Below are 137,327 nucleotides of genomic sequence, written 5' to 3'. Positions count from 1 at the left end.
ACTTGGGGTGCAGTTTTCTTACCTCTAGTCCGAGCAAGAACAAATAAAAGAGTGACCCTGAGAACGATCAACCTTTTGGTCCTTTAGCGGTTACCTGGTCATAACCAAATTATGGGATTCCATTAATAAAATGAATAATAAAAGGTTCCCAAACCAAAACCTAACCTCCGGGACCTCAAACACTACTCAACTGGGTAGTAGGTTCATTCCCGAGGCCTTAGGCTTGAATCCCCATGCTTAAAAGCTCACTTTGGCCAAAAATGCCTTACGGGCCGCGGCCAGCCCCTCAAACAGAGGCGCCTAAACCCAGCCTTCACCAAGGGCCGCGGCTCACCTTGGCCATGCCGCGGCGCAACGCCCAGTTTAGCCAAAACCCCTGTTTTTCTTCCCCAACGATTTCTCTTGGAACCAACCCTTCAAACCCAACTTAAACACCACCCAAACCTCTTTCAAATACCCATTTAAACCACCAAACATCACCCATAACTATCCCTCATCATAACCCAAGTAAAACACCTCAAGAACTCCCCTTAATTCCAACTTTCCACACAAGAGCTGAAATCCATGAACGAAAACAGAGCAAAACCAGTAAAACAATGGATAAAACTCACCTCAAACCTGGAATTGAACCCTCTCCAATGGCTGAACCAAGTCTATAGCTTAAGCCCCTTGATTTCCTAGCTTAGTTCCACCCCTTGAGCTCAAAATCTCCAAAGAAGAAGCAAAGAAAATGAAGGAAAGAGAAGGTACGGGAAGGAGAAGAAGAGAACTCTGTTTTGGGTTCTGTTTCACAGCCATCTATACATCATATATATCCATAACACAAAAGACCATTATACCCCTAGGTATAATAAAGCTCCTATAACCACTTCAAGGGTAATTTTGACATTTACCACCTACATCGTTAATGATAACTAACGCTTCCCAATTCCCGCTAATCTCAATATTCTCAAACACCAATATTTCACATCCCGTTACCCTTTAATGCCCGGTAACACTCTAATCATTAAAACACCCCGAGACTCACCCCGACCCCCGAGCTTAAGCCCGTTATGACCAAACCGACATTAAACATTCCTTGATCGTCTCATGTCAAATAGCTCGAACAAACCCACATCATAATGTGGTCTCAAATTATATCACCAACATGCGAACAATTAGTCAATTTACCCTCAACGGGCCAAATTACCATCACACCCCTGTAGATAGAAATATGGACTCACATGCATGCATTTCACATCATATCATAATATAATCAACATATACATGCATTTTATCAATTAATAGCATAATTAAGCAAGTATGGCCCTCCCGGCCTACTGTTCACGCCGATAAACACAACGGAGAATTCGGGGCATTACACAGACGATTTTAAATAGGAAAAGTAAATAACACAGGAGATTTTTATAGTGGTTCAGCCCCGATTGTCGGTAATAGCCTAATCCACTTAGAGTTGTGATTTATAGATCCGTACTCAAGATCAGATGGACTGAGCCAACTGAGTTTCTTCAGTACAGATTGCAAAAATACAAGAATCCTCTCAAATTTCAGCACTTTCTCTCTCTATAATACTCAGACCCAAATTTTCTCTCTCTAGAAATAAGAAGCAGAAGAAGCCCCTCTCTCATCCCATAAGCCCTCTATTTATAGGCTTAGGGTCATACAACTGATATCCTTTAGAATCGGGATATTTTATTATATTTATTACATTTAAATTACAAAGAAACATTCAAAATTCAAAATGTAACAAACCCCCCATTTGTGGGAAGAATGAGAGATTCCCGGGTGCTTAGACCAATTCTTGCTGAAGTCGTTCCGGGGATTTTGACGTAGTCTCACATGCATGTTGATTACTCCTTCAAGCTTTCCTTGGACCAAGGTGATATATGCTTGGCTCTCCTCGGACCAAGGTGGTCTGAGCCAAGCACCCCTTGCCTTCTCCTCGGACCAAAGTGGTCCGCGGCATTTTCCTCTTGCTTCTCACCTAGGATAAGTCCAAGCATACCTCCTCCAATCAAGGTCCGATCGGACCTTGTGGCCTTCTCCTCGGACCAAGGTGGTCCGAGGCATCCTCCTCTTTCCTTCTCCTCGGACCAAGGTGGTCCGAGGCATCCTTATTGGCATCTCACCTCGGACAAGCCCGAGGCACTTCACTTGGCATCTCACCTTGGATAGGTCCGAGGCAATCTCCTTGGACTTCTCCTCGGTCCAAGGTCCCTTGGTCTCTCTTCGGACCACATCCTTGGGGTCTCCTAGGACCACTCTCTTGGGGTATCCTAAGACCACTCTCTTGGGTTCTCCTCAGATGCACTCTCCTTAGCTCTCTTAGGATGCGCTCTCCTTAGCTCTCCTAGGATGCACTCTCCTTAGCTCTCCTAGGATGCACTCTCCTTAGCTCTCCTAGGATGCACTCTCCTTAGCCTCCTAGGATGCATTCTCCTTAGCCTCTTAGGACCAAGGTGCACTTGGCTTGGTTATGACATCTTTCAAGCAGTCCAAATTCTTCGTCAGTCTACCGGGTCACTTTATCACAACTCTGAGGAGTCGATGTATTTATTGACTATTTAATGTGTCTTTTACGGACCATGTACTGCCATTTGTCACCTCTATTGTCACGTTATTGATCTCCAATTTTTGGGTATAACAATAGGCATTAAAATTAACAACCCTAAAACTACACTGACCACATAGGTACTCTCGTCCTAATATGAAATCTATGTTTATTCAATTACAACATATTCAATTCTCACTTCTCAGATTTCAAATCAAAATCATATATTTCATGTCAATGGTGATCAATTATTCACAAGCATTATAATCAAACTGAATAAATCGCAAGATAAAATTGAAATCATAAAACTTGCATTAATTTAAAATAAAGGTTCAGGAGAATCCATTAACACCCTAGAAAAAAGAGTTTAGTTCATGATTAAATTCATAATAACCATAGAAGAAATAAAAAGCATCCAAAATACAGAAATTCAAAGTAGAAAAGAAGAAAACTGTGATGAATTCTTTTAATCCTCTTGCAATCCTCCACAATGTGCCTCCAGCCGTCTCCTAGGTTAATCTCTCCTTAAAAACGTCATTAAGAAAACTTTTATAATCCCTAATTAATTATGTGCGAAATGACAAAATTGCTCTTGAAAAATGCTCTAACTTCGGCTTCCGTACGGACTGGTGCCGCGGCTCCACGTGATAGAGCCGCAGCTCTAGTGCATTTTGCGATCCGGAATTCCTCTCTGACTTCTTGTAGCACCGCAACTCTACTTGATAGAGCCGCAGCTCTAATTCAGATTTTAATAGAGCCTCAGCTCTATCTGATAGAGCTGCAGCTCTAATGCTGACAGTTTTTTTTTTTCCTTCTCTGAAACTCTTAGGGCTGCGGCTCTACACCATAGAGCTGCGACTCTAATTCCACTTTTTTGCCAAATCATCAACTTGACCCCCGATTTCGCCTAGTTTCCATTCCTTAGCCCGTTTAACACCGCTTCTTCAAGAATTAAGCGCTTTTCCTCCAATTTCAAGCTATTTTCTTCATAACAAAACTTAATCCTGAAAACACAATAAACACCAGCATAATATCGCACAAAACCAAATAAAAGACTAAAATTGCATCTTAAAACACGCCATAAAACATACCAAAACTAGTCCTAACACATACTAATCTCAATTGTTACTTGGTCATTCCACTCCATTGGAATCTGTGGCGTTCTTTCTAACTAACACACACCTCCCAAGTAAGAGATCCGCCTCCAATTAATTCTTCCCCTCGTACAGTCGAGGATTTCTAACCCCAACCATCCATCCACTACATTCTACCAAACCTTGATCTCAAGGTTATCTTTCTTACAAATGACCAAACACTTAATACCTTATGTTATGCATACACTGCCTACTCATCGTTCCATGTATATCGACCATGCTCCTATTATTCTACCTCCCGCGAGGCTCGATCCATTCTCTCATCAGTCTGAGCCTGGGCGTGCCCCAACCTGTGATGCACCCCTCACCGTTTCATATCTTTATCAAAAGTTAGGTCCCTTATGCCACCCTTCTGTATGAACTTATGAACTTTAGCTAATATGAACTTTAATGCCGGGCTTGCCAAGCAAATCACCACTTACCAAGTTTCTACTCATTTCGAGAACATAAAGTACATTCACTAATGTAACTTTCTTGCCGGAGGTGAAAAAGACTTCAATGGTACATTTGCCAAGTGCCTTGGATTTGCCCTCATTGCCCATTTGAATCTCATGGTTGCCCTTTGACTCTTCAAATGTCTTGAAAAATGATTTGTCATAGGTGACATGGACAGTGGCACATGTATCATACCACCACCCTTTCACATTGCCTTGGACCGCATTCACCTCACTAAGGGTAGCAGCTATGTTTTCCTCTTGAGTTGCGTTCACCTTAGGTCCTTGTTGGTCTTTTCTATGCCTACACTCTCTAGCATAGTGACCATTTTTCCCACACGCAAACCAAGGACCTTTCTCGCCCTTAAACTTGTTTGGGTTCGTTTTTGGACCCAAATGTTTCTCGTTACCCTTTTTCCCTTTGTTTTTGGGATGTTTTGGTTGTGACACCGCATTTGCTTTGAAAGTCTCTCCATTAGACCCCTCCACAAGTTTATCTCTACATATCGATTCCTCTTCGATTCGAATATGCTTTTGGATTTCCTCCAAAGAATAATCCTCATTTTTATGAAGGATTCTTTTCTTATAGCTCTTCCAAGTTAGTGGTAATTTAGCCACTATAGCACCAACTTGAAAGGCCTCGGGAAGCTCTATCTTTAAAACTTTCAGTTTGTTAACAATTATTTGCAATTCATGAATTTGAGGAAGAATAGGTTTATCACCAAAAAATTTGAAATCGAAGTATTGAGATATCAAAAAAATTTTGGTACCTTCCTCTTCTGCCTTGAACTTTTTCTCAAGTGCATCCCATATCTCCTTGGCCGATTTGGTCTCGGTGTAGAGGTCATAGAGCCTATCGGATAGGGCGTTGAGGATATGACCCCTACAAAGGAGATTGTCCTCCTCCCTTTTCCTTATTTTCTCCACCTCCTCGAAAGTGTCCTTGTCGGATGGTGTTGGGAGAGGTTCTAGAGTGGATTCTAGGATGTAGGCGATTTTGAGAGTGGTCAAAAGGAATCTCACCTTGTCTTGCCACCTAGTGAAATTTGACCCATCAAACCTATCCAACCTTACTAGGTCTTGATTCATGATTTTGATGGTCTCACCTTCCATTGAAACAAACAAAGAGTTAAGCTTTTGAGTGTTAAGAAAATATGTATTTGCCTCAATAAAAATGGTAAGATAATACAACTCTATGCAATAATATTACAAATAAATATAGATTGATTAAAAAGAGTGTTACAACTCTATAACTGAAAATACAAATAAAAGGAGAATGAGATGTAAGATGATAGAAATAGAAAGTACAACTCTATTACAAAAAGATACAAATAAACTAGAAGTGTTTGAACAATGAAATAAAATGGTTACAACTCTTAAACAAAAGTACAAGTAAATAGAGCAAAAAGAAAAGAAGAAAAAGCAATAGAAGAAAATAAGAACAAGAACAAAAAACAATAAACTCTTACTCACTCAACCAAAGTGAAGAGTGTTGGGGATCACCAACTTGAACAAGGTTTGAAACCTTTGTCCAAAAGCTTATTTCCCCCTAACTCAAGCACTAAGGGATCTCTCACAGATTTTTGAAAATGCTTTATGGAATAATCAAGCCTCAAGGTGTTTCTAGCCAAGTGGTCTAATGGATAGAAATGTTGTGTCTTTCAAGTAAGCTATAGGCTTCTATTTATAGAGTTTAGAGACACCCTTTGAATTTCAAATTCCACCAACCCCCATGACTGTTACCAATGTTTAATTGGATTAATATGGAATTAAAATTGAGATTTGGGAGTTATTTGGGTTTTTGGAACCGTTAACACATTTGGAAAAAACTGAAAAATTGGCCTAAAATGCACCTGTGGCCGCGGCCACCATCATTCAGTGCCCGCGGCCATAGCCCAGTTTTAGCACTTGAAAATGTGCTGTTTTTCCAAACGGTTCCAAACCGTCCCAAATGATTTTGTAACTCCCAAAACACATTATTGAGGTTAAAATCATATTTTTAACAGCCATTTCACATATGACTTTATGAAATTCATCTCAATATTGTGTAACACCAAATTTACACAATAAAGGGTAATATTTGGAAGTTACAAATTTGTAACACCAAATATGTTACATTATTTGGATATATCTCATATATCTAAATATTGTAACTCTCAATTATATGTTACAATATGTGACACTCTTTGTCACATTTATTTAATCTAAAATATTATATTATAATATAATATAATATTACATTATATTATAAAATAATATAACAATTATAGTACTAGACACCCACTAAATTTTTGAAAATTTCGAATGATTTACATTGCCAAAATAAGAGTTCAAATATTTGTTTGCATCCATGTATAAGAAAACATGTATTAGTGCAACAAAATATTTTGAAATTATTTTTAGCACCTTAAATTATTCAAAATTTCTCGAATATTAGTGGGATACTTGCAATAAATATAATATATACATTCACATAAAAAAACTTTATAACTATCTATGTACCGAAAATACAAGGAGTATATTTTGGACACATGGTTTACAAAACATTTATACTCCATTTATTTGGAGTTTAGAACCAATAAAGAGGAAAAGATGACGCACAGTTAACATGCAACGAAATGAAAAGATGGGGAATTAGAGGAAAACAAAGAAAATATGGATCTAAGTGACATATTTTATGAAGATTGGGGATGATGGCATGATATTTAGTAGGATTTGTTATCGTGTCGTGTTTTAGGTCAACATGATTTCGGCATGACACGATTATACTCAACATGAACACAACACGATTAAATAACATGTTATAAAATGTGAACTTGAAAACGACACGTTTATAAACAGGTTAACTTGTGACACGACACATTTAACATGATCTTTAAACATGTCATATTCAAGTCGTATTAATATTACATGACACATTTATATTTTGGATCTATTTAGCCCACATAGATAAAATAAAATTGATAAACAAGTTATTTTAATCCATACAACACTTATTTATATGTTACATAGATTAATTTAACATATGTAATCAACTCAAAATAAAAACATAAATCTACTATTCAAAATACAAGATATCATACCTAAAATACAATATTATATTTATAAAATCTTCAAAATAAAGTATTATTTTATTTTTTTAGTTTTTAATTTTTAAATAAATGTAGTAAACATATCTTAATATATTAATAAGTAGGTTAAGTATAGGTTAACCTATTTATGAATTGTTTAATAATGTATAGTTAATTGTGTTAAACAATCAATTTCGAGTTTAAAGCGTTAACTTATTTTTAACTCAAAATTTAATCATGTCTAATCGTGTTTAACCTATTTTGATTCCTAACTGTTTATACTAAATCCAAACCTATTGGTTTTATGTCATTTTCGAGTGATGTTATCGTGTGTCATGACCTATATTGCGAGCCTTAATATTTAATATTTAGTGTGGGATTGGGATTTGAATGAAAAAAATAATAATGTGAAGAACCTAACTGCAAAGTAAGTATTTTTGAGGGAACAAGCCTAAACGGCATACCTTTTTTTTTTTAGCTGAAGAAGAAACAGCGTACTTGTTTACGAGTATGTTGTGAGTTCAACTGATTATTATGGTGAGTGAAGCAGAGTAGAATGCACAATTCAAAGGCAGCCATAGGTTTTCTCGCACGGCGCGCCAAATCCTTCTCTTACAAAAAACAGTCTTTCCTTTTCTCTTCTTCTTCTTCATTTTGCTTTTCTAGGGCAACAAGTAATCTGCCTACTCTGCTTCCGCCACATTCTTCTTCTTCTTCCGCCATTTCATATGCCAGATTTCTAGTCCCATTGCGTGGCTTTTGCGGGTACGCCGCCGAGCAGTTCTCCGATGACGAGTACGACTGCGATTTTGAGAGCCACTCGGTTAGTATTCTCTCTCTGTTTATTATTTTCTTTTTCTTTTAATTTTATTATTATATGCTTTGTTTGATTGCCGAGAAAATTAAAGTGAAAATAAGGTTATTGAATGAAGTTGAAGAATTCTGCTTAGTTTGATCACTGATTACTCAGTCGGTGGTTAGATAATGGCTAAGTTTTGTTGGTAGTTTCAAATGTTTTATTATTGTAATGGTTTCTATGATAGGGGATATTCATTATCAGTATTATTAATCTCACATCAAGTTGTCTTGGTAACATTTGTTTTCCTAAGTTCCCAGGATAAATTTCTATATGTGCACGTATATAAAGCCTAAAATTTGATTTTTATAAATTTCTATTGCCACTTCTTATTAGGAATTAAATAAGTTTAAGGATATTTGAGTATCCTGTTCATATTACTGAGAAATTTATGAAGTTTTTTTATTATTCTAACTATTTCCACCTGCCCGTAAACCTTGTCTTTCTTAACATTCAAATAAAAGCAGTGATTTGTGTTTTTGGTCAGTTCATGGTTCAAAATTTTTTATTTTTGATTTTTAAATTGAAATTTAGCGTTCAGGCCATATTTTACGAGAATATGTTAATTTTAAGTCAATATCATGGTTTTATAGGCATCATCTTCAGTTGCCAACATTGATGAGTGGAAATGGAAACTCAGCCTTCTACTACGCAATGAAAAGGAACAAGAAATTGTTTCCAAAGATAAGAGAGATAGAAGAGACTATGAGCAGATATCTAACCTTGCCAAAAGGATGGGACTTTATAGGTGGGGAACTATTGACCATCATCATAATTTTGGTTTTCATCTACATGAGTAGAAGTGGTCCAACTAATATTGCCTGTTCATTGCATTCAGTGAACTTTATGGGAAAGTGGTGGTTGCCAGCAAGGTTCCTCTTCCTAATTACAGGCCAGATTTGGATGACAAGCGGCCACAAAGGGAGGTAGTCATTTCTTGAACTTCTGATTATATTTTGTTAATTTATATAATTGTCAAGTACTGTATTATGGAGGGTTGAAACTTTGATGCACCATTCTTGCAGGTGGTTATACCACTAGGCTTGCAAAGGAGGGTGGAAGGTTTGCTGCAGGAACACCTTGATAGATTCGAGCTAAGTTCTGGAAAGGTCACTAACAGTTTGGGTGATGATAAGCCTATTAACCAGGTTGAAGATGTGAACTTGGATGAGAATGCTGACTCTTTCCTTGATCGCTCTGTCATGGAAAAGGTCCTTCAGAGGAAGAGTTTGCGAATGCGTAATATGCAAAGAACTTGGATGGTATGTATCATTATGAATTTTATTCAACACAAACAAACTTTCTTATATGGTGTCAAATATACAGATTGCTGACTGACACATCACACGTGTGATAAAATAGCTATTATGGTCTCTTCTCTGTTTGTGTCGAAATATCCTCCGTTGGATTAGAGTCAGGGAAGCTAAAGAAATCTGTTAAATACATTAGAAATGAATTAGTATTTTGACGAATGTCTTAATTACTCTGCCTCGGGTCTTTTCATCTGAATTGATGAACTGCATTTTATGGTCTAGTTTACAAGTTCTTCTAATGGACTGATGCTATTTACTACGTGCCAATGAGCTGTGTGCCATAATTTTTAGGTTATCTTTCAATAAACTTAAGTCGAATGTAGGGGTGTTCATTGGATCACATCCAATGTTTTTAGGTCTATCCGATCCGATTCAATTATCCATTGGATATTGAATTTTTACATCCGATTCAATCCAATTAACTTGTCTCAACCAATACGATCCGATCCGATCCAATTATCTATTGGATTGGATCGGATTTATCTATTGGATGTGTGGTTATGTATTTGATGAGATTGGTTCCATCCAATACTTTTGAATATTTATTTAGCTTAATTTGTTCAAATAATTCATAATATTATAAATAGAAAGACTATGTTTTTCACAATGATACAACACCATACAAATACAACATAAATTATAAGCATAATCCTAAATAAATAAATATATTTTTAAAATATATATACAATTGGATCAGTTCGATTTTATTAGAATTTTGCATATGTCATCCAACAACCGATCCGATCTAATTTAAATCTTCAAAATCTAATTCGATCCGATCCAATCATAATTGGATATCCAATTTTTGGCGGTCGGATGTAATTTGATTGGATAATTTTTGCACACCCATAGTCGAATTTATGGTTTCTTGTATGAAAATAGTGACTCGAGTTTTCAGTGTCAACTTGTAGAACAACCCGTTGACCTAGACTGGGGTCATAGGCCATGCATCGCTTTTGTTGGCTGTGTTTGGTACACAGTATTGTTAGAATAGGATTGAAAATATGATTTTTTTATTGGTATTGGATTGAATTCCAGTATTTCATTTGTTTGTCTTTTCAAAGCTGGGGTAGCAAAGTCCTAAATTTTAAAACTATTAAAAAAGGTAACATCAAATTACATATAATTTTATTTACATTCGGAGAAACCTTTTGTTTTTTTAATAACAACAATGAAGTAATAAGTAAAATTATTGAAGTATATATATATAAAGTCATAGTATAGACAGTAGTATTCATGTATCAACTATTTTTAGTTTATAATGTATCTCGTAATGTCTTTTGGTGAATTTGATGAAGAAAAAGAGCTTTAATTACTTGATAAAAAATAAACTATCACACAAATTTATAAGATAAAAAAAATAATATGTATGTCTTTATTATTTTTAAATAAATATGATTTAATTATTTAAATTATCATAAAATATCTTATTTTAATTAATTAATTTTTGTTAAGTTTATGTTTGTTCTAGTTTTTGAATTTGGTTGTGATAACAAGAAAATATATATTATATGTTTAATATAATATTAATATTATACGTGGAATTTAAATTTAAGTTTGTCGCTAATTGATAGTAGATTATATTATATTATATGTTTAATATGATATTATTCCAATACATGAAGTTTAAGTTTAATTAAATTTTATTTAAGTTATAAAACGCATGGTTTTATTGTTTTATTATTTTTTAATAATTATTATTGTAAAATGTCTCAAAAATGTCTTATTTTAATTTGTTTATTTATTTCATTTTATCTGAGTTTAAGTCATGTTTACAATCTTCTGTTAAATATAAGAATATTCCATTAAAGTTAAAAAAATAAAAATAAAAAACCTTTAAAACCAATAATTTCCTTTATCTACACACTTATTATATAGAAGAGATATTTATATTGTATGATTTTCTTCTGCACATTACCTTTTGTTCTGAAGACCATGAGATTAACATTTAAAAAAATAAAAGAAAGTCGTTAGAGCATTATATGATCATATGAATAGCTCCCGCCCTATAGAAAAGAGGCAATAATGAAGGTAATAAAATGGAGCAAAACTGAAAAAATATTTTTGCGAAGATAGGAGGGAGAAAATGATTTGATATGTGTGAGAAAATGCTGATAATAGAAGTGATTGCTGAAAATTAGGGTGGGTGAAGATCTGGAGAAATGTGTTATATGTCAAAGAGGCAGAATATGTATCTTACTTATATAGGGAGACATAAGCTTGAGTCTCTATCTCTAAGATGTCATGTTTCAGGAATATAATTGAATAATTACTGGTTGACTAATTTGTTTAAGCTAAAGCATAAGTATATAATGTCTTGCAGAGTTAGTCCTTACACTTGCTATCTTCATGGGGTGAATTTTTATTGTCTCTCAGTTCAGTGAAGCCTATCCTTGTATCTTAAGAACGAAACAGGATCATAATGCATGTACCCTGGTGGCTGAGCTTTTTCTTCTGATGCTAAGAAAGATTCTATTGTGCTTCCATAAAGTAGAGTATACATGCACTATTATCTTCTCTGTTTTCTAAATATATTCTCTTTTGCTAAAGGAATCACCCGAAGGCAAGAAATTGCTGGAATTTCGGAAATCACTGCCTTCTTTCAAGGAGAAGGATAGGTTGCTTCAAGCAATTGCACAAAATCAGGTTTGTATCATTAAGCTCTGGATCTTTTATCCTCATTTCATTTACGCAGTTATGCTTGTGTGTTTCTATACCATCCTCGTATGGATTGTATACTAAAATTATTACTGCTATTATTTGTCATCATTTTTACTTTTTTTGGGTGAAGGGGAGTGGGGTCGAGGGGAATTGGTTAATTCTTAGTCCTCGACTCTGTATAATCCACTGCTAGGTTGGGCCAAGCTATTGCATGGAGATTTTAATGTTTGATTTAATTATGGCCCTTTTAGATCAATTCATTACATTTGTTTTAGCCCTTGTAAATAGGAAAAAAGAAAAAAAAGTATTTTCATAATTGGAAGAATCACAAGTTTTGTTCTATATTCTTTTGCTATCACTATCTCTTATGTTCTCGAATATAATTTTTTTTGGCTATTAAATTGGCTATTCATAAGGTCATGCAACTCTCTTATTTTACTTGAAATTGTTGTTTACATGTTTTGAAAATACTATAGGTCTTTTAGTTGTTTATTGTTCCTTTTTTTAAAAAAATTGTCTCACTAAATTCAGATAGAATGCAAGTTTTTTTACTTTTTAAGATGCATAGCATATTAATCAAACAAGTTTCTCTTTTATTAGAAAGTTTTGGTTATTTCTTTTTATTGTTGCTTTAAAATCTTGTTGGTTTAATTACTGCTTCCTGCAAGACTCCTTTGATTTTGTTGACAGACATAATACTACTCTAGTCTCATTACTTATTGAAAAATAAGAAGTTGTCACCTGATGTCAAGCTTAATCAGAAACTTATGGCCCATCTTTCCTCTCAGTTTTTGCTAATGATAACTTCTTTTTTCAGATTAACTAGACGATGGATGTTATTTTTCCTTTATTGGATCAATATGCAACAAATTGAAATGAATAAATATGGAACTTGAATTCAGCATAGTTTTTCAAGTCGTGCTTCAGAAATTTTAGAATCAGTGTTTAAATATAAGTTGTGCATTATTTTCATTTTGTTCAATTATCTTTTCAGAAGATATTTAGTCAACCATACGGTGACTCTTTCGAGGAGTATTGCTATTGTGTATCTAGGACCTTTTGTGTCAGTTTTATGCTTATAATTTCATGTACAATGTGCAAGTATTTTGTCCAGTGCCCTATTTTAAATAATACTTTATTGGGCTTCACGTTTGATTCTGTTCTTATTCTGAACGTTGTGATGGAAATTGGTAACATTATTTAATGAGTTAATTACTCTTGCATCCCTAATCACATTCTGAATAATTTGTTACAATGATAGGTGATAGTTATATCTGGTGAGACTGGATGTGGAAAGACCACTCAACTTCCTCAGTATGTGTTGGAGTCAGAGATTGAATCTGGACGAGGAGCATTCTGTAGCATCATCTGTACACAGCCTCGAAGAATTTCTGCTATGACTGTTGCAGAAAGAGTGTCTACAGAGAGAGGAGAACCTCTTGGTGAAACAGTGAGTCATATCTCCCCCAAACACACAAGAAGCTGCAAATTCTGTTCCCCTTTTTCTTAAAAAATTAAATTAAATTATTATGAAGCCAAAAATAAAGTAGTGTTTTGAATTGGAAGCTTCTTTATGCATGATGATACCACAACAGATATTTTTTGGTAGGTTGGCTACAAAGTTCGATTAGAGGGGATGAGAGGAAAAAACACCCACTTGCTTTTCTGTACAAGTGGTATTTTACTTCGGCGTTTGCTGAGCGATCGTAACCTAAATGGCATAACTCATGTTTTTGTTGATGAAATTCATGAGCGGGGGATGAATGAAGGTGTGCTTCCTGAAAATTTCAGTTCAGTAGCTATTTTTGCTATAGCAGGTTATCATAGTTCTAACATTTTGATTCTGTAAACCTTTTCAGACTTCCTGTTGATCGTGTTGAAGGATTTACTTCCACGTCGTAGAGATCTGAGATTAGTTTTAATGAGTGCCACGCTAAATGCTGATCTATTTTCTAATTTTTATGAAGGGGCACCAACAATTCATATTCCAGTAAGCTAAACCCTAATTCTAATCCTGTTCATTTCTTTTTTTTGCTATAGATCTTTATGTTCCTAATCTTCATTATGTTCATGAGCTGTGACTGTTAGCTGTTTTAGTAGCTAGTACTTATTCTCTGTATTTGTTTGTTTCCTGTGGCAATAATACTGTCAGCTATTCTAGCTAGAATACTATTCTATTTACAGAAGAGAGCTGATTTCTAGAGGTTCATTTATTCAACTAAAACATTAAATACAATCAGGAAAAATTAGGAAAGTCAAATTCATGTAAATTCCTGGGCACCTTGCAGTTTGCAACATGGATATTACTTTTTGGTACACTGAATGTTGAAAACTGCAGCAAGTAGAGTTCAGTTATACCATCTCTAGAAAACAACTGAACAGTTGTCATAATATATGATATCTGATTATCTTTTGGTTTCGTCCACATTAATAAATAGTTTATGTTTACTCAAAAAAATAAAATAATAACAATAATAAAAACCATATTTTGTATGTGCTATTAAAGACATTTTTTTGTTTGTTATTCAGGGTTTTACTTACCCGGTACAAGCACATTTTCTTGAAGATGTACTAGAAATGACTGGTTATAAGCTGAGTTCATTCAACCAAGTTGATGATTATGGCCAAGAGAAACTTTGGAAAACACAGAAGCAGCTGGTTCCGCGGAAAAGGAAAAACCAGATCACCACTCTTGTTGAGGTGTGTTCTATCACCTTTTCCTTAAAAGCATGATTGTGTGAGGTTTGAGTGATAAAAATACAATATTAGTTGTCTCTTGCATCTTTCTACGTTTGTACTCTCTCTCTCTCTCAGATTGTTGCTGTTGTATCCAATTAGACTCACAAGTTTTTAGATAAAAGATAAGAACGATTAATGAAATAGGGAAGAAAAAAATTATTGTAGAAATTTGCTGAATTTTGGCGATTCTTTTTTATCTCAAACCCTTAGAATTCCTTTTTTTTGTTACAAAAAATCACCTCGTATAAAACATGAAACAATGGAAACACTTTTGCAAAAAAAATAAACGTTATCTTAATAAAATACCTGAACTAAAAAATATATAATATTTTCATACATAAACCTAATTATCAAAGCTACATTGTTATGGTAAAAGAAAAAAGAAAAGAACATTTTAAAACTTGAAAAAAAAAAAAAAACCTAAATTAAAACAAAAAAATATTTATTTAATTTTGTTAAAAAGCATACATACTTTACTTTTAAATTATTTCTAAATAAAAAAAAACTTAAATTAAATTACTTTGCATTTGGTTTTTATAAAATGTTTTTTCTTAGCAAAAAGATGTTTTGATTAACTTAGTAATTGAAACTTTTTAGTAAGTTTTGCATGGGGTGATTTGATAATAATTAAATTAGAGTTTCTTTCCTTTTTTTTTTCCTTCGTAAATTCTTTTATTCCTTTAATATTTATTTTAGACTTACACTTGCAGAGTTTTTTATTTTTAATTTTTTAAATTAAAAATTCAAAATGTATGGTTGTGTGTGATAATATTCCTAAGCTTAAAGATAAATGTGTGACTCCTTGAGTGATCAACTTCTTCCCAAGCAATACAAAAATGACATATGAAAGTGTCACTCTTACGGATAAGAGGCATATTTATGTCATTTTATGGGAACAATTTAACTTAGTGGTCCAACAGGACATCTCATGATTTGTTAAACCTTGCTTGAATATAATAATCAAGCGAAATCTTTTTTATTTTTTTATTTTTTGCACTTGAAATATGGTGCAATAACTATGGCCATCTCTTTTTCAACTTGTTTGTTTAGGTTGTTTTGTCTACCGGCTGTTTTGATAGAAAGGAATGTAAATAGACTGCATATTTATTCCATTTTTATGTTTTCTTGTAAACTAGATTGATAGAAGCTGCACTGTAAGCAATCTTCTATAATAAGCTGCTGAGAGTTACATAACTGGTTTCTTGTGAACAGGACGCTCTTAATAAAGCAAACTTTGAGACTTATAGCCCCAGGTCACGTGACTCTTTAGCATCTTGGGTGCCTGATTCCATAGGATTCAATCTAATTGAGGCAGTTTTATGCCATATCTGTAGAAAGGAAAGACCAGGTGCTGTTCTAGTGTTTATGACTGGATGGGAGGATATCAGCTGCTTGAGGGATCAACTTAAAGCTCATCCTCTTTTGGGTGATCCTAACAGAGTTTTACTTCTAACATGCCATGGTTCAATGGCAACTTCTGAACAGGTTGGTTTTGTTTTCATATTCAATCTTCCATAAGATTTGTGTTTGGATTAATTGAGGCCCTATTTATATTTTCCTGACTAAAAAGTGGTACAGTTTGTTGTTCTTGAATGCTGTCAAGGAGCTTATACATAATCAGTGTTGTTGTTACCATTACCAAGCAAGATCTTGACATAGCAGTATTTTTGTTCATTATGTGGCACAAAGGACTCTGCAATAGGTTATAAAATAGCTTGAGATTTCTAGTAGTTGTGTTGAACTAACCAAAGGAAGCTCACTAAAATAAAGATTGGTGTTTTCAACTTAATTACATTTTTTATTGTTTCTTTTCTGTCTTCACACAAGATCATCTGTAAACAATAATGAGTGTTGCATAATTTTTCAAATCAAAGATGGGATAGCTACTTGTGTGTTCATAAACTGTTGTCAAAGGCTAAAGTCACGTAAAATTCAACAATTATTCATTATATATTGTTGTCACTACCTGCAGAAACTTATATTTGACAAACCACCTCCTAATGTTCGTAAAGTTATTCTAGCGACAAATATGGCAGAGGCAAGCATTACAATCAATGATGTAGTTTTTGTGGTTGATTGTGGGAAGGCAAAAGAGACGACATATGATGCTTTGAATAATACCCCTTGTCTTCTACCTTCTTGGATATCACAAGCATCTGCTCGGCAAGTAAGTTTTTGCCTCTAGGCCTGTTGTTTCACTTTCCCTAGAATATGTATTACATGTGTCTTTTGCTCAGTTAATGCTTTTCTTCACAATCAAAACTTGCTTACTCTTCAATTAGCGCTTCATTGAAATCTCATAATACAACCTTCTATGCAATTTGATCGCTGTCCTATTTGTACACTTTTTCTCCAGATATGTTTTGAGTTGTTTGTAATGTTTGCTAGCCTTGATTTTTTTTTTTTTTTTGTGTCTATGCTGGCCTTAGATTACAATAGAGATTTACTTTGAAGTTGAATGATCTTAGTACTTTTAAGTTGTTAGATGGTGGCACACTATATGTGAGGCCACTATGATGCCCTTGGCATCTTTAATTTACATTTTTGTATTACAGAAATCCTCCCTTACCTAGTATAAATTATTTTGTATTTCACTTTGTTGCAGAGAAAGGGCAGGGCTGGCCGTGTGCAGCCAGGCGAATGTTACCACCTGTATCCGAAGTGTGTTTATGAAGCTTTTGCAGAATATCAGCTTCCAGAACTCCTGAGGACTCCTTTAAACTCTCTCTGCTTACAAATAAAAAGCCTGCAGGTTGCAAGTATAGGAGAATTCTTGTCATCTGCTCTGCAGCCACCAGAACCACTTGCTGTAAGTGATGTTTCTTAGTTAAATTGTGTTGCTGTCAGCAATTCTATTTTGGTCCATATCACTGTCACGTGGATGGCAATTTTTTCAGAAAACCAAATGCAACAGTTGTATTTGTGTAAATTTGTAAAATGAGATTTATTTAGGATATACTTGTTTCTCTGATTCTTGATGCACCAGTCTAAATCCAATGAACATATATATCTTTTTCTCTGCTCATTCAATATTAAGGAATGTCATTCATGTAAAGAGTAACGAGTATGATTGCTTAAATTATAGGACATGGGTCTACTCATCATATGCTCTCCAATTTTCTGATGTTTTAATTTGGTGATTAATTTTTAAATTTTTTATCAATATAGTAATCATTTGATTGTACATATTGAAATTGCATTGATGATTGATTAACAGGTCCAAAATGCCATTGGGTTTCTGAAGATGATTGGGGCACTTGACGAGAATGAAAATTTAACACCTCTTGGTTAGTCTGTAACACTCTGTATGAGAAAATGAATGAATTATTTTTCATGGTTTCTTGGCTCTTAACTATTGCCCTTTTTGTTTGTCCAGGAAAGTTTTTATCAATGCTTCCAGTAGATCCTAAACTAGGGAAAATGCTGATCATGGGTGCCGTCTTTCATTGTTTTGATCCTGTTCTTACAATAGTATCAGGCCTCAGTGTCAGGGATCCTTTCTTATTGCCTCAAGATAAGAAAGATGTAAGTACCGAATCTAACAAACTACATTCTTCTAGTACTATAAAATGAAGTCCAGATATTTCTTTCCATAGAAAGATTCAATGTTGATGTGGAAAGTGCACAAGGATTAAGATTCAAGGGGATAATATGTGAAAACCCTTTTACATTTTAAGTTACTCTGACAAATTATCATTTGCCATTTTCTGTCTGTATTCAGTTGGCAGGAACGGCAAAATCTAGATTTTCAGCGAAGGATTACAGTGATCATATGGCTCTTGTTCGTGCATACGAAGGATGGAAAGATGCAGAAAGAGAAGGGTCGGCATATGAGTACTGCTGGAGGAATTTCCTCTCAGCCCAAACACTTCAAGCTATCCATTCTCTACGGAAGCAATTTAGCTTCATTCTGAGAGATGCTGGGTTGATAGACGTTGATGCAAGCAACAACAACCGACTAAGTCACAACCAATCATTAGTCCGTGCAATCATTTGTTCTGGTCTGTTTCCTGGGATAGCTTCCGTGGTGGTAAAGAGCTTGCTACTTAGTGATGACTTTCATTTTCCTCTGTCTTGAACTCAGAATTTTGTTGGCTTACTTTTTCACCATCTGTGCAGCACCGTGAGACATCTATGTCTTTCAAAACAATGGGAGATGGTCAGGTTTTACTATACGCTGTGAGTGCCAATCCCTAAACACTACAATATTTCTAACTCATTTTCTGTCACTTGGTTCCTCTCTTATTATAAAGCCCTAATCATGTCATTTGTCAGATTGTTTGGAATTTGACTAGAGAGTGAAAAAAGAGATAAAAATAAATTAATTAATAATTAAAGAATAGAATTGGAAAGATAAGGTTTTTTTGTAGGGGAGATGGAAACAAAAAGTGGTTGTACTTACTACTTAATAAGAATAGCCCAAAAGGAAACAAGAATTGCCAAAGAGAATTTTTATGAAAAAAGAAAAGAAAGAGCTTTACTAGATGGTGAGAGGGTATTTTTGTGAAGAAATGATACAGAAGATAATAATAACCGTCATACTTTGTAAGAAGAGAAGATTGTATTTTCTCTTTATTTAAGACAAGGCATTTTTGTTTAAAAATAAAAATAAGAATTTATATCAGGAGAAATGAGACTCGAACTGTTGTTTTTACTATGTATAGAAAATTTATCATGTTCTCCTTTTCACATCCAAGCCCAATGTCAAAAGTCTAATTTAATTAACAATAACTTTATTACTTGTAGTTTTGATACCGCGCTTTGTGATTGTTTTTGCTGTGAATTCATGAAAGGTCATCCTGGGAATTGTTAAAATATTGATCTTCTATGAGTGATTTTTTATTTGCCTCGTTTCAAAGGTCATCAAGTTTTTGTTTCAAAATGGTTTTGCTAAAAGTAACGTAAGCTTGACCTACTAGTTCTCATATTGAAGCATATTCATTAATTGATACTGGTTTTTTATTTGCTTCAGAATTCTGTTAATGCACGTCACCAAACAATTCCTTACCCATGGTTGGTTTTTGGGGAAAAAGTAAAGGTCAATACTGTTTTTATACGTGATTCTACTGGCGTATCTGATTCAATACTGATTCTTTTCGGTGGTGCTTTACATCAAGGAGTGCAGGTAGTGTTTCTGCTGTTATATAAACCTACATTATGTATAAGAAATTTAATTGCCGAGAATCTAATTTAATTTGCTTTATATTTTCAATGGTTTTCTAGGCTGGGCATTTGAAAATGTTGGATGGTTACGTTGACTTTTTCATGGATCCCAGTTTAGCTGAGTGCTTTTTGAAGCTTAAAGAAGAACTTAATATGCTTATTGAAGGGAAGGTAAGCTAGCAAAGCCATTCATAGTACTGTCTTGGTTCTTTGTTTCCTTCCATTTCCTCTTTATCTTGTAATCGTAAACTAATATCGTATTTCAATTATGTTAACTTTATTTATTTACTTATTTTCCGTATAACATGAAAATATGTCTTTAGTGTTTGCCCAACCATATATCATCTGCATGGATGAGATAATCCTGTGAGGACTTGTGTCCACTTGAAAGTGAAGGGAACCATCATGGATAAAAGTACACGAGTAAATGTAATTTAATGAGGGATGAAATTAAGTATAGATAATGTTAGCCAATTTATTTCTTTTGGCTTTACCGTAACTAAATGATATTCAGTCGTTTTGTTAATAGCTCTTTTGCTTCTTGGTTGCAGTCATGCTAGTCTCTATTTTAAAAAAGGACCATGTTCATCAGGAATATTGTTGAAAACATGTAATGAAATTTATTTTAAAAAAATTGTTACTGTGAAACAAGAATAAGAAATATTTTTAACCATTCAAGTCAATTAAATTAGCAATATCTACATGAAAAACAAAATAAAACATTTTCCCTGTATTCCTAGTGGAATAATGTTATATGTAAGAAGACAATATACTGGCATTGAGTTTATATAAGGTAGGGCACAGGTTTTTTCTTTTGTTTTTAGTCTGTCATTTTGTTCAAGTGTGAGTTTTATTTAGCACCAAATATTTAGATACCTGGGGCATTAACTGCATTTCCTGAGAAACCTTGCCTGCAATTTCATAGCATGGGAGATCTTGTACATTAGCCTGTATGGCACAATCTGTGCTGCATAAGTATAGCATGCTAGATTTCTTTTAATAATAATCTGTTTTCAGTCTAGTTACAAACGAAAAGATAATTAAATGTTTGGTTATTAATAATACTGCAATGATGCAGCTTCAAGATCCCAGCCTGGATATTCACAAGGAAGGGAAGTACCTTTTGCTTGCAGCTCAAGAGCTGGTATCTGGAGATCAATGTGAAGGGAGATTTGTATTTGGCCGGGAAAGCAAGAAGCCCAGGGAGTCTAATGACAACAACAAACTTACGAAAGACGGAACAAATCCAAAGAGCTTGCTTCAGACTCTGTTGATGAGGGCAGGTCACTCACCTCCGAAATACAAGACCAAGCACCTTAAAACAAATGAGTTCAGAGCACTCGTGGAGTTCAAGGGTATGCAGTTTGTTGGGAAACCAAAGAGAAACAAGCAGCTTGCTGAGAGGGATGCGGCTGTAGAGGCATTGGCATGGCTGACTCACACTTCAGACAACAGCCGCGACGAAGATGATAACTCCCCACCTGATGTCACTGATAACATGCTAAAACTTCTCGGGAAGCGTAGAAGATCTAAAGGTCGATGATGGATACCGGTAATTGGTATATAAGCTGTTGCCATCCCGGCTTCTCCATGTGAGTTCATTTTGAGATGCTCGAGTTGTTCGCTGCTGCTTTGTTGACAAGTAATAATATGGAGATAAATTAAAAGGTTAGCAAGTTGAGAAGGTGACAGATTTCCATTATTGGTATTTTAGTGAATTAGATATAGTTCAAAGTTATGGGAACAATGGCTTCTCTCAATGAGAGGTTATATGTGCAAGTCAAAGATGGGAAGGGTTTTCATCAATTTTTGAGAGCTAATTAGAGTCAGAGTAGGTGTAGTGTATATGACTCGGGAGCTGCATTATATAAGACTGAAATTTTGGTTGATAATAAGATCTTGGGAAAAAAAGGATAGATAGCAACACCCAAATAAATAGAATTGATGTTTATTTTAAGAGAAAGAAAGCAAGAAAGAAATGAGTTACATTAATGATATTGTGATCAATTGTTTATGCTAGTACAATTGGGGAAAATCCTTGTAATATGTATGTAAATTGATTTAAGTCCTTGTTCTATATGATATATAGTATAAATACTACATGAGTTATACATTGCTTTTCAATGAAGTAATCTCGTTTCTTGATTTATTTTCTTATCTTTGGAAAAACTCTCAACTTTTTCACGTAATGCGAAGCACAAACCACCGATTATCCACTTGGTTCCTTTCAGCTGCTGCTACACCAAATGAAGAAACTAATTCTCAAACTAGTTTTGTGCTACTTAAAAGCAATATAATGCTGGGCTTACCTTAAACTTGTTAGAAATAATAAAACTAGCTCATTAAATCAACAAATAATTTAAAATTCTTTCACTTAAACGAATGTTGTACTCTTACTCAAATAAACTGATAAATTCCTTGCAAATATAATGGCTATCCTTTTTTTTCATTTCTTGAAACATTAAGAAGGTTTGAGCTTTCTTATGTATAAGGTCATGATTCGGATGGAGAGGTGGAAAACCTAATTATTGTTTAAAGTAGTGAAAATCATTTGGTCAAGAGCGATTGACATTGAAACTCAAAGTATCTCATATATCTATATATATATTTTGATTCGGATGGTAATGATAAGGTCATTTTTTTTTCCTCATCAAAACCCAAAATTGAAATTGAATTATGAATAAACTTTAACAATTATAACGAAGATTGATTCATTGCTGCACAAAAATTGCTTTCTCCTAGTGCTTCCAGAGTTTCCCTGAAAATAAAATGCACAACAAAAAGCAAATCTTAAACACATACAAGTCAAGTACTTAGAAAGGTACTACTCATCATCTTGTTTGTTTCGCCTCTTTCTATTTCATTTGAAAAAATGGTATGTGCATTGCTAACTCTATTCTCTCCATGGAGATACTACTCATCAAACAGTGAGAGAAGCGCCATTATCTGCTGCTGTAAGATTCAAAATCATTGCAGCAGCCTTTAGTGCCCAAGATTCAGGTGTCTGGTACAATCCGGCGGAAGTGCCAAAGCATGAAGCAAGCATATCAGTATTTATCACGCCAGGATTGAGAGCAACAGTTGCCATTCCTTCAGGTAGCTCCTTAGCAACCGACTTTGTCAAGCCCTCAACTGCCCATTTTGATGCACAGTAAGGTGCAACCAATGCTGCTCCTGATCTTCCCCATCCAGAAGACATATTCACTATAATTCCTTGTTTGCTAGCAAGCATTAGTGGGATGAAGTGACGCAACATGTTTGTAACACCTTTCACATTTGTGTCCATAACAGCATCAAACTCTTCTTCCGGAACCTCCCAAATCTTGTTGTTCTTGTTGATTGTACCTGCATTGTTCACTATGATATCAGGAACACCCTTCTTTGCCATCACCGTCCGTGCCAATTCTTCAACGCTGCTGTTCAACCTAACATCAGCATTGATCAACAAGTGTCTGTCAGAAGACAAAGAGTTGGGTTGCGAAGTAGGGGAGCCAGTAGCAGAGTTGAGCTCCAATTGAAGGGAGTTGAGCTTGTCCTGGGTTCGAGAGCACCCTATTATTGTGTGACCTTGCTTTGCCAGTTCCACTGCTAAGGCTTTCCCAAGTCCTTTACTCACCCCTGTTATTAGTATGGTCCTAGGATTGACCCCCCCAGCCATTGCCTTGCTTCCAAGCACGTTCATCTGGCTATGGTACTCTTTTTCAAACCTCTATCTTCCTTCTAACCCTATAGTTCTGTATATGTTATGCAATGTCCATTTCATTGCTTGTTAGTGTTTTGTGGTTGTAACATACTTACTCAAACAACATAAATACTCAATTTGATCAAGAGACATAGTCTGAAGCATTTGAAAAAACAATTAGCATATAAATCATTATCAACTTTGGACTCATCAAATAAAACAAGCTCTTAAGGGAAGTACATATAAACAACCAGATCAAATAACACCAAGTGGAAAGTACCCAAGACAGTTATCTCAAATGGTCAGATACAGGTTCGAGTCCTTCCTGGGCACCTTAGATAGCAATTGCTATAATTTCTTAGTTCTCAAAAAAAAAAAAAAAAAAAACACCAAGAGGCAACTCAAAGAGAAAAAGAACACATAGAGCTCCCTTTAGCATGTCCAACATGACAGATTACATTGTAGCATTTCAGGTATGTATTATAGCTAGACATTAAATGAAACTCAATTTCAAAAAATAAAGAGAAAAAAAATTAATATTAACCTCGTCCAAGAACAACATTAATTCACAGACCACTCCCGAATCACTTACTACACTAGAAAAATGAATGCCCTTAAAATTTTACAATATTTTAATCTACCCCAGAATAAAAACAAAACAAATTAACTTCAATACCTGAAGAAATTATTCTATTTCATTCTCCAAACAAACCAAAGGCAAAGCAATAGTTGTTAGAAAGGTATACCTGGAATGGAAGGTTTGAGGTTGAAGAAAGACCAGAATATTGTGGAACGTGAGAAATGCAGGGCGAAACGAAGGGAAGAGGTAGACGATGAAAGATAATGGATGGAATTCACTCGAACTCTCGGGAGAGAGAGAGAGAGAGGGAGAAATGAAAGATAAACCCAGAGGGCCATGGCCCATGGGACCGATAGAGGCCCAATGAGCCTCGGCCTTCTCCAATTTTGGCCCATTGCTTTGAAGGGGATTCTCATTCATTAAATAATAATTTAGTAAAGACAAGATGACTTTTGCAATAATATTATGGGAAAATCACTCTTAATTTTTTTTAAAAAAATGTATGAGGAAAGATATATAACAAATATATGGGAATTTTGAAAAAAAAATGTATTAATATTAGGGAAATCTACAAAAATGCACTAAAGCTTACAAAATATATGAAAAATATGGTACATTACAAAAATATGGAGATTTTGTACAAAAACACAGAGGGACAAAAGTGTAAATATGAAGTGGCAAAACTGTAAATAAAAACTAGTAATATATAGTGTTTTTGTGAACAACGTTTACAAACTTGTGAACAACGTTTACAAACTTGTAAACATCTGTTACAATTGTAAATATTTGTTAATTTTTGTAAATATCTTTTACAAAAATGAGTTATTAACAAAATTTAACAAAACTAGTTTTAAAACTAAAAAGTATATTTTTGTAACTAACATTTACAAAAATAATTTATAATTTTAACATCAAAATGATTGTAACAAAGATTTACAAATTTAATCTAAAAATATTCAAAATTTAAAATGGTGACTATCAACAACTATATTGTAACACACAATTATTAAACTAATAACTATTTTTTTTTTTGAAAAAATTAAAACAATAACTAATGTTACTACATTATAACAAGTAAACATATGTCACATTTTAGTAAAATAACTTTTACATTTTTGTGAACAATTTATAGAAAAATCAATAGAAAAAAAATGTCTTTTTGTCAACAAAAAAAATTATAGACTACTTTATAACTAAAAAAATTCATTTTTGCACAATTTTTTTTTAAAACTAGAAAGTAAGAAATTAAATTTGTAGCTAACATTTTTAAAAATATTCAAAGAATAATGATATTGTGGTTATCTTTAAAAGTATATTATAACATATAGTTATTAATATTAATTTCAATTAATTATATATTGTAACGTATAAACTATAATAATTTATATAAATATAAATATTTCTTTTAGTATTAATAAATAAATTTATGTGGTATATATAATATGAAAGTTATAAAATAAAAAAAAATATGCCATTTGTTTAATTAAGAATTATATATATATGAATACCAAATACCAAATATTGAAAATCAATGAAACATCATCAATACATGTTTATATTCTATTAATATATCTCATATAAATATAATTTAATCCTATCACAATATAAAAGAAAGAGAAGAAAATGATTATAGTTGTTTGGGAAAACTAGTACGACTATTTGCATATTGGCTTGGCTGTATTTTAGTCATTATTTTGGATTATCCTATAAATTAATTTTTTTTAAATTATCGTGTTATTTGTATATAGTATTTCTTTTTAAATAATAAAAATTTTGAATTTTTGAAAACATTATATTATTGCATGATTAATATATATTTTAAGTATAACTAAAATAGGAAAACGACAAGTGTGCCATTGTGAATCTATTACCAAACCTATGGTCATTTAAAGAATGAGCAAATTTTATCTTTCATGTCTTAATCTATATCTTTATAACACTCTATTAATAAAGAAGCAATGAGATCAAATGGATAAAGATAAAGGAGAACCCAAAAAAAAAAAATTCCACATATTTTATAAGACACACCTGCACGCAACTATATAAATAATTGATGTAGGTATTAATGATATAAATATGGGAATGTACTCTATGTTTTTGTAAAGTATCATTTTGATACTTTCTGTTTTCAATAATACTTATACGATATCCTGTATTTTAAAATTATACATATTTGATACCCTAAACTCAGAGTTGATAGATAAAATTTTGTAAATATGATCAAACTATTATCAGTTATATGTAATTAAGTAATTAAATTTAAATTTGGAACTTACATAATTGACAACAGTTTGATTAAATTGGTAAAATTTTATTAATTAAATTTGAGTTTAGGATACCAAATATGTACGATTTTAAAATACAAAGTACCATACGAGCATTATTAAAAACAGAGAGTACCAAAATAATATTTTACAAAAAAACACAAGATATCAAACTACCTTGTAAATATATGTAGTTTAATCTGGTATTCACAGACTTAAGACTCGAAAGGAATTTTTTTAAAAGAATAAAAGCTTAAACAAAACATTACCTATTTTGTATTATAATGGACATTTCCCTTTCTTTTATAATACATTATTTACATATGTCCATAAATAAGGATTTTAATACAATAGTTTCGCCTTGAGTGAACAACAAGAGCCCTTATGCTTACGGTGGTCTAGAGAGTATGCCGAATTTTTAGAAAGAGAACAAATTTGGATGACTTGATTGATCTAAAATAGAGGGCAGTTGCAGCTATTGATTCTATTTTGGTCCTAAGATGATAGATTTGATTATACTCCAGAAAAGGAAGATAAAAAAAATTAATTAAATTAAAACTTTATGTAAAAATCAACAAGATTTTGTGTTTTTTTACATCAAATTTCTTGGGGTAGGCTATGTTTCTTTGTCACTCTCTCCTCCAAAACAACCCATTTCTTCATAATTCCCATCATTACTTCGCTTCCAGTCTTGGCTCGAGCAAGTTCGGTGGCTCTGGTTCTCATCAGGTCAAAGCTCAAGCCCCTTCCACAGAAAGTGTTAGGAAAATATATATTGCCTCAATAGAAATGATAAAAAAAATCTTACAACTCTAAGCAAAATATACAAATAAACAAAATTGATTAAATAATATTACAACTTTATGACTGAAAAATACAAATAGAATAAGAAGAAGTAGAAGAAGAGAATAGAAAATTACAACTCTAAACAAAAGATACAATAAAAAAATAATATTTGTAACAAAAGAAATAAAATGATTACAACTCTAAACAAGAGATACAAGTAAATAGAGAAGAAGAATAAGAAGATGAAAGACAATAGAATAAAAAGAAAGAACAATAACAATAAACAAATAACTCTCACTAACACAACCAAAGTGAAGATTGTTGGAAATCACCAACTTGAACAAGGTTTGAAACTTTTGTCCAAAAACTTATTTTCCCCTAAGTCAAGCACTATGAGGGTGTTTGGTATGGGGTAAAATAAATGTGAGAATGAGAATCTAAATCCCTTCCTATGTTTGGTTCAAATTTTAAGGGGTAAAGTTAATAATTTGTGTGAGCCCTATATATATTTTGTTAATCCGTATTGGCATTTTTATAGAAATATCTTTTTCTTAAAAGATAAAATTGGTTGAATTAGTTGTTTCCCTTTATTATAATATTCAGAAATGTTTGTTTCCCTTTATTATAATTTTCGGAATTGTTTGGTTTCCTTTATTGATATTTTCGGAAAACCACTTTCCTTTTGTGTGAATTTTGGACAATAATGTGATTCCTTATTTAGCCTATATTGTCTCATTTTGTTTATAAAGGAAACAAAGTTTATTGCAAATATTCGGTACTTACCCAAAGTTGTTTTTGGATTATTTGCTGATATATTTTCGTGCAGCTCAAGGATTGCAATCAGGAAACTAGTTCTTAATGTCATTAATTATTGTTTCCTTTTTGAGCTTGTTTTGATCCGACACAGGTTTGAGCTGTCCCCACTGATATCGCATCTGTCGGATCAGCATCTTCTAAATAAGGCAACTCTTCGACAATCAAGAATATCTTCTGTGATTCTTGCCTTTATTAGAATAATTCTTTCTCTGCCTTTGTGAGCACGAAAAAGACTCTATAAATAGGGCTCTAAAGGCAGTGAGAAAGATGAACTCTTTGGTGCATTATTTGTGAGCATTATTGTAATATTTGTGAGAGTTCCTCTTTGCATTCAAGATCATAAGTATTCATGTGATCTTGTAGAATTATGTGTGTTTAGTTTTTTAGTGGTGAGTTTATACCATGTTCATGAGTGAATACACATTGTAATTCGAACACAACGTTTATAGTCTTCGGGAGAAGATTTTTACAAGCCTTGCGTCGGGAGGATGCAAGCACTCGCTAGCCATTGAAGGGAGTTCAAGTGGTTGAGCGTTTCAATCAAGATCAGATTAGTGAAGAGAAGTACAACAAGTTGCGGCAAATCTCAAGAGGGAGTCTTGTTTTGTTTAAGTCAATGTTTTTGTACTTGTGATTCTTTATTAATTGGTTTTATTCTCTGGGCGTGACCCCAAGGAGTAGGTTATCCGAAAGGGTTTCTGAACCTTGTAAAAATTCGTTGTGTTCTTTATTGTTTTGCACTGTCTTTTTATTGTGTTCAATTTCTGTCCCGACAGAACTGTATTCTGTGTAAACAGTTAATTACCATTCCGCACTTTAATTAATTCACTTGGTTTAATTAATTTGGTAATTACTAAAAACGGAATTTCATATTTTAAGGGTAAATTGAATCATTTTGTACACAAGAGTTTCATATTACATCTATCCTAAGCTTATCTACAATTTCCAATGCAACTCAACTACTCAAAACAAACAACCCTTAAGGAATCTCTCACAATTTTGGAAATAACTTTCTAGAATTATCAAGCCTCTAGGTGTTTTCTAGCTAAGTGCTCTAATGGATAAAAAAATTGTGTCTTACAAGTGAGCAATAGACTCCTATTTATGGAGTTTAGAGACAACATTTGAATTTCAAATTCCACCAACCCCATGACTCTTACTAATGAGTAAACAAAATTATTCGAATACGATAAACAAAAATAATATCACCAAAATATGAGAAAAAAAATCCCATAAAATTGTTAGAAAAAAACTATAAAAAATGCACTAAGTTGAAAATCTTATGTTTTTCAAACTTAATGAAAAAAAAATCATATTTCATGTAATTTTTATTAATTTTTAAAAAAAATATATGTTTGAGGAAATGATTTATAACAAATATATGTGATTTTTGAAAAAAAAAAACATATATTAATATTATAGTATTTTTTTCAAATAATAAAAAGGTTTGTATTTTTAAAAACATTATATAATTACATGAATAATATATATTTTAAATATAACTAAAATAGGAAAACCATTAATTAGCTGTTTGTTTATGAATCTCTATTACCGAAGCTCTGGTCATCGAAAGGATGACCAAATTTTATGTTTCATGTCTTTATATATCTTTATCTTTATAACACTCTATCAACAAAGGAGCATTGAGTCGATCAAATAGATAAAGATAAAGATAAAGAAGAACCCAATTATCAGCCAAAAAAAAGAATCCCACATATTTTGTAATGCAGACCCACACGCAATACTCAACCATATAATACCACATAAAACACATACATGAATTTTAAGTTACGAAAATATAATATATATTTTTATTTTTAATGTAGTTATTTTATTGTGAGGTCAGTAACATTTTATGTGGAGAACTATATTGAAAAGTAGGCATATATTGTCTTGATTGAAAATAGAGAGCAATATTTTCCTTTACACAAAGAATTATGAAAAAATTGAGATATGCACAACTAAATTGAAAAGTAGGCACATATTGCTTGATTGAAAATAGAGAGCAATATTTTCCTTTACACAAAGAATTATGAAAAAATTGAGATAATAATAATAATGGAATTGCCAATTGTTACAGAAAAATAGATCAATATTAATCCTTAGAAGTATAAATCATTTTTCAATTTCAATATTGAAATGACTGATGAGTCTTGTTTTTTTAAGAAAAAAATCTTCTTCTTTTTTTTAATTTTCTTTTTTAATAATGAAAAGTTGTCTCTAAATTGTAGTGAGTATAAATCATTTTTCAATTTCAATATTGAGATGACTGATGAGTCTTGTTTTTTTAAGAAAAAAATCTTCTTCTTTTTTTTTAATTTTCTTTTTTAATAATGAAAAGTTGTCTCTAAATTGTAGTGAGTACATGAGAATTATCTTTTGGCTTTGCTTACATGTAGTGTAACGACTCAAATTTCCTAATAAGGTTTAGGATCTTGATTAGGAGGCCGGGAGGGCCATAATTAATTTATTGTGCTATTATATGATTATATGCATGATTATGTGGGTCATATTATTATATGATGATCAAGGCATGCATGGGGTTATATACTCTGTTGTGAGGGTATTTTGGTAATTTGGCTCAGTGAGAGCGTAATTGCATACTTGTGTGTGTATTGGTAGGCTAATGTTGAGACCACATTATTATGTGGGTATGTTTGCAGCTTGTGGCTCGAGGCAATCCTAACAAGCGGTTTAGCGAGAAAGTCACAGCAGGGATTTATACCCGGCTCGGGGTGAGCCTGGGGATGTATCTGGGAATTTGGAGAATATATTTGGAGACGATTTGATATTGAGAAATATAATTGGTGATTAGTTGGGTATTGGAAAGTAAGCGGTAAATATTAAAGACATTAAAGGAATTAGCGGGTGTTGACGCCGTTTTTCGTCAACAGATAAAAGAAGAGCACAAAAACAATGAATAACGATAGCCAAACGGAACAAACAAATCAAACACACGGTTTTTTACATGGTTCAGCAGTTAAATCTGCCTAGTCCATGAGTCTCTGTTATTAATCTTAAGATTATCTCTGAAAAATTCTTTAGCATGAATTCTCCAGAGTTTTCTCTCAAAGATCAGAATTTCGGTCCATTACAATGGTGCATGGCTTCTCTATTTATAGAGAAGGATGCAGAATACTATCCCACATATTTTGGGTAGTTACTCTTTTGTGAATAAAATAAATGGCTTTAAATGCCTTTAATCAGATAAAAAAGGAAACGTCCCTGAAGACCAGGAAACGCATAACTGACTAAATAATATCCCACGATTCTTGGGGATTTACATCAATAAATGAGGATTACATCTCATGTTTACAATATTTGTAGACATTCAAGGTGGTCATAGCGTATCTCCAAGGCTTCAGCATCTCAGGTTTCACGTCATTGTGCGAGCCACTGACTTCTCCCGAGCTAACATTGCTTTCGAGATAGTACATCGAGCTCAAGATCCCTGCTCCGAAGTTGTTCCTGAAGATGAGGGGCTCTCAGAGCTACCTTTCGAGATCGAGATCATTTCGAGGTCACTACATTCGAGGTCATGTATCATACTTTGCAGGCTCGATTTACAATCGTAGAGCATACCCTAACCCTCACGAGACCATTTAATGCGAACTCAGCTTTCGAGGTCATATTTACTATGGCTCGAAATCTGGGTATAACATCTTGCCCCCTCAAAAGTATTTGTTCGAATCCTAAGAGAAGGAAACTTTTGAACTACTTTTTCTGGGAACCGTACCGTCACACTCTTTAAAAATGGACACGCGTCAGCCGGGTATTGCTCACTTTAGGCACTTGAGTACCTTGGGAACACGCCCACGATCGTCCATCTGACAACTTTTCGGCGCCTTCTTGTCATTGATCCCCATCCGTTCGATCTAGTGAGCATTCCATTCGACGCTCCTGATTAATTCCATTTTTCCACCTATATATACAAGACCCCCCCCTCTTCATCTTCTTCTTCACGTTTGTTCATCGTAAGCAAGAAAAGAAAAACAACCAGAAAACCAGACTCTCCTAAGAAGCTTCTGTCCTGCGCATGTTTTCTCGACCCAAGAAACAAAGAAATCCTGGTCTGTTCGAGTCAGTGAGTTCTTTCTTGCAACCTCTTCTTCAGTCGACGATTTCTCTGCAATCACCATCACTGTGTAAGTATGCCATTTCTGTTGTTTTCAGTTTTTTTTTATACTGTTTTTGATGTGTATGCTAGTTTACATTCTTAGCATAATAAGATAGGGGGTTTCATTTCGATAGGCTTTCAGGTTTCCTAGACTTTCCCTGCTGGATTTCACATCACTGGTTTATGTCCAGTTTTAACGTTTGAGCAAAGTTTCAATTTTCTGGGTTTTGAAAATTTTAGGCCATGTTTCTTGTCCACTAAGTTTTCGGGTAAAAACCCTTGTCCTTGACAAATGCACGAAAACCGAGAATTCCCTTCCTGGCTAACCGCCACCTTTCTTTCCCTTGAATTTCGGGATTTTCAAAAAATCTTCCACGCTCCTTTTCTCTCCCGTGGAACACACGTTCTGACTCTTTAGTAAGGGTCTCAATATTTAATTTCTTGTTCCTAAATCCCCGAGCTCATACCATCGAGCTCGTGATTCTTGCATGCACGGCCCTCACCATTTTTTCTTTCTCGTTAGATGTCACAGAATCTGGAAAGACGGTGGGGGTCATTGCGAGCCATCCCTTACGAGCCCAAACCTCCGAGCCCATAATCGCTGTTCGCCTGGAATCAGCGTCAGATAAAAGAATACGAGCTTGCTTGCGAGCAAGAGGACATTCGAGCCCACTATCACCGTCAGATAGACGAGGTCATCGAAAAGAAGAGAAGAGTTCTTCGGGAGGCCATCTACCCGGAGCCCAACCCAAGACCTAGGCCAATCCTCCTCGACCCTGCGTTAAAAGTCAAAGTTGCATATCATCTGGGGGAACTCCAATTTTCTTTAATGGCAGAGCCTTCGTCTTCGCAGCATAGGAGGGAGATGTTCGAAGCTGAGTTCTACCAGAGCTCGGTTACCACCACCGACCAAATAACTGACATCCTGGCCCTCCATGGCCTTAGTTCGTTAGACACCCTGAAGTGTCGAGCTCCGGCTAGTCACGAACGGAGCTGTTTCGCCCCTGGGGGCCGCGATGCCAGTGTGAAATACGCGGCCTGGAGCCAGGAACATATAAGGGCGGGAGATCTGCTGCCTTTGAAGTCCTTTTTCAAAGACTTCATTGATTTCTTTGGGTTGGCTCCATTCCAACTCAACACCAATTCGTACAGGGTGCTGTCTGCCCTGAGATCCTTGTTCCACGAGCTGCAGTGGAAAGGACCTTCGCCTCAAGAGATTTTATATCTCTTTTGTTTGAAAAGTAACCTTTCCCGAGCTCGGGGAGGGGATGGTTTTTACTATCTCTCGAGCTACCCTAAGGAGACAAAGATTTTCGAAGATCTTCCCAACCACCCTCCTGACTCCAAAAAGGCTTTTTTCTGGACAGACGGTCTGTCCCCGTCTCGACATCGTTCTTTCAGGCGGATTCGTAAGTACTCTTGTTACTTTTATTTTTTTTGAGCTCGGAGTTTTAGCCCTTAAGACCATACTTAGCTGAAATGTGCTTCGCCTTTCAGCTAATTTTCAGCGTCCCTCCCCCTCCAAGACAATGAGGGAACACAGAGAGGCCTTGCTCGGACTTCCTTATGGCAGGAGGTCTCTCTCGTATCTTCTTCATGAGGACCAGCTCCGAGCCTGTTGGTTGTTGGGAGAAGGTCAGTCAACCTCTGACTGGTCTAATAAAAAATACGAACGTTGGTAGGAGGTGCCACAGCCCACAAACACCCTTCTTCCGAGGAGAGAAAAGAGGGCACCTCTCCCAGTTCGCTTGAGGAGTCCGCGATCTGGGAACGAAGCCAACGACGAAGCCTCGAGCTCGGACTCAGATGAAGGTAAAACCCTTCCTACTTCGAGAATGTGGTCCCCCACTTTGCTAAAACACAGACCCAATAGGTTAGTCTCGTGCCCACAGGATAGATACCACTTCTACATATGGAGTTGGGTAGACGACTGTGTCCATAGGTTCGATAGTGGGCTCGGGAAATATGATACCATGTACACCACGAACGAGGTGTGGAATGGGATAGTGGTGCAGTACGGGACCAATGACTATAGGGACCTCTCGAGGTTATCACCAACTTATAGGGAAGGCACTCCCCCTGCCTCTTCTGAAGACGGGGGAATTTCATGGTCCCCAAGCTCAAGCTCGGGGGAAAGTTCCAGTTAGGTTTTTTCTACCATCACTCTATACGTTTGTGATACTAAAGTAACTTGTACACCTCTTTTACTGACTCACTGTGTTGACTTGTGCAGGCGATATGGACTCCGACCTCGACGCCCTTATCGACAATGCGGGTGCCAAGAGGAGAAAACGCCCCAGGGCAGGGGGACTGAAAACCAGCCAGCCGGGGAAAGGCTCCAAGAGATCTAGGAAAATGCCTCCTCCTCCCCCGCTGGCTTCGAGCTCTGCTGCTGCGTTGACTGGCCAGACTAACGCCCCCACGACGATGCCATCCTCGCAGGCCGTCGTCTCTGCGGTGGCACCGGCCTCGCAGGCTGGTGTCCCTGCCGTGGTCGAATCCCAACCTCCTGTGGCGGGTCAAACGTCTTCTGCTCAGCTCGCCAAGAGACCTTCTGCTTCTCGAGCTCAGAAGCTAACCATCTCCACCCATATGGACTCATATGTGGTGGATAACGCTGCCGGACCTCATGGATCTACGCTGATTTCGGATGTCATGTCCCGGATCGGCCAGAGCTACGGCAGTTTCGAGGCTCATCAGTGGCAGTGCCTAACTGGCACCCGAGACTGCACTGTCCTGTACGAGAAGAGTATCGAGCACACTGCCGCGGTAAGTATCCTTCTATATTCCTTTTGCTTACATTCATACTGTCCCGAGGCTAATGGTGGTTTCTTCCTTTTTTCAGGCTCTTGCTTTCACTGCCCAGCTCAATTACGAGCTGAACAACGAGATCCATTCGAGCAGGACTCATGCCCAAGAGGAGAGGGACCTCCACCTTAGAGCGAATGATGATCTGAAGGCGACGAATACTAAGCTCGAGGTAGTGGTTAAGGAGCGTGAGGAAATGGCCAAGGAGCTCGGAAAGCTAAAAACTGAACTCGAGGAGCAAAAGAAAGATAACATCCAGCTTCGAGAGACCAATAAGAAGCTCGAGGAAGACAAGACCGCCACCTTCGACCTTATAGAGGATGTCAAAGCTCGCCTTACTGCTGAGTACAAAGAAAAGAAGGAAACGGCGGTCGACTCAGCCATGTACCGGATGTGGGCTTATAACGAAGAGCTGGACACCAGCTTTTTGGGTCCCCACGAGGCGCCGTTCCTTGAACGATGGAATGCTCGGCTCGAGAAGGAAGAGGCTGAACGGCTTGAGAAAGAGAAGGCTGAGCAGCTCGAGAAGGAAAAGGCTGCTCCGGGCACCGTTTCGGAGGAAGCTCAGGAGGATAGTCATGCTATTCTTCCTGAGGGGTCCGGTGCCACTGATGCTGAGAAGGCCAAGGAGACTCCTCTTCACTGAATCTGACCTCGGGGAGATCAGTTATCGGGGCTGCGTCCCCTTCTGTAATTATTGTAATTTATGCCCATGGGGCTGATGCAATTTCTTTAACTATTCTTTTACATGCTTTACATTTCTTGGCTCGAAATATTTTGCACATTTTTATAATTGATGAACCGGTTATGTTTATTTATGCATACAAACATAGTTTGGATTTAGGCTCGAAATTCGATGCATTCATGCATAGTTTATTCGAATTATCCGCTTCCGACCTCGTTACTTATCAAGGTCGGATATTACTTTAACTATGAACTCGAAAGTACTTATATGGTATGTAATATGAATGATTTGGTTATCTTTTTAGTCACTTTTCCTCATCCTTAGTATCTTAGCTCCGAGGTTATGAGTTCGAAACTATTTTTCTTTAAGATGTTCCAGCCTCGATCTCGACATATTTCGTGATAGGTTTAGGCTCCCATTTACCATCGATCGATAATTTGGCTGGTTTGTTCCAAACCTGTTAAGCTTGCACATCTAGTTAACTCCAAACGTTTTAGGTTTTTGGTAGTTCGGTTATGTCCGAACTATCTAAGCCCGCGTACTTGGTTATTTCCAAATACTTAATGTTTTTGATAACTCGGTTAAGTCCGAACTATCTAAGCTCGCTCGGTTAAGTCCGAACTATCTAAGCTCGCTCGATTAAGTCCGAACTATCTAAGCTCGCGTATTTGGTTATATCCAAATACTTTATGTTTTATTTATTTTTTATTTTTTAAGCTGGTGGTATGTATACCAATGATGCCCCCTTAATATCCTATGAGTGTGACCATAGGTTATTAAATTAAGAGAGATTGCAAAAATAAAAATAAATTACATGTGAAACAAAGTAGACCCTTTATTTGATGAAATTCAAAAATATACTAAATACAGATAGAAAATCATGGTTACAGGCGACACTTTTTACGCTATTGATAATATGGTCTAAGGTGTTCGCCATTCCATGCTCGAGGTATCAGGCTCCCATCTAATCTCGCAAGTTTGTATACGCCAGGTCGGATGACTGATTCTATCTGGTATGGTCCTTCCCAGTTCGGCCCGAGCACCCCAGCTGCTGGATCTCGGGTTGCCAAGAATACTCGTCTCAAAATTAGGTCTCCCACTCCGAACTTTCGATCTCAACCCTCTTATTGAAATATCTCGTGGTTCGTTGCTGGTAAGCAGCATTTCTCAACTGAGCCTCTTCTCTTTTTTCTTCGATCAAGTCTAGGGTTTCTTCGAGCTGAGTATGATTGGAACTTTGATCGTAAATCTGAGTTCGGATCGTCGGAATTTCGACCTCGATGGGCAACATCGCCTCACAGCCGTACGCTAGAGAGAACGGAGTATGTCCTGTTGATGTCCGAGCTGTAGTCCTATATCCCCAAAGGACTTGAGGCAATTCCTCGGGCCATCGTCCCCTTACCTCTTCTAACTTTTTCTTTAGAGAGCTCTTGAGAGTTTTGTTAACGGCTTCGACCTGACCATTCGCTTGAGGGTGAGCCATTGATGAAAAACTCTTTATTATACCGTTCTTGTTACAAAAGTTGGTGAATAAGTCGCAATCGAACTGGGTTCCGTTATCAGATACAATCTTTCTTGGTACTCCATATCGGCATACGATGTTCTTTACCACAAAATCAAGGATCTTTTTCGAAGTTATGGTCGCCAATGGTTCAGCCTCCGTCCATTTCGTGAAGTAATCAACGACGACCACAGCATATTTAACTCCGCCTTTGCCAGTTGGGAGTGAGCCTATGAGGTCGATGCCCCACACCGCGAAAGGCCATGGGGATGTCAACATGGTCAGTTCGGAAGGTGGAGCTCGAGGTATCGTGGCGAATCTCTGGCATTTGTCGCACTTTTTTACGTACTCGAAAGAGTCCGTTTTAATGGTTGGCCAGAAATATCCTTGGCGTATAATCTTCTTGGAAAGGCTATGCCCCCCGGTATGGTCTCCGCAGAACCCTTCATGAATTTCTTCAATGATCTTCTTAGCCTCGGGACGGATTACACATCTAAGCAGCGGCATGGAATACCCTCTTCTGTATAACCTTCCATCCAGAATGGTGTAACGATGAAGTTGATACATCAATCTTCGAGCTTGATTTCGATCTCTTGGAAGAGTTCCATTTTCGAGATAATCAACTATTGGACTCATCCAGGTCGGTTCTGTTTCAATCATATACACATCTTCCTCGTCTGGCTCAGTAATGCTGGGTGCGGATAGGTGCTCTACGGGTATAACATTTAGCTCTTCATTTTCGACGGAAGTGGCGAGCCGAGCTAAGGCATCTGCATTTGAGTTTTGTTCTCGGGGAACTTGTTCGATTGCATAAAACTCGAAATACTCTAATGCGGATTTTGCCTTCGCCAGATAAGCTGCCATTCTTGTGCCACGAGCCTGGTATTCCCCCAAGATTTGATTAACCACGAGCTGGGAGTCGCTGTAGCAATGTATAGCTTTGGCCTTGAGCTCTTTTGCTATTCGTAGTCCCGCAAGTAGAGCCTCGTACTCAGTTTCATTATTAGATGCTTTAAAGCCAAATCTTAAAGCAGAGTGAAATTTGCTCCCTGCAGGAGTGATCAGAATAACTCCTGCCCCCGCTCCATTTTCATTTGACGAGCCGTCGACGTAAAGTTTCCACAGCTCGTGGGCCGTGGTTATTACCTCGTCGTCGGCTATACCAGTGCACTCCACTATAAAGTCTGCCAAGGCTTGTGCCTTAATGGTCGTTCTCGGATGGTAGGTGATCTCGAACTGTCCGAGCTCAACAGCCCATTTAAGGAGTCGACCTGACGCCTCTGGTTTAGATAGGACTTGCCTTAGTGGTTGATCTGTCAGTACATGGATGGGATGTGCCTGAAAGTAGGGGCGGAGCTTGCGAGATGAGTGGATTAGGCTGAGGGCAAGCTTCTCCATCAATGGATATCTTGACTCTGCCCCCAGTGATCTTTTACTGATGTAATAGACGGGTTTCTGCACCCTCTCTTCCTCCCGAACGAGCACCGCACTTATCGCGTGTTCGGTGGTTGAGAGGTAGAGGAACAATACTTCTCCCGTCTCAGGCTTCGAGAGGATGGGCGGTTCGGCTAAGTGCTTTTTGAGCTCCTGAAAGGCCAGCTCGCACTCCTCCGTCCATTCAAACTTCTTACTTCCTTTCAATAAGTTGAAGAATGGAAGGCCACGATCCGTTGACTTCGAGATGAATCTGCCCAGGGCGGCCATCCTCCCAGTCAAGCTTTGGACATCTTTATGCTTCCGAGGTGAACGCATGTCAATCAGGGCCTTTATTTTGTCGGGATTAGCCTCGATCCCTCGAGAGTTGACAATAAAGCCTAGAAATTTTCCCGAAGACACTCCAAAAGTGCACTTCATAGGATTTAGCTTCATGTTGTATTTCCTGAGTATGCCAAAGCACTCTTCGAGATCGTCACCATGGTTCTTGTTAAGTTGAGACTTTACAAGCATGTCATCAACGTAAACTTCCATGTTGTTCCCTATTTGCTCTGAAAACATCATGTTTACAAGCCGCTGGTACGTGGCTCCAGCATTCTTGAGTCCGAATGGCATGACATTGTAGCAGTAGAGCCCTTTATCTGTGATGAAACTCGTATGCTCTTGGTCGGGGGCATGCATGGGAATCTGGTTATATCCAGAATAGGCATCCATGAACGACATCAGGCCATGCCCCGCCGTGGCATCCACGAGCTGGTCAATTCTTGGCAGCGGAAAACAGTCTTTCGGGCAGGCCTTGTTGAGGTCCGAGTAGTCAATGCAGGTTCTCCACGTCCCATTGGGCTTCGGGACCAACACTGGATTGGCTACCCAGTCAGGGTAAAAAGCGTCCCTAATGAAATTGTTTGCTTTCAGCCTGTCAACTTCCTCCTTTAGTGCTTTCTTTCTATCCTCGTCCAGCTGTCTTCGCTTTTGTTGCTTCGGGGGAAAGCTTTTGTCTATATTCAATGCGTGGCTCGCAACATTTGGGCTTATCCCCACCATGTCTGAGTGTGACCATGCGAAGACATCCTGGTTTTTCTTCAGAAAGCAAATTAATTGCTATTTGGCTTCGTCTAGGAGGTGTTTTCCGACCTTTACCTTCTTCGAGGGTTCAGCTTCGTCGAGCTGAACTTCTTCGAGCTCTTCCAACGGTTCGAGGTCAACTTTCTCCTCAATCCTTGGATCGATTTCCTCGTCGATTTCTAAAACCGTCCCATCTTTATTTTGTATGATAACGAGTGCTTGAGCGCTCGTTTGTTTCTTTCCCCTTAAAGAGATGCTGTAGCACTCTCTCCCTGCCAATTGATCTCCCCTTAATGTTCCGACCCCGCTTGGAGTAGGGAACTTGAGGGCTAGATGCCTTACAGATGAAACTGCCCCCAGCCCGACCAGGGCGGGTCTCCCGAGCAATACATTGTAGGCAGATGGTAACTCTACTACCACGAACTCCATCATCTTGGTCATCGAGACTGGATAGTCTCCCAAGGTCACAGGGAGTTCGATGGACCCCATACAGGCGGTTCCTTCTCCAGAAAAGCCGTACAAAGTGGTTGCACAAGCCTTCAGGTCGCGAAGGGAGAGTCCCATTTTCTCTAGTGTTGCTTTATAGAGAATGTTAACTGAGCTCCCATTGTCTATGAGAACTCGGCGCACTCTTTTGTTGGCAAGCTGCAGGGTGATGACTAGTGGATCATGATGAGGGAACTGGACATGGGAGGCATCTTCCTCGGTGAAGGTTATAGGTTGAGTTTCAACCCTTTAGCTTTTTGGTGCCCTTGGTTCGGGTTCATAAGGAGACCCGTCCCCCGTCTTCAACTCATTCACGTATCGCTTTTGAGCATTTCTACCCCCTCCTGCGAGATGAGGCCCTCCCGAGATGGTTATTACATCCTCTCCATCAATCGGTGGGGGCCTGTCTTCTTCCCGAGATCGGGAGTTATTATTCTGTGCCACCGAAGGCGCGGCTATTCTCTGGCTTGCAGTGGTCTGTCCAGTACTCTGGTTTTTGATATACTGCCTGAAATAACCTCTCGAGATCAACCCTTCGATCTCGTCCTTCAGCTGTCGGCACTCATCAGTTGTGTGTCCGGTATCTCTATGGAACCGGCAATATTTGCTGGAATCCCTTTTGGACTTTTGATTCCTCATTGGGTCCGGACGCCTGAAGGGGACCTGGTTTTCATTAGCCAGGTATATGTTTTCCCGAGACTCGTTGAGCTCGGTGTGCACTTTATATACGGAGAAATACCTTTCTCCTTTCTTCTTCTTTCCTCCTTCAGCCTCGGGGTTATTTCCCTCGCTCTTTTTCCTCTTGGAGGGATTCTCCGAGGTAGGCTGTGGAGCTGCTGGGTCAGCCGAGGTTGAGGCGGAGTTAATGTTTATCGTTGTAGTTTCGGTCTGCGAGGTCGCCTTGAGCGTTGACCTCGCCTCCTCTACATTGACAAATCTCTGCGCCCGTCTGTTAAACTCGGTTATCGACCTCACCGGTTTCCCTTGCATGTCATCCCAAAGGGCACTCCCAGGTAAAACACCAGCTCGGATAGCCATTAGGTGCCCACTGTCATCCACATCTCGAGCTCGGGCGACCTCAAGATTAAATCTTGTCAGATAGCTTTTCAGTGTTTCGCCCGGCTGTTGTCGGACGTTGGTCAAAGTGGATGCCTCTGGTCTGACTCCCATCATAGCCCGGAACTGCTTCTTGAAGTCCCTAGACAACTGATCCCATGAAGTTATCGAGTGTCTCTTGTACTTCTCGAACCAACTCTTGGCAGGTCCGGCCAATGATGTTGGAAACAACATGCACCTGAGCTCGTAACCCACGTTACTAGCTCTCATAATAGTGTTGAATGTACTCAGGTGGCTACATGGGTCGGTTTTTCCCTCAAACGCTGGGACGTGAGGAATCCGGAACCCTTGGGGAAACTGAGTGTTAGAAATATTGGGAGCAAACGGCTCGAGCTCCTCGTCAGAGTCCTCATATCGACCGTTCCCTCGTTCATTCTTTAAAAGCCTAAAGGCTTTTTCGAGCTGATCAATCCTTTCTTGGACTGGGTCCTTAGGCGGTGTCTGGAATTGCCAGTCATTGATTATGATCCCAGGCTCGCGTCTCCGTGAGGGATCTCTACGCCCATTTAGGTGATTCCTTAGGTCCGGATTCATCTGATCTCCCTTCCCCCTGCTCTGATTCAGATGATTCCGCAGGTCAGGACGGGTCTTGCGGCTTCCAGTATTTTTACGACCTCGGTCGCGTTTACTGACGGACCTGGTTTCTCCGGACTCGTCACTGGTGAAACTTATTGATCGGTCGTTTCGAGATGGGTTCTTCCCATGTCGCCTTGTCTCCGCAGTGCGAGACTGGGACGTCTGAATTCTCTCAGATTGTGCGCCTCTCCACTCCTGGAAAGTCTCCCTGTGTCCTTGCCTATCCCCCGTACGCCCTTGATCCTGATTCTGAACAGGTTGAGCGTTTCTGCGGGGAGGTGAAGGATATCTTACGGGAGATGGAGGGAATCGTATAGGTGACGGTGGCTGCCTCCCTTGCTTCGGCCTAGAGGGTCCAGAATTTGCCCGAGATGGGCCAGTCGCGTTCGGTGCGCTACCAGGAACCTGAGTCCGAGCCTTGGTAGGAGCTCGGTTATTCTCAGTTCCTGCAGGTGCTTCCGCAGGTGGATTAGGCGGGACCCGAGCTCGGGTACTCCTCTGGGGCCTAGGAGGAGCAGATGGCTCTACTGGTGCTGGAGGTTGAGTCGGCCTCCTCGTGGCAGCATCTTTTCGTGGTCGTCCACGGGGCCTCCGGGGAGGAACATGCACGTCCCTTGGAGGAGGGACTTGGTTTTCGCGCGAAGGCGGGGGCTGAGCCACCTGCGCCTCCGTGGCTATCCTAGTCAACTCCTCATTCCGTTTGTTGGCTTCTGCCAACAGTTGTTTCAACTACCTGTTTTCCAGTTCTACAATAGGAACGTAACGTTCAGGTTTGTAGTACATATCCTCATCCCTCGGTTGAGGTGGTGGTCCCCGGGAATCGGAGGATCCACTTCTCTCCTCAGACTCCGGGTTCTCCATTGGTTGTTTTCCAGGAAGCCTTGGGTAATTTTCTTCAGGAGTGTTCTGATTGTTTGCGACCATAAATCTCTCAGGGATGAATGCTTAAGGCTCTCAATGAAAGCACCAAACTGTTGACGCCATTTTTCGTCAACAGATAAAAGAAGAGCACAAAAACAATGAATAACGATAGCCAAACGGAACAAACAAATCAAACACACGGTTTTTTACGTGGTTCAGCAGTTAAATCTGCCTAGTCCATGAGTCTCTGTTATTAATCTTAAGATTATCTCTGAAAAATTCTTTAGCATGAATTCTCCAGAGTTTTCTCTCAAAGATCAGAATTTCGGTCCATTACAATGGTGCATGGCTTCTCTATTTATAGAGAAGGATGCAGAATACTATCCCACATATTTTGGGTAGTTACTCTTTTGTGAATAAAATAAATGGCTTTAAATGCCTTTAATCAGATAAAAAAGGAAACGTCCCTGAAGACCAGGAAACGCATAACTGACTAAATAATATCCAACGATTCTTGGGGATTTACATCAATAAATGAGGATTACATCTCATGTTTACAATATTTGTAGACATTCAAGGTGGTCATAGCGTATCTCCAAGGCTTCAGCATCTCAGGTTTCACGTCATTGTGCGAGCCACTGACTTCTCCCAAGCTAACATTGCTTTCGAGATAGTACATCGAGCTCAAGATCCCTGCTCCGAAGTTGTTCCTGAAGATGAGGGGCTCTCAGAGCTACCTTTCGAGATCGAGATCATTTCGAGGTCACTACATTCGAGGTCATGTATCATACTTTGCAGGCTCGATTTACAATCGTAGAGCATACCCTAACCCTCACGAGACCATTTAATGCGAACTCAGCTTTCGAGGTCATATTTACTATGGCTCGAAATCTGGGTATAACAGCGGGAATTAGGAGTAATGACCAAAATGCCCCTAGGATGATTTAAAGGTTTAGTTATTATTGGGAGGGCAAGGTGGTCATTTGGCTTACTAAAGGATAGGCTATATTCTGCTTTATAATTTTAGTGGAAGTTGTAGATAGACTCAGAAGCTTAAGGAAAAGAAAAGAAGAAGGAAAGAAAGAAAAACAAGACACTTAGAGTTATCTCTCTCTCTCATTCGGCTGGGTCACCTCTTCACCATTCTTTGTGAGTTTTGGAGTTGGAATTCCAGAGTAAGCTCAGGATGGAGCTTAGGGCTAAAGGCCTTGGTGAAGCTAGAAGAACTAGCAGGGTTTAGCCAGTCAATTGAGGTAAGTTTTAAGGTTTCCTGATGTGTTTTTCTGGGTTTTAATGAGATGATTTCTAAGTTTGAGTTTTGGATGGAATAAAGGGATATGAACCTGAGGAGTTGAAGGGCTTGAGGCTGGTTGGATGCTAGGGATAACTTAAGGTCGAAATCCTCCATAGAAGGTAACAAGTTCTAGCTTTGATGTTCTAAGTATCTGAGTTTCTGGTTGAATCTTTTAGTTCTTGGGTTCAATGTTTGTTTTCCTAGTTTGATGATGCATGTGGTTAAGTCTTGTGTTATTGAGTTGTATGGGGTGAGATATAGGTGATGATAGACTCAATTTGGTGTGTAATTGAGGGTTGGTAGGGTTCCAAGGGGTTTTTGTTCGAGGAAAGTCGAAGAGGGGAAAACAGAGTGTTGCTGGTCTGTGACTAGCGCTGTAGCGCTAGCCTTTGGGCGCTACAGCACTAGGCTAGGGCTTCCTGGGCATTTTGGTTCTGCTTGTAGCGCTATAGCACCCTCCTTAGAGCGTTATAACGCTACCCTGTCTCCAGAAATGAGTTTTTGAGTTTTTCCTTAGGGTTTTTGCCTGGAGGCTCGGGGTTTGATTCCACCACCCCGTTTGGTGGAATTAGGGCTTCCCGGGGGCTCGGGATTGGTCCCGAGGCTAGGTTTTGGATTTGAAGTTGTTGACGCCGTTTTTTGTCAAACAGTGAAAGAAGAGCACATAAACAATAACTGATAATGGCCAATTGAAATAAGACAATACAAACACACGATTTTTACGTGGTTCAGCAGTTAAATCTGCCTAGTCCACGAGTCTCTGTTATTAAACTCAAGATTATCTCTGGGAATTCTTCAGGAATGAATTCTCCAGAGTTTTCTCTCAAGGTTCAGAATTTCGGTCCATTACAATGGTGCATGGCCTCTCTATTTATAGAGAAGATGGAAGAATACTATCCCACATATTTTGGGTAGTTACTCTTTTTGTGTAAATCAAATAAATGGCTTTAAATGCCTATAGTCAGATATAAAAGGAAACGTCCCCTGAAGACCAGGGGACATATAACTGACCAAATAATATCCCACGATTCTAGGGGATTTACAGTAATAAATGAGGATTACATCTCGTATTTACAACACTTATAGATATTCAAGGTGGTTATCACGTATCTCTAAGGCTTTAGCCTCCCAGGTTTCCCGTCATCTTTCGAGCTAGAGATATCTCCCGAGGTCACATGGCTTTCGAGATCGTATGTGCGTCGAGCTCGGGACCTCTGATCCAGGGTCATCTCTGAAGATGGATGCGTCTCCGGAGCTACCTTTTTGAGATCATGAACACTCCGAGGTCACCATATTCGAGGTCGTCTATGTCCTGCAGGCTCGATATTTAATCCTGGAGCATATTTCCAACCTTATGAGTCCACTTATTTGCGAATCCAAATTTTGAGGTCATATTTAACATAGCTTGAAATCTGGGTGTAACAGAAGTTTGGTGGTGATTCTGATTTATGGCTGTGACTAGGTACACACTAAGGTTCAGACGGGATCGTGCTTGAGGAAATTGAACGAGCTAGCGAAATCTAAAGGTAAGAAAGCTGCACCTGCTTATGTGGTTAGGTTGGGACTAAGTGTTCCCTATGTTTGTATGCATTGTTATGTGAATGTGATTAACCATGTGAACATGATGGGACTAAGAGCTCCCTATATTTGTATATCATGTCATGAGGTGGTATTATGCCATGGGACATGCGATAACTGGCCTAAGGGTGTCGGAATCAATATTTGCGCACAGGGCGCGACTCGACCACTGGTAGCTAAGGCAGCTTATTTATCACTGAGCTCGGTTAAGCTGGCCAGAGTCAGTGAGTATTACACTGGGGGCGGCCTAAGTGAGCCAAAGACAGTGGGTTAAATAGAGGGTGCGACCTAAGGGCGTCGACCCTGAGTATTACTTGATGGATGTGATAAACTGTTGATTATGAGCGTGAATATTGTGTTATGGATATGATTTGTTGACTGTCTGGATAACAAATTGTTAATCTATTGAGTGTTATCACTGATTAGATAAATGTTATGAATTGCTGAATTCCTGGTTGTGCATTGTGGAATATTTGATTAATGATCTTGATCTTGCTATGATATCATGCTTTCTTGCTGGGCCTCGGCTCACGGGTGCTATGTGGTGCAGGTAAAGGCAAGGGTATGCTGAATCAACCATGAGTTGTAGAGCTCTGGGGGCGAGGTGTACATTGTCAGCTGCTCGGCTGCCACAGTCGGGGAATTGTACAGGGACGGAAACCTAAAATGTGTATTTTGCCATTAGAGTGGCTTGAATTATTTATAACTTTTGAGATTTGCTGTAACTGAGTCATCTAAACCCTGTTTTGAGTTTCCCTGTATTAAACTGTCATTTTTAATGAAAATAGCCTGTTTGTGACCAAAATCTTTTGTTCCTAATATGTTGATGACGATGGATTCACATTTTGTTTAAATGACTTGATTAGCAAGTCTTGCACTATTTTTAAACACACAGTGTAACGGTCTTGGTTATCCAGGGCATTACATGTAGAGCTTATTTTGACACTTTTAAAGAACCAAAATCAATCAGCTTTCTAGTTTCTTTGTACTTTTTATTTCAGAGTAGTAGTCATGTATTTGATGTTGTAAAAAAAATGTAAACAATTCCATAATGCTTGTAGGGCAAGATTTTTTTGAGGTAGCTTTGAATACTATATTTCTAAGAATTACCCACCAAAATTGGTAATACTCACAAAGTAAGCAATATAACGATTGTAAAGTGTGACATGTTAGTCAACAACCTGTGTGAAAGTTTCAACGCTGCTATTATGATTGCTAGGGATAAACCAATTATGACTTTGCTAGAGAAGGTTAGGTATTGGCTTATGTGTAGATTTTGTGAAAAAAGAGAAAGTGTGGGAATGTGGAATCAACCAGTGGGGCCTAGGATTTTGCAAATAATAGAGAATCTTAAATTAGTTGCTAGAAATTGCTTTGCTACTAGGGCATGCAAACAGATTTGAAGTTAATCAAGGTGGAATGAGCCAAATTTTTGTGGTAGATCTAGTTAAAATGACATGTACTTGTAGGAGGTTTGAGTTGTCAGGTATACCGTGTGCACATGCTCTAGCATGTATTTGGAGCTGCAACGATGATGTCATGAATTTTATCCATGAGTATTATAAGAAAGAATGGTTTGTGGCAGCATATGGTGGGGTTGTAGGGCCAATGCCAAGCCCAGAAAATTGGCCTGAAACTGGCCTTAACCCTATTCAAGCTCCTGGTGAAAACAATCTGCCTGGAAGACCTAAAAAAAAGAGAAGACGGGGTACCAATGAGCCTCCTCTAGGAGCAAAAAAGACTAAGAGAATAGGCCAGCAAACAACATGCCGCAACTGTAAGGAGGTGGGCCACTACAAGAGCTCATGTAAAAAACTCGTTGTTAAGAAGGTAATCATGTGAAGTTTATATGTTGAATTTAGACAGCAGTAATGCTTTTATTTATGTTTGGCATTGTTGTCATTTTGTAGGCTCCAATTGCAAAGAAAAATGGAAGACCACCCAGCAAGAATCCATCTCAAGAAACTAAAAAGATAAGAGAAAGAAGACACAAACAACAAGCAAGGGAAGCTGGTCCAAGTTCTTAGTTGTAATAACATCTTTTTTGTTGTTGTTGTTGCTCTTATTTTGATAATGCACCAATTTTGTATGCCCAGTTGTTTTGATGTAATCATATACTCGTTATAACTTTGGTTTAAATATTATTGGCCTTTGTTTTAGATTAATTATAACTCTGGTATCATTTTGTTTTTGGTTGATTAATACGTTGGTATATTATTTTGTTTCTTTCTGATTAGCATTCTATGGTGTATATGCTTGATTAATACTTTGGCCTATTTTGTTCCTTTTGTTAGGAGTGTGTCCTAAAAGCAAGTAAAGACATTTGTTTTTTTTTTCTGTGAATAAATAAATACAATGGTTTATTATTATTGTCATATTTAGATTGTTAAATTATTGTTTGAATAATTTTGTAAATATTAGAAAAATTCCATATTCATTATTGAGGATGTGATCTTGTATTAGTACGAGAGAATTAAGATCACATGAATGAATAAAAATAGTCAACAACAACAAATTAAAGTTATGGAATTCTTTAATTGGAGTTGTAAGTACGGTTTACTGAGTATCATAATGATACAAATAATCTAGATTCGGATTATTGATGTGGAAAGACATCTCGGTAAAGGTGCTTTATATAATATGATTATATATGACATGGACCGATGTGAATTAAAGTCTTTATCCAAAAACCATTTAACAATAAAGACTTGTAATTCATATCAAAACTGATGATCATTTATAGATCAACCTAAATCCTGAGTGTTCATGAACTCCTGTTCATGAATTCCTGTTCATGTTTATTAAATCTTTTGATTCATTCGTTAAGGTCTCTTCAAAGAATGAGGATAATGACTTTTGTTTTAGAGATTTAATATCATGGATGGCTGGGAACATGTATCAACAATAATGAATCTAATCTTTCCTAACGGATCGTATATTAGTTCCCTTAAGGGTTAATTCTGGAACTGAATGATTTTGAGCTCAAATCTATAATTAGATTATATATTAATTATTCACTAGTGAATTAATGGTACTTAAGGAATAAGAAGTAAAATAGAAAGGTAAAATGGTAATTCTTCCATTCTAATTTATGAACTAATTAATTAGAAGGTTGAACTATTGTAAGATGGTTATATCAATGGACGACTTAAGAAATTTTTTTATGTAAAAGTATATCTATAACATAAAGAGTGAAATTCTGAATTTATAGTGGAGTAATATCAGAATTAATAAATTAACTATTATAATTAAATAGTTTAATTATTTAGTTTCAATTTATTGGAGCTTAATGTTATAGGTCCATGGTCCCCGAAATGGCTCAAACAATCACTGTCAAAGGCAAATACAAAAATGGGCAAAAATGACTTATGTGATAAGTAAAATATTTTTCTATGTATCAAACATAATTATTAATTAATTATGTGTAATTAATCAATTATTTGATTTATCAGAAATATAATTAATTTTGAATTAATTTATTTTTTGGAATTTTTGGTATTTAAATAATAATAAAATTGGGAAAATCACATGCCTGCACATGCATGTGGTACACGTGTGGCACAGTGCACAGGAACTGTGCTACACGCATAAGAGAAGGACTGAGTCTCTTGATTCCACAATTTTAGTTATTTAAATATTAAATAAATAATGAGATATTTTAATATGATTAAAATATTATTATTAAAACAAAAATCTGATAACTGATCAGTTATTTTGAATTTGTTTTAAATAACAAATATTTTAATATATTGGATATTATTAAATATGGGATATCAGTTTTCACAGAACGTAAGTTTTCAGGGATAGAAAAATATCTAGGATTCTCTCAGAGAAAGAGAACAGTGACAAAAACAAAGGTCATTGTTCTTCACAAAACCTAGGTCCAAAATTTATCAGATCTCATGTGTTGAGAATATCTGATAAATAGTTATTGCATATTATTTGTATAGCGAGCCCACACTCGTTCTTTGTGTGATTGAGAACATTTTGGAATATCTTGGTGTGAGATCTCAAGGATTTAACCATACGAAAAGATAGCAGCAAGGAATGACCTGAGGTAATGTTTCTATTCTTGTCCTTGATTCAATATATATATATATGAGTGTGAAGAAGTAGATCTAGAAATCTTATGGGATTAATCTGACAATTTGATTGTTGTTCCGCTGCGCATAATCTCTGATTTAATCAATAAAAACCAATACTTTTATGATTAATTAGCATTCTATGGTGCATTTGCTTGATTAATACTTTGGCATTTGGTGAAGTGAAAGATGTAACTATTCTTGTATAATAATTTGTATCACTAATTTGTAGTAGTGATTCCTTCATAAAAAACCAAAACAATAACAGTCAATTTGAACTAATTTGAACTATGGATAGATTACAACTAATCTCATTAATCATTGCACAAATTAAACTTACATTTTTCAACCAAAACAGAGTATATATTACAGCTACATAAAAAATGATATTCTTCCTTTTTTTTTGTGCCTAACAATGATGACATATCTCCTTCTTAAACTATGCTTTCAAAATCTCTCACACAATTGATCAAAACATATCAATACGACCAGAAATCACTTGGACGCATCAAGATAAGTATATATTGGATGATGTCCCACAATTGTCAAGCGTTATAAGCAGGGATATTACATTATACAAAGCATAAACAATAAATCAGGGATATTCAAGTAAGTAAATGTGAAACTGAAACTTATGTGATAATTGTTTCTTGTCGTTTCTAAGATTCAAAGCTTATAATAAGCTAACCTCTCTAGTAAAAAGTGCAAAGCGACCTTTTTCTACAGTCCTAATTGCATCAAATGTGAAATATTAAATTCACCCCTTATCTTATGAGCAACAAACCACTGGGACGAAGCACCCTTTAAAAAGAAAACAAACATCCAGTCAAAACAAACAAATAAACATATTTAATTCAACAGAGAAATAGGTGATTGATTACTCAATCAAGGAACCAAACAATATCCATATAACTCTTATCTGCCCAAATAGAAAGAACGAAAATGGAGTACTCTACCAGACAGAATATGGACTCGCTTAATAGAACGGAAAGTGCCTAGGGATTTTCAGACTGTTTCTGGGTTCGACAGGGGAACAAGTACAACAAAGGGCTGGGGGTTTGATGGTGCGACGCCGGCTGGGTTCTCTGTAGGATCGGGGTTTGGTTAGTAAATTCAGGTTTTCTTTTAATTTAATTTGATTATTAGTTATTATTAATATGATTTATAATTATTATTATTATTAAAAAAATAAGCTTTACACCTCATTAAATTATGTTATATGTGCATACAAGTGGTCTAATTATGTGCTATAATTAATCCTATTTGGCTCTTAACAGTAGAAAACTACCAGATGTAACAACTTACTAACATAAGGGTTTTGCCACCAATTTTTTTTATTGGGGTTAAGTGTAACTATTCATAAAGATTGGAGGGTTTTGCCGCAAATAACCCGATTTAATATAATGACGTAGGAAATGCTTAGTGTAAGAGACTAGAAGAGCGCTTTAATCAGTTAATATTGTTTGGCGCTTAGTTAGGCTTAGGCTTTGGCTTCGCACAGTGCAGAATGACTATGGCTTCTTCCCTCAACCTGTCTTCTTCCCCATCTCTCTCCCCACTCTTCTCCTCCAAAACCCATCAGTTTTTTTGTCACCCTCTCCTCCAAAACAACCCATTTCTTCGTTATTCCCACCGTTACGCCGCTTCTCTCACCGTTGCTTCCCGCCTCAGCTTGAGCAGGTCCGGTGGCTCTGGTTCTGATCAGGTCAGAGCCCAAGCCTCTTCCACAGAAGGAGAATCATCGGTGCCTCCTTACAACGTGCTCATTACAGGTTCAACCAAAGGTGCTCTCTCTGCCTCTTAGTCAATTCTAACTGATAATGCAGCTCTTTCGCTTCTTCATAGGGGTTTACAATAGTTATCGTTTATCCATGTTCAAATTCATCATTACTCTTACTTTGTTTGCCCCTTTTACTTATCTCTCTTTTATGGTTTTTGGGTTCAATTGATTTTGTTTTTAACTGTTCTAATTTTGTTTATCGTTTATCCGTTAACTCAGGTATAGGATATGCTCTTGCGAAAGAGTTTTTGAAAGCAGGTGATAATGTTGTGATTTGCTCAAGATCAGGTATGCACTGACAGGTGATGTTGTATCTATAACTTCAATTCAAATAATGAATTTGTTGTTTATAAGTTTTCATGTGCTGTTGTTGTTTATGGTGCAATTCTTATCCCTTGCTCTTTGTTTTAAAACTCGCTGTCCTTTATACTTGTCTCAACATTAGCTTATCACTTCTTTGCCTTCTCTTTCCCTCTCTTTTTGCTAAAGTTCTCTCTAATTTACTGTTTTCCTCTTAATAATTTGTTATCTTCTTCATTCTTCTCTTTGGTTATTTTCATGATCAATGGAGTTGCACATTTCTAATATGTACATCACATATTATAGTGGTATAGTTTATGAATCCACTGCTGTAAGGATTTTTAGTATTATTGGTTAAATTCATCATATGTAATATATATATATGTATATTGGGCTTATATTTTTGGATTTATATTCTATATTACAGCAAAGAGAGTGGAATCTACTGTACAGAGCTTAAGGGAAGAATTTGGGGAGCAGCATGTGTGGGTACCTCCTTTACAACTTATTTTTCCATTTTAATGTCACATATTTTTCTCAATTTCTTTCCTTGTTTTAATGCATAGCCTGTTGAATTTATTCATGCCAATAGTTCATATTTATCTTTTACAGGGTACTCGATGTGATGTTAGAGAAGGCCAGGATGTCAAGGATCTAGTTGCCTTTGCCAAAAGAAATTTAGGCTACATTGATGTTTGGGTATTATTGTCAGAGCTTTTGTCAATTGTTATCTTAAGATTCTTGCCAGGAATTCTAGTTCATTACATAAAAGAGTTGTGATGTATTACAAATTATATTTCCACCCATATTCAAATGGTTTTACATCATGTGATTTAAAAGAAAACAAAAGAAAGAAAGAAAGAAATGAAGACTTAATTAACATTTAATTATAATTAAGTCTGTTACAGTTTGTTCCTTTTGTAAGACAAAGTAGTAGATATTCATTTGCTACACCTGGAGTTTTGTTGTTGTGTTAATACTCTTAATCCATGTTGATGATACATGCAGATAAATAATGCAGGATCAAATGCATATAGTTATAAACCACTGGCTGAGGCATCAGATGAAGACCTCATGTGAACTTCTAATCTTTCTGTATCTGTAATATGACATATCCTGTCTCTGTTTATCACCAATGCCTGATTGTTTGTGCTCTGGATTCATTACATGCAGTGAAGTTGTCACTACCAATACCCTTGGTTTGATGATCTGTTGCCGAGAGGTAGAAGAATTTCTTCTTCTGACTTGCATTTTCTGGCTCAGTCTCTTTATAGGACGATTCTTATGCATGTAAATTTAATAAGTTTAGGCAATTAAGGCAATGTTGAACCAGCCTCGAGGGGGGCATATCTTCAACATTGATGGAGCAGGTTCGGACGGAAGACCAACTCCAAGGTACCATTTTAATTTTCCTATTTTGTATGATCAAAATTGGGTTTCATTTATCTTTTACTTTGTTGCTCTTTAAGTAAACTGTACCTGCCATACTTAGAATTTTCAAATTGGGGTAGTCACATTCTTTTTTTCCTTTTTCCCCCCTTATAGATTTGCTGCATATGGGGCAACAAAACGCAGTGTGGTACATTTAACAAAATCATTACAGGTACTTGCTGAACTTCTTTGAAATGAGTCACCTTTGATAAGCGGTTCTGCATGTAGTATGTTTATATAGCTGCTTTAAGTTGATAACATAATTTGTTCGTTTAAATAACTATATTTTACATTTTTCTGAACATTTTGAGCTCTGTTCTGCGCCATAATTTTTCTTGGTATTGGACTTATGGCGTGATACAATTCATAGAGGTCCACATAATTAGCATTATTATGTTCACATAAATTTATTATTCTCTCTGAAATTTTTCCAATTCAACATATGGCTCGCATGCTCAACTCAATAATACTGAGGTCGTTTTATTTTGCAGTCAGAATTGCAAATGCAAGATGTGAACAACGTGGTTGTACATAATTTGTCGGTATGTTCTTTCACCATTCCTATATTATTGTTCTCCTTTCGTCAGATAAACAAAAGTACGAGATAGTAAAAAGTTCCTATTGATACCATGTTTTATATTCTTGGACATAGTTATAAACAAATAAAGAAATTAAATGGTTAATTCTTATTTATTTAAATGCTTCTTTTAGTTCTTTTCATTTTAGGTAAGAAAAAAAATTGGTGATTGAACACATAGAAGGGCATGATGTTATGAAAATCATAAAGTAATTTAACAAGAAGTTGACCATGGGCTTCATGATGGGGATTAATCTTCCTTTGAATTTCTATAAATTTACTATTGCTGAACATTATATTTTGATCCTGAAGGTCTATTATAGATATACTTTTGAAAAAAATACCAAACCATGAATGCAAAAGGATTAACCCCCATCTAGTTGGATTTCCCCATTGAATGCACACCTTTTATATTTGTCTATGATTCAGTAGCAACAATTTCTTGCCTTTCTCTTTCCCACTTTCACTATGGTCTGTGTTCTTGGATCCGAGAAAACTGGTAAAATAACTAAAGACAAAAGGGGAGAACTGAACTTTGCAGGTGGGTAATACATGCTTGAAACTGGAGTGGAACTAGTATTGATCTGTAAAAGGTCACAATGGTGTAGAAACCCCTGCAGGTATTACAATTTAGGCTCTCATGACAAACATCTGGAAAGGACATGCAGACAGTACACCTCTAGAATAAGTGTAACATAACGTATCTGAGAATGAGCCAGAAAGAGTAAATAGATGTGCTTAAATCTAGGCATGGTGTTTTACTTTATGAACTAGAAAAAATGGATATATACTTAAATCAAGGCAGTGGTATGGTGTTTGACTCAAAAAGCAGCCTTGTACTTGTAGACACACACCAAGCTTGGAAAAGTTCTCTCCTAAAAAGTGGAAGACAGTGTCCTCAACTAACATAGCTTTTCAGTATTTCCAGTGGTAGAAGAGAGAGGAATCTTGGCAGGGGTTTTCTTGTGTGCCATAAGTCTTATGTGAATGTTAGGTAATGTATGTAGAAGTATGACTTTGTAACATTTCTCGTCCGTTTAAAGACAAGGCCAGAGACACTTATTATTAATCAGGAGAACATGATGTAAATTGCATTTCCTGGACCAAACATTAGCAGCTGGTGTGACATTTGATACCGGACTCAATCTTTGCCAGGGTGATATAATGAATGCATTTTGAATTCCTTTGTCAATTCGTTGTACTTGGGAAAGATTACACAAAAGAAGACATAATATGATAAGAATCTAATAAATCAAGCCAGACTCTCCTAGATATTCTTGACCAATTATATTTTATCTCTGGATTACACATTTCCAGACCTGCTGTGAATCAATGCAGTTGAGCAGGACATGGGCCCATGTGGAGGGTTACTTGTTTTTGTTTAACAGTCCTATATGCCAACATGAACTTTATTTTTGTCCCCATCTAATTATTTCCATGTTGTTTCAATATGTTTCGATACTTGAAGAAATGTTAGTATGGTGGGGTTTTCCAATCTATATGGTTATTTCTTGGGAAACTTTGATCTCTTCTACTGCAGTTATATTATTAAATCACCTATTTCGGTGTTGTGTTTTCCAGCCAGGAATGGTGACCACTGATCTTCTCATGTCTGGTGCTACTACGAAGCAGGTTGAATAAAAAAATAATATTTTTCTTGTTGTCACACATCTCTTTTTCATACCTCGTGAAGGAACAACTAACCATTTTGATTCTTTCAGGCCAAGTTTTTCATCAATGTTTTAGCAGAACCAGCTGAAGTGGTAAGTTTTTTGTTATTTGATTTGTGTATGGTGATATATGATGATCATTGCATTATGTAGTCATAATCAAAGCCGTAGAATAATCCATAATTAATCATTTGTTGATTTTCAAAGATTTACTTCTCACATTATATATTTCTAATAACTCCATTACTTCTCACATTGTGCTCTCCATCATCTTGCTAAAGCAATAGTTTTTAGCAAATGAACACTCAGATATGGAACCTTAGTTTTCAATATTCAAGCTCAACTTTCCACCATTCCTTCCCATGAATTCTGAGACCGTACAAAACAAATGTATTATTATTTATCTAATGGTTTCAAGTTGGTGGATGGAATATCAAGATTAGACAGAGTTAGGAATATTACAACTAGATTATGTTGGCCAGAGAAAATAATAATTAAAATGTATGCAATTCAGATCCTGCTCTTGGATTCTTTATTCATCATTTGTCTACCTTTCTCTTTTCCTCTTCTGTCATATTCGTCTGTTTTTGACCTTTTATATCTATATAAAACAAATTTACGCACAAAACACTTGTTAAATCGAAATTTTCAATGCATGTTGGTATTTTTCAAAATAGATAAAAAGTTAATATTTTTATAAAGAGAGTCATTTCGTGTGGTTGCATCACCTTTGTAACGTAAGTAACTATGTTGGTAACTCCATGGTTATGGTGGTTGCCATCAGTAACTATATTGATTGATCACTATAAGTAATCTAGTGATTTGCCAAAGTTGATCCAGTTGTTAGCTTTATATATTTTTTATTAAAATATTAACTTTTATTATTTGTTGAAAATACACATTTTCAAAGTACTTTTTAATTGTAAAAAATTGATTTAAATATCTCATTTGATTTGTTATATAATTATTTGTTTTGAGTTGGAGCTTTGGGTTTGTCAGGTTGCAGAATACCTTGTTCCAAACATAAGGTCCATCATTGCCAAGGGATCTATGAGGCCTACTTATATTCGTTTCCTCACGGGGTTGAAAGCTTACTCTCAAATATTTTCAGTTAAGTTTCTTTTCCTTTCTTTATTGTCTTTTCAAATAATATTTGTTTAAATAAATAGTTAAAAAAAATTCTAATATGCCCTATTTTTTCTGTTTCCTCATCTTTGCACAGAGATTTGCTTTTGGTGCTAGAAGAAATAAATATGTGCTAGAAGAAGATTGAATTGCACCTGGATTTAGAATTTTTTTTTGGGTAATTGTAAATGTAAAACAATATTTTTTTTTGTAGAATTTATTTCTAAATCTGTTATAAAGTGTAAAATATTTTCATGTTTACTTCTTGTATAAAAAATAAATACTCTTGTGACAAAAAAAGAAAAGAAAAGAAACAAGAATACAAATAAAAGTGACTTGAGGAAGTTGGTAAAATTTAAATATTCAACTATGGAGAAGTGACGTGACTCGTGGGACGTAGTTAGATTTTAAAAAAGTGAACCATGTAAAAAATCTTGTATTCATATTTTATTAATCGTTTAAATTGTTTTTATTTTTGTTGATGAAAATATGCATCAACATTAAGGATTTATACTTTTTTTTGCTTTAATACTTATGTTTACGTATATTTAAATATATTAATTTTTATCTTATATATTTTACAAATTGCAAATTAATTCATTTTTTGTCAAAATTATTTTTAATAAAATGATAATATATTTATTTATTAATTGAAATTAATTTTATAGTTTCTAATAGTTTTTGAAAGATTAAAATATTTTATTCAAATAAAAAAAGAAAATAATAAAATTCAATTATTTCATTTTTGAGATAATATTTTATATTAAAAATGAAGTAATTAAAAAAAACATTTTGAGAAATAATTTTTAACAAATAATTTATTTAAAATTTAGAGTAAAATTTGATTTCAAAAAATTAGATATTTTTTAAATTACTTATTTTATTTAAATAAATGTTTTTTTTTTTTTTACGAAGTATTAGAAATTTAAAAATTGTTTATACTTTTTTGTACCATGTGTTTTGTCTCATTACCACTCTGTGTTTTGATAAATTATTTTTTGAATCATGTGTTTTGTAAAATAGTTAAAATAAATCTTTAAACTAGATTTTAATCAAAGTTTTTTGAACTAAAATCATAAATAATTCACCAAATTAAAAACTAATAAAGAAAAACACAATCATTTCGTCTAATAATTGTGTTTTTATATTCAATTTTTTTGTTAATCAAAATTGAATTTAAGGTCTATTTGAACTACTTTACAAAATATGAGTCTAAAAAATAATTTATCAAAACACAGAGTCTAAACAGATATTGCGACAAAATATAAGGTACAAAAAAATATAAACTCATTTATAAATAATTTCAAATAAACAAATAGTACTATTGTCTTATTAAAAATCATTTTGATGGAATACAAGTCCAAATAAATATCATTAAAACTATACAAATATGAATAGATTTTTAAGAAAAACACAATAAAATAAAATAATATGATGTATACGCATAAAGAATCAAGAGACTTCATTATAATAATATTTAGTGTCCAACTCAGAAGTTTGGTATTCTATCTCAAGAAGAATACAATAGAATATAGCAAGTAATCATCAATACAAAAATTGATATTTTCCATAATAATTGTGCCGACTTTATATGTGAACATTTGGAGGATATATCAGAAAATATTATTAAATCCTAAAATATCACAGAAAAGTCGAAATTATCAATAAAAATAAATAAATTTAATCGCATTATAACACTTTTAGATGATAAAATATTCATATTAACGAGTAAATAATCTCCTCTATTATATATCCTCGTACTAATTCAATCAGATGTAGTGATAAAATAATTTCAATATTTATTATTCTAGTGATATTACTCTCGAGTAACATATCACTATAAATATTTTTAGTTTTAGTCACAATAAATTTTATGATTAAAAACAAAATATTTGTGACTAAAAAAAATAATCTTACTTATGTCATCACTAAAAAGTTCATGGTTAAAAGTATTAGTAACAAAAATCACAAATTGTTGTTACTAAATGTATTTTTAATCACAACAAACTTTATCACTAAAAATAATAAGTTATGACTAAAACTACATTAGTGATAATTTGTGATTAAATATAACATTTTAATAACAAATAATTTTTGGTTGTTACTAAAAGTAATATTTAGTAATACAAAATATATATTCTGACTAAAAAATTATCACCAAAATTTACTTTTTTTTTTTAGTGTATATTATATATTATATTTCTATCGTAATATTCTAATCAAAGAAAGAATGACACCAATACTTGTAAAACTACAAAGTATTTTATTTTATCATGAATAGACTCTTCTACAAATTATTTTATATACTTCCAATACAAAAAAGTGTGCGATCTGATTCTTCTGAAAAATAATTAAATATATATTTTTTTATATATGAACAAATACTAAAAATAATTGAATCAAATCATACAAGATCCATGTAAAATGAACCTACTTTTTTTTTATGAGGTGCCCGTGACTTGAGATGCCCCAATCACTCTATTTTTAAATGGACAATTTGTTTCTCTTTTTCTCTGTCCTTTCAATGGAAAGTCATTGCTGATTAATTTGGATTTTCTGTTTCAAAAATTGACTGTTTTGGATTTTGTCTATATGGTTTGGTTTCTTCTTTAAGTTCTTCACAAAATTAATTATTTAATATAAATAATACTTTTTTATTTTGTAAGAATTCAATTGGTGAAATTTCACTATATTACTAAAAAGTTAGCTAATTTCATTGGAGTTGTGCACTCTTCTTTTCCCAATAGATTTTCTTTGATAATTATAATACTTATCTGTATATTATTTGAAGAAATCATATTTAAGTAGTACATCCACTAATTAATTTTCTAACTATTTTGATGTTTTTCCAGCATAATGCTTTGTTTCAAGGAGGGTCTTCAATTTTATCACATTTTTTCTAGTGATTCAAAAAATGTTGTTGCATTGCATCGGTTCAAGCTTAGAACTTGGGAACCAATCATTTCAAAAAACTAAAAGATAAAATAAAACTTGGGACCCAAATTCCATGTGTGGTGACATTTTTGTCTTATTTTAATTAGTTAGGAATATGGACACACATAAAAATGGGGATTGGGAATTTCAATCCTAAAACTTGTCCATTGTTTAAGGTCACATTGTCAAGGGACATTTCTAGTTTGAAGGTGGGTTAGTCTATTGCTATTTCTATTATTCTCATCTTAAATATTTTAATTAATTATTATCAAATATATTATTTGAATAAATTGACATAAATATTAACAAATAAAAATTTATTTTTAGCATATCCTTAATTAATTTTTCATTCTTAAAAAATATTTCTCTTTTACCTATATTGATTTTTAGAAGAATGAAAATTTGATTCTAGTGAGATTTTTTAATTATTTATTGTTATTTAGAATTAAAAAATAAAAGTAATTTTTTTTAGTAAACTTTTTATTCTTAAAAAAAATATTTTTTAATTAAGAATACCAAATCTGTTTTAATTTTTTTAAACAATAAATCATGAAAACGGAATTTTAAAGGGAAATTTGAGAAATGATGCATTAAATGAGGTCCTATAACAAAATTATTCTAGCCACTCTATACATGTCATATTGGTCTTATTGTTTCCCTTAGTTCCCAAAATACCCCTGGCATTTGTTTCCCACAATCTCTATGTTATCTCGGTATCTCTGTATTCTCTCTCTCACTTTCTTAGTCCCAAAGGGAAAAAATCCTTAAACCCAAGTATTATCCCAAAAATTTGAAAAGAATGATTTGGCAATAAAATTAACACATGGCATGAGTTAGTTGGGTGATCTAGCTTAGCAATAGCCCAATACATCAGTTAAGAAGTTGGACTGCTTGAGAGATGCATAGTCAAGTCAAATACACCCGACCGAGGAGAATATTTGGCCTAAGGAGTGCTTGGCTCAGACCCCAGTTTGAAGACCCAAGTGATTGGTTTGAATCCAAGTCCAAGAAGATTGAAGGAGGGGTTTGGATTTTGGTTTGAGGGATAAAGGCAGGAGGTTCAATCGAACCTTGGCTTGGGAGCCTCTCAAGCATTTGGCTCGGTTGTGTCCGAGGTAAGAAGGCTAAGGGAAAGAGGTCCCATGCAAGCCAAGGATTGGGACTTATATTTCAGTCGAGGGAAGGCTACATCATGTCCGATCGGACATAGTTGAAGATGCCAAGAGGAGAGATGCCTCGGACTTGTCCGAGGTGAAGTGCCAGTCAGGGTGGCTCGGACCACTTTGGTCCGAGGAGAAGGACATCATGTCCGATCGGACATGCCATGGAAGAGGTATGCTCGGGCTTGTTTGAGGTGAGAAAAAGGGGGAAGGTTGGCTCGGACCACCTTGGTCCGAGGAGAAAGCATGAGAAGGATGCCTCGGACCACCTTGGTCCGAGGAGAAGGTCATCATCATGTCCGATCGGACATGTCATGAAGAAGGTTGCTTCAAAGTTGTTCAAGGAAAGAGGCCAAGAGAATTGCCTCGGACCTACCCGAGGTGAGGTGCCAAGGAAGTTGGCTCGAACTACCTCGGTCTGAGGAGAGCCAAGTTTGCATGACCCCATGTCCGAGGAGAGTCCTGCATATACCATCTTTGGTCCACGGAAAGCTTGAAGGAGTAATCAACATGCATGTGAGACTACGTCAAAATCCTTGAACGACTTTGGCAAGAATTGGTCTAAGCATCCGAGAATCTCTCACTCCTCACTTAAATTGAGGAATCAGTTGTATTGTAAACATTTTTTGTAATATAAATATAAGATGAATAATAAAATATTCCTATCTAAAGGGGATATCAGTTGAGAATCCCAGGCCTATAAATAGAGGGTTGGGAGGAACGTAACGGGACTTTTGGGAAAATTAAGAGTGAATCTGTGTTCTAGAGAGAGAACGTGTGTTTTTCTGGAGAGAACCCCTTTTTGTTCTGGAATATTTGCACTGAAGAAACTCAGTTGACATTGGTTCATCTGATCTTGAGTGTGAATATAGTAATAAAATCTCTAAGTGGATTAGGCTATTACCGACTATCGGGGCTGAACCACTATAAAAATCTCGTGTTATTTACTTTTGTTGATTAAAACTGTCTGTTGTCGTTTATATTCTCTTGAAGGCTTGTCGTATTTGACGTTCTTACGTCGTTGGCTAAAATCACAGTCAACACCAAGCAAATTGGAGAAGCATTGTCTTCCACGACCACGACCAAGCATCTGTGGCTCGGATATTGTCGGAGTTGACGATCGGAGAAGGCAAAGGAGAAGAACGTCGAGCAAACAGGAGGAAACAACCCCAAAGAAAGTGAAAGTGAGGGTTTTCCTTTTTAATTTGCAATATGTGTATGTGCCTGGTATTTTTGTTAATTTTTGTTCATGGGATAGATCAGGGCTGGGGAATAAAGAAATCTAGGTTTTATTTTTCAAGATTTTTATGCACCTCGATAGTATATGTTAGGTTATGGATTTGATTGTGCCTCAATAGGCCTCGATGGGACTTGATAGGACTCGATGATATTCTAGGGATATAGCTGATTTTAGCATATATCTCGATGGGACTCGATATGACTCGATAGAACTCGATGATATTAGACTTATGGCTGATTTTAGCTTTTGTCTCGATAGGACTCGATAGAACTCGATGATATTAGACTTGTGGCTGATTTTAGCATCTGCCTCGATAGAACTCAACAGGACTCGATAAGATTCGATGATATTAGGCATATGACTGATTTGAGCACCTGTCTCGATAGGCCTCGTTGGACTCGATAGTTACCAGATTGTTTTACATTTTTTTCAGATGCAATATCATCGAGTCATATCAAGGCAGATGCTAAATCAGTCATATGCCAAATATCATCGAGTCCTATCGAGACAGATGTCAAAATTCAGCCATAAGTCTAATATCATCGAGTCTTATCAAGTCCTATCGAGGCAGATGCTAAAATCAGCCATAAGTCTAATATCATCAAGTCCTATCGAGGTAGATGCTAAAATCAGCTCCGATTTATCCTATGAACAAAAATCAACAAAAAAACCAGGCACATACACATATTGCAAATTAAAAAAGAAATCCCTCACCTTCACTTTCTTTGGGGTTGTTTCCTCCTGTTTGCTCAACGATCTTCTCCTTTGCCTTCTCGGATCGTCAACTCCGACAATATCCGAGCCACAGATGCTTGGTCATGGTCGTGGAAGACAATGCTTCTCCAATTTGCTTGGGTTCTGATGGATTAAATTGAGTTTGAGAGTTGTTTTCCTTCAGGACTAAGAAAGTGAGAGAGAGAATAGAGAGAGACCAAGAGAAGATAGAGAGAATGTGGAAAACAAATGCCAGAGGTATTTTGGGAATTAAGGAAAACAATAAGACCAATATGATATGTATAGAGTGACTATAATAATTTTGTTACAGTACCCCATTTAATGCATCATTTCTCAAATTTCTCATTTTAAAAGCAAATATTTATTAATAGATAATTTTAATTTGCACCATTTTTTTTAAAAAAGGTGCATAAAAATATAAAAATTTATGAGTGATATATTTTATTATGCTTAGTTGCTTTAGTTCTCATTAAAGTAAGTGCATACACTATTCTCATTAAAAAAGTACGTACACGGTTGATTTTTAAATAATGATACTTGGACATAAAATGTACCTCAAAATATTACACATCCTAGTGATAATTTTATTTTTTAAGTCATTTTGTATATTGTCCTAATTTTAATAATTTTTTTTGTAAAATATCAGTTGAATTTTAGAGAATTAGTCCAAATTTTTAGATAAAGAGTAATTTGTAAAGAATTATCAAAATTAAGACACAAAATAACTTAAAAAAAAGACTATTTTGCCAATTTACTTATAAAATATTAATAACATTATAGTACCTGAGTGTGTATATTATTATTTTTGATTTTGCTAATTTTATGGGAAGCGAGTGAGATGAGTCTTCTTTAAACATTATCATCTTTAACCGTACCCAGAAACTAAACTAATTATTTTGGAGTATCAAGTTATCAACAACAAGAATAAAAATAGAATTAAAATTTTAAAGAAAAGACAAAAACAATAGAACTTGGAAGAAGCATGATATATATAGGGGGTAGGGTAGGGTAGGAAGGGTTACCATTAAGAAAAAGGGATAATAACAAAAACTATTGTCTATTGGGGCATGAATAGAAATTAATATGGAAATAAAAGGAGAGACATGATTTCTATAAAAGGTAACTTATTAGTGTACTGGACCCTATAAAGATAGACATTGATTTCATCACGAGACCAACGAATCTTCATATTAGTTTTCAACTATTACATATCCTAATTAAATAATTAGACAACAAACTCCTATTTTAATCACTTTAGTTAAATTGTGTCTTCAAAAATATATGTTAGAGTTTTTGTTACATGACGATGTTAGTTGTACATACAGTATTTTTAAATTTTGAATTTTTTTTAATAATTTAAGGTGCCCAAGATATTTTAGTTCAAATTTATTTTTGATATTGTAAATTATTAAAAAAATTTAAAAATTTTGGTGGAAGAATTTTGTATCTACAACAATAAAAAAATCCCATTTATTTATATAAGTTTTCAGAGATAAAAATAGGCTTATTCTTATGTTTAGTTTATACCTTTTATATATTTTAAAAATAAAGTAAACATTTTTATACACAAATTTAATATCAGCGCCATCTTTAACTTAGTCAATACTTTTCAAACTAACTCAACCTCTCAAAAAAACAACATAAAACATAAAATTTACCGTATCACTCCTCAATGAACAAAACTCAAATAACCCAAAACGTAGGTCGACTTGTAATGAAGTGCATTTATTATTACTGTTTAGTTGAACACAAAGAATCATCTTCAACTTCTTCACGTACGGTTTTCATAAATAAATGTCTTATCCCTTTAATAAGAAACTCTTTTAGTCTTTTTACGGTGTAAGGTAATATATGCTGACATTTCAGAGCTTATATTCATTATGCATATTTGTGTAATCGTTCGAGTAAAAGAAGCTGAATACAAAAGTGAACAGCATTATATAGACTTGTCCATTTGTGACGATTCGAGACATTCTTTATTGGTATGAAATGAACAAGTCAGAGAGATCAGATAGACAGACACACGTTGAATCAATTCTGTGGCATATGTATAAGACGCTTTTCCAATTTTATCCTCACATCAAATGGCTAATGGCTAATGGCTTCTTCCTGACTCTGTTTTCTCCTGCTTCTTTTTCTAGGTGAACCCGTGAACTCATTCTGTGACCACATAATTTAACATTGCCATTGCCAATGCCACTGCCTTCCCAAGAACCAAAGTCTTCACAGAAAAAGAAAAGCATGACAACCATGATTCTTAAATGATATAGAGCAGAAAGGTTCCTTTAAGGGGGTCTTCTCAATGGCAATAGCAATGGAAAAACCAGTCTTTTTTCCTGTTCTTCTTCTTCTTCCTCCTCTGTTAATGGCTTTTCTTTTAGTCCAACCTTCAAACCAACTAGACCTCCCTCAGTCTCAATCCCTTCTCAGAATCCAACAGTATCTCAACTTTCCCTCTGCTCTAGACAGCTTGAGAAACGACAACACAGACTTCTGCAACATTGAGCCAACCTCATTCTTCACTGTCGTTTGTTATGAGAACGACATAACTCAGCTCCACATTATCGGTAACAATGACTTCCCTCCTCTTTCTCGAGATTTCTCCATGCATTCTTTCTTTACTGCTCTGGCCAAGCTCACCACGTTGAAGGTTCTCTCCTTGGTCTCTCTCGGTCTTTGGGGCCCATTGCCTGGTAGTATAGGCCATTTATCTTCGTTGGAGATTCTCAATGTTAGCTCAAACTACATCCATGGCGCCATTCCCACACAGCTTCTCCATTTGAGAAATCTTCAGACTATTGTACTCGACCACAATAACTTTTCTGGGCCTGTCCCATTTTGGCTCAACTCACTCCCAATGCTGACTGTTCTGAGTTTGAAGCACAATTTGCTAACTGGGTCTCTCCCAAATTCATTGGGGACCTTAAGGAATCTCCGGGTTCTCACTCTATCAGAGAATAACTTTTCTGGGTCAATCCCCGACTTTAGAAAATTAACAAACTTGCAGATTCTTGATCTTGAAGATAACCAGTTTGGACCTTACTTTCCATATTTGCCCAGAAAATTAGTCACACTTAAGCTCAGAAAGAACAGGTTTCGCTTAGGCATCTCTGCTAATATAACCTCATTTTATCTGCTTCAGAAGCTTGACATTTCCATGAATAGATTCGTGGGGCCATTCATTCCATCTTTGTTGTCCCTGCCTTCAATTTCCTACCTTGATATTTCAGAAAACAAGTTCACCGGAGTGCTCTCCGAGAATATGACTTGTAGTTCTGGTCTTGCTTTTGTGAATTTGTCCTCAAATTACTTGGTGGGCAAGCTACCTTCTTGTCTGATTTTGCCTCCGGAGAACGGCGTCGTTTTGTATTCCGGAAACTGTTTGTTGAATGATCACGGTCATGATAATGATCTGGAACAACAGCAGCACCCTGTTGAGTTCTGCCATAAGGAAGCTCTGGCTGTGGCAGTGATACCAAGAAGAGAGAAGCCCAAGACTCCAAATAATAAACCAGTTCTAGCACCTACTTTGGCTTGTGGGATAGTTGGTGCGATAGCGGCTGTTGGTGTGGTTTCCATTCTTGTTAAGAAAAAATATGGCAAGTACACTCCGAAAAAACCTTCTACAACGTTGATTACAGAGAGAGTTTCAACAGTGAACACAGCTCAACTACTTTCAAATGCTAGTAAGTTGTACTCTTTTTCTTTTTCTTTTTGGGGATGGAAAAGGCTTTACTTTCAACTGTTTTTCTTTCTCCCTTTTTAATGTTGATTCTTCTTCTTTTTTATCTTACTTTGTGCAGAACATATATCAGAGACAATGAAGTTGGGAGCTTCACTTCCTGCTTATAGAACTTTCTCTTTGGAGGAGCTCATGGAAGCTACTAATAACTTCGACCCTTCAACTTTGATGGGTGAAAGTCCAAACGGTCAGGTGAGAATTCTACACACTTGAATCTCACTATAAAGCACAATTTCTTTGTGAATAGTATTGTTTTTATTACACCAGACCAGATATTCTTCTTTTGCAGTAATTATACACATTTCTGCAACATTTTTTAGTGTTCATAAACTGCATTACAGTAATTATGCCCATTTTGGTTCATCTCCGGATATTAAACACAAATTTATGTGCATACAAACATACTGCATTGTTATTTATTTATATCATAAAGAGTAACAGTTTTGTGTATCTATTGATTTATAGGTCCAGAATCTTGTAACTGTGACCATCAGTGTTTTGATGCTATGTGGTTACGAATTTGTCATTTTTGTTGATAAACAAATGTTATGGTTCTCAATTCTTAATCCCATAGGAGTAGGTAATTCTCAGTTAGTAACTCTATCAAAACACCATAAAACAACTCAAGTATTTCTGACCGAGTATTGTGAATGATTTTACTGTCTCACAAAACAAGTTTTGCTCCAGATGTACAGGGGCAAGCTCTGTGATGGAACACTCGTCACGATTAGAAGCTTGGAAATGAAAAAAAGGCGCAGTCCACAGGCCTACACTCACGATCTTGAGATGATTTCGAAACTAAGACATTGCCATTTAACTAGTGCTCTAGGACACTGCTTGGAGTGCCAACTTGATGATTCAGGTGTCAGCAGAGTTTTTCTTGTCTTTGAGTTTTCTCCCAATGGAACTCTAAGAGATTGCATCTCAGGTTAAGTCATTTTCCATAACAATCTTCTTATCTTCTTATCTATGCCATAACAAACATGTACCCATGAAAGAATCAAATTTGGAACTTCCATTTTACTCTGTGTGAGCTCAAAATTTGATTTTTAGTTTATGCTATAAACTCTGAACACATTATGTTGATCGTTCTCAGCATGAAGTTTATGGTACTTACTCCATCTCATGCCAGTTGGTTATTCAATCTCAATCTCTGTTTTTCTATCAATTATTATTATAGAAATCTCCAACTGAATTATTCTTGACATTTAGAAATTGGACAAGTTGTGTCCTAACTGGTTTAGTTTGGCAGCTACTCAAGGGCAGAAACTCAATTGGACACAGAGAATTGCAGCTGCTATCGGAGTTGCAAAAGGCGTTCAGTTTCTGCACACCGGGATTGTTCCTGGAGTGTACTCGAATAATCTGAAGATAACAAATGTCATGTTGGATCATAATCTTCATGTGAAGATCGGTAGTTATAACCTTCCACTTGTAGCTGAAAACAGAGGAATGGTATGGCAAGAAACTTAGTAGTTTTGACATAAAGACATAACTTTGCTTTCTCCAAGTTGTTTTGCTTGCTTATTGCTTTTATGTGCCTTTCAGGTGGGAAATGTAGTTTCTTCCACAACAAAAGGAAGTGCTCAAGATAGGTAAGAACAACTACATTTATATACAAAAAGATAGCAAGTTCATTCCAAAAAAATTGCAGAAGTCATGCTTTAGTAGGCCAATGTCTTATCGTTGTTTAATTTATCCTTTTGCAGGGTGAAGCATGAGGATAAGAATGATGTCTTTGACATAGGAATTATCTTACTAGAGATCATTCTGGGAAGGCCTGTCATGTTCTACGATGAAGTTGGTTCTCTAAAAGACCTTGTGAGTGTTGTCTTTATATAGCCATTGCAAAATGTAGTTTCTTAATTTTATCTGACTGAAACAAACCCCATAAATATGCAGAAGTTTCATAACTAATCCCACTAGTGATATTAGCATACAGTTTTCGTACCCATTCTAACTAAAGCTGGGAATTCTTTTCTACCCACTTGCAGATGAGAGTAAGCATAACAACCGACGATACCGGTAGAAGGAGCATCACTGATCCAGCAGTGCACAAACAATGCTCCAATGAATCACTGATGACAATGATGGAGATATGTGTGAGGTGTCTGTCGAGTGAGCCCGCTGAAAGGCCTTCCATTGAAGATATTCTTTGGACTCTGCAATTTGCAGCTCAGGTTCAGAACTCAGGGCGAGGAGACTCCATGAACAGCCACGAGTCACTTGGAGCACTGTCCTGAGAAATTTCCAACTGCCAACTTTGCTATCTTACCAACTAAAAAACAGTAAATTATGTGTGCCAACTCCAGTAGCAGTAGATTATACAAGGTGTAAAAGTAAAGCTCTACAAGTGGTGTTCTATTTTTTCCCCCTCTCCTTATAGATGGTCTAGCTCTATATCTATCTATCTATATAATATATATCTATACATACATGGGAGAAGTGTAAGGCTTGCATAATATAGAAGAGTTTTTTCTTTTTTTGAAAGCCTAGGTCTTTTGCTTCTGTCTATTGCCACAAATTTCTGACATAATGAACAAATGGTGTAGACATTGTCCATAATGTATTCGTCTCCTCGCAAAGAAATCTAGCATTGAAGAGTTGAGTCTTTCATAGTTTCTAGTAGACAAAGTTCCAATGGTCCTCATCACACTCCACTCAGATTGAATTCCACCAAAAAAAGCAGAATGCCCTTTGCTTGGTGGCATAGTTTCACAAAGTAGAATTACTACTAATTCATTAGATAATGCATACCTGCTGCAACCTACAAATATTGTTCAAGACACCAGATTTTCATACCTTCTTTCTTTGCTGGAATTGTGAGAATTAAAAGTACAAAAATCTGGCTATTGTTCAAATATCGCATCATAATATGCACTGGCTCGTTTGGTAAGGAAGGCTGGACTAGATTCTTGCTTAGAATTAGATTAGATAACATGTGGCATTGTATTAAAATACGGGATTAAATAAAAACAAGTAACAAAACAAAAAAAAAATATATATAAATATGGGTCATACAATATTCTAAGGTTAACATATAGTACAAAGAAGACAAAAATGTGGGACCTATTTTCATTGAACAATGTGAAAACGTATATAGCAAAAACCATGAAACTTTAACTTATGGGAAATGGGAAAAGTAATAGAATGAGACCAAAATGTGGGACCTTATCTCAACTTGATTCAATATTTTATTTTATCTCAACTCAAAATTGTCTCCTCACATTTTGAGTAATATTACATGGTACAATAATAGAGTTCCCTTTATAGTAGTGTCCGCCAAATATGCTCATCTCAAATGAGTGAGAGCAGATTAAGTAGACATCAAGAGCAATCACCAAATAATAAGAAAAAAAGTTTACACTTAACACAATACCTGCAGTATAGTCCTGGTTGTGCAGCAGTCTTTTTAAGAAACTTTCTGCAGCCTATCTTAAACTCTACGTACACCCTCCATTCTTGTCATCAAGGCAAAACAAATGCTTGAATTTAATGTTATCTTAACCATTAGTAGAAACTATATGTATTTTCCTTCTTCTATCTCTAAAATTAGTAGTTATCTTTCTCTCTTCTCAGGGTAAGATGCAATGCGAGCACTTTTTGTTCTCACTTTTTCTGGGGTTGAGGGAGTGTGAGAGCAAAAGGTATGTATTAATCGCCAAGTTTATATAGATATAATAACCAATAATAAACCTCAAAAGTTTAGAGCGATGAGATTTGAGATGTGGTCCTATTCCTAATATCTTGCAGAAGTGTCTAGACAAATATCCTATCAATATCATACTCAATTGCAGGATCTTCTGGCTTCTTTTGCCAGAAACAATATTGACAAATATTAAGTTGTTATTTCTCATGGGTAAATGCTTAGCCATTAATTACAACAACACATCAGATGTACAAACCAATGAAAATTTAACCTTTGAACAAGCACCAAGGGCAAGAGCGAGACCAAGTGAGAAATTAAACATAATTAAAATTTTGGCTGCCAAAATGAAAGTGAAAAAAAAAACAACTAGTATTTTGATCTAAACTGCTAGAAGTCAGGATGCATACCGTGGAAAAATCATTCACATTACATAGTTTCCTTGGAAAATCCATTTTTGTTTCTTTCTCCTAAGCTCATGGAGTCAAACTTGAAACACAAATTATGTAGTCTCTGAGTTAGTTGACCAAATGAGTTCACTTGCCATTCTTTGTTCCACCTTTTGTGCTTGGAATATACTTTCAAATAAAAGTATCACCGTGTCAATGACAATTAGATTTAAGCTATCTTCTTTGTAAAAGGTGAAATGTGTAATGCACTGCATCTTCTGTATAATGACTACCATTTTTCTCCAGAGTCACTATACAGAAGACGTTGATTACCCTTTATTATGAAAATCCAAAAACATCTGATAGTTCTTTCAATTAGCTTCTGTAAAATTTGCCTTCAAAACCTTACTAAATTTGATTGTAGGTGTGACAAAAAGAATAATGTCACTGTGTATTTATACAATCAGCACCGCCACAACAGGTAGACAAACAACACAGACAAACTCCCATGTCACAAGGGAGTTTTACGTGCTCTCCTTAAAAGAACGAGAGCGAGAAAGAGCTGCTGGATTTGACTGTAAAACCTGATCAGCATCCGATGAATGTGAATTGGCATTTGATTTGGGTTGGAAGGCTTTAAAGATACCACCTCTCATGATAGGTGTATTCTTATCAGGTTTAATACCCAACGTAGACCATATCGAACTTTTTGCAGCCTCCTCTGGGTCATCAATTCTCAATGTCTTCGGTACCCAAAGGCACTGCTCTGTTTTTTCTTCTGCCTGCATATTTGTATCTCTTGAATGTTTCCCCAAGGTTGGTGAGCTATTACTTGAACAGCTAGTGTTGACTGTGGAAGATGAAGGTGACCGGCTACCAGCGTATCTAAACGGCTGAGTCCAGTTTTGGGCGTCCCAGCTTGGCATGTAACCCCAATATGAGGCAGGGACAAATGGAAAAGGGGTATTTGGTGCTGAAAAACCGGGAACTGACACCATAGGCAAAGCACCTACATTAGAAGGATTGGGATTGCTTCCATTTTGTCCAACCATCATAACACTCCAACCAGGGTTCCAAGGATAAGCCCATTGCGGAACAGGATAGCATTGCATTGGATGTGTGTGATCAGCGCTGTTGTCTTCTATTCTCAGACAACTGCTATCATGTGAAGAAGGGGCATTCGAGGAATTGCTGGACAAGGATAGCTCCTCGCTATCTCTGAAAGTAGCAGATTCTATATCACTTCTCTTCTGGTCTTTGATGATAAGCTTGGCTTCCATAGATTCACACAAAGGAGTATCCGAACTAAATTTTAGCCCTTCCCCCATCCCATTGTCAAGTCTGGCAGAGGCAGGAAGTCTATTGAATGATGGAGACTGATTGCTGGTAACGTTATGGCAGTCAATTTGTGTAACTACTACTGCTGAATCATTTGTTGTTTCCTGATGAGACTGCGAAGATGAATGCTTATTCCTGCGGCGTCCAGCACCCACAGGAACATTTCTAATTGTACCCCCGGCTGTCCAATATCTTTGGCAGTTCTTGCAAAAATGCCTTGGTTGGTTAACATTGTAATTGTTAAAGTAGCAAAACTTTGTTTCCAAGCTGTTACAGCGAGGACAAGGAAGAATCTTGTCGGGCCTTTTCAAAATCTTCTCTTTGATACTTCTATCACTTTCATCCCCTTGGTTTTCTTCGGGGTTACAAGTTACTTCATTCCCCTGGACATGATTTTGGTAACTGTTTCCTTTCCCATTTGATTCTGAAAAACTATCATGCTCACAACACCTTTCTTCAGTATCCTCTACTTCTGATTTTGTTGCTTCTTCTCGACATTCGTCCTGAAAATTTAAGAACTCATTGTTTTCTAAATATCATATAGCCCAAAAGTTTCTGTCTGCTTGATATGTTAGATTAAGCATCTGGAATACTTTGTAGTTCAAACTTCAATAACAGCATCAACCACAAATAGGGAATGTTCAAAAATGACAAAATAAAGTATTTACAAACCATGGGCAGAGAAGCTGACCATGTTCCTAATATGTTCAGACTTCTCTTAACAGAACAAAGTGGCACTATTTAGAAATGCTGCTTAAATTGTCCAAAAAAAATTCGACCAAGTTCAACACACATCATCACACACTGTTATTGCAGGTCTGAAGCAAGTATTAACAAGTAGCTTAGAAATGAATTCATTGGCTTTTGAGCCGTATATTTGTTCTCATTCTTGTGCACCTAATTAGCCACTGTTCTATATATTTCAGGTGCTGATATGGAAGTACAAGCTAAAATCTTAGCACCCACTAAGGATAAAGTTTTAACTACTAAACTTACAAACCCTATTAAGTTCACTAAAAATATTTAAAAAAAAAACATAATGTGTGCATGAATGAAACTTCAATGGGTTCTCATCAAAAAAATATTTACAGCAAATGAATTGCCAATAGATAAGAGCTCTTAAGCAAAAGCTAGATGCTTTAAAACCCAGATTCCAAAGAACGGGGAAATTGATTTCCAAATGAACAAAAGAATTAAAAAGAATAACAGAAAAAGAAAAGGAAAAAGATTCAAAAGAAGGTTTCGGGAGTTGAGCAATCAAAATAGTGAGAATATAAAATCATAGTCGAGTTAAATTTGTTGTGAGAAGGAAAATGGAAAATGATAAAAAATATAAAATTGAAGAGGTACCATGAGTTGAGAATGCGGAGAGTCGGAGTGGGAGGTCTCAGAAGAAGAGTTGGAATCCGGTAACGGAATATTCCTACCGAAGAGCTTAATGGCTGGATCTCTGAGTTGAGATTGAGAGAGTGACATTGCGTGCTTTCACTTCAGGTTAGCACTTTCACTTTTCCACTTTTCCACAAAAAGTGAAAAGACTCACTTTTTATTTTTGCCACTAATGCCCCATCCGCACAGCCACTTATTTTCTATATTTTGGTCAATTAATCAAATATGTATATTTTATTTATTTATTTTTGGATAAGATACATTGAACCCTGTAGTGCTCCCAAAATGTCTATAATAAATTCTATATTTTAGTTTTGTTTTACAAAATCAATCAACATATCTGCGTTAATAAATAAATTCTTCGAGAAATGGCAGAAAAATGGGACTACATGATTATCTTAGTTATGTTTTGATTGACATAAAAAAAATCAATAATTTCATATTAATTTTTTTTGTTTTGACAAAATCAATCCTACATTAATATATAAGAATGTTTTTAGCTTGCCTAAGTCTCTGTCTCGATCTTCATGCCATGGTAGCAAGATTTTGGTGGGGTTTGGTAAGAAACATTGTAAAATTCTAAAATTGATAATATTTTTATAATAAATATATTTTATTTTGGGTAAGTGCCTCTTTTTAGTAAGAATAATTATCTTTATCAAAGTGTATTTTATTCTTAGTTAAATTTCCTAATTTATTTTTGGTAACTTGTCTATTTAAATTTTTTTTATAGGATTATTTTCTGAATATTTTGATTGATTATAGTCTATTTAAAAAGAAGAAACTGAGTGAGTCTTGATGCTCAAGAAATTAAACTTCGAAATGAATATCAAGTTCGTCAAATTCTTGATGTTACAAATTGTTTGTATATCACATCTGGAAATATCCTGCAGTTAATAAAATGAGAAGTTATTTTGAGTAACTTCCTAATTTGGTCTAATTTGGGCCATAAACGAGATTGGTTGGCTTAGGCGTTTCTAAACTCTATAAATACCAGACCTAAGCAGCAACCATTTTGATCTCTTCACCACTCTAGTTTTATATTTTGAAGATTTCTTTTATATGTAAAGAGTAGTCTTTGTTCAATCATCTCTTTGTTTGTTTGTTTTGCTTTGTGTTGTTTATTCTTAAACAGGTCACAAAGCTTGTGAACGTGACAAACAATCTTCAGAAGAAGATTTCCATAAGTCTCACTTCGGGAGGAAGCGATCACTCATCAAGTTCGGAAGGGATTTCATGTTCTTGGTGCTTATCAAAATCAGATTATTAAAGTGGAGTACTTCAAGGTTACGACAATAATTTAGAGGGAGTCTAAACTTGTACAAGTCAATTGCTTTTTATATTCTTGAGACTTTACTAATTGATTTTATCTCTGGGCGTGGCCTCATAGACTAGGTTTTCCGAACCATGTAAAAAACTTCTTGTGTCACGTTACTTTTAGTTTATATATTTTCTGTTCTTATATTCTGATTCATCAACAATTTGTCCTGATACATCAGAATATCTGTCCGATCAAACAATTGTTTAACTATTCCGCATTAATTAAATTGTTTGCTAAATTTAGTTGGTAATCTTAAAAAACAGAATTTCAAACATAAAATGCATCAGGATAGGTGGGATGCACTTTGTTTACCCAAAAAGAGAAAGGGGTTATGATTCATAGATCTTGAAATGTTTAATCAAGTTTTGGTGGCTAAATAAGGATGGTGCTTGATCACTAATCCTAATAGATTGATGGCCCATATTTTAAAGATAACGAGTACATGCTAGCTAAGGAGAATTGTGGTATATCAATATGGCAGAGTATATTGTAAGAACACGATGTTTTTAAATTAGGAGTGAGATGGTGTTGGACCCAAAACAGGATGTTTTAATATTTAAACTCGCAAGTGCACGAATCGTTTCGGAATATAATGTTCATGTAAGTACGAGGTCGAACTCATGGGAGTTGACTAACATCAAAAGAAACTATTTCAAACAAAGCAAGAATATTCTAACCTAGTTCCAAATATTTGATGAGATTTTATTTTAGAAAAATAAAAGACAAGTAATAAAAATATTTAAGATTAAATAGAAAAATGGTTTTCAAATGAGTTATGTAAAATAAGATTATTAAGATTTTAGAATCCACAAAATGCTTCAATAGTATTTATAAGTATATTGATTCCCAAGTTTAGATATAGTTGAAATAAATCACAGTATATATTTTTTCAAAATATATTTTCTATTCAAGCACAAGTTACTCTTTCAAAAATGTAGGATTTTTCTTCACTTATATAAGATATAATTTCTAAGCATTAGTTGTGTTACAACCTAATGAAACTACAAAAAATCAAAGAGATTATGTTTAGGCAAAATATGATACTTATGCTCTAAGAATTAGATGTGAACAATTTAATGAAAAACATTTAATCAAAGAATATCATATTTTTTCATAATGAAGAACTAAGTGTAATATGCTTTAACAATCAACACTAGATGAAAAATGCATATATTTGATAGAAAAATCCATAAACAATGTTGTACAACTAGGAAATCAACATACAACAAAAAATACTATCTAGTTACATTTTGCTTCATCATCATCTTAATAACATTTGAAAAAGATTAGAATCTCATAACTAGATTGAAATAAAAATTACAAAATAACATACTTGACATGCTCTTCAAAATATGAAAATGGTAGAGAAAATAATGAAAAGAAGAGAGAAAAATATGTAGTCTGGAAGAGGTTGAAAAGATGAAGAAGAAGAGCTCCCCAAATGGTCTTACAAGACTCTATTTATAGGCAAAATATGGAGATTAAATTAATCAAATTAAAATAAATAAATTGATTAATTTAATTGTGTTGGGAAGTGGTAGGATAAATAGAGTAAGTGTAAGAGTATTGGAAATATGAAATGTTTGGTTGGGTAAAATATTAGTGAAAAGCTAGGGTAAAAAAAATGAATTAGGAATGTTTATTTAGGTAAGAAAAATGGGGAGGAGTGAATTGATATTTGAGTGAAAAGAAAAAAAAAACATTGGGAATAAAAACATAATTTTTGGGTCTTTTTGTGGCTGTGTTGGCAGCTGGTTTAGGCAGCTCTGGCATGTGGGCCGAATGGGCTGGTCTTGGGCCGAATGAGCTTGTTGGAATGAATTGGAGTGGCAATTGTAGGCTGGCCCGTGGAGACCTGGGTGAGCCATGGGCTGGGAATGCTTCAGCTGGAGAGACACGGCTGGGTGTGTGATGCTATATGCTGAGTTGGGGAGCTGCTGAAGAGGCTTGCTGCTGGTCACGTGGAGGTGAGCTGGAACGTTGAAGGCATTGGGTGTGATTGCTTGGAGATGTGCCAGGCGTGGGAGTGCTTCAGGAGGCAGGTGGGCCACAGCTGGCTTGGCAGGAGGCAGGCCCAATGGCTGGTGGGCCACGGCAGAGGCTTGGGCCTGAAGCTTTTGGGCTTGTGGAGAACTTGTTCTCAAAATTGACATTTTCTTCCATTCTTTCTTGAAAATTGCCATAGTTTCTTCATTTTTCTTGCTTTTCAAGAGCAAACATTCCCTACAAAATAAATATAAAATAAATCATAATACAACATTTTCAAATATAAAATAAATCAATTTAATTTTTTGAAAATATTAATTATAACTTAATTTATATTTTACAATTAAGTTCAATAATACAACATTTTTTCCCACTAACTTACAATAATAATTCAAATAATTAACTACAACATTTTACAACAAAATACTTATAAAAACACACAAAATCTATAAAATTAAAATAAAGCTAGTAAATTTAAAAAGTAATTAAAACTTAATAATTTAATTAAAAACTTAAGAACTAAATCATTTTTTGCTTAAAAAATGTGGTAAAATAACTCTAATTTCTAGAGTTATCAGATGGAGAGTTGGAAATGAGACTTCGATAAAAGTAATGATATGTGCACCTAAAATATACACCAAAACATTACATGAGTGGCTGGCTTTATCACTCCTCAACATGAGTGGAATGCTGATCTTGTTAGGCATGTGTTTTGGGGAGTCGACAGTGTGACATTATTCTCAATATTTCACTTAGTTGGCGGGCCATTGGTGATGAGATTATGTAGCATTTCGATTCCAAAGGGCACTACTCAGTTCGAAAGTGAATATAGAGCAGCATTGGATGACCTCAATGATGTTCGAGCTTGATGGAGATTATATCTAATTAGTTATATTCTTCTAACTTAATTTTAGGGTTCTTCTATATATACATTCTTATGTTTTATTTCTTCTCACCTTTTTCTAAATAAAACCTTCAAATTTTTTTAAGTTTCTTTCCAAACACTTAGTAAAAATGATTTAAGTACAAACTTGACCATTGGTAAATAATTTTTAATTATTTTTTCACCATTATAATTTTTTATTTTTTAAAAAAAAATATAATATATTTGACACTTAATTAAAAATAAAGTATTTTTTAAAAATAGAAAAATTCGATCACAAATTTTAATTTTATTTTTAACTAAAAAAATACAAAATCTAAACATAAATAATTACAAATTAAGGAATAAATTTATTATTAAATTCATTAGTAAAATTATAATATTTAATTTTAATATAATTCTAAAAAGTATGTAAAATATTTATTAATAAACTCTTATATAAAATATATTAAATATTTTGGAGGTGTGCTAAAAAGGAAATTTATATTATTTAAATTCAATGAGAATATTTCGGTCAATTTTTCATTGTTTTGGACAAGAATTTGAGTTTATATATATATAGATATAGATGTATATATATATATGTATATTTATTAAATGGTTAGTAATTTTGAAATTTGAGAAGACTTTAAGAGATCAAATACAATGTTCGAAGTTATATATGGTCAAAGCCACATGGGCTCTTAAGCCCTTCAATTATATATATATATATATATATATTTTATTTTTACAACCCTTAGTTTTCTTTTTTTTAATTTTAAAAGTCAAGTTTTCAAAAATACAATTTTATTAGACATCAATCCCACAAAAATACAATATTGAAAAAATAACTTAAAATTAATTAGACAATAACTCTATAGTAATACAATATTAAAAAAACAATTACAAATCAATTATACATCATCCCATTGCATCAACTCAAAATAAATTTAAAAAGAAAAAACTCAAAAAACTTATCCTTGCATTATAAAATGTGTCAAAAATAAATTCAAAATATACCTCAAAACAACTAAACATATACAAAAAAAAAAAAAAAAAAAAAAACTAAACAACAACTTAAAAAATATTCCCATTAAACACAAAAATTGTTTTTAAAATATATATATATATATAAACCTAATGTATATTTAAAATAAAAGAAAATTAAACAAAAAATAATTTTAACTAGAAATCAACCCAAAATATATGTCAAAACAACTACTCATTTACATAAAATAATCTAAAAATCAAAAGTGAAAAAATCACAAAAAAAACTTATATGTAATTTTATCAAACTTAAAAAAAAAATATAATCAACAACATGTATTTATTATAAACTAATACTATACCCAAAGACTAGAAAAGGAATACTTTGAAAAAACTTAAATTAAATATACCCAAAATAATCTAAAAAATCAACCAGAAAAGTATTACTAGAAAAAACACATACTCATGAAATATACTTAAAAACACAAAAGTAACTAAACAGCCACCAAAAATCAACTAAAAATGATATTAATACCTAATAAAACTTCAATAAGCATGTAATCTACATTATTGCTATTTGCTCTCCTATTAAACGACAAAACTAAATGCACTAACATATTTATTTCCTCATCATTTAATTTTTCTTCCCAGTCGGTCATATTTGTTACTAGGGGCTTCCACTTGTCTCCAAAGGCAACATTTGTCACTACTCTCTTTCTCCAATCATTCTTGTTCACAGTCGGTGTAGTTGAAATGTAGGTTTCTTTCGTTTATATTTACTTAAATAGTAGGTTACTATTTATTTATATATATATGACAACTTTTTTTGTATAGGAGCTTTACTTTAAGCTCTATTGATAGGACTTTCAGTATTTATCGACCCGCGAACAGTTTTTGGTGCGACTTTTTTTTTTATGACCGTGTATATTGTAGTTATTTAGAGCATCCTGCAAATTTTCAGAAAATTTCAAATAGTTTACAGTACCGAAAACTATGTTCAAACATGTTGTTTTCCACACGCATAAAAAAAATTAGTCACACGTGCAACAACATGTTTGAACCTAGTTTTCGGTACTGTACACTATTCGGAATTTTCTGAAAATTTGCAAGATGCTCTAAATACCTACAATATACACGGTCATAAAAAAAATCGTGCCGAAAACTGTTCACGGGTTGTAAACACTGAGAGCCCTACTAGTGAGGCTCTCAGTGTTCTCGACATGAGACGATCATGAGATGTAAGTGTTCGGTCTAGTCATAACGGGTTTAAGTTCGGGGCTCGGGGTGAGTCTCGGGGTGAATTTAATGATTATAGCGTTACCGGGGATTTTAGGGTAACGGGATGTAATTTATTGGCATTTGAGAATGTTGAGAATAGCAGGAATTAGAGAGTGTTAATTATAATTAACGGTATAGGTTGGAAATGACGAATTTACCCTTGGGAGTGTTTAGAAGCTTTTAAATTGGCCTAGGGGCATTATGGTCTTTTGACCTTAAAGATTTATATTAGCTTTGGGTGTTTAGAAAGCTATGGAAAACAGAATAAAGCAGAGCCTCTCTCTCTCTCTCTCTCCCTTTCTTCCCGTACAAGTCCTCCTTCACTCTCTTCATTGAATTTTGGAGAGCCATCTTGAGGTTTTGAGCTAGGAAATTAAAGGTAGCAGCTGGGGAACTAGTTTCAGCCATTAAAGGGGATTCAAAACCGTGTTTGAGGTGAGTTCCAGTTATGATTTTAATGGTGTGCTCTGTTTTTAAGCTTTGGTTTTTAGTTTGTGAATCTCTTGTAGAAAGCTTGGATTAATAGAAGTTTGGGTGATGTTTTCCTTGGGTTTTGATGAGGGAGAGTGGTAGAGGATGTTTAGAGGTTGAATTGAGTATTTGGAAGAGTTTTTGAGTTGATTTGAAGGGCTGGTTTGAGAGGAAAAACTCAGGGGAGTTTGCTGGTGCGTTGCTGGTTTTTGGGCTGATTAGGGTAATGTGCCGCGGCCTGGCTATGGCGTGCCGCGGCCTGAGTGTGTTTCTGAGGCAATTATGCCTCTGTCAGGGGGATGAGCCGCGGCATGGCTATGGTGAGCCGCGGCCCATCAAGGCAGATTTGGCCAAAAATGGATTTTTGGCCTAGGGATGCTAGCTTAAGGCCTCGGGGTTGATCCTAGTACCCGGTTAAGTGGGGATTGATGTCCCGGAGGCTAGATATTGGTTTGGAAACTTATGTTGACCTTTTTTTATTGATGATACCTTATATTTGGTTATGATTGGGTGACCGCTAAAGGACTAAAAGTTGATCGTTCTCAAGGGTCGTTCTTTTAATCGTTCTAGCTCGACGTTGAGGTAAGAAAACTGCACCCTGTGTATATGTGACATGCATGGCTATTATGATGCATGTTGGTTGACTACTGAGTATGACATGCGTGGTCATTATTGATGCATGTCGGTTGATTATTATGTATGACATGCATGGCTATTCTTGATGCATGTTGGTTGACTATTAAACGTGACATGCATGGCTGTTATTGGTGCATGTTTGATTGCTGGATATATTGCATATGATGCATGAGAAACATGTGACTAGGACATGCTTTGTATACTGGGTATGATATTGTTTAGAGCTTGAGCCTCTGTGGTTGTGCATGGTCCTAATTGTACTGGTATCTGTTTAGTAAGCATGCTAAATACCTTTTTTATGGATATTGAACATGTGGTATACGATTGGTGGCATGACTTGCTTGTGTATGGCACTGGCTAGTCAGGGACCGACTCTAAAGTCGAGAATCACGCATTGAATGGCTCTATGGCATTAATGCTAGACCGACCCCAGAGTCAAAGAACTTATAAGCGCTTGCCTGGTCTACGACCAGATGACTATAGCCAAGGTATATGACCCCGGTGACCGTTTGTCACACGACTAAGGGACGTTGTCCATAGTTTCGACTCTAGAGTCGTGAGGAAGGTTATGTTGGTGACTAATCACCTTGCACTTGTCCTAATCAAACTCAAGAAAGAATCACTTATCGGTTAAGCCCTGGTGACCCTATCGTCACATGGCTAGAGGGAGCGATGCTCATTATTGTGACTTTTGGCTATTGTCACCTATTTTCTTGGACTGATAGTCCCGAATGGTTATTATGATCGTTGTTGATATTATATCATGCTCTGTTGTGTTTTCTTGCTGGGCTTTGGCTCACGGGTGCTACGTGGTGCAGGTAAAGGCAAGAGGAAGCTAGACCATCCTTGAGTTGGAGAGCTTACGTGATGACGTGTACATATGCAGCTGCTCGTCCGCCACGACCGAGGTTTAAAGTGGAACTAGGGTTGAACCCTGTTTTGCCGCTTAGAACGGCCTGTTGTAAACATTTTCTGTAATAAACTCTGAAATTATATTTTCGGGATCCCAATATATATATTAAACGTTCTAGTGAAACGTTACACCCTAACCAAAGTTTTTAATCCCTAAACCGCTAATCATACTTAGTTCACGATTTTGGCCAAATGACTCGGTTAGCGAGTTTAGCACTATTTACAAGGCACACCGTAACGGTCCCTGGAGTTTGGGGTGTTACACGCACTAAGTAGATTCATTTCCAAGTCGACGGATAAATGCGTCCCTTTCTTTAATCTACTTAGAGGCAACAAAAAGTTCGAATGGACCGGACACTGCGAACAGGCTTTCCAAGCCTTAAAGGCCCACATGGCGCAGCCTCCTGTTTTATCAAAACCCATAGCGGAGAAACTTTGTTCATTTACCTGGCGATCACCGAATTTGCTGCTAGTGCGGTACTAATACGAGAAGAAGAAGGCGTACAAAAAGCGGTTTGCTATGTAAGCAAGAGGTTAATCGGGGTCGAATTGAGGTATCCTCCCATCGAAAGATTAGCCTATTGCTTAATCTTGGCCTCAAGGAAGTTACGTCCTTACTTCCAAGCCCATCCCATCACAGTTTTAACTGACCAGCCCCTTCAGCAAGTTTTGAAAAAGCCAGAGGCGGCTGGACGCTTATTAAAATGGGCAGTTGAACTCGGGAAGTTCGATATCACATATTCACCACGAGCAGCAGTAAAAGGACAGGTCTTGGCTGACCTTATCGCCGAATTCACTAAGCTCCCAAGCGACGAGAAATGCGAAAAACCTAGTGTGCCTGAGCCCCAAGTAGAAGTTCCTTCGTGGAAGTTATTCACGGACGGATCGTCCAACGAATCTCACGCAGGAGCATGAGTGATATTGATAACACCAGAAGGGCATCAATTTCACTGCGCTATTAGGTTCGATTTCACCGCATCAAACAATGAGGCCGAATATGAAGCACTCCTTGCAGGACTAAGGTTAGCCAAAGACATGAGTATACAAGTGCTTGATATCTATAGTGATTCATAGCTGATAGTGAATCAGGTCTTAGGGGAGTATCAAGCGCGGGGCCTCAAAATGGTGGCCTACTTAAAACAAAACTAGAGATTTGTTGGCGCAATTCAAGAAGTATACCCTTCAGAAAATTCCCCGAGATCAGAATTCAAACGCAGATGCTTTAGCCAAACTCGCGAGTGCAAAAGACGCTGACACTTTAAATATAGTGCCAGTAGAGAGATTGTGTGAGCCGAGCATACGAGCAGACGAAACCAATATGGAAATCCGAATGGAGGATATATGAATGGCACCGTACTTGGAGTATCTCACAAATGGTGTACTACCAGCACATAAAAACAAAGCCAGAACTCTTCAAAGACAGGCTGCTAGGTATATACTGGTTGATGGTGTTCTTCACCGAAGAGGATACTCCATGCCACTGCTCAGATGTATTACACCAGAAAAGGCTAAAGAGCTAATGATGGAAGTACATGAAGGATTCTATGGAGACCACGCTGGGGGGCAGAGCTTGTCAAAAAAGATTATGAGGTAGGGTTATTTCTGTCTGACTATGAACGAAGACTCGATGGAGTTTGTGCGAAAATGCGATAAGTGTCAGAGATTTTCCAAGATCCCATGCGCAGCTCCTAACGAGTTAAAGCAGATGCAGAGTCCTTGGCCTTTTGCAGTATTGGGTATAGATTTGATTGGATCCTTGCCAACGGGAAAGGGTGGAGTAAAATACGCAGTCGTAGCATTCGACTACTTCACCAAATGGGCCGAAGCTGAGCCGCTCGCTACCATAACGACCAAGAAAGTTCTTGACTTTGTCATCAAGAACATTATTTGCCGGTATGGTTTTCCTCGAAAAATTGTCTCAGACAACGGCACCCAGTTTGACAGCGAGTTATTCACAGACTTCTGCGAAAGGAATGGAATCGTCAAAAGCTTTTCTTCAGTCGCACATCCACAAGAAAATGGGCAAGTCGAAGAAGTAAATAAAACACTTAAAGATACTTTGAAGAAAAGGCTCGAAGACGCTAAAGGAGCATGGCCAGAACAGCTGCCTGAAGTACTGTGGTCGTATAGAACTTCTCATCGAACAGCGACAGGTCATACTCAGTTTTCCTTAGCATACGGGTATGAAGCAATGTTGCCCGTCGAGTTAGATCCGCCCTCACATCGACGAATCACATACGACCAAGACCAGAATAGCCAACTGATGATGGAGTCCCTAGACTCACTTGAAGAGAAACGGGAAAGAGCCCAACTCCGAGTAGCTGCGTACCAACAAAAAGTCGCCCGGTATTTTAACTCAAAGGTGAAAGAAAGAAAGTTCAACATCAGAGACCTAGTACTTCGACGAGTATTCTTAAACACCCGCGACCCAACTGCTGGAGTACTCGGACCAAACTGGGAAGGACCTTACCATATTGAAGAAGTCCTTCATCCAGGCACCTACAAGCTTGCACACTTAGATGGAGATCTCGTTCCACGCTATTGGAATGGAGAACACCTGCGCAAGTATTATCAATAAACAGTCCTTTTTAAAGGACTGGCTTGTATTAATTTTTACTTTTTACAAGTTTTGAAAAAGGGTTAGCCATGTTATATGGCTAATCGCTTATAAGTGTAAGATCTTTTTAAGATCACTCGTAAAGACATGTTTAGTCCATTTTTAATACGAGACTTATAAGGGACTGTGCACAGCCAGTCATTCTTGCCAACCTTTGTAATTTTTTTTTACAAGTATTTGTTCATTACGTGTGTTGTTTTGCTGTATTATAAGTGTTGCATTTCCTACCGAGCAGTAATGTTCGTATAGGTCGTGGTCAAGGCAAGTGACCAAGGACCTAAAGCTCCTCAATCACTTGGGGGGCATATAAGGCACATCGATAGCAAAGCATACCAAGAGGTATGTAAACACATGAACAAAATGAGTGAAAGCATGCTACGGTACTTAGAGTATTTTCCAAATTTTATATTTTGATAAATCAAGCCAAAGTACTATGCTAAGTTCGGTCATGCGAACAGATGTTATAATAAGCAAAAATATTATAATGTCAAAAAGAATTCTCTTACACCGCAAGCAGTACTGCTTGGATGTAATTGTTTAAAGTAAAAGGAAAGTATGCTGCCCATGCAGCAAAATTAAAAATAAAATATAGTCTTTACATCATGACCCGTGGGTCGTATAATCAAAGAAAAGAAAAAGAATAAAAACTTCAAGGAGCATTAGGAGAAGGAGGATCTTGGTCAGCGCTCTGGTCGACTACGTCCCCGGTGGCTTCTCCTCCCTCCGCTCCGACAACTGGCTGAATGCTTGGGGAAGCAGGAACTCTAGCTCTTTCTTCTTCAGCAGCCAATCGAGCAGCACAGCGGGCTAACTCGGCATTCCTGGCGTCATCTGGGAGGTAGCTAAAGTCGGCACCTTGGTTGTGTTTCCAAAAATCGTAGAAACACCGAAGTTTTGCATTCTTATACCTCGCCAGATCCTTGGCATTGGTGAGCTTAAGCTGCTCCACCTGGCTTTTGAGGACAACATTGGTCGTGTCCTTAGCGAGATGCTCCTCCCTAAGTTTCTTGACTTCATGCTAGTGGATTCGGCTGGACTCCAGGTATTCATCCCTCTGCTTCCTCAGAGTTTCTTGAGAAGCTTGCTTTTCTGCCAGTTCAGCTACCGTTACATCCCTTTGCTGGGTGACCACCTCCAACTCTTTGGCATGCCTAGCCTCCGCGGCCTTAAGCTCCTCAACAACCTTCGCCCGGGACTGCTCGATGCTAACGATGACGCGAGTGCGAGCAGCAGTCATTGTCAGCATGGCTTGCAGTCAAAGAATAAAAGTTAGGCTATATTACAAGAAGGAAAGATAAAAGCCAAGAGAAAGAGTACTTACACTAGCCACTTCGTTAAGGGCCCTGTTAAGGATCTAATTGACCCCCATGTTCTCAGCTTCAGCCATTGCTTCCCTGCAACGGTCATGCTTTAGGATGTGAGCAAGGCGATCTTTAGCTGATCATAGGGAACGGCTTGAGAGTCTGGCCCTGGGAAGTTTTGCTTGCGGGGCTTGTTCTTTTTGGGCCGCAGGCGAAGGGTTGGCAGCAGGGGTAGTCTCCTTTTCAGCAGAAGCTGGAGGTTGGGCAGAAGGTTGGCCAGTAGGCCCATCGTTGGAAGGATTAGCTGTTCGACCCTTCTTGGCCTAGGGTGCTTGGCTTGATTCGACATCATGTCTCCTAGCCGATTTCCTCCGTCAGACCAGGGGGACCTCCTCTTCCTCCTGGGTCTGGTACAGATCGAAAACATTGGGGGAAGCCATCTCTGCAGATAAAGAAAAGCATGCAGACAGTAAGATAAAGATAGATAAAAAATCATGGAAAATCAGAAAAGAGGTCACAAAGTTTAATACCCGAGCTACAACTACTTGTCGCTACATTATTGACTCTATTAGTCATACACTCACTATCTGGCACGAAGAAGTCTGGCCCTAGATTTAGAGTATACGTAAAATTGTCGTCCCCGTCAAACAAGTGACAGGGAATTGGAAAGTTATTTAAAAGCAGAATAACAGTACCGTTTTCGCCTGAAGACTCATCCAAGTCTATGACAGGCTTTGTTGCCTTTTGTTTCCCCTTCCCTTGGGGCGCAGAAGGCCTCTCTGCTGAAGGGTCGTCAGTGGGTTCCCTGATCGTAACCCCCGTTGGCCTCCTTCGGGGAGGAGACGCTGGGGGTTGCTGCTCAGGATCCCCCTTGGCAGTGGCGTCTGCCACCACAGGTCCTCTCGTTTCATGGCGAGGAGCCAGGAGGCCAGATAGCCTCAAGTTTTCATCAGTGACCAGGGACTTAACGCTTTTTTCAGCGTCTGCCATCCTAGCCAGTGCGTTGGACCTCAACACCATGTCTGGTGTTGGGTTCGGGTGTAACCATGGTCCTGAAAGGCACAATATACTTTAGAGAAGTGTAGAAGAACTTGCGAAGGAAAAGTAGCGACCAGTGAAAAGTGACATTTACCTCCTCGAGCGAAGGCCAGGTTGTTCGTAGTCATGTCTGGCGTGAGGAAATACTCTTGATTATACTTCCCCACGTTGGAGATATGAGTAGTGTCACTCAGGAACGTTCGGTTTGTTTCCTGGTGACAAAGGTGAAAGAAGCCCGTCCCGTATTGTTGAGGGTTTGACTTAAGGTCAAAAAGGAAGTTGACCTCGTGAGGAGTGGGTTCTGGTCATTTTTTGAGTTTATAAAGGATATAGAGTGCGGCCAGCATTCTATATCCGTTTGGGGTAATTTGAAAGGGGGCAACACCGAAGTAGTTGGCCACCCCCTGGTAGAATGGATGTAAAGGGAGGATAGCCCCCGCCTCTATATGATACCTTGACCAAGAACTGTAGACGCCCCCAGGCAGGTTAGCTCTTTGATCAGCAGCCGAGATTTTGAGATTAACTCCGGTAAGGGGATACCTCCTAAGGTAATTGGCAAGCATCCGGGGAGTCACTTGGCTGGTAGGAGAAAGATACCACTCGACATCAGGAAGGTTTTGATGCCGAGGGCGAGCCCTGACTTGAATGCGAGGGTCCGGGGCAGCATTTTCTCGACCACTGGTCGAGGGAACCCTAGCCTACGAATCAGGCTGGGCAGGTGGATTTGTGTTGTTTTCGGGGTTTGGTTTTTTCTTACCTGGAGATTTAGAACAGGCCATTTGAGGTGGTGATGGTTGAGGTCTAGAAGAAGTTCTTGAAAATGGAATCTCGCTAGCACGCTGGGCCGGTTGTTCTTCGCCTTCAAGCAGTTGTGCAAGAAGATCGTCGTCGATTGGCCGCTCACCTCCCCACAAATCTGCGAACAGAAGAATGGGGAGGTGAGGATGAAGAATTTAGAAAGTTTTTTAGAATAGTGCTGGTCGAGTATAAAAGTTAAGCTTTTATACAACAAGATTCTAACAAAAAAACTAATTTTTTCACACGAACAGTTTGAAAAACAGATCAAAAAGTGAAAGCAAAATTTTTTTTGAAAAAGCTTTTTCAACTCCTTTAGGGCGGGAAAAAATTGGTTTTTCAACTGGCATAAAAATCGAATTTTTACTTCGGTTTTACGTCTTAAAGTTGTGAGCTCAACTATCAAACTAACTCATAATTCCTTAATGGCAAATAATTGTCATCCTATACAACATCACCCATTAAACCCCCTACTGTCATGCATCTCAACCCAGAAACGTAAAAGCTTAACAGTCAATCCACAGAGACATGCATGTCAAAAATAAAGAGCATAGAAGTTCTGAAACTTACCAGAGAGAAGATTGTGGAGATTTAAGAGAGTTTCGAGCGGCGACAAACTGACGGACTGGATCTTGAAAACACTGGAAGATGGTCTCCAGAAGAGAATGGAGATTTTGATTTTAGGGTTTCTTGAAGGAGGAATGACTTGCGTAAAAAGGAAAAGAAGACTCTGGGAAGCCTATATATATATTTTGTCCATGGCATGAAAGAGGAAGTAATCATCAGTTCTTCTTTTTCGAAGCATGGGGAAGGGTGATAGCCGTCGAAAGGTTACTTGGGAACCGAAAAGCCGTGATTAGACAAGGGTAAGTTACTTTTCCCAAGGTTGCATGAACTACTCTGACAGGTCTGGTGGGGTAATCGAAGGGTCGTTTCCTTAAAAGTTTATTTATTGTTGGTCGTAATAAATAAACTTGGGGGGCAAATGTTATCCAAAAAACAGACACAAATGACGTGGCAGGAGATTTCTGAACACGTGGCTGACACCTAGCAGAATTCTGTTAGAGTATCGACCAGTAAGATATTGCAAGCATAACGGTTGAGTTTTTCTTACGACCAGCTTGGTCGTACACTCCGCATATTTCAAGATAATTTTGTAAAGATCATAGTCAATCCCGAGATTGTCTCCAATAATTCCTGATGATCCGATTAATTAGGAGAGAATATCTATAGCAAATTAATGTAATCCTCCTTGAGCCTATAAATAGAGAAAGATAGTTCAAGGAGGGGACTTTTGGCTTTTCGATTACTTGAGGGTATAAATTTATGAGAGAATTAGAGCTAATACATTACGATATATTGTTTATTTTTCAGAGGTTGGTGAAACTCATAGAACCCTAGTTCTTTGATCACTCCTTTGAATCCCATATCAATAATAGCTCAAGTGGACGTAGGTTATTACCAGTTTCTGGGGCCGAACCACTATAAATTCTTGTGTGCTTTCTTGTTTTTGTCATTATATTCATTCCAACATATCTGTCCACATCAAGCATTTTGACTCCGTGTTAGTTGACCAAAATCAGGGTCAACATACACTAACCCCCCCCCCCCCCCCCCCTTTCAAGCTATATTTTGAGTACTCCAAATGTAGCTTATGACATAAAAACTGAAATCTAGGGGAAGATAACAGTTCAGTGAATAGATCTGCAGGTTGTTCAGATGTTGGAATATATCAAACATCAAGCTTTTTGTCAGCCACTTGTGAACAAACGTAGTGAACATCAAGCTCAATATGCTTGGTCCGAGAGTGGAAAACTAGATTTTGAGCCAAGGCTTGAGCTCCTTGGTTGTCACACCATAAAATAGGAGTAATATGTTGAACATGAAGACCAAGCTCAACAAGTAAAGAATGGAACCACACTAACTCAGTAGCAGCTGAGGCTAAGGCATGATATTCAGACTCGGAACTAGACTGAGAAACTGGCTGTTGCTTCCTAGAACTCCAACTAGTAAGATTTCCACCAAGAAAGAGACAAAACCCACTTGTAGAGGTGCAATCATCCAAGTTTGAGGCCTAATCTGCATCTGAAAAAGCCTCTATTGTTAAGACAGATGCAGGAGTAAAATGGAGACCAAGATGAGGTGTCCCTTTAACATATTCAAGAACACGCTTGCAAGCATTCCAATGATTGACTATTGGAGCCTTTAAGAATTGGATGAGCTTGTTGACAGCAAAAGCCAAATCTGGGCGAGTAAGAGTAAGATATTGAAGAGCCCCAACAATGCTGTGATATACCTCAGGTTGACCAAACAAATCACTGTCCCAAAGAGCAAGTTTATTGCCTAAGACCATGGGTGTAGCATATTCCTTTGAATCCAACATATTGGTTTTGCGAAGTAAATCAGTAGCATACTTAGATTGTGTAAGATACAAGCTTGTAGAGTTGCGAAGTGCTTCAAAGCCTAGAAAATAACTCACAGAGCCAAGGGGTTTCAGAGCAAACTTTTGATGAAGATCTGAAATAAGTTGCGCCACCAAAAAGAATCATCCCCTGTGATGAGTATATCATCCACATAAACTAAGAGTAGAATTATAGAATCCTTATGTGTTGTATATAAAAGGGATGGATTAGATACTGAACATTTGAAACCCCACGCAAGAAGAGTGGCTTTTAGCTTGTCAAACCAAGCATGAGGTGCTTATTTAAGACCATAAAGGGCTTTGTGAAGTTGACAAACATAAGTAGGCTTTGTTTTGTCTTCAAAACCCGAAGGTTGCTTCATAAAAATACACTCTTGTAACTCGCCATTAAGGAATGTATTGTTGACATCTATTTGCTGAATATCCCAACCATAAGAGACGGCAAGAGAAAAAAAAACTCTGATTGTAGATGCTTTAATAACAGGACTGAATGTATCATTATAATCTAAGCCAGGAGCTTGCTGAAACCATTTTGCAACTAACCTCGTGTTAAACTTGTCCAAAGAACCACCAACTTTATACTTGGTTAAAAAAACCCATTTACTGCTGAGAATATTCATCTTTGGTATGGCAGGAACAAGACCCCAAGTATGGTTACTAACCAAAGAAGAAAACTCAGCGTCCATAGTTGTACAACACTCATGAAGAGTAAGTGCAACTTTGACAGATGTGGGTTCAGCATATAAATTTTGATTAGAAGCAGTAGCAAGATAAATTTTGGGCTTATATATACCAGACTTGGAGCGAGTTTGCATATGATGCTGAGATGGTAATGGTGGAGGAGAGCTAGGCATATCCACGGCTGGCACAGATAACTCTTCAGAAGAATGATCAGCCATTGAAGTAGTATTCGAATCATCCATGGCAGGCGGTGTTAAAGTGGAATTATCACCAGTAGGAGTGATTTCAGGGCTAGAGGAGTATGCAGCCGCCGAAGGAGTAGTAGAACTAGTATCAACCTGTGAGCAAGAGTTAGAATTCGAACTAGTTGGGTGCAAAGAGGAGTTAGAATGTGAAGAAACATGTAGAACAAATGCAGGAGCAAGCAAGTTATTATGAATAGATGAAGCTGAAGTAGACTTAGGAAGGAATATGGAAATTCATTTTCATTAAAATTGACACTCATTGCAATATAAATTCGACCTGAAGCATGAAGAAAATGATACCTTTTATGAAAAGGGCTATAACCCAGAAAAATGCATTTAGATGTTTTAAACTCAAATTTGTGACTATTATATGGACGAAGAAAAGGGAAACAAGCACACCCAAAGACCTTTAATAGAGTATAATCAGGATTGTACTGAAAAAGACACTCAAAAGGTGATTTATAAGCACAAACAACACTAGGAAGGCGATTTATAAGATACACAGCAGCCACAAATTCTTCCCACAAAAAATGTAAAGGCATTTTCGCTTGAGCTAATAAAGTGAGGCCCATTTTAGTTACATGGCGATGTTTTCTTTCAACACGCCTCTGTTGTTTATTGATGAGTGTGAGGACATGGATGCCTAAAAAGAATGCTTCGTTGTAGTAGTAAAGGTTGAAGTTTTCAAAACTCTCCCCCCCAATCTGTTTGGAGACCTTTCAAAGGCACAACAAATTGTTTTTCTATAAAAGTTTTGAATGTTAGAAAGATGGAATAGGCATTTGACTTAGCAGGCATAGGGTATATCCAACTGAACTTGGTAAAATCATCAACAAATAGGATATGATGCCGAAAAACTTCTAGTGACGGATGTGGGGAAGGCCCCCACACATCAGAGTGAACAAGTTGGAGAGGCTTGGTTGTTTTAAGAGTACAAGAATGAAAATGCATTAAACGATTTTTACCAAATTGGCATGCATCAAAAAATGGAACATCAGATTTGAAACAATGAACATTCAAACTTTTTAATAATTTGGTAAGAACTACATTTGATGGATGTCCAAGTCGACTATGCCAAAGATTGGCAAGCCGAGAGGATGGATTACATGGTACAGACTCAGTAGAGGAACGACAACTACTGTTATTACAATAAGATTTTGTACTACTTAGGTACACATTAGGAGACAAGAATTGACAAGTAGAGTTTACAGACTCTGGAAGTGGAGAAACACCCTTAGGAAGAACAAGTTGATACAACCCTTCATGTAGCCGGCCCTATAGAAGCACACACCTCGTCACCAGATCATTCACATAACAACAAGTAGAGGTGAATTCTACAGTAACCAAATTATCAGTAGTAAAACGAGCAAGACTGATTAAATTCTTTTTAATACCAGGCACATGAAGAATATTATTAAGATGAAGAGTTTTCTCAGCAAAATTGAAGTATATCCAATAGCAATAATAGGAAGTTGAGACCCATTACCTACAACCAGCTTTACCTTGCCTTTGTAGTCCTACTTATTAACAAGATTAGTGGCATCAGAGAGAACATGATGCGAAGCACCACTGTCCATATACCCGTTTGGATCAGCTACTAAAGTGGCATTAGCAAGCAGAGCTTGAGGAGCATGTGGAGCATCAAGAGAAGCATTCTCATTGGAAGCAGTCTCTCCAATATAGCTCAAATCAAACCTGTGATAACACTTCAAGGCAATATGTCCAGGTTTGCCACATACTTAACATATAAGGTGATTGTTTGACCCTTTGTTGGTGTTGTATCGACCTCCACGACCTCGATTAGGACCACGACCACCATGATTTGCAGAGGGTGTCGACTGAGGTGGGGAGGATTTCTTTTTGTATGCAGCATAATTGGCAGTAGGATTTTGATGATCTAGTTGAGCAGAAGAATGCATTTGTTCTAGACGCATCTTTTAGTTGAGAAACATGAAATAAACCTCCTGCAAAGTCACTGAATCTTAGAGGTAAGATTAATCACAACAGCTTCACACTCACTTCCTAGACTGCCCAAAATGTAGAGAACAAGCTCATCATCTGTAATAACATGGCCAGCAACATTAAGAGCATCAGCAAGATAGCGCATCTTGAGAAAATACTCATCAACAGAGGTGGATCCCTTGTGCTAAGTTTGGAGATGATAGCGACGTTGAAGAATACGAGCTTTGGATCTGTTGGAGAAAAGTTTCTCAAGAACACTCCACGGATTTTGAGCAGAAGCACAGCGAGCCATATGCCCTAGCATAGCCTTAGAAATTGAATTGAACAACCAATTCATCAGAAATTGATCCAGACGAAGTCAATTGGGGTATTCCGGATTGACGATGGTGGAATCAACATCTGTAGGGTCAGCAATGGTGCGAGGAGGAGGGATCCTGGTGCCATCAAGAAAACCTTCAAACTGATGAGCACGAACAGTGGAGAGAACTTGCGATTGCCAGTCAAAATAGTTGTTCATGTCGAGACGAAGATTAAGAGGCACAATCTGAGCAGGGATGACCACGACAGCAACTTGAGTAGCCGAGGAAGATGAAGAATTAGAAACCCTAGGAATGGTGCTAGAGGAAGACGCCATGGAAGCTGAGAAGAGAAAGAGGAAAAAATCCTAAAGCTTTTGATACCAAATGAGAAAAACAAAGCAGAGGTGAAAAATGAAATGAGAGCTCAACAAATGCGTGAGTCTCTGTTTGATGCATTGATGTATTAATATGAATACAGAAGAAGCCTTTAAAAGCTTTTGAAAAGAAAGAACTCAGCTGGAAATCGTTACACAGTGGTTACAGACCCAATACAATTACAGAGCAAATAATAGAATTCTGTTATACAACATATTGTAACAAATCAGAGAAAACCAGCCACTACTACAAAAAAGGCTTTTTAGGACTCGCGGGACGCGAGTCCTCTATTTGAGAGCCTTAAAAAATTGGGGATTTTTAGGACTCGCAAGTTTTATTTTTTATTTTTAAAAAATTAATTGGTGGTTTTTGAATCCGGCGGTGGGGCTCCGGTGACGGTGGTGGCGCCACCATTAAAAGGTGGTGGTTCGGAAAACAAACTATTGGGTTTTAAAGCCCAAGAAGCAAGGAGTATGGTGGTGGTGGTGGTTCAGCTCTTGGTGGCTCGAGGTGGTCGGAATATCCTCAGAAAGTTTGGAAGAAACCCATGAACGATCGAACTTCAAGTGCCCCGTTGAGGGCCTTAGGCCGCGCGTTAGGTCGCCATCTCCGGGGGTCGGGGGTTTCGGGGGGCGGCACTTCCACTGGTCCGGCGCGTGGCGGTGGCCGGAGATGGGACGGTGGCGTTCGGCATTGGCACTTCGGGAGAGAGAGAAGGAACTTTGGGAGAGAGAGAGAGGGAACCGATGAGAGAGAGTGAAAATGGGCTGCGTAATTTTTTTGTTTTTTTTAATATATAATAATAAAACTTTTGTCAAAAAAAATTGGAGGGAATTCGAAATTTTTTAAAATTCAAAATTTTATGATACACATAAGTAGTCCTAAAAACATTCTTCGCGAGTCCTAAAAAGTCTAGGAAGTGTTTGTTTAAAAAAAAATTCAAACTTTTAGGACAAACATGCGAGTCCTAATAAAAAACCTCAGTTTTTTAAAATTCAAAATTTTATGATACACATAAGAAAAAGTCCAGGAGGTGTTTGTTTAAAAAAAAAACTCAAACTTTTAGGACAAACATAGTTTTTAGGACTCGCGGAAATTCTTTAAGGATTCGCGTCCAGGAGACTTTTTTAAGACTCGCATTTATGTGAGTGTCTTAAAAATGTGTCCTAAAAAAGTGTTTTTGTAGTAGTGAGCTGAGAAATTAGCTTCTCCTAATCAATACTTAACTGACTTAAACCAGTATTTACACTAAGAGTTTGGCTTTCCTATTTTTCATTAAAATTTCTCCTATGGGATTCCGTAGTAACTAGTAATTATCCTCGGTATTTTTTCATTGCCTACTATCTACCTTGGATAGTTTGGTTTTCTATAACAACTATGGTTTTTGCTTATATGTCATGTGGTATGCCACCAGTTTCTTTGGTATTATTGCTAATTGGCTCATCCTTTGGGTAGTGATTGCCGTTGTGGATCATCTGAGAACAGTTATAGACTTTGTCAATGTTATTATGTTGAGTGAAATCTCCTTGAATTTTTTCTTGAAAAAGAAACGCTGAATAACTAGGTTAGGTTGAGTATAAAATCGTCACTTCAATGGATGCAAAGTATTTGTTAATACTTCTTGATGATATGTATATTTAGCCGTAGATGAAAAAAGAAACGTGGAAAAAGTAGTGCACAAAATAGTATGTTAATTATTACATCCTATACATATATAATGAAGTGGTTAATAGTTGAATATTAGATCAAATTATACAAGTGAAAAAATGTAGCACCTAGTTTTCAACTAGACATCTTATCATCACCAAAAAAAAAAAAATCAATTATTTTCAAAAAACAAAGCAATACCAAACAATAATAATGAAATTTAAGCCTTTATTCTCGAATTAAGTAGTAGTGGATTTCAAACAGAAACGGAATATATAATATGTAGTACTAGTAGCCTACATGACCATGCATGAATAATTAAAAACAATACATACATAATATATATTTTTTATAATTATATACATACATGATCTCATTCATTTCATTTTTATTACACGTACATGAAGTTTTAATTATTTATAAATAGAGAGATATTCATGGCATCTCATGACCGCCCTATTTAGTTGTTAGGTTTGGCTTCGACTTTTGCATCAACAGCTTCACCTGCATAAGAGCAGCACTTGGCGCAGCCTTTTCCGTGATAATTGCTCCTACAGCAACCGTGGTAGCAACCATGACCGCCACTTCTGCCACCGCCGTGACCGCCGCCTCCATAACTGCCACTTCCACCACCACCGTGGCCGTAACTGCCCTGGCCTCCACCATAACCGCCTTGACCAGGATATCCACCATATTTAGCTTCCTCCACCCCCTTTTCGTTGGTAGCATCCACAGCTGCAAGAATCATATATATAAGACTTTGTGACCAATATTTTGCTATAAATATAATGGTATTAATTGGTGTGTACTGTACGGTAATTAAATAACAGGAAACCGAAAAGTGTATGTAATGCAAATTTACTTAATTTTATTTATAGAATTTATTAATTATATTTATTAAATTTATATTATTGTTATATAAATTTTAAATAAATAAATAATATTTTTTTATATAAAAAATATATAAATAACAGAAATTTTTGTTTTTAATATTTTTTTATATTTTTTCCGTTAACTTTAATGAAATATTCTTATATTTAATAAAATATCATTATATTTAACTATAAATTGTAATCCTGATTTATACTTAAATAAAATTTAATATATATATATATAATTAAACAAATTAAAATAGAATATTTTTCAGATATTGACTTAAAATTAAATAAATAATTAATTAAACAAATTAAAATATGATATTTTAAAGATATTTAACAATGATAATTATTTAAAAATAATAAAATTATACATTTTATAACTTATATAAAATTTAATTATACTTAAATTTAAACTTCACGTACTAGAATAATATCATATTAAACATATAATATAATATAATCTATTATCAACTAGCAATAAACTTAACTTTAAAATTCACATATAATATTAATATTATATTAAATATATAATATATAATCTCTTGTTGTACTGCCAAATTCAAAAACTAGAACAAACATAAACTTAAACAAAAATTAATTAATTAATCAAAATAGTTGATGCATGTATACTACTCTACACTATGACTTTTTCTATTCTTATTTTATTTAATTTTTTTTAAAATATTATTGTAATTTATATACATATATGCCATGTAACTGTGTAAATATATATATATATGTCAATATTGTATTTAGATGTTACATGTGTAGAGATTATTGATATAAATGCTTATACATATTATAAAACTATAATTCATTCTATTATATGTATATAAATATAGGGGAATTATCCTATAAGGGTTTCACTTTAAGCCCTACCGGTAGGGCTCTTATTGTTTAAAACCTGTGAACAGTTTTCGACGCGATTTTTTTTATGACCGTGTATATTGTAGCTATTTAGAGCATCCTGCAAATTTTCAGAAAATTCTGAATAGTTTACAGTACCAAAAACTAGGTTCAAACATGTTGTTGCACGCGTGACTAATTTTTTTTATGCGCGTGGAAAACATGTTTGAACCTAGTTTTCGGTACTGTAAACTATTCGAAATTTTCTGAAAATTTGCAGAATGCTCTAAATAGCTACAATATACATATTCATAAAAAAAAAAGTCGCGCCGAAAACTGTTCACGGGTCGAGAAACACTGAGAGCCCTACCGGTAAGGCTTAAAGTGAAGCCCCTATAGAAAAATTGTTCTATAAATATATATATTTAAAAAAAAGTTAACAGATTTTTATTAAAATTATAGACAATATTTTGCCATAATTTTTTTAATACATTAATGTCATACATTATATTAAACATCTATTATTTATTTTTAGGATATTTTTTATTTATTTAAATTTATATGATAATTAAAATAAATACATGTTTGAATAAGCGTGTTTACAACTTTAAAATTAAACAAGTGTGCATTGCACGATGCTTTTGCCTTGTTATATATAAAAGAATGACATAAACATATTAAATGGAAAATTAAACCAAAACATTGTTTATGATTTTTTATATATATATAATATGATAACCTTTTTAAACATAAATGATAATTTTTTCAATAAAAATTAAGATTATGTATTATATATTATTATTATAATGATATTTTATAATGTTTAAATTTATATTAATATAAGTATTAAATATTTAGTTTTGTATTAAATATTATTATAATAATATCTTATAATATTTGACTCATATTAATATAATTAGTAAAAGTTTAGGATTATATATTATTAACATAATAATATTTTACAACATTTAAATTTATATTAATATAATTATTAAATATTTAGTTTTATATTATATATTATTATAATAATGATATTTTATAATATTTGAATTTATATTAATATAATAATTATTATATATATAATCTTATATTAAATATTAATATAATAATGATATTTTATAATATTTGAATTTATATTAATATAATTAATAAATATCTATTTTTAGTTAGTTTTAAAAGTATATTCTGTTAAAGTTAACAAAATAAACCATTAAAACCAAGAATTTCTGATCTCTACATACTTTTTATATTATAGAGATATATGTAATTATAACATGAATATAGTTGTTTAATTATTAAAGTATTCTATAATATATATCTTATATATGTATGTTAAAAAATGACATTGTTTACTTAATTTTAAATGTAATTAACAGGCCAAAACATGTATACATGAATCTAGTAAAACTGGCTTATATATAAATATAATAGTTAAAAAAAAAAGTATAATGCAACGAGTTTAGTTTTTATTTCGAAATGTATTAATTATTTTTATTATAATTTTTTAATTATCATATAAAATTTAAATAAATAAACAATATTATATATATTATGAAAAAAATGATAAAAACATATTAAAAATAAATTAAAGCAAAACATTATTTATAGTTTATAAAAAATAACAAAATCATTAAACCACGATACGCACTTTTTATAAAATAAAAATATAGTGCATTTTCTAACTTTAAAATTAAACACTATTATTTTCTAATTTTCTTTTAGAAAAAAATACGTATGGATTTCAATATAATAAAATATTAAAAAAAATTCTAAATTTAAAAAGTTTATTAGATGAAATTTTAATAATCTAATTTAAAAAATTTAAAACCAACACAAAGTTATATATAAATATATATTATTTAATTAATAGCTAGAGCTGTACGCGGTGCGGGTGGTGCGGTTTTTGACCATTTTTTCAAACCAACCCGCGCATGCGGTTTTTCTAATTTTCCAAACCGCACCCGCACCGCGAAACTAAAAAATCGCAGAAACCGCACCGCAAAAAAATGGTGCGGTGTGGTGCGGTTTGGGTGGTTTGGACTACCGCCAAATAATTAAACTATCATAAATAATCATATTAATATTTCAGCAACACCTAAAGCTTGAAAATAAAAAATAAGAAAATTTTCAACAATACAATAATCTTAATAATGGCTCAACAAAACACCTACGAAAATACAACAAACTTGAGACTAATAAAGTTACAACAACAACAACTATAAGTCAATAATCTTAATAAAGTTTCAGCAACACACCTAAAACAACATAGAACAAACTTGAGACTAATTAAATTCCAACATCAATATGAAAGATACAACTAAAATACTTTCAGCAGTAGAATTAGTGGGCTTTGGGTTGGGCTTTAACATATTAGACTTAAATAAATATAAAAAAATAGTATTTTTATAATATGCGGTGCAGTGCAGTTTGAACCGCATTTTAATAATTCAAAACCGCAAACCGCACCGCACCGCGCGGTTTAGTAAAAATTCAAACCGCGACCGCACCGCGAAGAATTTCAAACCACATTTTTTTTGCGGTGTGGTGCGGTGCGGACGGTTTGATGAACAGCCCTAGCTAGAGCAATCAAAATAAGTAATTTATAACTAAAAATAAATAAATGGTAAAATAAGAAAATATATATTTATGTCTTATTTCACTATTACATATACATTTGGATAAACAAAATACATTAAATGATAAAATAAATAGTTAATAAAAGAAAGAAAGAAAAATTAAGCCCATAAATAATTTAATATGAAATTTTAAAATATGTGATAAAAAATTATTATGACTTATTTATTACATTTTATTTATTTTTTAATTTATTTATCTTATTTAGATAATTTTATTAATTTTTATTTGTTTTAATTTATTTACCTTATTTAGGTACTTTGAAACTAATGATATTAGAAAACACTATAAAAAAAAGTGTTAAATCTAAAAGAAATACCATAATTTCTGTTAAAATCACGTTTATAATATATAAAGATATATATATATATATATATATTTATATTGGAAATGTAGATGCATATAAACTATATAAATTGCTAATAATATATAACAAAGCGGACCTTTATTATTTTTCTCAGTGGAAGTTTCAGCAAGGTCATTAGCTGCAACATCTGAAGAGATGAGAAGAACTACAAGTGCAAGCAAAAGACCCATCAAAAGGAAATTTTTCGAACCCATTTTTTTGTTTTGGCTTGATCGAGCAAGAAATATCAACTACAATAAGAGTAGTGTTACTGGAGAAAAGTGATGTGAAAACCTGACTCTTTTTATGTCTATTTATATCTTATTTAAACATTTAAAGTGTAAATGGATAATAACAATTTCCAAGATATGGCCCTACAATCGTAGTTGGGTTGGAGAATTTACTCTCACAATTTATTTCCACACATCTCATTTATATATATTGCGCTACTCTAAAGTCTCAACATCTCTATAGTGCCAACTTTGTTTTGGCTTTATTTTGTACTAATTTTGTTTTGATTCTTATTTGTTTTAGTTTTATTTAGTGCCAACTTTAATTTGACTTTGTTATTTGTTACGTGCCAACTTTCATTTAATTTTGTTATAATACAAGTCTTGTGCCTAGTTAACTTAGTCATGGCTTGGTTTTTTGTTATATATATATATAATAATATTATATTTTCATAATAAATACATGTTTTTCATTAGGTTATTTTTCAAAAAATTTGAAAAAATCAAAATTTATTTTTAGAAATATTAATTAACAATTATAAATATGAACTATTGATCTTAATCTAATAATTAATATTAAAGTAATCATCATGAATAATAACTATTAATAGTGCACATTTATATATATATCTTTTATAATTCACTTATAATAGCCTAAAGGAACTTTGGTTAAATGAGTTTGCTGATTTTTAATTTTTAAGCTACTTAATCTTTAACTTTTTTTTTTAAGTAAGTTACACTTATCCTACTTGTTTACATTTTGGACTCATGCCACATACACTATAAGTTTTATTTCTGTCTTTGTTAAATGTTTTAGAATAATTTATTATAACTTATAGTTATCTTGATTAGGGGGTCAGGAGGGCAATAATTGATTTAATTGCATTATTATGTGATGATATGTATGATTATATGAATTATGTGAGTTATATTATAATATTACTTCATTGGTGTGTTTAGGTGTATTAAGCATGAATGTGAGTCTGTTTCTTATTAGAATGACATTTTCGTGATTTGACCTGTTAAGGGCATGTTTGTATATATATGTGTGCATATTGATTGAGACCACATTATTATGTAAATACATTTGAGTTATTCGGCACGAGACAATCCTAGAGAGCAAGTAGTGGTTTAGTCAGAATGGGGAGAAATGTCCGGCTTGGGGGGAGCCAAGGGGTATTTTTTTGGTGATATGGAGAGTCACTGTGACTCATTGTAGCGCAAGTCATATTTTGGGAGAAATATTCCGGGATTAGCAGAATTATTTTGGGAAATTTGGGTATAGAGAGGGATTAGAAAGTGAAAATGACATTTTTGCCCTTATGAGGTGTTGAGAGAGAGGCGTGTTGAGTGGGGGCATTTTGGTCATTTGGGACCGTTCGGATATAAGGGTGCAATTGAGTTCATTAACTCAAAAAACACAAAATCTCACTCTCATTCTCTCTCTCACTCTTTCTCTTTATGCTCGTTAGCGTTTTCGAAGGAAACTCGAGTTTTAGAGCTCGGATTCAAGCAATGTTAGAGTCATAACGATTCTAGGGAAGATTAGAAGCTTGATAGCCTGTGAATTTAGCTAGGAAACGACTGTATCAGAGGGTACCGCTAGGGCTCGGAATAGGATCGTACTCGGGGGTCGTGGTTAACTAACTCGTGTTTGGACCAGAGGTAAGAGAACTGCATCCAGTACTTGATATATGTGATTAAGGCTTGGCTCAGTTTTTAAATATAGATTTGATTAAGGCTGGGGCCCCTGTGAATGAGCATGCTTATGATTATGCATGTGCTTGCTGATTAAGCATGCTTGAATTCTCTGTATCTGGATAATTGTTAAATGGTGTGTGCTTATTTGCATTGTCTGATTGAAAAGCATTGAATTATAAGTTAAGGGTGAAAGTAGCGCGCTGAGCGCTGGTCGAAAGCATTGACTTATAAGTTAAGGGAGACAATAGCGCGTTGAGCGCTGGTCGATATAGTTAGGCCTAATTATGAGCGTAACATACGCTTGTTCGACCCAATGGTCGTTGGAAAACTAAAGCGCCAGATACGCTGGGCCAGCTCCAAGGCTGGTTATACAAAGGATAGGGCAATGGGCCCCGGGGTGACTCCATAGTCCCATATCCTAGAGCACTGAGCCCCAGTATGACTTATTAGTCAGTTATTAAGGGCAGCGGCCCCGATGTGACACTGTAGTCACTTATCTGAATAGAATGCATGCATGGGTAGGGTTATTACTGCTAGGCATGCTTACTATGATTCTATGATATGTTATTAACTGCTTATGAGTATGTTTAAGTTTTCTTTCTGAGCCCTAGCTCACGGGTGCTATGTGGTGCAGGTAAGGGGAAAGAGAAGCTGAATTAGCCATGAGTTGGAGAGCTTCGGTGGAGACGTGTACATATGCGGCTGCTCGACCACCATGGCCAGGGTTTCTCATTGGAACTAGGGTCAAACCCTATTTTGTCGCTTAGGTCGGCTTGTTGTACTTTTTGAATTGTAATTAACCTTTTAAACGTTATTTTGGGATCCCATGTATGAACGTAAACATTTAATGAAATGGTTATTCCTTTTAACCAAAATTTTTAACCCTAAACCGTTAATCACGTTTAGGTACAAGTTTATGGCCAATAGACTCATTTAAAGAGTCTATAACTATTTAAAACACACAGTGTAACGGTCTTGGCTATCCATGGTATTACAACTTGGTATCAGAGCGTCCCAAGGTTAAGGGTTCTTGAAGAATGGCTGAGCATGTACACTCGCCACTAAAGACAAGCTCGACTCAGGGTTTGGTAACTATTTATGCAGTTATGTGTTTAACTGCTTAAATAGGATATAAATGCCTTATCTGCCTGCCGTATTAGGGAGCATGAGATATTCTGATAGGGCCTGGCCCTTGACTGTTGAATGCTTGATAAAGACATGCTTATTAGCACTAATATTGCTTGTGAATGCAAAAGAAATGCTTATTAGTGATGTTATATATACATGTATGCCAGGACATGCTTGTTAGCATTGTTAAATGTTAAAGAAATACTTATTAACATCATTATTTGTCTATGAGTGCCAGAAAATGCTTATTAGCATCGTTACTTGCTTATAAATGTTAGGAAGTGCTTATTAGCACCATGTTTGGGTATGCATATGAATCGACATGCTTATTAGCATGACTGTTGAGTGTGAATGCTTGTTTATCCGGTCTTGGACCGTAAGGCGTCAAGAGGTATAGTTATTACTACCTAATTGGTCGAATTGATTACCGCAGCAAGGTACAAGCTTGGAAGTATGCTTCCGGGCAGTCAGATTTGCAAGCCGGCTAGGGAATTCATGCCAAAAATGATAATCAGGGTCAGACCTCTCTGCCAGCTCCTGAGAATTGGCAGCAAGTGCTTGCTGATATGTAAGCCAGATTACAGAGGCAGGAAGAAGAGATCCGCCACCTAAGACAACAACAGGTTCCTGCAGGGAACATTCAGCCAAAGGTGCCACCTGTGTTGGTACTGATAGTATTACAGTCGGCAGAGGCTGGGACCAGATGGGAACCTCTCTATGAAATGTTCAGGAAGCATCACCCTCTAGTCTTTGGGAGCAGTGCAGATTCGGCTAAGGCCGAGCAGTGGATGAGCATGGTTACCACTATCCTTGATTTTATGAGGGTAGTTGGTAATGAGAGGGTGGCCTGTGCCACCTATATGTTTCGGGAGGATACTCGAATCTGGTGGGAAGTGATATCCCAGACCAGGAACATGAATACCATGGATTGGGAGGAGTTCATAATGGTGTTCAATGAAAAGTATTATAATGATGTAGTTAGGGCTACAAAGGCAGATGAATTCAGTAAGTTGCTTCAGGGAAACATGTCCATGACAGAGTATGCACTGAGATTTGACAGATTAGCCAAGTTTGTTGCAAACTTGGTACTTATTGATGGGACAAGGAAGGAGAAATTCCTTTAGAGGCTACAACCTATGATAGCCCAGGATGTTCGCATTACCACCGTGTCTAGGGTGACGACTTATGCATAGGTGGTGGAGAAAGTGTTTACTGCAGAGGATGCAGAACATAAAATCTGACGCGAGAACACGGCCAGGAGAGACATTAGGAGGATGGGACCTCCATTCATGGGTTTAGGTAGGGCGGAGGCCCCAGTGATCAAAAAAGGAAGGCTCCAGATGCCTTTTCATCTCCAGTTACCGATAAGAGACCACGTGGTATACAGATAGACCGCCACGGCGGCAATGAGGGTTAGAGGACTTACCCAGAGTGCGCCAGATGTAGGTGGCGCCATGTGGGAGAATGTCGGGCAAAAGCATGTTTTTTGTGCGGGCTAGTGGGACAGCTAAAGAAAGATTTCCCGAGAGCAAGAAAGGAAGAACCAAGGAAGGCAGATAGCTCGACTCCAGCTTGAGTGTTCGCATTGATGCAGGCAGAGGCTAGTCCCTCAGTAGTGACATGAAACGCCCTGGATAACCAAGATCGTTACACTGTGTGTTTGAAATACTGCGAGACTTGATAACCAAGTCATTTAAGTAAAAATGTGAATCTAGAGACATAAACAGGTTAGGTTTAAAAGATTTTGGTTATAAACGAATAATTTTCATTAAAATAAATGTTTAGTACATGGGATCCCAAATCAGGGTTTAAATAACATAACTACAGAATTTCAAAATGTTATAAACAATCAAAGCCACTCTAATGGAAAAGTACACGTTTTAGGTTTCCGTCCCTGTACAATCACTCGACCGTGGGGGCCGAGCAGCTGAAAATGTACACCTCACCCCCAGAGCTCTCCAACTCATGGTCAACTCATCTTACCCTTGCCCTTACCTGCACCACGTAGCACCCGTGAGCCGAGGCCCAACAAGAAAACATAATATCATAGCATAATTAGTATCAGTAACTAAGTAGTTCACAATGCATAACCATATGATTTACAAGGCATTAATCAATTATCCAGCAAGCCATAGCATTCATTCAATGCAGGTCATCAAGCAATAACCAATAATCTAGTTTCTAGATATTCTGCATATCATATACATCAAATTAACAATGGTATACATGCCAAGCAATAACTAGGGTAAGCCGCACCCTTTATTTAATCCACTGTCTTTGGCTCACATAGGCCAAGCCCAGTGTTCACCCCACTGACTCCGGCCCGCTTAAACCAAGCTCAGTGAATATAAAGCTGTCCTTAGCTACCGGTGGCTGAGCCGCGCCCTGTGCGCAAATATTGATTCTGACACTCTTAGGTCGTTTATCACATGTCCCCATGGCATAATACCACCTCATGACATTCATACAATTATAGGGAACTCTTAGTCCCAACATATTCACATGGTTTATCACAATCATATAACAATGCATACAAATATAGGGAACACTTAGTCCCATCCTATCCACATATACAGGTGCAGTTTTTTTACCTTTAATTCCAAGTGCTTTGATTAGGAAAGATGACCCCTAAGCACGATCTTGCCCTGAGCCCAAGCGTACACCTAGTCACAACCATGATAAAGGATTCCATCAGTAATTGTATAAGGGTTTCCGGATAGAGTTCTAGCCTCTGGGACATCGAATTCCACCAAACACGGTAGTGGGATCGATCCCAAGCACCTTAGGTTAGGTTCCCACGCTTAAAAACTCCAAAGTCCAAAAATGTCCTTAAGGGCCGCGGCTCAAGCCCCCTATGCCACGGCATGGCTCCAACCCGAGGCTCAGCCTCACCCAAAAACTGACACGGGCCGCGGCTCAGCACTCCCCATGCCGCGGCCCGCCCTTCTTCCTCAGCACCAATCTGCTTCGAAGGGCCACGGCACACCAAGAACTGAGCCGCGGCCTGACCCCTTCGAACCCAAAAAATCCTCCATTTTTCTACCAAAACCAAGCCAATTCACCCTTCAAATCATCCCAACAACTTAGCTTAATCATTCCAAGAGTTCTACTATGATTCCAGCAACAAAACGTAACAAACTCTAGCTTTGAAACTCATCAAACCTAAAATTCAATCTTGAACTTCAACACCTCAAAAGAACTAAGAAAACCAGTCAATAACCACTAACTTAACTAGCTAAAAACACAGTTTGAAGCTTACCTTAGCCTCTACTTGAATCCAAAAAGTGATGCTGAGTTAATCCCCAAGTCTAGAGCTCAAATTCTTGCTTAATTCCCAGCTTTTCCCTTGGTTTGGCTTAGAGAGAAAATGAAAGAGAAAGGGGGAAGTATTTGGGTCGGTTTAGTGAATTCTGGATGATTCTTGGTTTTGTTTTATTTACTCAAGTTTCTAAGGTTACCTCAAAGGCTCAGGGTATCGAAAACGTCCCCGAGGGAAAAATGGTAAAATTTCCCGGTATTCCCACCTAGGCTTTCTAACCTCAAATATATATCCAATTATTTATTTTCATAACTCAATAACCCAAATAAATATCCATTACCCAAAATACCCCTTGACTCACCCCGAGTCAAGTACCGGGTCCCGTTGTGACTTTCCTGCTATTTTCTCCCTAGGATCGCCTCGTGTCGAATGCTGCAAATATATATATATCCACATAATAATGTGGTCTCAACAGTTTATCACATTTATTCGCTAACGGGCCAAAATTACAATTATGCCCTTACAAGCTAAACAGGGCCTGCATGCTTATCTAATACTCATAAACATGCATTACACATATTCATATAATCATGGGATCATGCATATCACATAATCATGCATTCTCACCATTAATTCACACAACTTCCAATTATGCCCTCCCAGCACACTAATCAAGACCCTTAAGCCTTATTAGTAATTTTGGGTTGTTACATGACAGGTCAACTTTCTAGTGCTGGAACCTCTTATACTGTTTTGATTTATTCTGGTGCTGCACACTCTTTTGTTTCTAGTAAGATTATTGATAGATTGTGTATACCATGTGATTATTATACTGTGGGCTTCAGAACCTTATTTCCCACTAGGGAGTTAGTAGTTCCCACCAGATGGATCAGATCACTGCCAGTGACAGTGGATGGTAGAGAGTTGTCAGTTGATCTGATAAAGTTGGTTATGAACAAATTTGACATGATCTTGGGTATGGATGGTTAGTGAAGTATGGGGCAACCATAAATTGCATGAAGAATATGGTAACCTTTGAGCCTGAGGGTGAGGACCCCTTTGTATTTGTTGGCACTGTGCATGGTCTTCGTGTACCTGTGATATCAGTATTGAGGGCTAGAGACCTACTGCGAGGTGGTTGCATAGGATTCCTAGCTAGTATGGTAGATACCACTCAGATCGTGCCAGTGGGACCAGAAGAGACTAGATTAGTCTGTGAGTTTCTAGATGTGTTTCCAGATGATTTACCAGGGCTGCCACCACACAGAGAGATAGAGTTTGTTATTGAATTGGGATTAGGGATGGAGCCAGTGTCTAGGGCACCATACAAAATGACCCTAGCTGAGTTGAAAGAATTGAAGGTACAATTACAGGAGTTGTTAGACTTAGGTTTTATTAGACCCAGTTTCTCACCATGGGGTGCACCAGTCCTATTTGTAAAGAAGAATGATGGTTCTCTGAGGATGTACATTGACTACATGGAGCTAAACAAATTAAGAATTATGAATAAGTATCATCTGCCAAGGTAGATGACCTGTTTGATTAGTTGCAGGGTAAGACGACATTCTCAAAGATAGATCTTCGATCTGGTTATCACCATCTGAGGATCAAGGAGGGAGATATACTGAAGATTGCTTTTTGCACTAGATACAGATATTGTGAGTTTCTAATTATGTCATTTGGTTTGATTAATGCCCCAATCACTTTTATGGATCTGAAGAACAGGGTGTTCAAAGATTATCTGGATTGGTTTGTGATCGTCTTCATCAATGATATTCTGGTTTATTTAAAACACACAATGTAATGGTCTTGGTTATCCAGGGCGTTACACTAATTTACTATTATTTTTAGTAACCGAAGGAGCTTCTTCAGTTAAAATAGTATATGTATCTAAAAAATTATTCATTTATTTTTAATTGATTAACATTATTTCATTTTCAGTAGTTTACATGTCTCTATTGGTATCGTTCTTTTGGTTAAACTTAATTTGTGAGATTTGAGCTCTTGGACTTTTTATGGCCTTTTGTTAAGTTTTTTTTGTCCAAATTTCTAATTAAGGAAACTATCTTTTTTGTTAATCACTTTTCTTAAAAAGTGTCTAATAGAATAGTTTGCATGTTTTTGACTAAATAATAAGCTTTCTTGCTTGTATTTTCTTTCTATGGTGATTTATTTACCATTAAAAAAAAGTCATAATGTAACGCCCTACTACCTAGGGACCGTTAAGGTGTGCATTTTAAACAGTGTTAAACTCGCCAGACGAGTCATTTGGCCATAATCGTGTAACTAAATGTGATAACGGTTTAAGGTTAAATTTTTTGGTTAAAGATATAAAGTTTCACTAAAATGTTTACTGTATACATTGGGATCCCAAAAATATATTTTAAAGGATAATTACAATAAAATATTTACAAGCAGTCGACCTACGCGACAAAATAGGGTCTAACCCTAGTTCCTCTTTAAACCCTCGGTCGTGGTGGTCGAGCATCTGCATATGTACACATCGTCACCTAAGCTCTCCAACTCAAGAATGGTCCAACTTTTATTTGCCTTTACTTGCACCACATAGCACTCGTGAGGCGAAGCTCAGCAAGAAAACTCAATATGCCCATGAACAGATAATAACATGTTACCAAATCATAATAGGCATGCCTAACAGTAATAACCCTACTCATGCATGCAAACACCTCCAAATAAATGTTTGTGGAGTCCCGTGCTCTGAGTAGATGACTAATAAGTCTCTCGCTCTGAGGTAGATGACTAATGAGTCTCTCGCTCTGAGGTAGATGACTAATGAGTCTCTCGCTCTGAGGTAGATGACTAATAAGTCTCACTGAGGTAGATGACTGATAAGTCTATCTCTGTAAAGATGACTGATAAGTCTATCTATGTATAGATGACTGATAAGTCTATCTTTGTGTAGATGACTGATGAGTCTGTCTCTGTATAGATGATTAATAAGTCTATCTCTGTTTAGATGACTGATAAGTCTATCTCTGAGGTCTCATACCTTCCTAGCCATGTGACATGTAGGTCACCATATCCTTTTGGCTCTGGGTCTAAATAACTAGCCTTTAGACTAGACAAGCACATTTGATTTTCATCGAACTTAAGTTCGGTCAAGCATTTCATGCTTTTGATGATAATGCTTATGTCGATTAGATCTAATCTTTCCGGCTTGCGTTAAATACGCTAATACTGTTCTTGACTCATAAGCCAATACCATACGACCAGTGCTCAGTACTACTGCTGATCTTGACTAATAATTTGCATCTTTACCATCAATACTGACACCAATGCCGATCCCTGACTAATAAGTCAATGCTTCCTCAATGAGGTAATGCAAACATACATATATCATATGTCAAATATGCAGATATAAGGCATTCAGCATGTTTAATCAATAATCACAAGCATAATTATAATCATGCACATTTACAGAGACTCAAGCTCTGATCAATCTCATATTCAACATTCATGTCATGCCCTAATCACATGTATCTTATGCATCACATGCATCACATACTGGGTGCAATTTTCTTACCTTTGGTCCAAGCACAGGTTACCAATAAATGAGCCATAAGCACAATCCTGCTTCTAAGCTCCTAGCGGTAACCTAGTCACAACCATAATATAAAACCTCATCAAAATGAGAAAATAAATACTTCCAGACCCAATCCAAGTCTTCGGGACGACGAATCCCACTCAACTGGGTAGTAGGATCGTGTTGGGTTTTATGCCCTTAATAAAACCATACTTCTCATGTAACACGTTATTATTATCAATAAAAGAAGTAGAAATCGTTTTGTTTATTCAATTGCATTGTTCAATTGTTTTATTACATGTTTATTCAATTAATACAAACATTCATAAAATCCCGAACATATTGATAATTACAATTATAGTGAGTAGGTCACAGTGGATTATAGTTATAATTATATGTTCAAAAGAACGAGTCCTAAGATTAGATCAGTGCATTGAATTTTCCTTGATTAGGAAATCTACGATATGATCTACTTACACATTAGGAGTGTGATGTCTTGTCCAAGGCATTGACCAAGTAGATATGATCGGATGTATTTGGTTACATCGGACTAGGACCGATATTGATTATTGATTGATAAATAAGTATCGTTGTTATCGAATCTAATCAATGCCACAACGTTGACCATAGGTTAACTTGATCTTAATTCTGAGTGATAATATTATGCTAATTATATAATTTAAATCTTTTGACTTGTTCATTACCAGCTTACCCTACGGTCTAGCCCATTCTTACATCTTAGAGATTTAGTAGTGTAATTGAGTGAGAGTATTATTCATAGATATGAAATCTATAACTTCTGTATGAGAAGTGAGAAGATGATTTCCTTAATTGCTTTGTTCAAAAGGTTAAATGATTGAGATCTCATTTTTGTGATGAAGTTCACAGAAATATCATTTATAAGGAACTTAGTGGGAGTTAAGGATAAAATACTGATGAGGGGTAAAACGGTAATTTTCACTCAGCTTGTTAGTAATTCATCGATAGAGGATTGACTAACTGTAATGGTTATAACAATGGATAACGTATTTATGGTTTGGAAAATACGTTTGATGAATTCAAGAGTTCAATTCCGAGTCTATAGTGGAGTCACGAAGAATTAATAATGTAGTGAAATTATTCGTAAATAAATTCATGGTAACTTATTGGAGCTTGATTTCATGGATCCATGGTCCCCGCATCACCTTTGAGTAACTCATCTAGAGTGTCTCAATTAATTGATTTAATTATCAATTAGGATTTTTTAAAGTTGACTAGGTCAATTTTGGAAAATTTATAGAGATATAAGATTTAGAGAATAAAAGAGAATCTTTGGGTAAATTTATTAATATTGATAAATTGGTGTCAATATAAATAAATAAAATTAAATCAAGTTTCAAAATATAATTAGTTATTTTGAATAAGGATTTAATTAATTAATTAAAAAAAATAAAAGGTTTTGAATTTAGGCCCAATTGGGATTTAAATTAAAAATAAAGGTATTGGGCCCAAGTCCATTTGTGGGAGCCCAAGGCTTTTATCTTTTTGTTTATTATTTTAATAAATTCAAATTCAAATTTAAATTTAAATAAAACCCATTAAGTTGTCTATATAAGGAATATGATATCTAGGGTTTTGATAAGTCAGTCTCAGTTGATTCATTGAGTAAGTGAAAACCTACACACTCTAATCATTTCTTAGCCACTATCTCTTCTTCTCTTCTAGATCTCTATCTCATGTGTTGAGAACCAGCCCACACTAGTTCTAGGTTGATCAAAGGCTTGGTGAGGAAGACTCTGTTGCTGATCTAGTCAATCTCTTGATAATACTTTGCTACAGAAAGGTATCAAGGGTTAGAGAGATTGAAGGAATGAGTTGTTCCAGTTTAGCTGCGTATTCGTAAGTTTCTACATCATTGTGCTTATGTTAATTTACGAATCTGATGTTCATATGTATGTCATGTTATTCTATGTTTCTATTATGTGTTTGGAAAAATAATAGGAAGCATGCATCTAGATTTAAATTCCAAGATCCTACAGATCGATCCCAGGTCCTAAGAGTTAAGTTCCCACGACTGAAAACCTAATCTAGGCAAAATTTCCCTTAAGCGTCGCGGCCCCCAAACCCTATGCCGCGGCTCGCCTCCAGATAGAAGTCAGCCTTTTCTCTGACTGTGCCAAGCGCTGCGAGGCGGCGCACCTATCCTATGTCGCGGCCCTACTTGCTCAACAGCCAGCCTCTTCCTTCTTCAAGCATAGGCCATGGCGCCCAAGAACAAGGCCGCGACCCAACAATGAACCCAGCCAAAAACCAAATTTTCTCCTTTTAAAAATCAAAGTTCCCAAACATCCCCAAAATCAAAGTTCCCAAACATCCCCATGATCCAAAACCAATAAAACCCAAGCTTCAATTCATTCAAAAACTCATCAAAACAAATAATCCAATTCAAGCTTAAAAACTTTAAAAACTTAGAACTTAAAACTTGAATTACCTCTGATTCAATTGTTTCCCAACTAAATCCTCTAGCTAAAAACTTCTAATCTTCCCTAGAATCGCTATGCCTCGATCCTCGCGTGAATTCGTGTCCTAAAACTCAAGTTTCCTTCGAAAATGTGATCGAGTGTCAAAAATGGAACTTTGAGGGAGAGAGAATGTTCTTTTTATTTCTTAACAGGTTACTTCAAGCTTAAGTAACCTCAAGCAAATCCTAATGCTCGGGGTCTCAAAAACGCCCCCCGGGGTAAAATAGTGGTATCCAGGAGATGGGTCAGATCTTTGCCAGAGACAGTGGAAGGCAGAGAGTTATCAGTGGATTTGATAGAGTTGGTTATGACTGACTTTGATATGATATTGGGTATGGACTGGTTGGAAAAGTATGGGGCAACCATTGATTGCAGAAGGAAGATGGTCACCTTTGAGCCTGAAGGTGAAGATCCTTTTGTGTTTGTTGGTGTTGTGCATGGACCTCGCATACCTATGATTTCTGTATTGAGGGCTAGGGATCTATTGTAAGGAGGTTGCATTGGGTTCTTGGCCAGTGTGGTTGATACCACTCAGGTCGTGCCAGTGAGACCGGAAGATACTAGACTTGTATGTGAGTTTCTGGATGTGTTTCCAGAAGATTTGCCAAGGTTGCCATTGCATAGAGAAATTGAGTTCGTTATAGAACTGGCACCAGGGATGGAGCCAGTGTCTAGAACGCCTTACAGAATGGCCCCAGCTGAGTTGAAAGAATTAAAAGTGCAGTTGCAAGAATTGTTGGATTTAGGTTTTATCAGACCTAGTTTCTCACCTTGGGGTGCGCCAGTTCTGCTTGTAAAGAAGATAGATCGTTCTCTGAAAATGTGTATTGATTACAGAGAACTGAATAAGTTGACAATTAAGAACAAGTATCCTTTGCCAAGGATAGATGATCTGTTTGATCAGTTGTAAGGTAAAAATGTATTCTCAAAGATCGACCTTCGTTCTGGTTATCATCAGTTGAGGGTCAAGGAGGGAGATATACCAAAGACTGCTTTTCGTACCAGGTATGGGCATTATGAGCTCCTAGTTATGTCATTTGGATTGACTAATGCCCCTGCTGATTTTATGGATCTGATGAACAGAGTGTTCAAGGATTATCTAGACCAGTTTGTGATTGTCTTTATTGATGACATTCTGGTATATTCTCAGTCGGAGTCAGAACATGAGTATCACTTGGGATTGGTTCTACAGAGACTGAGGGAACACAAACTATTTGCTAAGTTCAAGAAATGTGAGTTCTGGTTATCTCAAGTGTCCTTTCTTGGACATATTGTCAGTAAGGAGGGGATTAAGGTAGATCCAGCAAAGATCGAAGCGGTCAGAGATTGGCCAAGGCCAAAGAATGCTTCTGAGATTAGAAGTTTCCTTGGATTGGCAGGTTATTATAGGCGTTTCGTGGAAGGGTTCTCAAAGATTGCTAGTGCTTTGACTGAACTGACGCGCAAGAGTCAGAAATTTGTGTGGTCAGATAAATGTGAGAACAGCTTCCAGGAACTGAAGCAGAGGTTGATTACAACTCCGATTCTGAGTCTTCCAACAGTTCATGAGAAGTTTGTGATTTACTGTGATGCTTCTCATCAGGGTTTGGGCTGTGTTTTGATGCAGTCAGAGAAGGTAATTGCTTATGCTTCTCGTCAGTTGAAGGAGTATGAAAAGAGATATCCCACTCATGATTTACAGCTGGCGGCTGTGGTTTTTGCTTTGAAGATATGGAGGCATTATCTATATGGAGAGAAGTGTGAGATTTATATAGACCACAAGAGCCTGAAATACTTCTTCACCCAGAAAGATTTGAATATGAGGCAAAGGCGTTGGCTGAAGTTAGTAAAAGATTATGACTGTGAGATTCTGTATCATCCAGGAAAAGCTAACGTGGTAGCTGATGCTTTAAGCCGGAAGGGTCCGGGATAGATTTATGGTATGAGGTTGATAGCCAGGGAGTTAGATAATGATATGACCAGAGCTGGTATAGAGTTGCTGGTAGGCCACTTGGCTAATATTATGCTACAGTCTACGCTGTTAGAGAGAATTAAGGAGGGTCAGTTGAGTGATCCACAACTGATCAAGATCAGAGAGGATGTTCTAGCTGGAGCATCCAGGGATTATTCAGTGTCTGAGCTAGGCTTGTTGAGATACAAGGGGCGGATATGTGTTCCGTTAGACACTGCCTTGAGGCGAGAGATTCTGGATGAATCTCATACTACACCTTACTCTTTGCATCCAGGCACCACAGATGTATCAGGATGTGAGATTATTGTATTGGTGGCCAGGGATGAAGATAGATTTAGTAGAGTATGTGGCTAAATGCTTGACATGTCAGCAGGTCAAGGCTGAGCATCAGAGGCCGGCAGGGTTACTCCAGCCTCTGGATATCCCAGAGTGGAAGTGGGAAGACATCACAATGGATTTTGTGGTGGGCTTACCCAGGACTGTTGGTCATCATGATTCTATTTGGGTGATAGTGGATTGCTACACCAAGTCAGCTCACTTTCTGCCAGTGAGGACTACAAACACAGTTGATCAATATGCAGATCTCTATGTGATAGAGATTGTGGGCCTCCATGGAGCGCCTAGGTCGATCGTGTTAGATCGGGACCTTACTTTTACTTCCAAGTTTTGGGGAAGTTTGCAAAAAGCCATGGGGGCACAGTTGAAGTTCAGTACTGCTTATCATCCTCAGACAGATGGCCAATCTGAGAGGACGATCTAGATATTGGAAGACATGCTGCGAGCATGTGTGCTGGACTTTGGTGGATCTTGAAGTAAGTATCTGCCTTTGATAGAGTTCTCCTACAACAACAGTTATCAATCTACCATTGGAGTTGCACCTTATGAGATGATGTATGGTAGGAAATGTAGATCTCCCATTCATTGGGATGAGACAGGTGAAAGGAGATACTTGGGTCCTGAAGCAGTTCAGAGGACCAGTGAGGCCATTGAGAAGATTAGAGCTAGAATGCTTACTTCTCAGAGTAAACAGAAGAGCTATGCAGATCCCAAGCGTAGGAACGTTGAGTTCCAAGTGGGAGACTATGTCTTCCTTAGAGTCTCGCCATGGAAAGGGGTGAGAAGGTTTGGGAAGAAAGGCAAGCTGAGTCCCAGATTCGTAGGTCCATTTGAGATCCTAGAGAGGATTGGTCAAGTGGCTTACAAATTGGCTTTGCCTCCGGCGTTGTCTGCCGTGCATAATGTGTTTCATGTTTCAGCTCTTCGGAGGTATGTATCTGATGTGAGCCATATTTTGAGTTATGAAGATCTGGAGCTTGAGCCAGATCTCTCCTTTGAGGAGCAGCCAGTTCAGATACTTGACAGAAAAGATAGGGTCCTCAGAAATAAGACGATACCTTTGGTTAAGGTATTGTGGAGGAACAGCAAGGTCGAGGAAGCGACCTAGGAGCTGGAGTCAGATATGGAGAATCAGTATCCCGAGCTGTTCAGGTAAATTTCGAGGACGAAATTTCTGTAAGGAGGGGATAGTTGTAATGCCCCGAATTCTCCGATGTGGTTTAATGGCGGGATTAGTAGGCCAGGAGGGCCATATTTTCTTAATTATGCAATTAATTGATAATATGCATGTATATGTGAATTATATTATGATATGATGTTATATGCGTGCATGTGGGTCCACATTTGAAAATTATGCTATTTTGATAATTTGGCCCGTTAAGGGTATAATTGTATATTTGGGTGCATATTGTGATTTGTGAATGAGATTCCATTATTATGGAGATATATTCGAGCTATTCGGCATGAGACAGTCATATATAATGGATTAGCGATTTTATCATAACGGGGTCAATTATGGGGTAATAGGAATGTCTATTTGATGATGAATTGGGAGTATTTGAGATCACGATGGAATTCTGGAAGTTTTGACTATAATGTCCCCGGGGAGGTTTTTGGGACCCCGAGCACTAGGTTTTTTTTTAGGTTACTTAAGCTTGAAGTAGCTTGTCAGATAGAACGTACGTTAGAAAACCTCTCGTTCTCCCTTTCGTCAGTTCGTTTTACCGTTTGAGCCTTTTCGAAGAAATCTCGAGTTCTAGGAGTCGGAATCAAGCGAGGATCGAGGCATAGCGATCCTAGGAAATATTAGAAGCTTCTTAACCGAATGATTCAACGGAAAATAACCCAATCGAAGGTAATCGAAGTTTAAGTTTTGAGTTTTTCGAGTTTCTAAGCTTTGAATTAGATTTTGTAAATTGTTGAGTTTTTGGTTCGATTGAACCTTGGGTTTTGAGGGTTTTGGAGCATTGGGAAGCATGGGAAATTTGATTTGATGATTGGGGAATGTTTAGGTATGATTTTGGAGGCTTTGGAGTGTTAAAAACGTGTTTTGGAGTGGCCCAGAGTTAGGGGTCGCGACCCTGTTCTTGGGGTGCCGTGGCCCTGACATGAAGAAGCAGGTGGGGCTTTTTGTGCCTGCTGGGCACCGTGGCCGTTGATGAAGGGCGCCGCGGCCCTTGCTTCAGGAAGTTCTGGGGGCTGCGGCCCAAGGTGCTAGGGCCGCAGTCCTTGCCCAGTTTTCACCCCGTTTGCATGTTTTGACCTCGGGAACTTAGTTATAGGCCTCGGGAGTGTTCCTACTACTTGGATTAGTTTGGATTGATGTCCCGGAGGCTAGATATTGGTTTGGAAACCTATGTTGATCATTATTATTAATGATGTCCCGTGTTTGGTTATGATTAGGTGACCGCTAAAGGACTAAAGGTTGATCGTTCTCAAGGGTCGTTCTTTTAATCGTTCTAGCTCGAATCTGAGGTAAGAAAACAATGTAAGAATACAACTGCACCCTGTATATGTATATGACATGCGTGATTGTTATTGAGGCATGTTGGTTGATAAATGTGGACATGGATTGCATATTATATGCTAGTGAATATTGTGTATATGTATATGGCACTGACTAGTCAGGGATACTGACCTAAAGGTCAGAACCAGCGTAAGCGTCCTGAACGCAAGGCCGAATGAAGATTAGATATAATCGATATCAGCGTTGAATGGCTCTAAGGCATTAACGCTGGACCAACCCTAAGGTCGATGAACTTATAAGCGCTTGTCTAGTCTAAGACTAGTTACTAGAGCCGGGGCCTAGGGCCCAGGTGACTGCTTGTCACATGGCTAGGGAACGATATTCCAAGGTTATGACTCTATGGTCATGAGGAAGGTTATGTTGGTGGCTAATCACCATGCACCTATCCTGTTTAAGCTATGGAAGGTTCACTTATCTGTTAAGCCCTGGTGACCCTATCGTCACATGGCTAGAGGGGGCTGTACCCACTTTTGTGACTTTTGCGACTGTCACCTATCTGTTTTGGACTGATAGTCTTGAATGATTATTATGATCATTGTTGATATTATGTCATGCTATATTGTGTTTTCTTGCTGGGCCTTGGCTCATGGGTGCTATGTGGTGCAGGTAAAGGGAAAGAAAAGCTCACTCAGCCTTGAGTGGAGAGCTTAGGTGGTGATGTGTACATATGCGGTCGCTTGACCACCACGGCCAAGGAGTTCTCAGAGGAACTAGGGGGTTTACCCTATTTTTCCGCTTAGGTCGGCGAGATTGTAAATTTGAAACAATAATGACCATTTTGTACTGAAAACAACTTGTAAATGTTTTGATTAGCTCATGAGCAGTTGATAATAAAATATATCATTTCCTTTTTATTGGTTTTACACCTTAACCTGTTAATTACACTTAGAGCACGTTTTTAACCAAAAGACTCGGGTAGCGGGTCAAATTTTCGGTTCACCGTAACTGTTCTGGGGTAACCAGGGCGTTACAGGTGTGTTTCTAAATTTAGAAAAATAAGCCATCTTTATTATTTTCTAAGTGTGTTTCTAATTATCCTATATGACTTAATTCTCAGGCTCGAAGCTCATCGTTGTTCCAAAGTTAACCATACTGAGGGAGGGCTGGGATCAGTAAAATCGTTCCCACTACTATGGACCCCTATCTCTCAACATAGAGAACTTGGTTCATTGATTTGTATCCACCCTCACCGAACTTAGTCATTATTTATTAAATTTATTATTTATTATGATTGCAAAAATAAAATCAAACTCATACATGTCATCAAAATAACAATAATATTAATTTGGAAAAATTGTTTTCACTAAGTACAATCATAAAGGCAAAACAATAAATAAAATAAATAAATAAACTAATCTTTTCTAAAAATCGGGATCTTCTACATCAGATCCTTCATCTAACATGTCATCATCTATCTTTTCATAATCATCATTTTCGTGAGCCTCAAAAATTCCTCTTGGAGGATTGGTAAAAATTCTATTCTTTTGTTCTTGTGTGAATTGGAATTCCATCTTAGATGTAAACCTTATTATGAGAAAATAATATCTCATAGCCAGTGGTACTTCATCCTCAACATCTATTGTCTCCCATATTTCTTCCAAAGCAGCAATTACAAAAGGAAAATCTCTAAAAAGCCTAATTACTAAAATATATTGCTCCGTAGCTCTCATCATTATTTGCTTAGTTTCTTGGAGATGAACTATTTGATTATGGAATAAAAGAAATCTCTGAGTGATTCTCTCCAATATTTCTATGGTATTTCTTGGTTCTCTAACCCTTTTTAAGGCTTTAATGGCTCAGATATCGTTATATGATAAAGCTCCATCCATATCTTAACTGAAAACATAAGACTAAAATGTTAGCTATAACACATAAACATAATAACTAAAACATAAATACTTACATTGGCGGTTAGATTCAAAGCTTGAGTGTGTGTATCAAGGAGAATTTCATGAAAAATGGACCGTTTCTCTGATACCAACTGTAACGACCCAACTATCTATGAAACTTAGGTCATTAAACCTACTAGACATAAGCACAACTTTGAAAAGAACATACATAAGAAAATTCATAAGTTTATTGAAAACTTTAAAGAAACAATATTTGTAATACATAAATGAGCTCATTGTTTTAAAATAAAACATAACTTTAAATAAAATTGTTTACAAAGCTACATGCGGAAAAATACATAAAAACATAATTTTAAAGAGACTAAAAAAAACGTTGTCCTCGAATCGACCCGCAGCCCATCCACTCCATTCACCTCCATACACACACCAAGCTTCCAAGAATCCTTACGCCTCTGCATCTATTTTCCTGCATCATACTAAAAGAAAAGGAGTGAGCCTAATGCCCAGCAAGGAAAAACTACTAACAACATAAACATACATATAAAATCATATCATAACATATGCTATAAACATATCATAACATATACCAAAAACATATCATAACATATACTGTATAAGACTATACTAATAATGACCATTATGACATGTGATAAACCATCTACGTCCCCTGTCTAATATTTGAGGTAGGTTAGTGTTGGTTTTTATTGATCAAATCAGAGATTATGCGCAGCGGAACAACAATCAAATTGTCAGATTAATCCCATAAGATTTCTAGATCTTCTTCTTCACACTCATATATATATTGAATCAAGGACAAGAATAGAAACATTACCTCAGGTCCTTCCTTGCTGCTATCTTTTCGTATGGCTGAATCCTTGAGATCTCACACCAAGATCTTCCAAAATGTTCTCAGTCACCCAAAGAACGAGTGTGGGCTCGCTATACAAATAATATGCAATAACTATTAATCAAATATTCTCAACACATGAGATCTGATAAATTTTGGACCTAGGTTTTGTGAAGAACAATGACCTTTGTTTTTGTCACTGTTCTCTTTTCTCTGAGAGAATCCTAGATATTTTTCTATCCCTGAAAACTTACGTTCTGTGAAAACTGATATCCCATATTTAATAATATCCAATATATTAAAATATTTGTTATTTTAAACAAATTCAAAATAACTGATCAGTTATCAGATTTTTGTTTAAATAATAATATTTTAATCATATTAAAATATCTCATTATTTATTTAATATTTAAATAACTAAAATTGTGGAATCAAGAGACAAGTCTCTCTCTTATGCGTGTAGCACAGTTCCTATGCACTGTGCCACACGTGTACCACATGCATGTGCAGGCATGCGATTTTTCCCAATTTTATTATTATTTAAATACCAAAAATCCCAAAAATAAATTAATTCAAAATTAATTATATTTCTGATAAATCAAATAATTAATTAATTCTCAATTAATTAATTACACATAATTAATCAATAATTATGTTTGATACATAGAAAAATATTTTACTTATCACATAAGTCATTTTTGCCCATTTTTGCCCATTTTTGTATTTGCCTTTGACAGTGATTATTTGAGCCATTTCGGGGACCATGGACCTATAACATTAAGCTCCAATAAATTGAAACTAAATAATTAAAATTTTTAACTATAATAGTTAATTTATTAATTCTAATATTACTCCACTATAAATTCAGAATTGCACTCTTTATGTTATAGATATACTTTTACAGAAATCTTTTTCTTAAGTCGTCCATAGATATAACCATCTTGCAATAGTTCAACCCTCTAATTAATTAGTTCATAAATTAGAATGGAAGAATTACCATTTAACCTTTCTAATTTACTTCTTATTCCTTAAGTACCATTAATTCACTAGTGAATAATTAATCTATAATCTAATTATAGATTTGAGCTCAAAATCACTCAGTTCCAGAATTAACCCTTAAGAGAACTAATATACGATCCGTTAGGAAATATTAGATTCCGTATTGTTGATACATGTTCCCAGCCATCCATGATATTAAATCTCCAAAACAAAAGTCATTAGCCTCATTCTTTGAAGAGACCTTAACGAATGAATCAAAAGATTTAATAAACATGAACAGGAGTTCATGCACACTCAGGATTCAGGTTGATCTATAAATGATCATCAGTTATGATATGAATTACAAGTCTTTATTGTTAAATGGTTTTTGGATAAAGACTTTAATTCACATCGGTCCTTGTCATATATAATCATATTATATAAAGCACCTTTACCGAGATGTTTTTCCACATCAATAATCCGAATCTAGATTATTTGTATCATTATGATACTCAGTAAACCGTACTTACAACTCCAATTAAAGAATACCATAACTTTAATTTGTTGTTGTTGACTATTTTTATTCATTCATGTGATCTTAATTCTCTCGTACTAATACAAGATCACACCCTCAATAATGAATATGGAATTTTTATGATATTTACAAAATTATTCAAACAATAATTTAACAATCTAAATATGACAATAATAATAAACTATTGTATTTATTTATTCACAGAAAAAACAAATGTCTTTACATGCTTTTAGGACACACTCCTAACAGTAAGATCACATGTAGTGTATGATAACCCATCTACGTCCCCTGTCTAATATTTGAGGTAGGGTAAATCATAACATAACATATTAAAACATAAACTTATCATAACATATTAAACATAACATAACATAAAAGCATAACATATCATACAAACATACAAGATCTAGCCTATTTTCCTTACCAAAATCGGGATATGATAACAAATGCGAGACGTAGAACACTCCTAAAACCAGCAATAGAATAGTGAGTATTTCTAAAGGAAAGAGATGAAAAGAATAGAACTAAAACACCAAGAGAAAACTTACCGAAAAGACACCTTAAGTTCAAAGAACTTAAAAACCTAACCACAAAACCATAACAAAAGTTAGAACCTAAATGAAAAATAAAGAAACTAAGGAATCAAAAGAATTAAACTTAAGAATAAGGGTACCCTATAGTAACTCTAAATTCACCTATAGTAAAATTAACATAACTGGAGTTTTAGAACTCTGATTTACACCATATTTATACCGTTAGAAAGATAATTCAATTATCTACAACTTTCTAGAAATACTATTTTTCGAAATTCATAACATAACTGAGTCAAAAATAAGTCGAAAGTTACAGTACCTTAAAGTTACGGAAAATCTATTTAATTATCTAATTAACAATCTAATCCACAAATAAACAAGATTGTGACAAATGTCATGCGCCTAATAGTCTTGGAAGATTCTAGAGCTTTCTTGAACTTTCTTTTATTTAAACTATAATTAAATCCTTAAATAAACATGCACACGACAAATGTCATGATCATAATAATTCTATCTAAACCTTATAGTATAATAAATAACATCTTTATAATTAGCTATATTAATCAAACCTTATGTTATAATTAATATTCTTAAACCATAGGTTAAACTTATAAAATCTATAAGTGTTGCTACGAGTGTTCAACTAAGTCCCGGTTTGAACCAAAATCCACGAAATTTAAAATACTACAACTACTACTAGCTAGCTAACTAAGTAAACATTATGAGACTCTTCAATTAATCAATATCACATATATGTCAAATATGCCAAAAATGGCCAAAATATAAAAATTTCCCAATTAAACAGAATTGGGCCCACATGCATATTTAATACACCTAAACATGCATATCAAGTCATATTATGATGTTATTCACATATTCACATAATGATACACATATATATCACATAATCATATAATTTTAAGATTTGTCATCCTGGCTCCCTAACCAAGGTCCTAAGCCTTATTAAGAAATTTGGGTCGTTACACATAACATCTCTGTAAAATTAAATTTAAATGGACTTGTTACAATTAAGTGAGTATGGGTTTGTAACGCCCCACGTCACTATGGCTGCTTCTTGGAATGACGACTGGCCCTGCAAATCAGCACGAGTCTTTCGAGCATGCTTTGTCCTAACTTGCATGCTTCCTAGAAAAACTTCCCATGAGGTCACCCATCATGAGACCACTCTAAGTCACGCACATTTAACTTTGGAGTTCTCAAGTGATGGGCTACCGAAAGTGATGAGACTACTCAACATGCTTGACCTGGAGTAGTCTCATGATGGGTGACCTCCTGGGAAGTTTTACCAGGAAGCGTGTGAGTGAGGACAAAGCACGCTGGAAGACTCGCGTTGGTTTGTAGGGTCAGTCGTCATTCCAGGAAGTAGTTATAGTGACGTGGGGCGTTACAAGGTTATTCTTCTTGGCCATCTAAACAATCTCTTATGCCTCAAATTAAGGAAGCAAGAAAAAGTTTTTTACATTAATAATTTTGTTATTTCAGTATTACTAATATTTATTTTTGTTGATAGAATATTATTGATAATTTTGTGTTAGGTACATGATATTATATTTATACACAAATTTGGAACAAGATATTTAATAAAAATTGAATATTTACTAAAATATGATATTTAAAAATTTTAATTGAAAATTATAAAAAAAATTCTTATTAAAATTAAAAATATATGAGACCCGATATTAATTTATACCAATATAATGATATTTCACATTAAATAATATTGGACACCTTAAAGTGTCAAATAACAATGCTCAAATTGTTGACCTTCATTTCGGTCAACTGACATGGAGTCAAAACGCTTGATGTAGATAGATGTGTTGGAATGAATATAATGACAAAAACAGTAAATGACACAAGAAATTATAGTGGTTTAGCCCCAAGAACTGGTAATGACCTACGTCCACTTAAGCTATTATTGATATGAGATCTCAAAGGAGTGATCAAAGAACTAGGGTTCTCTGAGTTTCACAAACCTGAGAGAGATAAATAGTACAATCGTAATATAATCGCTCTAATTCTCTCGTAAGTGTGTAATTTTAATTAAGCAAAAGCCCAAAAGTCCCTTCTTTGAGCTATCTTTCTCTATTTATAGGCTCAAAGAGGATTACATGAATTTGTTACAGATATTCTCTCCTAATTAATCAGATAATTAGGAATCATCGGAGAATATCTCGGAATTGATCATGATCTTCACAAGATCATCTTGAAATATGCGGAACTTACGACCATGTTGGTCGTAAGGAAAACTCAACTGACATGCCTGTAATGTCTTACTGGTCGATACTCGAACAGAACTCTGCCAGGTGTCAGCCACGTGTTCAAAATCGCCTGCCACGTCACCCGTGCCTGTTTTTTGGATAACACAAATAATTTGTGTTTATTTGTGTTATTTAATTCTGGCTATTGTTTAAGATGATAATACATTATACTTATGTAATTGGGATTTTAATTTAATATGTAAAATTATGAAATATGTTATTGCTTAATTATTGGGTTATATTGTATTATTTAGTTGATATATATAAACATTATATTTAGTTAATATAATATATGATTTTTATTTATTTAATATACTAACAAACATGATTATATATTATTTTTGTAGTTATTTAATAAGTATGATTATTTTATATATGATACTGATTATGGGTATTGTTGTGCTCATATATTTTTTAATATTAGGTACAAGCAACGTGCAATACATGTTTGCTTAGTTTTATTTAGAAAAATTATTAATTATTTTTATTATATTTTTATATAATTGTCATATAAATTTAAAATAAAAAAATATTATATATAAAAAAATGATATAAACATATTAAGAGAAAAATTAAACCAAAACATTGTTTATTGATTTTAAAAAAAATAATAATATGATAACATTTTAGATTACAAACTATCCTATTCAAGTTATTAAAAAATTCATGATATTATTCAAATCACACTTCAAGATTGGAGAAGAAGCTTGTTTATTCTTGATAGAAGATAAATGTTATTTTAATTTCTTATGTAATTATACAATCATACTATTTGTACACACACGAAACTTATATATAATGTATTTATAATGTTTGTTATTAATTAATATGAATATATATTTATATAAGTTAGATTAGATAATAAAAAATGTAATTTGTTTTTTAATATAAATGATAAATTTTTTAATAAAAATTAATATTTTACTATATATTATAATAATAATAATTTATAACATTTGAATTTATATTAATATAATTATTAAATATATAAATATTTATAATAAGTCATATTACTATTTTTTTTTAAATCCTTATAATGGCTAAATTATAATATATTTTATTATGTTGAAATTTTAAATTTAATATAATAGTATAGACATTTTATTTACCTATAAGTTTGTATTGAACCGTAAAGTTTGTATTGTATACATTTCATAAGAATTAATTACTAATTTTTTTTAAATAGAAAATTTAATTAAATGAAAAAAATTAAGACCGACAAAAGTTGTCTAAATGTATCAAAAATTAAAAAGTAATTAAACCCTAATAAAATTAAATTAATGATTCACTACGTTAATACTAAATCTACCAATCTAATAAAAAGTCGATGAAAATAAAATTTATAAGTATCAAATACATTTTAAAAAATAATTAAATAGCCCTAAAAATCTTAAATGATTAAACTAATAAACTGTAAATTTAATCCCCTACACACCAGTCAGATAAAAAATAAAGTAAAAACTTAAATTAATAAATAGTTATAAACTCTAAAGTTTACTTTTTTTTTGTAGCAATTATAAACTCTAAACCTAACCCTAAATCCTAACTACCCTAAATTGTACTTACCCTGCTAGCTAAACCATACCCCATACTCTAAATCCTATACCCTAAACCTCTACCCAACAATAGCCTAAACCCTATCACTAAAAAAACTCGTTTAGCTAAAAAAAAATTAGTATAGCAATTAATTTATATTTGATAGCTAATGATATATTAATTTAGAATAATGATACACACACCCATTTTACACACTCAAAATGCACACAACAATATATCATGCATCTTAAACTATTCAATTTTTTTTTAGAGTAAGTCCCAATAATTTTATATGTGGTTTAAGATACATGCCACACTATTATGTCTATTTTAAGTGTGTAAAATAAGTATGTGCCTAATATTCCTCTAATTTTTACAACAAAAATTTTTGGGGGCAAGTTCGTATCTTTTTCTTCGTCAACGTTGTTGAAAAGTAGCTACCAAAGAAATTAGTAGCAAATAACATTTTTTTCCCTACTACTTATCTTGTGGCAAAAAAACCCTAACTTCAGTAGCAAATTGAACAAATTTTAATTCCAATAAAATATTTTTTGCTACCACAATTTGTTAGCAAAATTATATTATGTTGTATTAGGTACTAGATAATTTGGTAGTGGAAAGATAATTTCTAATTATATTATCATTTTTAATATTTATATAATTACTCATAACAATTGAAGGAACTAAGCAACACTAAAACATTTCTTTTTCTTTTCCAAATTCAATTTTTTTTTCTCATTATCCACCATTGTTGTTCTTGTAGGAAGATGAAGATCACTTAAACAAGAGCACAAACAATGAACCCAGATTTTCCATTCACCTTTTTTAGCAATATATCTATCAATACCAATGAGCCTATCAACCAACAACAATGAACAATATTAAATTTGGTTTTGGGAGAAAAAATTCCCCCCACCCACCCCCCCCCCCAAAAAAAAAAAAAAAAAACAGATATGATCTTGTCGCATCTCGTGGTGGCCCAACCTTGTCACCGTCCATTGTCTCGCCTAGCTTCTTCTGTGTGGTTTCCCCAGCTTAGCCTCATGACGCCTTCGCCTTCCCATCTCAATGCCAACCACACTACATGCAAAGAAGTAGAAGAAGAGGAGGAGGAGGAAGAACAAATAGAAAGATAAAGTATTTTAGTTTAGGGTTTAATTTTTTTATTTAAAATAAAGTTTTTGTTTTTAATTTATCTGGGAATTTTAAATACATTTTTTAAGTTATAAATATATATTTTTTAACAAAAATTTGGATTTTTCAATTATTTTTAATTTTCAAATAATTTTTTATTGTTGAATTGATTTTTTAAATAATAAATATAATTTAACTATTTGCACCAATCAAAAGCTGCCACATTAGCATCTCACGGCAAAGCTAGCGGCAAATACCTATGGCTGCAACTAAATGTAAATAATGTGTTTCAGAAAGAATAAACAAGATCTTGTTGGACATGGTTAGGTCTATGTTAAGCTACTCTTCACTTCCTCTCTCATTCTGGGGATATGCTCTTCAAACGTCAACTTACATTTTGAATGTGGTCTCATCTAAGACCATAAGCAAAACGACACTGGAACTATGGAATGGAAACAAACCTAGTTTGCAACATTTATGCATTTGGGGCTATCATGCTCATGTTCATAGACCTAAATCAGGAAAACTTGATTCGAGGTTTGAAGTGTGCTTTTGTGGGCTACGCTCCAGAAACAAGAGGTGGTTACTTCTATAGTCCCAAGGACTGAAATATATTTGTTTCAACAAATGTGACCTTCCTTGAACATGATTATATGAATAACTAAAAATCTCAAAGCAAGGTAGTATTGGAGGAACTCACAACTGATAAGATTCCATTACCTTCATCATCATCATCATTAAATAATAAACGACAAACCGAGGAAAGCACTATTCCTGAAAAGGAAACCCTAGTGCAATGTCGTAGTGGGAGGGTTGTGAGACAACTTGTTCGCTATGAACATAAGGCACATGTCATTGTTTCTGATACAAATAATGACGACCCATTAACCTTCAAAGAGTATGGATGATCCTGAAAATGAGAAATGGCAAGAAGCCATGAATCAAGAAATGGAATCTATGTATTCCAATTATATATGGGAACTTGTAAACCCACCTGAAGATGTCAGGCCCATTGGGTGTAAATGGATATACAAGAATAAAAGAGTGTTGGTATTAAATGATCAAATCAAAGGCGCGCAGCAGAATATATTGACCCATTTTAATAAATATTAATACTAGTCAGAATCATATACATATATAAATATTAAATCACATACAAAACAGATCAATGATTACCTCTTGTAGCCTATCAAGTTTCCTTGAATCTTTTTGTATAAAATCAACGATCTTTCTATCCAGTAATCTGAAAGCTCACACCTTGATCTTCCAGACCAATCCTCAAACACACAAAGATGTGTGTGGGCACGTAGGATTCAAAATGTTGATCTATGTAACTCTCTAGATGTACTCAACACATGAGATTTAAAGAGGTTTGAATGAGAAAAGACGTTTAGAATAATTTTCAGGTTTAGAGAAAACTATCGCTTTTTGAGAGAGAGTCTATATTTTTAATTTCATAAAAAAAATGAAAGCTCCTTCTGAAAGTCACATACTATTAGATTTATATAAAATATTTAATCTAATTAAATAATCTTTATTTTATTAAAAATAAAATTCAAATAAAAACTTGTTTAATATTTATATTTAATTATTTATTTAAATCATATTTAAATAGAATAATTAAATAACTGATTAAACAAATTTATTTGAAATTCAAAATTCAAATCATAGGGATAAAAATCCCAGAGTTAGGTGCCACACACTGTGTTGTACAGTATGTGTCGCCTAACACTATAGTGTTTACCTAATTTTCTCATTTGATTGTTTAATCAACTTTTAAGACAATATATTTATCCCACATAAATATAAGTTAATTTAAAATTAACTTTATCTTAAAATATCAGTTTCAAATTAAATAAATAAATATCATATTCTAAATAATATATTTATTATTCTCTCTCTTTATATTAATACAAACAAGATTAATATTAATTTTAACCTATAGTTTTTCAAAATAAAAACTATATAGTTAATGTTATCCCCAAATTTTGAAAATGATGACATGGCAATAGAAATGACAAATGGCAAGGAATGGTTGGGTAATCTGGCTTAGGAGTGACCCGGTAGACCAGTGAAGAATTTTGACTGGCCAATCAAGTGTCATGACCGACCAGTCATGACCTTGGCCGACCAGTCACATGTTTGTCTGCCCAGGCATGACCTTGGCCGATCAGTCATGACCATGTCCGACCAGTCATGACCACGTCCGACCAAGTCACATGTTTGTCTGCCCAGTCAGGTGCGTGTCCGCCCAGTAAAGTGTTAGGCCGACCAGTGAAGGTTTGGCCAACCAACCTGAAGGTGATATGGATCGACTAGATAGAGCAGGGCTACACAAAAGATCCCAGAAACGGCTTCAACAAGAATCGGTCTTAGCTTGCGCGAGAATCTCTCAGATTATCCCATAAATATAGTGAATCTTATATTTTGAATATTATTATTAATTAAATATAGTGAGAATAACAAAATATCCCGATTATGGGGGACATCATCAGTACGATCCCGAGCCTATAAATACAAGGCTCATGGCATCATAAAAGGGGTTCCGAATTCTAAATTTCTGGAGAGAGAGTAATTGTATCTTGAGGGAACTCTTGTATTCTTGTAATCTACACTGAAGAAACTCAGTTGACTCAGGTTCATCTGATATTGAGGGTAGATCTATAATCATAACTCTAAGTGGATTAGGCTATTACCAACACATTGAGGCTAAACCACTATAAAAATTGTCGGTGTCGTTTATTTCTCTTGAAGGTTTTTGTCGTTTTGACGTCTACGCGTTGTTGGCCAAAAACACGGTCAACATTTTGGTGCTTTCATTGAGAGTCTGAAGAGAAAGACAGACAATCACTGTAGCATTATGGCGCCTAAGAACACCAATGCGGCCTCCAAGAAGCCAGGTTCCTCTAAAGAGCCTGCTAGATCAGAAGGTCCTAGCTCTCAAGACCATGAGACTGAGCCTAGAGTCATGCTCGAGGACGTGACTCCAGAGGTTGAGCAACTTCAGGAAGCCATGGAGGTTTTCCAGGAGGAAATGGCACAATTTAAAGCCAGACAGGAGGTGTTCGCTGAAGAAATGGCTAGGCAGAAGGCTGCATTTGAGCAGCAAAGAAGGGATATGGACGCTAGGAGTGAGGAGATCCGGCAGCAGCAGCAGCAGGAGGCCGATAGGCGACATCGCAAGGCTGCACTCACTCTGGAGGCAGCTACGCAGCTGGCCTAGGCCAATGCCCAAGCTGCAGCACGAGGAGCAGCCACCCCAGGAGCAAGTACCACATACGCTGGTCGCAAAAACACTGATAGACCCAACTCTTGAGGGCCAAACAGGAGTGGTAGTAACCCTCTTGGTTGGGAAGAAGATGGGGTCCGATCGGGCACTGCCTCAACCCAAAGGGGGAACTCCAGAACCCCCTCAAGGAGCCACCGATCAGAGACTTCCAGATCCGGAAGTCACAAGTCAGGCAGTAAGAAAACTCCACCTGAGCAGGAGCAAAGTAGAGCTCCTCGGGGTAAAGAAACTTCACACTTCAAAGATGGGCATGGTCGTGATGAGGCTGATAGTCATCACACTGACCAGTCGAAGGAGAAGAATGATAACAACCATCGAGGAGGAAGAGACCGCCCAGCGCAGACAGGAAGGCCACCACTGCATCCCAACTAGCAGCGCAGTGGCAAGGAGCATGTCACGCATGGCAAGCCTTCCGAAAGAACTCGGAGTACAGTGTTCGATCGGTTAGGGAAGCATACCTCTCAGAAGGATCTAAGAGACGTCATTGCTAACAGGAGAAGGACCGTCCCGGTCGAAGGGCGAGATCCGAATCGACCGACCAGTCAAGTAGAAATACTTGATGATGGTGTGCCGGATAGGAGCGCCCGACCAGGCGGTCCCGAGAATGAGTCCCAAGCAGTGGCCCCAGGCATCCAAGCCCAGCTTGATGCTCTGACAGCAGCAGTTCAGGGTCTGTCGAAACGACCTTCTGCAATCGATCCAATAGACCACAGGAGTGGCAGCCCGTTCTGTGCTCGAATTAGAGTAGCCCAGCCACCAGCGAAATACAAAGCACATGCACTGCTAGTTTATACAGAAAAGGCAGATCTGATAAGGCATGTGGGGAAATTCGAAGACTAGATGGAGCTGCTCGGAGTGAGTGATGACTATCGGTGCAGAGTCTTCCCCACTACATTGTCCGACACTGCCCAGGAGTGGTATTGGAAATTTAAGCCAAATTCCATCACTTCTTGGGAAAGTTTCAGGAAAGAGTTTTGCAGGCAGTTTAGTGCTGCTCGGACCCCTCCAGTTTACGCCAATCACTTGGCGGATATTAAACAAGGAAAGGACGAATCTCTCAAGAACTACATACAAAGGTTCATGAGAGAAGTAAACCGAGCTACTGCATTTGGAGATGAGGGGAAGATGGTGGAAATTTCTTCTGGCATAATCTATCGGAGTCCTTTGTGGGACAGTATTCATCGCAACCCAATTTCAACGTTACAACAATTTCTTGACTGGGCAGACAAGTATATGAAATTGGATGATGCGATTAATAATGGAGAGAAAAGCTTGGACAATCCGAGCGAATCGACTGATCCTCCCAAGAATGGTGGAAATGATCAAAGTGGTGGTAAGAAACGTGGGAATAACGGGTCTGACCGCCACAATGAAAAGAAGGCTAAGTCGGGGTCAAACGACAAGCCAACTAAGTATGAACCTCGGTTCACTAATTACACCACTCTTTTGGCGAGCCGAGCAGAGATATACCTAGCAAGTCATCAGGAGGTCCCCTACCGGAAACCCCCACCCATCAAGAAGGAGATGAGTAAGAGAGATTTGAACAAGTTCTGTCGTTTCCATGGAGACTATGGACATGACACGAATTAATGCAATCATCTCAAGGATGAGATAAAGTTTCTTCTCCGGTCGGGGAAATTGAAAAAGTATCGAGCAGAAAAGGCCCAAGGAGAGGGAAGTAACAACAATCCTGGGTTCAAGCGGCAACGATCCCCACCTTTGCAACCCGATCTTGTGGAATTCACTCTAGACACCATATGTGGAGGTCCACATCTGGCTGGGGATAGCAACAAGGCAAGGGAGTGGTATGCTCGAACCCTTCATCATGAGTTGGATGCAGCATCAACCTCCGAAGTCATGGCTGTAGGGGAGCGGCCTCCGCAGAGCCTACGATACGAAAGTGAGTCCCTCACTTTCACTAAGGATGATGCTCGACATGTGAGATATCCTCATAATGATCCTCTCATCGTGACAGTCCAAATAGCGAATATGAAAGTGAAGAGATGTTTGATCGACACAGGGAGTTCTATGAACATCATCTATAAATCATCCTTTGAGAGGATGAAGTTATCTATCAATGACTTGAAGCCATGCTCTCAAGTCATTTATGGATTTACTGGAGAAGGGTTGTCATAAGCCGGAACGATCAAGTTACCAGTCACAACGGGGGATGCTCCCAAGCATAAGACAATGATGACAGAGTTTTTGATAGTCGACTGCCCGTCCACCTATAATGTGGTTATTGGTCGGCCACTACTCACAACCTTGCATGCGGCAGTCTCTATATGGAACCTTTCTATGAAGTTCCCGACCAGTGCAGGCATAGGCTACGTCCGAGGAGACCAGAGAGAGGCTAGGGAATGTTATAATGCCTCGGTAGCTAAAGCAAGAAAGGGGGCCAAAGAAAACAACATGATTGTGTGTGCCGAGAGAGAGAGGAGGTAGATGAGATGGATGTCGACCAAAGTTTCATAGTTGTAGCCGATCAAGAAGAAATGTTAGAAGAGTTTGGCCAAGAAAGCACTCTTGATTTAAGAGAACAACAAGCCCCATCCGGTGATGAAGTCACCAAATAGGGCGTTGCCCAAAGCGAGGGAAGGGACTTTGATCCTCGCTTTGGGGATTATGAAAGTGAGGTGGGACCGTTTGAGGAGTTAGAGGAGGTTTCAATAGATTAGAATGATCCGACCAGAGGGATCAAGGTTGGAAAAAAGTTGAAGTCAGAAATAAGAGCACATCTGATAGAATTTTTACGAAGGAATCAAGATGTCTTCGCCTGGTCTCACAAGGATATGGTGGGTATCTCACCAACTGTGATCAGCCACGTGCTCAACGTGGATGAAAGCTATTTAGCAGTGCAGCAGAATAGAAGATTGCTTGACAAAGATCGAGCAAAGGCTCTCAAGGAGGAGGTGGAATGGCTAAAGGAAAACGAGTTTATAAGGGAAGCATATTACCCTGCCTGGGTTTCAAACCCAGTGTTAGTGCCCAAGTCTAAAGGAAAGTGGAGGACTTGTGTGGATTTTACCGACCTGAACAAAGCATGTCCAAAGGACTGTTTTCCTTTGCCAAGAATAGACCAGTTGGTGGACGCAACCTCTGGTCATGAAACATTGTCCTTCATGGATGCTTACTCGGGGTATAACCATATTAGCATGCATCCTCCCGACGAAGAGCATACCAGTTTCCGAATAGACATAGGGCTATACTGCTACAAGGTCATGCCATTCGGCTTGAAGAACGCGGGAGCCACCTACCAGTGTCTGGTGAATGGTATGTTCCGTGATTTAATCGGCAAGAACATGGAGGTGTACGTAGATGATACGCTGGTAAAGTCAAAGGAAGCAGAAGGACATGTACGAGATTTGGAGGCATGCTTTGCAGTACTGAGAAAGTACAACATGAAGTTAAATCCCCTCAAATGCTCGTTTGGAGTAAGTTCTAGAAAATTTCTTGGGTTTATTGTAAACTCTCGAGGAATAGAGGCAAATCCAGAAAAGATAAAGGCGCTCGCAGAAATGAAGTATTCGACCAGAATTAAGGATGTGTAAAGCTTGACTGGGTGGATTGCTCTCTAAGCAGGTTCATCTCTAAGTCGACGGACAAGTGTGTTCCGTTTTTAACCTGCTTAGAGGAAGCAAGAAGTTTGAATGGACGGAAGAATATGAACAAGCCTTTCAAGCCATAAAGGAGCACATGGCTCAACCTCCTGTTTTTTCGAAGCCGGTTGATGGGGAGGACCTCTTAATTTACCTAGCAGTTATAGAGCATGCTGTTAGTGCTGCTCTAGTACGAGAAGAAGATAGAGTACAGCATCCGGTGTACTACGTTAGCAAGCGACTGGTAGGAGCAGAGTCCAGGTACCCCGTGATCGAGAAGTTGGCCTATTGCTTGGTACTTGCATCTTGCAAGTTGCAACTCTACTTCCAGGCGCACCCCATTAAAGTCCTTACCGACCAGCCCCTACGTCGAGTTTTACAGAAGCCGGAGTCATCTGGTCGGCTACTTAAATGGGCGGTTGAGTTGGGTCAATTCGAAATCAAGTACCAACCGAGATCTGCTATTAAGGGTCAGGCTTTGGCGGATTTCATTGCTGAATGTACTGGGATTGCTGATATTCCCGACCAGCAAAAGCGTACAGCTGGGCAGAGAGAGGATCTTCCTACTTGGCAACTTTTTGTTGATGGGTCGTCAAACGAGCATCATTCAGGAGCTGGAATTATATTGGTCACGCCGGAGAAGCATCGAATTCATTGTGCACCAAGGTTCGGATTTAGTGCTTCTAACAATGAGGCGGAGTATGAAGCCCTCCTAGTAGGCTTGCGCTTGGCTAGAGATGTCCGAGCCCGGTCGGTTGAGGTGAACAGTGATTCCCAATTGGTGGTCTACCAAGTCTTAGGGGAATATCAAGCAAGGGGCCTACACATGATGGCATACTTAAATAATACCAAGGCTCTGCTAGCACAATTCGAGAAGTATACTATTAAGTTGGTACCACGGGAGCAGAACTCTAACGCAGACACTCTAGCAAAACTAGCTAGTGCAAAAGATGCTGAAACTCTGAATATAATACCGGTGGAATACCTGGCAAAGCCGAGCATTAATGAACAAGAAGCCATGCCCATCACAATAGTTGACACTTGGATGACACCCATCATTGCTTACCTTGAGCAAGGAACCCTCCCAGATGATCGTAATGAAGAAAAGAAGATTATGAGGCAAGCTGCTAGGTACATTATGATGGATGGGGTGCTGTATAGAAGAGGGTACTCTTTGCCTCTACTCAGGTGCATATCACCCGACCAGTCAAAAAACTTATTGGTTGAAGTGCACGAGGGGTTCTGTGGAGATCATGCTGGGGGGCGAGAGTCTATCTAAAAGATTTTGTGGCAAGGATTTTTCTGGCCTACAATGAATGAAGATTCCATGGAATACGTAAAGAAGTGTGATAAATGCCAAAGATTTTCTAAAGTACCCAGGGCGCCTCCAAATGTCTTGAAGCAAATGCAGAGCCCATGTCCTTTTGCAGTATGGGGCATTGATTTGATCGGGAAACTACCCAAAGGGAAAGGAGGAGTATAGTTTGCAGTAGTTGCTGTGGATTATTTCACAAAGTGGACCGAAGCCGAACCACTAGCAACGATCACCTCGAATAAAGTGTTATACTTTGTGGTTAAGTATATAATATGTCGCTATGATTTACCCAAGAAGATAGTATCTGACAACGGAACTCAATTCGACAGTGACATATTTACCGATTTCTGCACTCGGCATGGCATCACAAAAAGTTTCTCCTCGGTAGCCCATCCACAAGCCAATGGGAAAGTTGAAGCCGTGAACAAAACTTTGAAGGATACTCTAAAAAAGCGTCTAGAGCGAGCTAAGGGTGCTTAGGCGGAAGAATTACCAGAACTCCTTTGGTCATACAGGACTGCTGCCCGGACAGCAACTGGTCATACCCCATTTTCCTTGGCATATGGGTATGAGACCATGTTACCTGTGGAAGTAGACCCACCATCTCATCGAAGGACCATGTACGACCAGGAGGAGAATCACCAGTTGCTAGCTGAGTCTTTAGATTTCCTTGAGGAGAGATGAGAAAAAGCAAGCTTGAGAGTTGCTGCTCATCAACAAAAGGTGGCACGCTATTTTAATTCCAAATTCAGAGATCGAAAGTTCCAGGTCGGAGATTTGGTCCTCAGGAAGGTGTTCATCAGAGACCCGGCAACTGGAGTACTAGGACCAAACTGGGAGGGACCGTATCAAATTGAGCAAGTCTTGCCACCCGGCACTTACAAACTTGCTCGATTAAATGGAGAGCTGATCAGGAACTATTGGAATGGCGAGCACTTGAGGAAATATTATCAATAAATACTGCTTACATAGTAGTAGCTTTGTATCAAGTGTTTAACTTGTTATTTAAGTTTGTTTGTGAACTGGCTATTTGCTAACCAGTTATGTTATTTTGTTTGAGACTCGTGATTAGACACGTTTTTTCCTTTTTGTTTTACGAGTAATAAAAGAGATCACGCGTAGCGCGGTCGAATCTTGCTACAAATTTTGCATATGTGTTGATTATTCTTGCTTTGGCAGTGTTCAACTGTCATTACAACTTAAAATAAAAAAAGGTTTTCTAAAAGAAATACCGGGCAGTGTTCAACTGGTCGGTATCCATCAGATGAATGACCAACGTTTAAATAGTTGCATGTTTTTGCAGTGTTTAACTGCTGAAATATCTTTTGTATATTCAATGTGTTTCACGAGTACTAACTGCTCGGACAAATTCGGTCAAGTAGCAAGTGATCAAGGATTTTTCAACCCTCAATCACTTGGGGGGCACATAGGGTATACTGGTATACACTTCAACACAAGCAATAAGAACACGAGCAAATATATTTGTTTTTAGGCTGACTTGTAAGTTTTTGAAGTCAAAAGGGCCGTTAAGCTAACTTGGAAAATTTTCAAGCTTAATTAACTTGGAATTTTTTTAAAATTTTAAGTTAGAAGCAGATATTCGTGTGACAATAAACATTATGCTCATAAAATGTTAAAGCAATAAGAGTGTGAGAAAGTATACTTAGTATGAACTTATGAAATGTCTAGAATTTCTAAGTTAGAAAACTAAGTACTCACATGAAAATATAAGGCATCTATGTAATAAAACTTTTAATTGATTAAGTCTATAAAAGTAAAGTGTTCGTAGCTCGGCCATACGAGCAAAAGTGCAGTAGCAAAATACAAAATAAAGGTCTACTAGTCACCTGGTCGGATGACATCCTCTCTGGTCGGATGGAGGCCTCTCTGGTCAGATGGGAGCTCACTGGTCGGCTATGGCAGGTTGATCAATTCCTTCCTCAGCATCAGCTGCTTCTTCCGGTCGGAATGACAACGTGGGGGAAAAAGGTGTAGTGTCAGCAGGATTAGTTGTTTCCTCAACAGCCTTTGCCTCACATTTTGCAAGCTCTTCTGCCTTGGCCTCCTCTGTGAGAAATTCGAGGTTGAGAGGCTTGTTTAGCTTCCACACCTGGTAAAAGCAGTTGAAGCAGATTTCCTCATAGCGAGCAAGATCGGCTTCTTTCTCTCGCCTTAGCTCCTCATTCTCACGAGTCAATTCCTCGTTCTCACGGGTCAGTTTCTCCAGCTGATCGGTCAGTTACTTATTGGTTTGAATTTGTTTTTGATTCTCATCAGATAGCCCCCTAAGAGACTCATCCCGCTCAGCCACGGTCTTCTCTGCCTGCTCCAGCTTGAATTTGAGATCCTTCTTCGAAGAAGTTAAAGTCTCCACTCTAGCTTGAGCATCCACTAGTTGATCATTTAGGACCTTGATCAACTCCTTATAGTCTACTGCTCGGTGCTGAGCGTGACTGATGGTGATGAGCGACTGCATGGAAAATAGGAGGTTACTGCAAGTAAAAATATTAATAACAAACTGTCTTGTGATAGAATACTTACATTCATCAGCTGAGCGAGCCCTCTTTGTAAGACGACTTCAACGCTA

The 137,327-nt window shown here is 36.4% G+C and overlaps 6 protein-coding genes across 6 annotated transcripts; 3 read left to right on the top strand and 3 right to left on the bottom strand.

The window, feature by feature from the left end:
* The first annotated feature begins 7,674 nt into the window (after positions 1–7,674).
* On the top strand, positions 7,675–22,066 carry LOC133797679 (DExH-box ATP-dependent RNA helicase DExH3). The gene is made up of 19 exons (XM_062235665.1): positions 7,675–8,033; positions 8,660–8,814; positions 8,905–8,992; positions 9,092–9,328; positions 11,930–12,025; positions 13,302–13,490; positions 13,650–13,809; positions 13,900–14,030; positions 14,570–14,740; positions 15,992–16,264; positions 16,752–16,946; positions 17,385–17,588; positions 17,997–18,066; positions 18,156–18,304; positions 18,501–18,809; positions 18,899–18,958; positions 19,752–19,904; positions 20,003–20,113; positions 21,021–22,066. Exons 1-19 carry the CDS (start codon positions 7,767–7,769, stop codon positions 21,483–21,485), a joined length of 3,483 nt encoding a protein of 1,160 aa, XP_062091649.1. The 5' UTR covers positions 7,675–7,766; the 3' UTR covers positions 21,486–22,066.
* Positions 22,067–22,636: 570 nt separating this feature from the next.
* On the bottom strand, positions 22,637–24,523 carry LOC133797678 (NADPH-dependent pterin aldehyde reductase). The gene is made up of 2 exons (XM_062235663.1): positions 24,371–24,523; positions 22,637–23,676 (listed from the first exon to the last, which is right to left on the bottom strand). The coding sequence occupies exon 2, from the start codon at positions 23,622–23,624 to the stop codon at positions 22,863–22,865; it is 762 nt and encodes a 253-aa protein (XP_062091647.1). The 5' UTR covers positions 23,625–23,676; positions 24,371–24,523; the 3' UTR covers positions 22,637–22,862.
* Positions 24,524–51,111: 26,588 nt separating this feature from the next.
* On the top strand, positions 51,112–57,044 carry LOC133797677 (chlorophyll(ide) b reductase NOL, chloroplastic). Its single transcript, XM_062235662.1, has 13 exons — positions 51,112–51,457; positions 51,673–51,741; positions 52,181–52,242; positions 52,366–52,452; positions 52,762–52,829; positions 52,927–52,975; positions 53,063–53,148; positions 53,299–53,356; positions 53,676–53,726; positions 55,343–55,393; positions 55,483–55,524; positions 56,431–56,541; positions 56,654–57,044. The coding sequence occupies exons 1-13, from the start codon at positions 51,181–51,183 to the stop codon at positions 56,702–56,704; spliced, it is 1,062 nt and encodes a 353-aa protein (XP_062091646.1). The 5' UTR covers positions 51,112–51,180; the 3' UTR covers positions 56,705–57,044.
* Positions 57,045–64,711: 7,667 nt separating this feature from the next.
* On the top strand, positions 64,712–68,981 carry LOC133797676 (probable inactive leucine-rich repeat receptor-like protein kinase At3g03770). The gene is made up of 7 exons (XM_062235661.1): positions 64,712–66,311; positions 66,429–66,559; positions 67,055–67,295; positions 67,620–67,822; positions 67,916–67,962; positions 68,077–68,188; positions 68,362–68,981. The coding sequence occupies exons 1-7, from the start codon at positions 64,928–64,930 to the stop codon at positions 68,608–68,610; spliced, it is 2,367 nt and encodes a 788-aa protein (XP_062091645.1). The 5' UTR covers positions 64,712–64,927; the 3' UTR covers positions 68,611–68,981.
* A 1,214-nt stretch (positions 68,982–70,195) lies between these two features.
* LOC133797674 (cyclic dof factor 3-like) lies at positions 70,196–73,275 on the bottom strand. The gene is made up of 2 exons (XM_062235660.1): positions 73,091–73,275; positions 70,196–72,243 (listed from the first exon to the last, which is right to left on the bottom strand). The coding sequence occupies exons 1-2, from the start codon at positions 73,214–73,216 to the stop codon at positions 70,927–70,929; spliced, it is 1,443 nt and encodes a 480-aa protein (XP_062091644.1). The 5' UTR covers positions 73,217–73,275; the 3' UTR covers positions 70,196–70,926.
* A 21,897-nt stretch (positions 73,276–95,172) lies between these two features.
* Positions 95,173–100,172, bottom strand: LOC133797673 (glycine-rich protein-like). Its single transcript, XM_062235659.1, has 2 exons — positions 99,766–100,172; positions 95,173–95,699 (listed from the first exon to the last, which is right to left on the bottom strand). The coding sequence occupies exons 1-2, from the start codon at positions 99,881–99,883 to the stop codon at positions 95,425–95,427; spliced, it is 393 nt and encodes a 130-aa protein (XP_062091643.1). The 5' UTR covers positions 99,884–100,172; the 3' UTR covers positions 95,173–95,424.
* Positions 100,173–137,327: the final 37,155 nt, after the last annotated feature.

The sequence above is a fragment of the Humulus lupulus genome, chromosome 8 (genome assembly GCF_963169125.1).
Source record: "Humulus lupulus chromosome 8, drHumLupu1.1, whole genome shotgun sequence".
NCBI classification, from domain to species: Eukaryota; Viridiplantae; Streptophyta; class Magnoliopsida; order Rosales; family Cannabaceae; genus Humulus; species Humulus lupulus.
This window is presented reverse-complemented; position numbering and strand designations above follow the sequence as displayed.

What these genes read in the sequence shown, in the direction of transcription:
- LOC133797676 (XM_062235661.1), top strand. Translation starts at nt 64,928, where the DNA reads ATGGCAATAGCAATGGAAAAACCAGTCTTTTTTCCTGTTCTTCTTCTT. An exon ending in GTGAAAGTCCAAACGGTCAG is followed by an intron (nt 66,560 to 67,054) that starts GTGAGAATTCTA and finishes GTTTTGCTCCAG; the next exon opens with ATGTACAGGGGCAAGCTCTG. An exon ending in TCTAAGAGATTGCATCTCAG is followed by an intron (nt 67,296 to 67,619) that starts GTTAAGTCATTT and finishes TTAGTTTGGCAG; the next exon opens with CTACTCAAGGGCAGAAACTC.
- LOC133797673 (XM_062235659.1), bottom strand. Translation starts at nt 99,883, where the DNA reads ATGGGTTCGAAAAATTTCCTTTTGATGGGTCTTTTGCTTGCACTTGTA. An exon ending in CACTGAGAAAAATAATAAAG is followed by an intron (nt 95,700 to 99,765) that starts GTCCGCTTTGTT and finishes TGATTCTTGCAG; the next exon opens with CTGTGGATGCTACCAACGAA.
- LOC133797677 (XM_062235662.1), top strand. Translation starts at nt 51,181, where the DNA reads ATGACTATGGCTTCTTCCCTCAACCTGTCTTCTTCCCCATCTCTCTCC. An exon ending in GACGGAAGACCAACTCCAAG is followed by an intron (nt 53,149 to 53,298) that starts GTACCATTTTAA and finishes CCCCCCTTATAG; the next exon opens with ATTTGCTGCATATGGGGCAA. An exon ending in CTGGTGCTACTACGAAGCAG is followed by an intron (nt 55,394 to 55,482) that starts GTTGAATAAAAA and finishes TGATTCTTTCAG; the next exon opens with GCCAAGTTTTTCATCAATGT.
- LOC133797678 (XM_062235663.1), bottom strand. Translation starts at nt 23,624, where the DNA reads ATGAACGTGCTTGGAAGCAAGGCAATGGCTGGGGGGGTCAATCCTAGG.
- LOC133797674 (XM_062235660.1), bottom strand. Translation starts at nt 73,216, where the DNA reads ATGTCACTCTCTCAATCTCAACTCAGAGATCCAGCCATTAAGCTCTTC. An exon ending in CTCCGCATTCTCAACTCATG is followed by an intron (nt 72,244 to 73,090) that starts GTACCTCTTCAA and finishes TTAAATTTTCAG; the next exon opens with GACGAATGTCGAGAAGAAGC.
- LOC133797679 (XM_062235665.1), top strand. Translation starts at nt 7,767, where the DNA reads ATGCACAATTCAAAGGCAGCCATAGGTTTTCTCGCACGGCGCGCCAAA. An exon ending in ACAAGCGGCCACAAAGGGAG is followed by an intron (nt 8,993 to 9,091) that starts GTAGTCATTTCT and finishes CCATTCTTGCAG; the next exon opens with GTGGTTATACCACTAGGCTT. An exon ending in GAGAACCTCTTGGTGAAACA is followed by an intron (nt 13,491 to 13,649) that starts GTGAGTCATATC and finishes ATTTTTTGGTAG; the next exon opens with GTTGGCTACAAAGTTCGATT.